This window comes from Carassius gibelio, chromosome A5 (assembly GCF_023724105.1).
Source record: "Carassius gibelio isolate Cgi1373 ecotype wild population from Czech Republic chromosome A5, carGib1.2-hapl.c, whole genome shotgun sequence".
Classification (NCBI taxonomy): domain Eukaryota; kingdom Metazoa; phylum Chordata; class Actinopteri; order Cypriniformes; family Cyprinidae; genus Carassius; species Carassius gibelio.
Genome location: NC_068375.1, coordinates 25462358 through 25602570, shown reverse-complemented (window position 1 = coordinate 25602570; position 140213 = coordinate 25462358). Strand labels below are relative to the sequence as shown.

Sequence of the window (140213 nt, the reverse complement as noted above, 5' to 3'; positions counted from 1 at the left end):
CCTTGTGGGAGAAGGAATGAAAGAAATACATTGAGAGAGAAATGGGAAAAGGTGCATGCATTGCTGTTTGTAACTTTATCTTCATGGCGATACACAAAGAATGAAAAGAATCCTCATTCTGGCTTCTTGCTTAAGTAGATAATTCACCAAAAAGCAAAAAATCTTGTCATTAATTATTCACACATGTGATATTATCACTTCTGAGAACAAAAATGAAGAACTTTGGATTCAAATCTAAATGTTGTTCTTTTACACAAAAAAGAGAAAGTAAGTCATGCAGGTTTTGAATGCCATGAGGGTGAATAAATGATGACAGGCTTATCTTTTGTGGGTGAAGTGTGTGAAGTGATTTTACAAACCGTAAGCAGCAGAGGAATATCAAACCTGCCAAGTTTCCTCTTCTTCAAACGAGTCAACTGCAAGGAAGAAATCAGAAATAATAATGGTGCCAAAGAAAAGAAGTCTTCCAGGGTCTGTGAGAGGAAATGAGCGTTGTAACTGAATGCTGTGTGGTGTTGAGGCCTGAGGGCAAAACTCAAAACCTCATATCCAGGAAAAGAAGCCCCCTCTCTCTTTATTTCTCTCACATCCTTTCCTCTCCATCTCCCTTCCTCATCTCTCTCCCACACAACTAGCATTCAGGTTTGTCCTACTACTATCGCTACCCCCTTCCCCCCAACAGGAAATGAAATCCATTTTAAAATCATTTGGAAATCCACAGGGGCTTCAGACCAGGAAATAATCAGCGTGGGAGAAAGAGAGAGACAAGCCAGAACGAGATAGAGTGCTGTGGATGGATACAGGACAGAGATGCTCCATGATTTCAGATTTGTCTGCTCTCCCCCTCACACTCTGACTCTTTCTCTCCCGTCTGTGTCTTCTGTATTCCCATCCCTCACTGGAAACTGGATATTAGACAGTGGGTGGCCAGTCCTGGACCTGGATCTCCCTTTGCCTTGCCACCCTGACCCCGATCTGACCTTCAGTAAAAAGTGCCACCTAGGTGGCGCTGTCCTCTTATCACCACACTGATAAGATCTGGCTTGACATTTCTTTGGTGCAATATCTTAAAGGCTACCACTGAGCTCAAATGGCCAAAATCCCACCTTTTCATTATTCTGTTTTCACCAGTGAGGCTCTCACTCTCCCTGGACAGTCTGAAGGCAGTATAGACGAGAAATCAGACGCCTCAGACTTCGATGAGACTTGTCCATATAAAAAGGACCTTTGAAACAATGAAACACTGAGGCTATCAGAATAAATGTGTTGAATTCTGATGTGGTAAGAGCAGTATACATACAACATACATATTTATGTCAATGTGAAATACTATTCACACATGATTAGACATGTTACAGAGTAAAAAAAAGTTTGGGTCAGCAAGTTTTTATTTTATTTTAAAGAAATTACTTTTATTCAGCAAGGGTGCATTAAATTGAGCAGAAATTACAGTATTATAAGACAATTATAATTCTAAAAATGATTTTATATTTCATTAAATGTTGTTCTTTCTAATGATCAATGATACAAAATGTGCCATGGTTTCCACAAAAATATTAAGCAGCACAACTGTTTTCAACATTGATGATAATAAGCAGCAAATATTAAGGAAATTATCATTGATGACAATAAGCAGTTTCTTGAGCAGCAAATCAGCATATTAGAATAATTTCAGAAGGATCATGTGAAACTGTGTTAATGGCAGGAATAAATATTTCTTAAAATCAAATTATGTATTTGATTACTATATGTATATATATAAAAGGATTACACACCTAATGTGACTAATTCTGTTTGAATGCACAATCTCTCAAGTAAGAACTTCCAAGCAATACTTGAATGCCCATTAAAAAATTAAATAGGGTAAATTTATTTAAGTTGGCTTTAAATTTAATCTTTAAAACAATGAACTGTGTGATTTCCCAAACGGTTAGCATTCCTACAAGCCTTTGAACTCATTTTTTTTAAAGGCATTGATGTGCTTTGGTGTGCTTTTTGTAATTTAGTATTTTTGGTTTGCAGACATATCCATGTTCCCCTTCTATAAAACGGGCATGCTAAAGAGAAACGACCCATAACAGATCATTTTCCAAGTGTGTTTAGCACTGGCTAATTTACACCAAAAGCTGAGCGTCTCAATCCGCTCCAGTGGTTGCCTGCCGCTGCCTCCTGGTGGTTAAAATCATGCGACCAAGTCCTATCTGCCATTAAGCATTTACTTTTGTTTTTCTAATAAATTTATCAGAATTATAAATTAAACTGAATGATCAAAAATACAAATAGCAATAAGCCTGTAAAGACAAATAATGATTAGGTTGTGGAATTAAAAAATATCCACACCACAGACACACCAACCAATGTCCCAAAGAAGTCCACTACCACTTTACCTAAAAAAGAAAAAAAGTGACCTGAAATTTCGCTGTAATCATGTCCTCGTTACACCATATTGTGAAAGAAAGTGCACTAGATTGTGAAACGTTTCTAGTCAGTTTTGTATTGCAAGTCACAATCAGGAGGAAAAGCCCCCAGAGAACGTTCACTCATCAATCAAAGGATGGCATTAGTGATGTGTACTGTCCTGATTAAAGCCCACCACAGAGAGGCGTGACAGTGTGTGCTCCAGTCTACCTAAATCTCTGTCATCACGGGCCCTATCTCAGCCCTCGCTCACTAACCGTTGAGAGACTGATTGCTTTGAGGAATTCCACAAACATTAATGCATTCACAAATAGGAAGAATAAAGATGCCAGACAATAATTCCTTTCATTTTTTTTTTTTTTTACACAATATAAAATACTAATATGTAGTGCACAATATGGAGTATCACATATACAACCCTGTATGCAATATATTGTAATACTAATAAATACATAGTTTCATAAGTATGTAAAAATCCCTTCCTTTCTGGATATTAATTGCATTAAGGTTACAGGCAAATAATAGGATGGTCCCAGACCAATAAACGTAAAATACATTTTAAATAAATTCAGTTCATTTATTAAAAATGTAGCCTACAGTTTAGTTCAAATATAATATAATAAAATAATAATAATTAAACAATTATATTTTATAGTCATGTCTGTTGGGTGCAATATAGTCGCTTACTTAAACAAGCATTAAAATATAAATGGTTAAGTTAGACTGCTGTGATATTTTGACAGTTTATATTCATTTGACCTCCAATAAAAGCATAAAAATGTAATATTCACAGCCAAATGTGTCAGTTAAGAGGATTGGTTGCCAGAACCTACAATTCTTTTATTCTATAAATTACTATCAATTCTTTTAGTGTTTATTATTTATTTATTTATCAAAGATGTTATATTATAATCTGCATGCCTCCTGTATTAGGACCTTCCTTACAGTATACTGTGCCATGAAGAACAAAGAAATAAAATAAAAATCTATACAGACACTCTTCAGATAGTTTACTGTACTGGACAACCACATAGCTACCCTCATCTGATAAATTGACCATAATATACAAATTGACTGAAATAATCCCGGCATCTCAGGAGAGCACAAACTCAACTCCAGAGGGAAAATCCAAGCACCAAAAGACTTTTCCGCTAATGTCAGTTTGTAAGTCACTTTTTCAACTTTGAATTCATAAATGTGTGAATGACATCTAATGTATGTGCGTGCGTGCAGCGTATACGATGTGTCGCCACGGCGCGTGACGCACCCCAGGATTAGACAGTTCCAGCGTGGAGGGGCTTGATTGATGAGCCCATTCCAAATGTTTTCGCGTCCAAGTCAGTGGGAGTTTGAGTTGCCTTTGCGCATCTTAATACCAAACAAAACATTAGCGTCGGATTCCCAGGGCTGGCTGCCTCTCGCTGGATTTCATTAGTCACCCCTCCACAGCACACAAATGCGCTGCATGGCTCCGGGACATGGAGAAGAGAGAGGGGCAGAGAGGGAGAGGAAGGGCAGGGGGCCATTAAGGGATCATCATCTCATCCGAGCTTCCCCACCGCTAAGGATCAAAGTGTTAGAAGGAAATGTTCTTATTCTCCAGTAGTTTCTGATCAACTCTGCTGCTTACTGCAACACCACGTGAATCTGAGCCAAAAAGTAGATACACGTGAAATAATTACGTTTTTTTCAAAGGCCTCAGTTGCTATTTGCTTATTTAATTGAATGATTTTGCTTTGCAGAGACCCCCAAGACTCAGCTCACCCATCTAAAGCTATATTTAAACTATCCCTGCTACATACCCGACCAGTGATGTGGGTAACGCGTTACAAAGTAACGCGTTAGAGTACTCTAATTACTTTTTTCCTGAAATGTGTAACTTAACGCGTTAGTTTCGTGCGTAAGTAATCAGTAACTTCGTTATTTTTTTAAAAAAGTAATCCGTTATTTTAAGGAAAGGAAAATCCCGACTGCAGCCTGCTTTTTGTCAGACAGTAGTCCTAGGTCTACTGTGCCACCTGCGGATGTACAGTATCAGCGGAGCCGAAGCTCTGTGATCGTAAAGTCAATGGCTGTGATGCGTCTGTGCCCTGCGCCTGACCATGTGTGTGTGTGTTTTTTTTTTTTTTCGAACTCCCGGCAAGATAGCAGAGAGGACAGCGTTTGGTTTATGGAAGTACGCACATTATTTTCAATTTGTCAACGAAAAAGAAAAGAACATAACGGTAAAATGCACACTCTGCTTTGGTGAAAAGCTTCTGTCGACCGCCAAAAATTCTACCTCAAATTTAACGCTACGTTTTAATCACTACTTTGAAGAGTAAATGTAAGAGGACTGCGTTAAAGCGAATTTAGGCTTGTGACTGTGAGTGACACTTTAATAATAATTAGTTCGGCTATTAAGCGATTTGTCATTTGCCTGTGTGGCAGTGAAGGATTTAATTCGGTTTGTTATCATTTTTGTTTGACAGGCAGCTGTTAATTTCTGTTAGATCATTGGCTGGCTGGTTGTTCATAATTTCTAAATGGATTTAAATCTGCAAGCCTGTTTAAGGTTGTGTTTACAAGTAAGCATACTTGTACTTTGATAACTGCATTATTTAAAGTTAAAGAAAAATCAGGAGTTATCTTGTGGTGCTCATAATATACAGTAGCCTAGGCTACTCGGGCTGGGTAACGTTAGGTGCGAATTTTGATTAATAATATGTTCTGTGATAATAAATAAATAAAACGCCATGTGGAATAGCCGATTGCTGACTGTCTTTCCTGTTATTGTTATCCTGCAGTGTTAATTTAGTCGGATGACTGACGTTATTCATTGTCGGGAGTCACGACTTCTAGGTGCATTTAAAGGGGCCGGGGGCTATGTCTGTCGTGTGTGAGCCGCTGCAAACGGCTTTTAATTTTTGGTAACGCATGAGTACTCTAACGCGTTACTTTTATGAATAGGTAACGCTGTATCATAACTGATTACTTTTAATTGATGGTAACGTTGTAACGTAACTAACTACTTTCCAAAGTAACTATACCCAACACTGTACCCGACAGACTCCATCAGGAGAAACACTGATCTGATTCAAACACTAATGAGGGCACTCATCTGTGTGTTTGTCTCCCCTGCCTACTTTTCATCCTGCCAAGCCTTGATGCAATTACACCCCCACATCTGCAGGGGGCTCCCTCCGCCCATCGGTATGGGGCTTTCCAGGGGCCCTGGTGCTCCTGATTCACGGTTAATCAATCATGGTGCCTGGGTAATGACGCCCCACTGCTCCCCTAATGTCTTCTGGCGGGAGCCTCTGCCGCTGGCATTGAGCTCACGCAGGCACACATATGGCCGCTCCGAGTGAGTGACAGGACCCCTTTTGCGTGTGTGGCACCCTGCGCGACGGAAGCCATCAGCTCCGCACATAGACACGCGTACAACCACACACACACACGCCTCAGGCAAGGAGGAGAGTGACTGGAGAGAGGGAGGAAATAGGGAAGAAGTGCCGCTTGGCCAATCTTCTCACGTCAAAGTGAACTGTCAAGAACAAAGCAAGTAGGGCAATGTGATATTTTTCAAAGCAGCTTGGGTAGAGGAGCATTTGGAGCCTTGTGACACAGGGTTGTGTGACATTCAGAGCTGAATTTGGGATGTCTTTTTGAGTTCCACTTCAATTCATGACGATTCACTTGAATTGTATTGAAATGATGTAGAAAACAGGATGCAATTTTAGGCAGAAAAGCAAAGCTTTTTGAGGCAAACTATGAATGTTGGCTTGAAGAAGACTTGCTTTTTAGCTTTAAAAAGTTTTATAAAGCCTTGAAGTTGGAAGGTTTATAGACCTTATGGTCAGTTTTCTGCACTGATAATAATTAGCAGCATTACTTGAGCTGAGCACCAAATCAGCATATTAGAATTATTACATTTTTAATACAAGATAATTTCTAATAGTCAAAACAAAAAATCTGTAACCAAATTAAATTCAAGTGCAGTCTACTCTGGGGAGCTGTTTTTGCTCTCCCGAAACTCCTGATCACGTAGATTCCTATGGAAATCACTGTATTTCACTCACAATGTTTCGCCAAGCACTGATAAACGTGCACGACTGGAACTTAAGAGACTTCTTTCAAAAAAATGATTTCAAAAATCTTACTGACCCCAAACCTTTGAACAGTACAGTATATATAAACAAAATGTAGTTAAACAACACTTCATTACGTAAGCCCTTTTATTTAATGAGGTATATAATTTTTTCATTTTGAAAACAATGAATCTAAATTGCCTTTTGTTTCATGTACTTATGAACTTTTAGCCATTATTTTTCATTATTTCTCATTCCTAGATTTTATTATTCATATTTATTATTTTTGCCAGATCATTTTTACTTGATAAACTTAGCACATATGGCTTTAATAGCTTTTGGATGGGTTTCCAAAAAGGCCCTTGTCAAAGCCGGGGAAAAAAATTACAGGAAGAAATTTTAGAAGGTTAAAAAAAACTATGCAGAAAACATTATTGAATTTGTGATATTAGTGAAGCACATATTCTTTAAATCTGTCCTGCCAGCTGTCTGTGTCTCTATGTACAGTCAGAGTCATTGTGGACTGGTTTATACATTTGGCTCATTCATTATGTTTATATGAAGAGGTGCTTCTCAGGCTCCAAGCATTTGTATGCAGTATATAGAGTGGCAGAGGCCCATCTGTGCAGCCTAAAACCATCCTAATTTATGTTTCACACCTCTTGCTGCCGCCACACTTTGCATCTCATAGCACATACTCACTTTCTCTCTCTCTCTCTTCAGTGACAGTGACAATGAAGTTGCTTTGGCTGTTAAAGAGCAATCCATCATCTGTTTAGAGCGCTTCATCAACATTGTGTACATAGCAGTGCTAAAACAGAGAGGATTTATGCTGCACAGACAGAGGCTTTTTCTAGTGCCATATGGATGAGGAATACAATCACAAAAACCAATTAAAAAGAATAACATGCATGCATTAGGTTGTGAAAGCTGAGACAACAAAAGATCACATTAGTGGCTCTTACATGAGCTTGTGCTCACAGTATCAGACTACAATCTGTTTCAAATCTTTTACAAAACCAGTTCTTCTTTTTTTGCTGTTTACTTTTGGATTGTTTCACTTTATCGTATTTTACTTGTATGTCACTTTTCTAGCAAGATATGGATTACTGTGACTCTAAAATAGAACTGAGCCCTTACAAGAAACAGCTGCGGTACTTTACCATACTTCCATGTGCATAGTACATAAAAATAATGGTAGTGCATCATGTTCAGAATTTCTTTATTTTTTTTAAATTATTTCTTTCTTTTTACTATTTAATAAATATACTGCAGTACATGCCGGATTTCACTGTTCAGAGTGACTTGTCAAATTATTGTCAAACGTTTGCCAAAAAAAAAAAAAAAAAAAAAAAGGATTTTGGGATGCAACAGTATAAAAAATCTGAAGATAATGTTATTTCTGAACTACAAGGTATATATATATATATATATATATATATATATATATATATATATATATATATATATATATATATATATATATATATACACTATTTTGTGTGAATAAATAATTAAATACATAGTCAAATGGTTCAATCAATTTTATACGGATCACCACATTATAATATACAGCATGAAAAACTTTACATTAAGCTCTGTTATTAAACTATTTTTTTTTAAAGACAAACTTAATGTGATAAATTACAGCAAATGTAATCTTAATGTAACACTATTAAAAACATGAAGACTTTCAAAATAAAAGATCCAATATTGGCCTATAAGTGATATGTTAAAATATATTAAATATATATAATTTAAAAATAATCATTAGATATTAATATTTAATATTTTGAAATATAAAACAATTGACAGTTATTATGAACATTAAAGCACAGCCTATAAGTATGCCATATGATGATGTACTGTCAATCTACAGTATGTTAATTAGAGAAAGGCAATGTCTATAGTCACTGGAAACTTCTAAACGCTGCTAACTTAAGACACCATTACTCAATAAATGAAGCCCTCCTCTTCGATCTTCAACACACACACACAGCTAGTTGATTCAGTTAATGTCCCTTCCCCTTCTGCTCTGGTGTCGACTGAAAGCAATTCAACTCGAAGCTTCTTTCCTTCAATGTTCCATGAAATTGGGCCAGATTGTTGTGTCACGTTAATTAATGTAATCATCGTAGACCTGAAAGAGCTTCGGGTTAATAATTAGATCTGCTTTGATGACAATGCTGTATATAATATTTTAGTAAAGCTCAACATCTTTTATCTGAGAAAGATGTGGCAACGATTCAGCAGAGTGCAAAACTGTATGTAGCGTTTCATACCTAATTGTGTTTGTGCATGTGTAACCTACAGCAGCTGTGTATTCTGTGTAACTCTGGGTCACATACCTCTCGAAACGGGTAGCTGGCTAGCTGCAGCATACTTGTACCTCTCCTGTTTGAAGACGGAGCATCTCGAGTCTCGACACAAGCGACCTTTTCAGTAACTTATTATCGCCACCTGCTGGCGAGAACTGAATTTCGACACAATATAAATGCCCTGGTATTTTACGTTTAAGTGTTGTGTTGTTGGATGTATGAGTAATTCAAATTTAAAATACCAGCAGTGATCAAAATAATATCTTTGTATCGATTAACTCTTTCTTATATTTGCAGTCCGAAGCTTTTCATGTTCGTCTTAGTAGCTCCAACAGTAGAGCTCGGCACTAGCAATGCAAAGGTAATGGGTTTGATTTTCAGGAAATGCAAAAATCAATACCTTGAATGCAAATTAAGTCACTTTGGATAAAAGTGTCTTCCAAAGGAATACATGTAATTTAAAGTATTTGAGTTAATCTCAATATTTGAAACACTACATTTTTCAGCTAGTCAGTTCATGATGATTGAGTGATGTCATCATCCAGTTCAGCTCTCTTCCAGTAGTGTCCGTGCAATCAGTCAAGTGTCCCCAACTAAGTCAAAAGCAACAATGGCAAGGAACCAAAAAAAAAAAAAAAAAAAATACCTTGGGAGAAACCGGGCTCAGTCAGGGGGCCACTTCTACTCTGGGCAGAAGAAACTAGCAGTCTTTTTGAACGCTAGATGGCGGTCTTGCATCATTGAATGATCTGCACACTGAAGACATGATTACATCTAGCTTGCACTACTGTTGCACATAAGTTTTGAAATGGGATGCTTTTTGTTTGTTGTTATGGAAAGAAGCCACTAATCTTACTTTGATTTTCTATATTGTTAAACAAAAACAGTTTCATCTATAATCTACTTTAATGCATGTACAAGGAAAAAGGCCAAAGACTAGACACCCAACAGACTGCTATAACATGTAGAGCTTTAATACACATTTGTGTACATTTATACCTTTTAGTTACTCATGAAAGAAAGAACAGAACAAAAGGTCAAACCAATTAGAAACTGAACAGAACAGCAGTGAACAAGAAGTTGAGCATTCAACTCTTTATGCAAGCTCCTCTTCTCCCTCTTCTTCGAATTCTCCCTCCTCTTCCGCAGTGGCATCTTGGTACTGCTGGTACTCTGACACCAAGTCATTCATGTTGCTCTCGGCCTCTGTGAACTCCATCTCATCCATCCCCTCACCGGTGTACCAATGCAAGAAAGCCTTGCGCCTAAACATAGCAGTGAACTGCTCAGAGATGCGCTTGAACAGCTCCTGGATGGCAGTGCTGTTGCCAATGAAAGTGGCTGCCATTTTGAGACCTCGAGGCGGGATGTCACACACAGCGGTCTTGACGTTGTTAGGGATCCACTCCACAAAATAGCTGCTGTTCTTGTTCTGGATATTCAACATCTGCTCATCCACTTCCTTCATGGACATGCGGCCTCGGAAAATAGCGGCCACGGTGAGATAACGGCCGTGGCGGGGGTCACAAGCAGCCATCATGTTCTTGGCATCAAACATCTGCTGGGTGAGCTCGGGCACCGTAAGAGCCCGGTATTGCTGACTCCCCCTGCTGGTGAGAGGGGCGAAGCCAGGCATGAAGAAATGCAGACGGGGGAAAGGCACCATGTTGACGGCCAGTTTGCGGAGATCAGCGTTGAGCTGGCCGGGGAAGCGCAGACAGGTGGTGACCCCACTCATTGTGGCAGACACGAGGTGGTTAAGGTCTCCATAGGTTGGTGTGGTGAGTTTGAGCGTACGGAAGCAAATATCATACAGTGCCTCATTGTCGATGCAAAAGGTTTCATCGGTGTTCTCCACCAGTTGATGGACGGACAGTGTGGCGTTGTAAGGCTCCACAACGGTGTCTGAGACTTTGGGTGAGGGCACCACGCTGAAGGTGGTCATGATGCGATCTGGGTACTCCTCACGAATTTTGCTGATGAGGAGTGTGCCCATGCCTGACCCGGTGCCACCTCCAAGGGAGTGGGTGAGCTGGAAGCCTTGCAGGCAATCACAGCTTTCTGCTTCCTTACGGACTACATCGAGAACTGAATCTACAAGCTCAGCCCCTTCGGTGTAGTGACCCTTGGCCCAGTTGTTTCCTGCACCACTCTGACCTACGATTGAAGAAATCCAGATCATACCCGGCTCATTTTGCTCTAGATTTTAACATTTAATTAAATGACATGAAACCAGACTTACCAAAGACAAAGTTATCTGGACGGAAGATCTGCCCAAATGGTCCAGATCTCACTGAATCCATGGTGCCAGGCTCCAGGTCGACAAGAACAGCACGAGGTACATACTTTCCACCTGTTATAGAAAAGAGCACATTTACAATCTAAAAAAAATAAAATAAAGAGCCTTCCTTGCCAGGTCTTTGTGTATTATTATGCTGCGAATGCAAACTGACCAGAGGCTTCGTTGTAGTACACATTAATCCGCTCCAGCTGCAGATCACTGTCGCCGTGGTAAGACCCCGTCGGGTCGATTCCGTGCTCATCACTAATCACCTCCCAAAACTGATCGTACAGGGGAAAATTTGTCGATATTGACGTAAAATTAACACTTTTCACAAAAGTATCACGTCAATAAAGTCCTCTTTAGCACTGTTGTCATGGCAACTACAAACCACAAACGAAAGTTTACAGAGGATTAATGTTAAAAGTTGTGATAAAGAAATAGCACAAAAAATATAACTAGTCAACTATAATTGGTTATAGAAATAAAATAACTAACGTTACACAACATATAAGTTCCTTTAAACTATGCCCTTCGCTTTTATTTGTTAACCCTCCATCCTAGAACCATAGACATATAAATAGCTAGACGCCTCATTGGCCGCTCGACCGCACGTCAACGTCGCCGCCATATTGGAGCGGGCAACTCTCATAACTCTCACATCAGGAAAGAAGAAAACATACCTGACTCATCGACAGATTTGGACACCTACAAACCGTCACACGATAATAAAAACAGATCTCGGGGTGTTATCTTTCACAGGTAAGACTCAGCTGTTCTTCCTCGATGTTTTTTTGGTCATTTTTAACATTATGTTGACAGCTTAATTAACCACCAGTGTCAGACGATTAATAATATCGCTAGCGTAGTTGTGAAAGCTGAGACTTTATAAGTTTACGAGTTTCAAAGTTTAAATGAATTCTTATTACGTTTTAACTTATATTGCCGTTTATATAATAAACTAAATGGTGTTATGAGCACAATATACAGAGTGAGCCCGTTGACTTGTCTAGATTAATGATGGAGCTAAAGCTTCTCTCTTTAATTTCACTACCGTTACTTATCTACAAAGATTAAGTGGTAACACTTTAGAATACTAGTCCTTTAGTTAATGTTAGTTAATTCATTAACAAACATGAACAAACAATGAACAATACATTTATTACTGTATTTATCCATCTTTGTTCATGTTAGTTAATGAAAATACAGTTATTCATTGTTAGTTCATGCTAATTCAGAGTGCATTAACTAATGTTAACAAGCACAACTTTTGATTTAAATAATGCATTAGTAAATGTTGAAATGAACATCAACTAAGATTAATAAATGCTGTAGAAGGACTGTTCTTGCTTAGATCATGTTAACTTAAGTAGTTAAATAATATTAACTAATGGACCGTTATTCAAAAGTGTTACCGATTAAGTTTATCATCACTTGATTATAAGGATTTCATTGCTTTTCATAAAACTGTGAACTGATTCTATGTATTGTCTTTTTTCTTCCCTTTTAGCCATTTGCAAACAGGACAAGGAAAGCTGAGGAAAGCTGTTCTCTGCATTTCCAAGAGACAACACGATTCCTCCCTAGACTAGTGTTGTGTTTGTACTAAACCCAGAGCAGCCCTGAATGAATCGACAGAATGACCCAGCTCATATTCTGCATTCTGCATTTAAAAAGCTTTGCACAGGCTGTTTAATGCTGATAATGTACTGCGTGTTTCTTTACACAAAAACTACATGATGTTAATGAAAAACACAGGAGCTCAAATTGAGTAATGCAATATCATGATAAACTCATTGTGATGTTGTTATAATTATTATTAATTTTGCGTAATAAGTTTTTGAGGGGAGCATCTCATATTCTGGTCTGTGATAAAAATAACTATACTTTGAGATTTTGTGGCACAAGGTAAACCTTACACACTCACACCCAAACATTCATATGTGTTAACATTAGGGGTGTCACGATTTTGATTTTAAATCGAAATCGATCGAAATTAAGTCAGAGTCTCGAACTTCGAATTAAAAAATGGAATCGTCGGACCGTGGCCGCTATTTTCCGAGGCCGCATGTCCATGAAGGAAATTTGACAGTGTAATGTGGTACATTGCAAACAAAGGTCAGATATTATATTACATAAAAGTCTAGTTTGAAAAATGACAATCTGTGCTTTAAAGAGAATAAATGTAAAAATCGAGAATCGAATCGAACCGTGACCTTAGAATCGAAAATGCAATCGAATCGAGGATTTAGAGAATCGTGACACCCCTAATATATATATATATATATATATATATATATATATATATATATATATATAAATCCAAATGAATGACAGTGAAGTGTTTAACAAGTGTTTATCTTTAATCTTTTGTTTTGTTGTGAACTTGAATGTCATCTTTTGTGACTGCACTTACAAAAGAGAAACTGGATGGCAGTTTATTTTAAGTTTTCAATTGACTAAAGATATAAGTTATTGTTACATTATGTTGTTAATAAAAGTTTTAAATTTGACAGTGTAATGTGGTACATTGCAAACAAAGGTCAGATATTATATTACATAAAAGTCTAGTTTGAAAAATGACAATCTGTGCTTTAAAGAGAATAAATGTAAAAATCGAGAATCGAATCGAACCGTGACCTTAGAATCGAAAATGCAATCGAATCGAGGATTTGGAGAATCGTGACACCCCTAATAATTATTACACAAATAGTATTTTAAAATTACATTTCAATTTTTTTTATTTTACTCTTTAATTTACTATTAATTTATTCTTCATTTTTGTCTATTCTGTTTTATTCCACCCTTGATATTACATATTCTTTTTGCTATTGTTAACCTATTGTTGTTCAGTTATTTATTATGGTATTATTCATATTATACAAATAATTTTATACTATTATAAATCTATTATATTGAATATGTTATTGTAGCGTTGTACTCGCTTTTCATATTATCCATAGCCTCATCAGTTATGTGTTATTATTTGTTGTGGAGTTCATCTGTAGGCTATAGTGTGTCACTTTTTGATTTGTATTTACTTGTTTTATTAAATTTTCTCAACAATATTAAATTATTAGTATTTAAAGATGTATTACTTAGATTTTATCACAGAATTTCAATGGGAATGAGCTGTGTTCTGATCTGAGACACGAAATAGAGAAAAAAGAAAGAAAAATGTTGGGATTGAACACAGAGAAAGCAATAAAACAACTACATTTAATTTAATGTATATTCAAATTAAATTACATGCATATGTCACAGTTATACTAAATTAACATTAGAATTGTAAACCGAAAATAATCAATGAAATCAACAAGTGAGACAAATGTGAGCCTTCACAATTCCTTACGAAAATTAATAATTTTCCAAACCTAACTAAATAACTGGAGGCAAAGTTTTTAACTGCATGTAGATCACAAACCTGAAATCGGTTGATAAATGTGAACGTTATCGTGTTTTTATTCAGAAAAAACGGCAGCTCCCCGTTTCCTTCCATGAATTTTTAAGGCAGTCTTGCCCTCACTAACATGGCGGACGCGTTGACGTATCGCAGCAACGGCTCAGAGCGGCCAATGAGGCGTCTAGTTATTTATGTCTACGCCTAGAACATTCCAGCATCTCACTCAATCCTATTCCATTATCATTGATAGCACAATTGTTTATACACTTATTTATTTATTTATTTTTTGTCTGTGTGTTGTTGTCTCTGTGTACTGGAAGCTTATGTCACTAAAACAAATTCCTTGTATGCGTAAGCATACTTGGCAATAAAGCTCTTTCTAATTCTGATAATCTCGTAATCAATAACGTTAAGTTACTCACTTTGGCACCGATTTGGTTTCCACATTGACCAGCTTGCAGGTGAACAATTTCCCTCATGTTGAATCGTTAAGGATAAAGCACTTGTTTTGTTCAAAACGAGATGTATTGATCTATCTTCCACCGCGCGTCGACACTGCGTGAGCACGGCGAACAGTTTTCAGTTATAAATAACGCCAGCCTTTGGATTTAAACACGGGTGGATAAACGAAACGTCAATCATTCTTTGCCCGCGTTTGATTGGTTGAGGTGCTCGCGCTATCATGACGCTTCTGTGTTTGATTGGATTAGAGATATTTAATCATGGCTGCGTTCAGCCCCGACAAAACGTTGCACAACGTTTTTTAAACAGAAACGGTGATGAGTTGAACACACTGTTCTGATGACGCAAGAGTTGCAACTATGGCAGCTGAGAAGGCCATTAATGTCAAGCTGCAACGAACACATTTGTACATTATTTTCCTTGAAGTGCGAGTTCACTTTAATACCACGTGCTTTATTTACATGTTGCTGCTGATTGGACTGCAGTTCTGACACACCCACCAAACAAGAGAAAACGCATCTCAAACCCCGTTGCACACTGGTGCAAGGCGTTTCCAGGAAACAAGACGTTCAACCCGGAAACCGTAGCAAAACGTTGCGCACCGTTTTGAACTTGAACATGCCCCAGTTGTCAGTGGTTACAACACTGCGAGGTCTCCCAGAAACCGTTTTGTATTGGTAACCAGATACGCATATAGACCAGCTGAGCTTCTATCATTGAATAGACGTATTGTCTCATTGAGCATCATGTTACCAAGCACCACCTTCACCAAACAGTGATATGACACATTTGGACTATACATGCGTTCGTAAACTGAATGCATTAGCCTAACTTTTGGCACACTTGACAATATTATAATTTAATTTTCAGTTTGCTGGTATTTGAAATGTGAGGTATAGCACCAGTTGTAGGCCTATGTCATGTCTGGAGAAGTGAGGAGCTGCTTGTAAAGACATGCTCAAATGTTACTTATTGAACATCTATGGCTGACATTTAGAAACTCTGTGTAAATTCTGAGTCATAAAGCAACACCATTTGAGAACCAGAGATCTGTATCTCTTTATTACCAAGTTTATGTTTGCCTCATGTCTCTTGAGCTCATAAGAAAACGTAACTATTTTATGAAGTGGGGATTTTATTCATTTGTACAATGTGATACGTGTGGAAACATATCAACATTTCTAGACAATTTTTAGAAAATTAATAAACATGAATGTCCACCGCTAAACCACAGAAAACCTATATTAACCACAGATTTGCAAAAAATTTAAAATAGTAACCAAAATACTATGAGATTGCGTTGACTTTTCAAAGTTATGTCAGGGGTTATCTACTTGACATTCACTATTTTGGGTCTTCTTTTGCTGTAGAGCAAGTAACACTGTAACTCAGGCCGTAGTCAGTTCATTGTTTAAGATACTCTATGTGTTAATCTGTTGAGCTTACAATAGTCATACAGTATCAACAACTAAATCATTCTTTTCTGTATGAAGGCTTAGTAGTAAACTATCCTGCGATAGAGATCACAAAAATATGTAGGCTACTTCCTCCACTGAGTCTTTGTATTTTCTTTTTGTATAGGACCTCCATTAGACCCATTCTGATAACGATCTATCGCTGTTGATGTAAATAACAAATGAATGAGAGCATGAGAAAATAGTTATAGTACCCTGTGGCTTTGAAATTAATATCTTTGACCCTGTTTCAGCCCATCTTTATTTAATGTGACACAAACTTGAAAATACACAGGTACAGACAGCAAACATACACACAAATGCTCAAGAACATAAAGAACATACTATATAATATAACATAAATATATTGAAATAGCTAAAAATAGCTGGAAGCAGATTAAACCAGAAGTCAGATTCATGAAATTTGTATACAAATGGCCACGCCCACTTTTATGAGGAAAAATAATAGCATTAAGAAGTATTTGTATAGGCCTGTATTGTGCTCCCATCCCTAAAGTGCTGGGTACAAGTGGGATGTACAATATCGCTTCATTATTTATGAGTATCACAGGTGTCAGGATTCAGTTCATGCATGCTATGACAGAAGCACACGTAGTCTGAGCAAGCACAAAATGAAATATGATTAATGACAAGGCTGGAATGAATTTCTACAGCAGGGACATATGTTGCGTTATGCCAGTTGTTGCTGGTTGTTGACATACAACATGCTATGTATTATAATAATCAGGTCTACTTATCAGTACCTTGTCAGACCACAAATAAGGCCAAAAGAGCGTTTTTAGACCAAGAGATCCAAGATTCAAGATTTTATGACATGTAAGAGGACAGTTTAAACCTAACTCTGATTAAATACTGGTGTAGTTGTCAGAACTATGTGACTATTGTAAGCTCAACAGAGCAATGCTATCAACTATTAAACACAATACTCTCAAACATACTTTTCAAAAGTTTGGGGTCAGTAAAATTAAAAATAATAATAATGATGATACTTTTTCTTCTCCAAGCATGCATTCAATTGATCAAATGTGAGGACAGTTTGATGGCTACAAAGATTCCTGTTCCATTTCAATGAGAAAAGATTTCTATTTGAATAAAAACAATTGACAGTACTGTTTTCAACTTTGATATTAATAAAACAAAATGTTTCTTCAGCACCAAATCAGCATTTCATCAGAATCATTTCTGAATGATCATGTGACACTAAAGACTGGAGCAATATTTGATTGGAAAATCAACAAAAAACAATTCTGACATTTTGACATCACAGGAATAAATCACATTTATTAATATACAAGTATTAAAACGAAAACAGTTGTTTTACATTTTAATCAAATTTCTCAATATGACTGTTTACTATGTTTTTGTTAAAATAAATGCAGCCTTAGTGAGCATAAGAGACATAAAAAATACATGTGAAATACAGTGAAATACATAAAAAATGATCACCAACCCTAAACGTTTGAAGGTACTGTGTTTTTAAGATATTAGTTGTTAATACTTTATATTAATCGAAACTATAGTTTAGGGTGCTGATGTGTGAATGAGGTACTCACTCGGTCCCCGGCAAAGTCTGAACTTGAGAGGCTGTATATACTGTATGTGTGTGTGTGTGTGTGTGTGTGAGGAGTGTAAGGCAAAACATGCACTGCATTATTGATTAACACTCAAAGTGTAACAACACTGGCAGCTGCTGCTTTGAACACACACACACACACACACACACACACACACACACACACACACACACACACAACTCTTTAATTAAACAAGACAAAAAAGAAGAATTTGAATAGGCAAAATGGGACATCATGCACACTCCCTATAGCTTTTGAAACTATGATTTCACCTTCTTCAGTTTAGTCTAAGTTGACTAGAAACATAAATATAAAATGTTTTAAGCTTGTGTTCCACACACTTTGGTTTAAAGGTCTTATTTAATTTATTTATTTTGTGTTTTCTTTTCACTTTGTTGCTGGTGATCCCTATGAGGAAAGCTAACCTAGCTGAAAAACATCTTCCACTGTCCAAAGACACAGAAAAAAACATCTCTATAGAAACATCAGTGCTGCTATAGAAACTCTCCCCACACAGAGGACTCATACAGAGTGATATAGGTCAGCTGTGTGTCATGTCATTCATGGCCAAGGAAATGCAAAACAAAGCAAAATTTTCCCTTTGTTTGCTATCCAACATATACCAAATAAAACAAAAAAACCTTTGTTCATTCTAAGTTCATTTCCTTGTTCATTTGAAGAGACCCAAAAATTAAAGTCAAAATTTTATTAACAAATGCATGGGTCTGAAAACGTCCTTTATATATCCTTCCACTTTACACTCTTTTGCATACTCCTGTTTTACAATGCAATGCTCTCATGTTAGTTTTAAAATCATCATTTTATCTTAAAGGCTATTTATATAACTGATGAGGCTGCTTTTACGGATTAAATTTGTAACGGTTTAACACTTTATTTCCACAAAACCTCAACCCCAGCAAAGGTATATACATTTCAGTTTATCAAACAAGATTTTGACCTTTATTTTATTTAGGGTGAGTATTCATTAAGGAGGGCATGTAAAAATAAGATAAGAGCATCTTATGTTTCGCCAGCAACACAATGTGATGAGATGTTCATGCAACATGACACCTTGCCATTTCAGGTTTGCATTCTCACCCAAGATCTTTGTGGCTGTGCAAGGTTAGTGTTCACATCTAGATGCATATGCATATTTATAAGTGAATTAAAGAAATACGAGAAATTCAGTAGCTTTATTTATCTGATGAAAGTTCACGTATGAGATGAAATATTCAAATGTTTTTTTTTTTATAAAAATAAATATTGTGTCACTAATGTAGAAGTTGTGTTTACCAGTCACACCACAGAATTAAGATAAATAACTACATGTATATATTTGCATGCATATGTTTTATTTACTCAAAAACATTTTGATATTTTATTAGGATTCATCATCATTTTATACAAGTCACCATCTCTTATCACAATGAAGGAATTAATACCACCTCAGAATTAAGAACATAAAAATGAGAACATAAAAGTACCAGAACCAAGCAAAAAAAAGAAGAAGAAGAAAAAAAAACATGCATATTGTCAAAGGTAAAACCTTTGGCCCCTGGACCACAAAACCAGTCTTAAGTCTCTGGGGTATATTTTTAGAAATAGCCAAAAAAAAAAAAGAAAGAAATTCTGGATCAAAGTTATCGATTTTTCTTTTATGCCAAAAATCATTAGGATATTAACTAAAGATCATGTTCCATGAAGATATTTTGTACATTTCCTACCATAAATATATCAAAACTTTATTTTTGATTAGTAATATGCATTGCTAAGAACTTAATTTGGACAACTCTAAAGGTGATTTTCTCAATATTTCGATTTTTTTGCACCATCAGATCCAGATTCCAGATTTTCAAATAGTTGTATCTTGTCAAAACATTATCCAATCCTACAAACCATACATCAACAGAAAGCTTATTTATTCAGCTTTCAGATAAATCTCAATTTCGAAAAAATGTACACTTAAGACTGGTTTTGTGGTCAGGGTCACATATATTCAGATGATTGACTTTCTGTTAACATACAATTAATATCTTTGATCATTAAAAATTTTATATATAGATTGATAAAACGCATAAGACTGTATAACTGACTGAATAATTTTTCTTGTTCAACAGTTCACCTCCCAGCAGGTTTGACATTATCCTGGAAGTAGCCAGGGTTAGTGATGTTGCCAGTAGGTTTGTAAAAGGCCACAGTGATGAATTTGCCCTTTCCATCTGATGCCAGGCCAACCCCGACCTGCTCTGTAGACCCCCAGATCATCTGGGTGAAGTTACCTGTGCACATGTTACATTTTCAGTTAGGGTTTGTGATAAGACTTTGATTGTACTTTGATTGTATTGACTTTGATATGTACATATGTAAAACATTTCTTACATATGCGCTTAATATTTCCCATTTTATTTAATAGATTTAACTGTTTTAACTCTTTAACTGATATGAGTGCAAAATTAGTCTACCAGTTCCCTTCTGAAAGCCAGGTGCTGCAAAGTTGTACTTCTTATTTTCCTTGTACCATGATTCAGCAACCTCTTTTCCTACAGTTAAAAAAGAATCAGTTTTAAGTTATAATATAGTGTTCTACAGTTCCTTAAATAATAATTAATAACCAATTTACCTGTGGGAGGCACCATGGTGGATGTCCATTTGTATGACATAGTCTCTCCATAACCTTTGCTGCTGCTATTTAGGGTGTTAATGCTAATCAGGTGTGCTGCCCAATCCTGAGCCTCTTTACTGAGGATGGGGCACAGTGACAGAGGCCGTGCTCCATGTTGCCGTCTGTAATTATTTTGTGCTTCAAGAAGAGACTGACGAAACTGGGACAAGTTCTCACCTTCATCACAGGAAAAGAAAGAGTTGTAAATCCTGAAGAGGCACGTCGGTGGAATGCTTCACTTTTAACATACTTTCAAATCATTTTGTGCACATACTGCCTATACATCAAATGGTGCTGTTTCCAAAAAGTAGTCTTTTTGGGAGATGAACTTCTCAAACTAATTACTAGTAACTACTACACTAATTAAAGTGCCCCTATTATGCCATTTCATTATGCCATCTTGAGTAAATAACATCATTTGGAGCCAGAGTCTGTGCAGTAGTGTCATGAGGTGGAGCCTGTCTATGGGTGGAGCCGTGGTATCAAACTCTTGCCCAAACTGCCGCAGACCCGATCAACCGTAACGACACACCCCGTTTTTATAGCATCAAATTACTAGCATGATAACAATTACCTTTAATGACCAAAACCATCTTTCGACCATCCATCCAAATTTTATTGGAAGTGTAATTACTTTTTTCATTTTGACCCACGTCCCATTCATGGAGAGGGTGGGGTTTATGACCTGTACTGCAGCCAGCCACCAGGTGGCCATCAAATTCACTTTTCAGCAAGTGTATACACTTTAAAAATGGCATAATAGGGGCACTTTAAAATCACTAAAATTATCTGAATAAGGAATTAAAATGTCTTTAAAAAAAAAAAAAAAAAATTATTCTGCCATTATGTTGATGTTAAATGGGTGCAAATGCATCATAATGCTGATTTATCAAAGCGTGATTTTTTCTAACATGGTCGGAATAAGCTTTCATGGTCTCAGTTTTGAGTGCTTACCTTCTGAACTGCTGCTCTGTGGACACTGACTCTTACGTGGTGCTGGTCCAGAACTGTGAGATGATGAGGGCAATTGGTTTGACATGATGCTGAGTGCAGAAAGTGCTTGTCCAACACTGTCAGCTGAACATCAAATAAAAATGTATAAAACTGTGAATATTGTATATTGTACAGTAAGTGTCTTATTATATATATATATATGTATATATATATATATATATATATATATATATATATATGTGTGTGTGTGTGTGTGTGTGTTTATATATGGTCACACTTTCAGTTTAATCAGTATTATATCCATGCACACGTAGTCATACCAGACTCACCAGATAGGGTGGATTTGAAGTCTGCTTTGGAGCCTGCTGGCAGAACATTTCTTTCAAAATATCCAGCATTGCTGATATTTCCTCCTGGGAGGTACTGACCCACAACAAAAGTTGTTTTCCCATCAGTGGCCAGTCCAACCCCCACCTCTTTAGTGTCTTTCCACACCACCTGTGTGAAGTGACCTGGAGAAACCGACAGGTGTCAGACTAGAGACTAGAGCCAATGTCTAACCACCATTGAGTGTTTACAGATGGATTCACCTGTTTTGGAGGTGAAGCCAGGCCTGCTGAAGTTGTAGTCTCTAATTTCACTGTACCAGCTTTCCACTGCCTCACGTCCTGTGTAAATGACAAACATGCGATGTTAAAAAAAATGCAGACAAGATCATGTGTTGATCCCCAAGATCTGGAATTTATGTAAAGACTTTACATCTAAGATGCCTGGCTAAATGTGAGCAAGTGAAACATAAGCAATTGTTACAGATATAATCGCTACTAAACTCTGACCTGTGAGTTTTTTGCCAGCTGAGCTCCAAGCGTAATACACATTCTCTCCATACTCTCCACTACTATGCACGAGTTTCCTGATTGACAGCAGGTGTTCGGCCCACTCCTGTGAGGAGCGGCACAGGTTTTTGTTTATGGTGAGGGGAGGGGCTCCATGCTGTCTGCGATACGCATTGTGAGTCTGCAGGAATTCAGCCTCAAAGCTGCTATCTGCTACAGACAAACATAAAGAGTTATTTGATGTGCACAAAGCACATCCCATGCTGACTGAAAGAATAAAGACAATTCTCAATTATTTGTTTTTCTTTTAAATGTATCACGGCACACATGCTCCATTTCAGAGGCCATAAAGCATCAGTACAAAGAATGGACAATCATATTTTATTTGCATTAAGCCTAGACAGATACTTGTGATGAATGGTGAGTTTTTAAACACAGTCCAAGTTTGCATTTGAATAAACAAGATGACCCAACCTGAAAAAGTGCTGAAAGAAATACATTTAATGTCCATTTATTTATTATAATAAAGTATTTACATGAAACAAATAACATTAACTCAATTTACCCTTTAAGCTGCTTCCCACATGATGTCCTCCTTGGCCCCGAGGTGCTGATATTTCAGTACCACGAGGCACTGAAGGTGCTTGCTTCGAATGAATGCCTGATGCACCATGCACTTGTTCCACTTTGTCAGCTGAATGTTGCCAGATACAGCATATAAAATTTTTTCCTATACTATAATGCTCAACACCTCTTTTACAATACAATCTTTTACAATATTCACTATTCCATATCTTCAATTAGAACTACTCTCTATCATTTTTCTTAATAATTTAGTAATGATTTGCTTAAAAATAATCATAAGAAAGTTGAATAAAAACATCTGAAAAGGAAAAAAAAAGTATATATATATATATTCCACTAGAAAGTTTACTCACTTGTACCAGTGGACTTTGAGTCTACTTTGGTGCCTGCCGGTAGGACATTTTTTTCAAAATAACCTGCAGTATTGACGTTTCCAGCTGGGAGGTACTGACCCACAACAAAAGTTGTTTTCCCATCAGTGGCCAGTCCAACCCCCACCTCATCAGTGTCTTTCCACACCACCTGTGTGAAGTGACCTGGAGAAACCGACAGGAGTCAGTGATGTAAAAGTGACTAGTGCAACGTTTAGCCCAGAGTGTTTTCCGGTGCATTAACCTGTTTTGGAGGAAAACCCAGGCCTGCTGAAATTGTAATCTTTAATTTCACTGTACCAGCTTTCCACTGCCTCGCGTCCTGTAGAAAGTGGAGACATAAGGTATGTTATTGTTTCTAAAAGAAATGAGTTGACAGTGTGCAATACAAATGACGTTTATAAGAACACAAATGCTTCATATCTCCAGTTTAATGTCTTGAAGTTGCAAAGTTCTGACACTCTGCATAATGCCTGCATGGCTTCTAATTCTAATGTATTCAACTCTGACCAGAGCGGTCTAACTGGATTTGACTGTCCCTGATCAAATAACTGATATAGCGTTTATCCATGATTTGCCTCTTCTGTTGTTTTCGAGCTGAAAGCTAACCTGTGAGTTTTTTGGTAGCTGAACTGTAAGCATAATACAGATTTTCTCCGTAGTCCTTGTTGCTGTGTTCGAGGCTCCTGACTGACAGCAGATGCTCCGCCCATGCCTGTGCAGAGCGGCACAGGTTTTTGTTTATGGTGAGGGGCGGGGCTCCATGCTGTCTGCGGTACGCATTGTGACTCTGTAGGAACTCGGCCTCAAAGCTGCTGCCTGGAACAAGAGAGCAGAGTTTAACAATGTGCTGGAATAAAAGCAAATCAAGTGATATTTTGTATAAAGGTTTATTTCAACTACTCTTACTCGTAAGATGCTAGATAGTATTCATCATTAGCTTTGAATGAGTTTGGATTGATTAAATGTTAAAACTAATACTTCATTTAAAACTGGATAAATGGTACTAAAATATTAATAACAAAATAAACACATACATAACTAAAAAGAAAAGCCAAGTGAGAACTAATGGGAAAAATAGATCTGAGATTGAAAAAAAATAGTCTAGACTCACCCGCCATGCATAAGGCTATGTGACAGACTGCAAAATAAAGACACCAACATGGCAGTTACATAAACCACAGTGATAATTTTCAAACGGTTAAACACGTCAAAACAGAATATCTGGGCCACTCCCAGTGCATCTGTTGGAATGAGAGCAATGGAGAAGATACTGAAATGGTAGTGTGTTGCTCTTCTAAAATACTGAGAAATCCATTTAATTCAAATTATCCATATAAACAAGGAAGGGTTGCCAAACTCTGTAAATTGTTTTACCTTTATTTCTTAAACAGTATGTTAGCATTTCTGAAGGTATACAATTATTAACCTCAGATGACCACAGACTTATTTGGAATGACCATATCAGATTTCCACTTCATTGCAGTACACTAGTCTGTACCTAGAGTTCAAACAAGATGTGATTCCTTTCTTGTATATTCACTCCGGACTTCTATGCTAATGCCTAGATCATGCTCCCATCTGACTTTAGATTCAGTTCTAGTTCAGGTGGGGGTTTATTTGTCATAAGGGCATTAGGGCTGTGCAAAAAATCTAATGCGATTTTCATGTGCATCTTGTCAGTAAAGGCACTCCTGTGATTAGTACCTAGTATATCTCCAGCAAGTTCGTTCAGATCAGGATTGCCAGGTTTTTAAAACAATACCTGCCCAATTACTTCTCAAAACTAGCCCAATCGTGTTTCGTTCCGGGCGATAAAATATATATATTTTTTGGTGGGGTTCCCTTGGTAAAATTAGCATTTTAGGGGCTAAACATCACGTTATTCGTATTGGGGTCGCTTCGACCCACGGACATGAAAAACAACCGCAGACTTGGCAAAACTGGTTGGCCTTTACTACACAGAGCTGTAGTTCACTGACAATCTACACAAAATCGATTTCAAAATCAGAGGCGATTCTTTTCTCGATTTTGAAAGCGATTTTGTGTAGCTTGTCGGTGGACTATGGCTCTGTGTAGTAAATGCCGCTCCACCTGAACCAGTGTTGCCAAGTCCGCGGTTGATGTTTTTTTGTCATGACTGCTTCAACACTATCTGTGGTTACTGAAACCACGCCTTCTTTCGTTGTGTGAACATTTGGGCTGCATTACGCAAATATTTCAACATAGTGACGTAGACATGTGGGGGCGAGTCTGAATGAGCAGTTTTAGAGGGGTGTGGCAGAGTCTTACAGGTATCAACTTTTGTTTTATTAGCAATCACTTTAGTTACTATTTTAATCTGTATTAAGAAGTGAGTACATTGTAACGGGTCTTTACCTTTTCTATAAATAGCTGAAATGATTACATTAGAAAATGTATTTGGGAAGCATTTATCCTCTCTGAATTGGTCCAAAACATCCACGAAAAATGGTGTAAGCAAATCTCTAAATTTCTTATAGAATTCAAGGGGTAAGCCATCCTCCCCTGGTGGTTATCTAAGTTAAATCTATTCTCTTAAGATATAGGTCGACAGAGGAGACAAAAGCTTACATTTGGTTAAGATCTTCATTCACTTTGGATGTGCAAAGTGCTTAATAAAATTCTTTAAAAACATTGTTTAAATCTGTAGGGTTATTGGAAATGTTGTTACTAATATCTATAGAACTGCTGTGGTTGCACAGTCAGTCAATGAAAGAGCAAAAATGTTACTTTTGCAAGACCTTTTATTCTTTTGATATTAAACTTCTTGTAGGACAGGAACACTAAACTGCAGGATACGATATGGGCTGTAATTTGCATATAGTCATACGATATTAAAATGAAGTTAACTAAACCCCTACAAGCCCCGCTTAACTTGCCTTAAAGCAATGAACTTGTTTGTATTTGTCTGTCTTAATTATGTTTTTAAATCTGGTTTGTTTTTTAGAGAGAAACAGGTTTGATGGCATACCATTACAGTGAATTTGCATAGTTTGAAGACGGGCAGAAAAGCATTACTGTAACATACACAGTTTGAGACAAAAATGTTCTCTTCAATTCAAATAACATAAATGTTGTATGAATAAAAGCTAGATGTTCTTTTCATCTACTGTGCTTAAAGCATCAGCGGTGCACTTTTGGATACATAGATTTTTAATTAGTGTCATATGTAAAAAATAAAAAAACATTAGGCAACATTATACAGTTAGTTTTACTAGCAATCATACTTAAAATGCATACATACCTGTCCTGTAGTCTCCTTGAAGCAGGATTTGTTTGTCTATGGACACTGACTGTATTTCTCTTCCTCTCCTTCCCTGTACCTTGCTGACAAACTGAGAAATCTATGTACATATAGCCGGTATCTGTCAAGTGATTGAACGCCCTCCAGGAAAGAGCACTCTGACGACACTACTCACAGGCCCACATTTTTTCAGGTTTACTGAATTACACACACATACAGCACACACATGAACTCTCATCATCATTATCACAGACTAATTTGAATTCTGTTAAAAACAGGAGAACAAAGTTCTGACTTGTTCAATCATGTGACGTTTAGTTTCTTCAGCTCATGTTTACTCCTGCCATTTTCTCTCTTTCAGTGTTGTCCTTACACTTGCATGTTGCGATAGCACTTCCTCTCTTGTGTTTGTTTCCACAGACTTTTTTTTTGTTCCGTTTGTCACCCACATTGAGTATTCATAATGCACACCACAATTTCTCAATCAGATACAGGTAATTTTGTTTCAAATGAGTGGTTTTGAATGGTTTTAGAAAGGTCACAAACATGTAAAAACCATTAAAAATACCACAGACCTTATGTGTCTGAGCTGTGGTGCAGTGGGATATGCTCATTACAATATAATATGAAAGTACTATGTTAATGTCTTTAGCACCTTAGATGTTTGACAAAATAAATTGTTTTTAAGGTTGTTTATTTCCTTTTCAATTTATATCTTGTAGATAGGTTGCTTCATGTATCTCTGAGGAGTCTCCACAGTTCTTTTATGGATTTAGGCATATTAATTGCACAACCCAGGGTTATTGGAAAAACTTGACACTACCAACATTTTGGCAAAACAAAAATTTTTTTTACCTGTTTTTTTTTCACAGTTCACTGCAGTTTTCAGCTGTAAACACCAACAACATAGTAATATTTCACATATACTTCATTGTATGAGGCAGATTATCAATTAATGAACACTGACTTCTGTGTGGTTCCTTGCTCAACACAAATAAGACACTATAGTGTAATAAAATAAATGTTATTAAAAAAAGATAGATAAGAGTAATCGACAACTACAAAATTAATACCATTAATGAAAAATAAAGTGCATACAATGCAAGTGATTCAGTTGGGTGTTGCTATGGCAGAGTTACGTTATCTTATTAAAAGTTAAACAAACTAATCAGGTGAAGAACATTTTATGCCTTAAATAAGTGAAAGATTATTTTTTCCTAACTAATTAGCTATATAGTGATTAGTTTCTATCAGAGTGGGGTAATAAAAAAGTATTTTTGTGGGAAAAAACAACTAGGCTAAGCGCCTGTAACAGTGGAATTTACAGTTGTAGAGGATAGTCCCACATGTGAACCAGTAAATTTGAAGACAAAAAGACAAAATTTGCGCACTTGTAGATTATTCGCTTTCCCACAAACACAACACAACAGTTTCTCCTTCTCGATTCCTTCAATGCAGGTGCATGAATCCTATCCTGTGACTTCAAATTGACTGATACACATGTGGGAATATCCTCTACAACTACAAATTCCACTGTTGCAGGTGCTCAGTTGTTTTGCACCAAAAATACCTTCAAATACCTTCACCAAGTGAATCGGTGGGTTTTTGTTAAATGTGAGCCAAAATCATCACAATTACACGAACAAAGACTTAAACTACTTCAGTCTGTGAGCACTGTATTTATTTAATACACAAGTTTCACAATTTGAGTTGAATTACTGAAATAAATGAACTTCTAACTTATTGAGATGCACCTGTCTGACACCTATCACCTGCGGTCTGTTTAAATTCCCATTCTTCAGTGTCTCTTCCATCGCATTGCTGCTTGCAATTAACTCCCTCCTCCAACCCCAACTCCACCAACTGAACCAGTAACACGATCTAACTTGTTTTTTCTTACAGTCTCTTCATTGGAAGCAGTCGCTCACATTTTGTTTACAACTCACATAATTGTGAATTGTAATTATATGCTTATAATTCTGTTCTCATGGCACTGACAGAGACTTGGATCAAACCTGAAGATACTGCCACCCCTGCAGCCCTCTCCACTAATTTCACTTTTTCCCACACTCCTTGTACCACTGGGAGGGGTGGAGGTACGGGTATCCTTGTATGGAAATTTGATCTTCAGCCATCACCTACAGGTACTGGTTCATTTGAATCACATGCCATTACTGTAACCCACCCTGTTAAAATCCACTTTGTGGTCATTTATCGTCCCCCAGGTCAACTGGGAAACTTCTTGGAGGAGTTGGATGTGCTGCTATCAAACTTTCCTGAAGATGGTACTCCTCTGGTACTGCTTGGTGACTTCAACATCCACCTAGATAAACCCCAGGCTGCTGACCTCAAAACTCTGCTCACCTCATTTGATCTCAAGCTAGTGTCTACTACAGCGACTCACAAATCAGGCAACCAACTGGACCTCATCTACACGCGCTGTTGCTCTGTGGACACCTCTTCAGTTGCTCCACTGCACACCTCTGATCACTTCCTCATTACTGCTAACCTAGCACTTACTCCTGAAGTGGCACACACTCCAACGCAGGTCACCTTTCGACGGAACCTACACTCGCTCTCTCCATCTCGCCTATCTGCTGTGGTTTCATCCTCACTTCCTCCACTCTCTCAGTTTTCTGTTCTGCTCCACTTTAACATCTTGCTTGGACAACTTTTGCCCACTGTTGTCTAGACCAGCACGCACTGCCCCATCTGCCCCCTGGCTGTCCGAGGTTCTCCGTGAACATCGCTCTAAACTCAGGGCTGCAGAGAGGAAATGGCAGAAATAAAAAAACTCTACTGACCTCAGTGTGTATCAATCTCTCCTCTCTTCCTTCTCTGCAAATGTCTTCACTGCTAAAACATCCTACTACCACAACAAAATTAACAGCTGCTGTGATGCTCGGACACTCTTCAAGACTTTCTCTTCTCTTCTTAATCTGCCGCCTCCACTTCCTCCATCGACTCTTACAGTGGATGACTTTGCAGTTTTCTTCACAAATAAGACAAGATCCATCAGTGACCAATTCTCCACACCGCAGACTGAGGACAACTTCACAATGGCCGACGCACACTCTTTATCCTCCTTCTCCCCACTCTCAGAGATGGATGTCTCCAAAATTCTCCTGTCCAATCATCCTACTACTTGTCCACTTGATCCGATCCCCACTCACCTCCTTCAAGCGATCTCTTCTTTAGTCATACCTTCGCTTACTCACATTATCAACTCCTCTCTTCACTGGAACATTTCCCTTAGCATTCAAGCAGGCTCGGGTGATCCCACTGCTCAAGAAACCATCTCTAAATCCAGCGCTTCTTGAAAACTACAGACCGGTATCCCTTCTTCCATTCATTGCAAAGACACTTGAGCGAGCTGTGTTCAACCAACTTTCTATGTTCCTTGGAGAGAACAACCTCCTGGACAGCAACCAATCTGGCTTCAAAAGTGGCCACTCAACTGAGACTGCTCTGCTCTCGGTTACTGAAGCCCTGCGACTAGCAAGAGCAGCTTCAAAATCCTCGGTACTCATCTTACTGGACCTGTCTGTTGCTTTTGACACTGTAAATCACCAGATTCTCCTGTCCACCCTCAGAAAGATGGGCATCTCTGGAACCGCTCTCCTGTGGGTTACGTCCTACCTCTCTGACAGATCCTTCAGTGTGTCTTGGAGGGGTGATGTTTCAAAGTCACACCACCTTGCTGCTCACATTTCGGCCTGTCTGAGTGACATTTCTAGCTGGATGAATGACCATCACCTTCAGCTTAACCTTACGAAGACAGAACTACTGGTGGTTCCAGCTAACCCATTGATTCATCACAACTTCTCTATACAGCTGGGCTCGTCAACCATAACTCCTTCGAGGACAGCCAGAAACCTAGGAGTTGTGATGGATCATCAGTTAAGCTTCACAGACCACATTGCTACAACGACCCGGTCCTGCAGGTTTGCCTTATACACCATTAGGAAGATTAGACCCTTCCTGTCAGGGCAAGCAACCCAACTTCTTGTCCAAGCTCTTGTTCTCTCCAGACTGGACTATCCAGAATGCAGCAGCGAGGGTTGTCTTCAATGATCCAAAAAAAGCTCACGTTACTCCTCTCCTCATCAGGTTACACTGGCTACCAGTAGCCGCTCGCATCAAATTTTTCACCTGCACTTAACCAACTAACACCAGCACTTTTCCTTTTCTTGTCTTTTCATTTAAAAAAAAAAAAACCTGGCTATGCGTTCTATACTAGACTTACTGAGACTTGTCATGGCACTTGTATACTGTTGTTGTTCTCTTGTTGACCTGACTGCTTCTATTGTTCTCATTTGTAAGTCGCTTTGGATAAAAGCGTCTGCTAAATGATTAAATGTAAATGTAAATGTAAATGTTCTGTACCCCAGGGGGGTTTGTCTTGCTGCTCTCCCCGCTCTGTCCAAGCATGGTTGCATGGACAGGCGTATGGAGTGTTGCCCTGAACATAACCATACCTCCAACACTAACTATGCATTATAATTGTCATAAATATAATTGACAGAAGTGGTCCTGATTGAAATATATTCATTCATTCATTAAAAAAATGCGGGAAGTATTTTGTTAGAGCTAATCCAGCTGAACATTATGCAAGTTATCATTGTTGAATTTGTTTATTAAGTCAAGTCAAGTCAAGTCAAAGAACTTTATTAATCCCAGGGGGGAAATTGCTTTCCATGTTACAATTGCTCTCAAAAAGAAAGAAAAAAAAAAACAAGAATATATATATAAATTAATAATAATTATATAAGTTATATATATTGCACACTAATCTAGTATTCATAAATAAGCAATAATAATAATAATAAATTGTATTGCACATGAAAATCCCTTATTGCACATAAATTGAAATTTGCATTGCACAAGAGAAATTGAACATCCATTGCTCATAAATGTCCCAGCACTTATAGAGAGGAGTTATACAGCCTAATGGCCACAGGTATAAAGGATCTTCTGAAGCGTTCAGTGGAACACTTGACAGTGATCAGTCTCTGGCTGAATGTGCTCCTCTGATCGGCCAGCACACTATGTAGTGGGTGAGAAGTATTGTCCATGATTGAATTAAGTTTTGACAGCACCCTTCTCTCAGCCACAACATGAACAGGGTCCAGCTCCATGTCAAGTATAGAGCCAGCCCTCCTAATTAATTTGTTCAGTTTATTTCTGTCCGCCACCTTCATACTAATTCCCCAAAAGACTACAGCATAGAAAAGGACACTAGACACCACAGACTCATAAAACATCCACAGCATAGTGTTGCAGACATTAAAAGACTTGAGCCTCCTCAGAAAATACAGCCTGCTCTGACTTTTCTTGAAGAGTGCTGTTAAAGTACAAAAAAGTTCATAAATTCCGCAGAAAAATGCAGGGTGATTAGAAGCTTTCAAGTTAAATAATTTTGAATAGTTTGGAGTGGTATTGGTTATAATCTTGTTCTCCTCCTCCCTCCTTTTCTGTTTGACAGTAGCGTGCATTGCATTATGGTGTTAATGTGAAATCTAAGCAAAGGAAAATAGTTCTCTTTTTTTATGTGTAAATACTGAAGACTGTCTAAACTGGAACTATGTTTCTTTGTTCTGCTGCATAATGCATAAGAGCAAAGCAAAGAAATTGCATAAGCTCTCCTCATTTTATGTTTTGGTTCAGGTGATCTGATCAATTAAATGCCAAATGTTTTTTTCTGACAAACAAACCAGACAAGAGAGTTAATTAACGTTGGTGGACTTGACTTGAAAAATCATGTGTATAGACGTCATTCAACTGATGTCAAACAAGATACCTTCTGATGTTCATTCATGTTTATTTCGTGCTATGACTAGTAAAGAGGAAGAGATTATCTTTTTATGTGGAGCTTGAACTGAGGTGCTACAGCGATCTGTCACGACAGCCACAAAACAGTATTTGTTGTTTGAATTAATTTATTACCAGAAGTAACCTGCTCTGTCTTGTCTGTCGGTGCAGTGTCAGTGTCTTCTTTGCTCTGCGATGTATTTTTTACTGCGTTTGAACATAATAATGTGTGGCCTGAGAGCGGCACGGCTTGTCGGACATGCATCATGAAAATTGACCCTTTACATGATGCAAAGGGTCAATTGCATCATGAAATACCACTTTCTTAGTTTCAAGTGCTTCATCCTCCTTGGCCAAACCATTTTAGAGTGACTCTTTTTATCTTTAAAGGGGGGGTGAAATGCTATTTCATGCATACTGAGCATGAAACTCATACTGAGCATGAAATACTTTTTTACACTGTTAAAGAGTTGGATTCCCATGCTAAACAACTCCTTCCGGTTTGTCACAAGTTTTGTAAAGTTTTTTTCGAGTATGGCTCTGTGTGACGTTAGATGGAGCGGAATTTCCTTATATGGGTGCTAGGGCACGTCTGCCGGAAGAGCGCGCGCTCCCGTATAGCAGAGCACTGAGAGGCTGAGCACAGCCTGATCAGAGCGAGAGTGTCGCGAAATGTCACAAAAGAAGAGTGTTTTTGGTTGCCAGGGCAAGACAACCCTGCACAAATTACCAAAAAAAAAACAGCATTAAGGGACCAGTGGGTGGAGTTTATTTTTACAGAGCATCAACGGAGTTGTGCAAGTGTTTTTGTTTGTTCCCTGCATTTCGAAGATGCTTGTTTTACAAACAAGGCCCAGTTTGACAACGGATTTGCGTATCGTTTATTTCTTAAGGATGATGCATTCCCAACGAAAAAGGGTCACGATCGTGTGTTGGAACCGCAGGCGGTGAGTAAAACTGCTTCAAATATCTCTGCCTCCTTTTTAGTGCGTCCCCTCCCATACCGGAGACCCGGGTTCGAGCCCCGCTCGGAGCGAGTCGTTGCTGCTGCTGCTCTCGTTCAGTTTCAGCCTCGGGATCTGATTCTGGATCATAAATATACGTTGAATCTGACTGTTAGCCATGGTTTGTTTTGGTTGGTGTTTTCCTCACGGTGTCACAGCTTCCAAACGCTCTCAACGCAAAAGCCTACTGGCGCTCGTGATTCTTTAGCTCCGCCCACACGTCACGCCTCCAGTCGGTTGTGTTTTTCCGGGAAAAATCGGTACAGACTATCTTTCTCTTATGAATATAATAAAACTAAAGACTTTTTGGAGTTATGAAGGATGCAGTACTACTCTATAGGTACTCAAGATTAACAGGATATTGAGTGAAAATGAGCATTTCACCCCCCCTTTAATGTATTTATTGCTACTTTTTTTATTATAAATGATTAAAGATTAAATTATTAAAGATTTAATTATAAATTGTTATACATGATTTTATTACAAATTATAAATAATTGATTTATTCAAATTAGTTTATAATTATGACTATCCATTTTATACATTCATCCCAAAGTTCATAATCATAACAGGAATTGTTGAGGTGAATACATTTGTTGACAGAACCTTTATCTGAGTTTGTTGATGTATATTTGCGTCCTTTAGTGGTTAATATTAGATTGAATTTACAAAACACAAGCTACTTTATAAATCTTTTATTGTCGGTACAAATACCTTAATGACCAAATACCTATTTAGTTTTCTTTGGATGTGGTTAGCTTATGTACAACCATCCCACATGAACAGGTTTGGAGACTTTGAGGTTTTATTTAGATCGTAGTGAAGACAGGAACTCTCCAAATCCAGTATTGTTATATATGGCAAGATTGATTCTTACTAAAAATTATTTTCTGTATGAAAATGATTGCTATTATAAACACAAGGTATTGCAATGGGTTCTTCTTTCACACTGGATTTAGCAATACTTACGATGGGGTTTTTTGAGGAAACCACCTCTCCAGTAAACTTCTGTTTTATCAGAGATATTTCGACATCATTTTTATAGTTTTCAAGGGCTCACAGGAGAAACTACAAACCTTTTATGTATGTATATGAATAGTTTTTGTGGTTTTATTAAATGCAATATGTAGTGTAATGATGGGGAGTTTCCATTTCTTGATGCATCATTTTTGAAAGTTGATCAAATCTTAATGGTATATCATAAACCGACTGATAGAAAGTCTATTAGATGCTTCAGGAAGCCATGTTGGATCAAAGCCTAGATCATTTTTGGGGCACCTGAGACACCTGCACTTTTCTTTGTTTTTCAGACCTATTCTAGCAGTCAGCATCAAGTGCCATATATCATTATAAACAGGAGAACTTAAAGTTTAAGTTTTACTGATTGAAAGTCTAAATTTTCTTTTTGTTTTCTCTAAGAATGAATGAAATTACAGAATTTTAAGAAAAACGCAAGCAACAATTGGGTGTATTTTTTTACTTCCTACTCAAACAGAAACTCCTAAAGTTTGGATATTTTTCTTTAGAAATTTGTATCTGGGTGTTTTACACTTCCAAATAAAATATTCTTATAAAATATATAACATTCCCCAAGCAAGTTATAGCCATTTATTACAATATTGTTATTTGGGCTTTTAAGTGAAAAACAGGCCTATTTCGTTTAATAACAATAGAGTTGTGTCCAAAAACATTTAAGGAGTAAAGAAACTGAAAAGAGTGTCATATAAAAACTAAATTATTTTTTCTTTTATGGTACCATGTGCTAAGTAGGAGAAACTGTGTGTCATGTTTCAAGGCTGTGTGATAAATGAAATGACTATTTGCCTTGTGAACAGAATGGAAGTAAATTGTGGAGGTAAGGGTTGTGACTCTCATGGTTATATTTAGTGTGTTTAGTTTTTACGTGTGTATTTTTATAGTGTGCTTACTGGAGATAAACTGATGGGTGTCTCAAAAGATTGAGTAGATGTATTCAATAATCTGTACATGTTTTTGATATTTTCCCGCTTCTCCACATGGAGCTTTAGTTTTTTGGCGCCATCTTGTGGTTTTGTGGAATAGCTACATACGTGCAGATCATGTGTCCTTAGGAAAACAGCCATTGGTTACGCTTAAAAAAATAAAGGTTTCAAAAATGTATAGGTAGGTAACAGGTAAAGTTTTAAAGCGTTTATGATTTCCGCTACTTCTAAAAACCTTTAAGTATGTATAATATCATAGACAATATTATGTTTCTTTACAAATCCATACGTGGTGCTTTAAACTAGAACCCACTTAAAGCGATAGTTTACCCAAAAAAGAAAATTAGCCCATGATTTACTCACCCTCAAGGCATCCTATGTGTATATGACTTTCTTCTTTCAGACGAATACAATCAGTTATACAAAAAATGTCTTTGCTCCTCTAAGCTTTATAATGGCAGTGAATGGGTGTTATTTCTCAATAGTCGTCCAATTAAGCACACCCATCCATCATAAAAAGTGTCCCACATGGCTCTGGGGGTGAATAAAGGTCTCCTGAAGCGAATCGATGCATTTTTGTAAGAAAAATATCTAGATTTAAAACTTCAAAAGCAGTAATCTCTGCTGTAATCAACTGTAGTATGCAAGTTCACAATGTTTCATTTTTGATGTTAATGTAGTATAGTTTCACAAAACTAAAGTCAGACTATTCTCTTTTTGCTTCAAATTTCGAAATTATTGAACAATTATTGTATTAAGGAGTATAAAGAAATTGCAACAAATGATCATTTATGCTTGAGGATAACAAAATTAAAGTAGCTTTTTATCTTTTTTTCTCCACATGACTTTAGGAATACGTCCTGGTCTCTGCATATTTTTCTGCTTGCACCTTTTGACTTTCCTTATTATCCATGGTCTGTTTTGGTAATTTTGTGGTGTAAAGATGATCCATGATTTATTAAAACAGTTTCATATTAAAGTCTGTTTTTTAACCTAAAAACAAATGTTATGGGCTTTAATTACCCTACATAGAGCACTATCTATGCACACACAAAAAAATGGCAAGACTGTCAGCGTTTCACAATTTGTATCACATTAACTGCACAGTTTCTGGGCTTCAAACTAATAAACATAATAATGCACGAATAAAAAAAAATGTCCTGCATAAATGACCAATATCTGTCCTGAACTATGCTTAAAATGTGTGAGGGCCATCCTCTGTGTTTGTGCCATCCTCATACTGCATGTGCAACGATTACTAAACCAGAACTGAAGACCAGGCTAAACCATTTGAACTGTATTAACTGGCAGCATATGAAAATACGAAGAGTGTTTGCATTGAAAGTTAAAATTGCTGAAGACATTGAAGTTATCGGTCTTATTTCTCGCCACAAATGCTTTCAGTGTACACACTTAATTCTTAAAACTAAAATTTTTCAACGAAAAAAGTGCTATTCATGAATCAGTGTAACAAGACATCAGTTATCCCACTGTAAAATAAAGCATTTAGACAGCCTAAATTACTAAATTAACAGGATCTCGAAGCTTACTTATTTTTACGCTAGAGAACAGAGCATATAAATCCTGCTTTAAAAAGGCAAAATATCCTAATGTAAATCAGAAATATAACACACAACAGCTTTTGATTACCTACAAAGCACATAAGAGGACACTGATTCCTCCAATTTCATAAAAATGTTTATTTTTGCAAGATGATGTCTCAAACCTTCTTGCCCGTTCACATCATATAAACCACATACATTTACATTCCAGAATCTGTCCACAAACACACCACATCCCCCATCCATTATAAGCTGAACACACAAACGTGACCGCATCTTCAATAGGTGCCTCTCTTTGAGGGCAGGATCTGATCTGTCACCAAAGAATACATTGCCATCATGCCTCAAGCTCCTCTATGTATAGATAGTTAAGCTCCTGTGATAATATAAGAAAGATTAAGAGCTACTAGATACAAATTTAACTTTTTTATTTTTTTTAAGATGTTGACAGTTAATGAAGGAAAGGGAAATGTACAAAGAGTCACCAAAACCACTGATTAAAAATTCTCTGAAACAGAGACAAAATAGCTTGCAAATTTAGCACAGCTTAAATGCATTTAAATCCATTTAAATGATCATACAATATAAAATGTTATATTATAATTTTTCCATCCTTGCAGAAAAAAGAGTGAACGTTTTCAGATACTCTGACCTTTTCCACCAGGACATTATCAATTTTGGTTTTATGACTTATTTACACTTTAAAAATACATGAAAACGATGCAAATTTCAGATGTATTAATGCAGAGAAACTGCATTAACAATGTTGTTTTTAGAATACAGAGGTTTACAAAGGTGTTTTAAGCTACCATTATGAGAGATCACATTCAGAGCAAATCCTTGACAGAAACATCAAGGAAATTGGACTGAAATGACCATACCATGTTCTTTAAATGGCATACAATGCTCGTGATATGAAGCTGTCATTTGGCGTCTAACTTAATAGTCCTCTTGTGTAATTCTCACATTCTTTTCCAATATCTTCAACACTGTTTGTGACCTCCTTTGGGCTGGAATTACTAGGACTAGTTTGATTTTTCTCCTTTTTTTCATCCAACTTGGGTTTTGTTGTCTCTGAAATAGACAAAAGAAGAATTTTTTTTTTTTACTTTACATGATACTTTATTTACATTTTTCAAAAAATAAATTACACACTTTATCATTAATAATTTGCCTGGATTTGATTCCTGGATTAAATTTCCCCATATTCCACATGTTTTCATCTCTAACGGGACAAATCAAAGATGCATTTTGACTTACGCTTTAGGTTTAAAAGACGGCCACCATCTGCTTCACTGCTTCCAACGGCATCATTGTCTTCCTCGCTGAGTTCCACTATTCGCTGTCTTGCACTCTCAAAAACAGACTTCAAAACAATGGAGTCCTCAAAAATCTAAGATATAAAAAGAGTTTTTACAATTTACCCTTTATATTCACTGAAACAATTTTTTTTTTTTAAATATTCAGACCTATTTATCACACCCACTAAAGGGACAGTTCACCCCAAAGTGAAAATAGTATGGGAAAAAATACCATGAAAGTCAATGGCTACCGTCAACAGGCTTGAAACAACTTGTACATAAATTATGACAGAGTTTTACATTTTTGAGTGAATTATCCCTTTATGTACTAAAGTAATAGTTTTAACGTTAAATGCAAATATGAGTAGTCTGTTTTTTCATGTTAGACAGGCTCTAAGTTTACATATACCCATTTAAGTTAAGAACCTGCAAATAAAACATTCAAAAACAGGGAATGCAAAAGAAATTTGGGTAGCACTTTATTTTACAGTCCTGTTCCTCATGTACATTCTATGTACTTATTATAGTAATTACAATAACTATGTAATAACTAGGTACTGAACCTGAACTTACCCCTAAACCTAACCCTACACTGAAAGTACACTATAAGTACATGTTAGTACACGTACTGTAAAATAAAGTGCAACCGAAATTTGAATTCTGTTTTAGAATGTATTTTTTACAAGAAGAACATGTTCTTAAGACACACCTGAGATCCTTCCAGATTAAACGTCTGAGCATTGTGGCACATCTGCATAATATCCTTTTCAAGGTCTGGAATGCACCTGTATTTGTGATTACGAACTCTCTCCTACATAAACAAAACAATACAAGAACAGTGAAAAAGTTATATAAAGAGCCATACATGTATTTCCTGTGAAACATTTGAAGTAATGACAGATTTTCATTGAATCTGCAAAAAAAATCTGTTACTCTAGAAAATATATTACTCTAAAACACAGCCAGCAAAAAACACACAACCTGTGCGACTAGAGCAGAATGAATGCATTTTTTGAGCTAAAGTCATGTCAGTGAAGATAACAACGGTCTAGTGGAAAAGTGGGTGACCACAGACTGTATAAAAACAGGGACGTAGGAGGTTACGTCACCCATAGGTTTCCGAAGAGAGTTTTTGAAACCAAAAGTGGGCAGAACGGGCCACTGCAATCTTGGCAGCGCTTCACTCTGGGGTACTCAAAAAATATGCATAAAGGCGGGATCTGGTTGTTGAAGCCACGCCCACCTAGCGCGACACCTGTGACAGCAGCAGCAGCAGCAGTGCACCTGTCACTCAAGTGGCCACGCCCTTAATTATGCAGAACTTTAAGGCTTAAAATAACTAAAAAGGATCAGTTATAAAAAAAAAACTCACCCCCTTACAGTTGTCATGAAGGGCAAAAGTAGCTATATAGACCAAAATACTTTTTTTGCACCAGGCTGTAAACGTTTTTTTCCTGCTGTAAAGTTGATTATTTTAACATTGTGAGTCTATGGGATTGACTCCCTTTTGCAGCCAGCCTCAAGCGGCCAGTCGATGAATTACAGTTTTAGTCACTTCTGTATGGGCTTCACAAGAGATAGAGCGGGAGGTTGCCTTTCAGGGGTGACGAACCAGAGGGTGAGGATTGGTTATTTTAGAAAAAATAAGAGAGGACTATGGGATCTCGAATAAACATGTTAGGATAGGATATCAAATATAATGTAGCTGATAACAACTCAAGTTCACCCTGATCCTCCTGAAGTCGACTGGCTTGCGGATGAGTTCGTAGTACTCTGGCACCTCTTTTCTTGAGGGCAGCTGAACGAAACCTTTACTGATCTGTCGCCCCAACCTGTAGGACAGTGATACATTCAAAAAAATAAGAATAATAATTGAGTACAAAAAAAACTGTTATAGATTTTATTATGCTGTCTGACAGCACACATGACTTAAACTTAACTGACCTGACTTAAAAACAAAGGCAATCAGTATTAACTTCAAACAGTTCAATGTAAATCCTTTTGTTTTAGTGTCACCATTTACATCGTGTCATGAAGTAAAATACAGAGTCAACAACAACCAGTTAAGTCTGCGTGTTTAACTACGAACGTGTCCTTGTAGTTGATGACCATGTCTACGATAGTGTTCATCTGTTTTGTGAGCTTGGGAGGGTTGGGTGGCAGCTTCTCAGCAGGAGGTCGACCCCGTCGCTTTTTGACCTTCTCCACCACCTCTTGACCAGTCTCAGAGCCCTGGTTGCCTTGTTGATCACTTTTTCGTTTCTTCAAGTTGCTTTCCTCCTCCATAACCTCAGACACTCCGTTTTGGATAGCCTGAGACTGAGGAAAAGACATGATGAGCAGTACTGGCTATAACAGAAATAAGGATTTTGTCGTTTTAAGAACATAAAACTGTGATCATGAACTGGAACCGAAAAGTAGCCTATGCTCATTGTGGACAACTTCAGATCAAAAATGTAAAACTATAAATAGTCATTGTTCTACATATTTCTTTCTGTTGATGCATCGTCATTAACTTACTTTAACTAATTAACAAGAAAGAGAAGTGATGTTTTGTTAGTACTTGATTTTAAACTTTAGAGTTAGGACGGAGTAATATTTTACAAGAAGGTTCAATCCCTTAACTTCAGGTAGCCTGTCATGATAATTAATTTAATAAAGGTTAATGTTCATTTATAAATAAACTATTGTTCATTGTAAATTCATGCTCTTTCATAATAAGGATATATACATATATAAGGGTGTACAAGGTGCACATGTGCAGCCAAAAGAAAAAACGTGGGTAAATAAGTTCAGACTCAGTTGCATATCAACATGGATGACCGCTGCTAATGCACATTCACTGTTATAGATCTAGAATAGTACTGTAGTACTGTATAAAATTTCCATTCAAACTGAAAGCATAATTATGCTGCTGGTTTCAAAGCAATACGTAAAACTGACATTTCATTCACTGACGCACTTCACTTACGCACTTACGCACTCAGTAGCGCAAATATCTGAAAAGAGTCTGGCCAGAGATTAATATAGGGAGATACGAGGGTCTGTATTACCTTCCTATTAAAGAAAGTGTTACGGTAAACTTGGATCACGTGTGCCTTAATAACCAATCACAGTACAGCCTTGACGTCACTGAATTTCAGTTAGAGTTGTGCAACACTGAATCACCATTTACGGATACCATAAGAATGAATGAGAAATGCTGTAAGATGAATCCCAGCTGTCACAAAAATGTTGTGTCTTCTCTTATAAAATGCCTTTTTTATTGGTGTAAGCTCTAAAAATAGTCCAATCAAAAAGTATTGCTTAGTGTAAAACATTTATTTTGTTAGAGATTAGCTGATAGACTGTGGATTCATTAAATTATAAGCGGTTTCCTCTAAACATAGACATAGTGAAGCCTCTCCTCTATTGACATCCATTAAAAAAATTGGTCCATGTAACGGCAAACCAGAAGCGTAAGCATTAGCCATTTCGTTTCTTTGGACAAAATATTATATCAAACACCACTGCCTCTTTTCTTCTCATTTAAACATATTGTAGTGTTTTACAATATTTGTGGCTAAAAAAGCTATTAATAGCCACAAAAATTTTGTTAAGACAATGCGGACATACTTTGATTATCTTCACTGTATATATACTTATAACAAAACTGGCAGGTGAAGTTGGCTCCGAAGGCCAAACCAAAGAATGCCTTCACCATTGGCCAGGGGCTCCAGGTTGATGGAGCAGGTCCTGGCAGGTTTCTCACCGCCATTGCTGCGTGGTATATCATGACAACCTGTTGGTGCAACAGAGCGAATTTGAATTTGACAGAGCACTACAGCATCTCCAGGTGGTCTTTGCTGCTATTCGCCAAGCTGGGTTGAATTTTAGGTGTGCGTTAAGGCCCGCCCCCGGTATACTTCACATTCTGCGTTTTGTTCCATCTCACTCACAGCCTCGTCCGCACAGCCTTCAAAAGGCTGACGAGCTTGACAAGCAGTACCACTTCTGTCTCATCATTCATGTCGTGCATGCGCTGTTGACAGCCGTGCACCCCGTCTGCATGTCTGCGAGCTGCCCGCGAGCCCTCTTGATGACAAAAATTACCTAATGCGGACGGTGTGTGGATGTGGATGGTGCATGGATGCAGATGGATGCAGTTATACTTTTATCAGTGGCGCACGAGATGCGACGATTGCATTCTAATGTTTTTGTTAGCCTATCCAATTGAAGCAACTAGATGCAGCACTGCTGCGACGTTCATTCAAAATGTTGCGGAAAAAGAGAACATTCAGTCTGGAGAACATCTTGTTTACATCAAAACGGAGACCATGCCATTCACACAGAATGCATATTTCATCTTCTATCACTGTTGCACTCACGTCTCGTTGCACAACAGAGCCACATGTTTAGAAAGCCACGTAAAATTAAGGTGAGTTCAACTTTTAAAAAACCTATCTCAAGACTTTATTTTGGGTTTTCCTCCATCCCACTACATCTCATTTTTAAATGTGATTGGCTTTCCGCACTTTGCATTAAACTATGCATGCATACATGATGCTTTGTTTATAGTTCTTTAAGCAACTTAATTATAATGGCGCTTGGAGTAGAAGTGAAAGCTTATTAATCCCAATTGGCCACCCTTACCCTCTGTGATGGTCTGCTTCACCCTCAGTGGCAGACATCCGACGGCAAGGCCGCCTTATTGAAATTGCTAGTGCCCCACTTCTTATCGCGTCAGTTCTACGGCTAGTGCATGGCTCAGTGGGGACCAGACATTTTGGAGTAGAAAAGACTCTTCTATTCTATTGGGCGGGATGCCGACTGGAGGTTGAGTTCTATGTACTCTGCTGTGATGCATGCACCGCCAAGAAGGGACCCACCGGGCGACCCCATGTCCCGCTATAACAGTACCTGGTTGGGGCTCCCATGGAGCATGTGGGGGTCGACATCCTGGGCCTTTTTCCATTCTTAGAGGCTGGGAACCATTATGTCCTTATTGCCATGGACTACTTTCAGTAAGTGGCCGGAGGAATACGCAATACCTGACCAGAGTGCAGCCACCACAGCAGAAAAACTCTTAGCGGAGATTTTTTGCAAATCCACAGTAATCAAGGAAACAATTTCGAGGCCGAAGAGTTCCAACAGGTGTCTTGACTTCTTGGGATATGCAAGACAAGCACAACTCCCCTCTAAACACAGAGTGATACGACACATACCACTGGTCCTCTGGGCCTATCAAACGGCAGTTCATGAGTCTACGGGGTGCACACCAGCTGCCCTTATGTTTGGCCGGGAACCATAGATACCAGTGGAATAGTCCCCTAAAAGGAAAAAGGGCTTCTCTCCAAAGCTCCACAGTCACTGGCATGGCCCATGTGAAGCGCTGGCCAAGATTTCTGATGTTGTGTACTGAGTCAAGCTGGGAAGACAACGACAGCAAAAAATGGTGCTCTATCTTGATCAACTTGCCCCGTACCATCCCATGGCCATAGAACGCTCCGAAGAGGACCCAGAGGAGATACCCCAGGCAAGCATGATACCACATGAAGCCTATTCCCCAGCTAGTCCACCTGCTACAGTGGGGGAGGGACGGCCTCAGCAACAGAGGAGACAACCAAGAAACTTACGAGACTACATCTGTGATGCTGCTCGTATATATATAATGATGAAGGACTAGAGTTGTTGCAATCAGAGGTTATTACTGCCGAGTTATTTTATGTTACTGAGTTCACTGGGACAGTTGTCTCTTAAGGGAGGGGGTAGTGAGGCACACAGACTTTGGGGAAATTGATGTTATTGCTGCACCGGCAGTAATAGGGTTAATGAGGGGAGTTCAAGAGGCTGGTGTGTCTGAAAACGGTTGTTCTGGTTCTAATTAAAAATATTAGATTTAATTTCTAATTAAAATTAAATGTCAGTTTTAATGAACAATAATAGCCATTAAACATGTAGAACTGAATAAATATGGTAATTTTTTACCATATATAGTAAGAAATAAAGACAAATGCAAACAAATCAGGCAAACATATGCTACATCAGCACTGCACGACAGTAAAGAGAAATATATAAAGTTATGAAACTTGGTGCTCAGCCAAAACGATATGACCAGGAAAAAATAATAGATTTGTGAGATCAAAGATTGTCTGTTGGATATACCCAAAATTAATAATATCTTATGTTTAACCACTACATAGACATGAGAGTCAACAGCAAATGTCAGAATGACACTAGGCTATATAAAAGTTATTATTTCATGATACCTGATGCATTAATTAATGTTTAAAGGATAATTCACCCCAAAAAAGATCATTTGTGGATTATTGTGATGCTTTTGAAACTCATTCTGGCGGCACCCATTTACTGCAGAGGACCCATGGGTGAGCAAGTGGTGTAATGCCGAACTTCTAATCTGTTTCAATGAAGAAACAAACACATCAACATCATGGATTGGCTGAGGGCGAGTTCATTGTCAGCAAATTTTCATTTTTGGGTAACTATTCCTTTAACAATGTAAACTTTATAGTTCTTCAGTGTTATGTTACAATTTATCAAATTCTTATTCTTATAATCAATATTCTATAATGTATAAGAGCTATTTAAGACATCTTTCAAAAAAATTTATTAGATGCACAGTGCATGAATTTTTTTTGCTCATTTCTGTAATTTTCTTAAGCCATATGTAGGGATTAATAACCATTGCAGAACTTCTTGTGCCATCATCAACATTCTCTATTCAAATAACAGCTAATAGACTTTGTGGTAATTCATTCACTATGAACACGTAAAAGTTTGCAGTGTTTAGGATATTTGCCATGTATTTTAAATAATAATACTAATACAGTATAGTTAGCATTAAATTACTAAGCTCTTTCTGGCCTTTCATTCGAACACTTCCAGGTCCAAATCATCATCTTGGTTAAGCGTCTCACCAGGCAATCTGCCTTCAGTCTTCAGTCCCCTCTAAAACGAGCAGCTGCTTTCACTTTCCTTTTAATATTTGATAAGGAATCACTTAATATGTCACGAGCTTTGTATAGTCCAACACGGGGGCTGCTGGGGAGGCAGGAGACACTGGTATACTGATCTTCTGTCCCATTGTGAATGAATCTCCAGCCAACACGACTTAGCATAACGGTTCAGTCACGTACAGTTCACCATACAGTCCACCAAACATGTTTAAAAACACGGTAACTTATAGACGCAGCGGCTAGCAACGTGTGTGAGAATAAGCACATGTCGAATTCATTGTGTGTGTGTTGCCTAATCTGTGTTTTACACAAAGGCAGTTAAACTGCAGTGATATGCCTGCCGCAGAGAGGGATGAAAATATGAATTCCGAGTACGACGCTATGCAGGCTAAATTTCTGTCTAAATAAAAAGCGCGCGCGCGTACAATACAGTCTCAAACTTACATGCACAAAGAAATCACACAAAACAAGACGAAATGTCATCAGGTGAGAGAGCAGCCCCCACAGAAGCAAACGTTTCATGCAAATATCATCTATAAGGCTGTAAAAGAAATATGAAAGTGCGACAATTCATTTATTCACACGTAACGTTACCCCATGGGACTATGTGGAAAGAAGGAGGCCTAATAATCAAAAGCATAAAAATGGAATGTACACTGACACACGCATACGTTCGCATGCACACACGCACAACTTAACCGCTGCACGCAAAATAGGCAAAAAGCACATCCAGAAGAGTCACTCTGTACATGGTGCAGCAAGCCAAAACCCGCTACTCTAAACACGTAGGTTCCTGTAACCTCTAGAAAAAAGAAAAAAAAGGTGTCAGATTCCACACAACCGATTTATCTGTGCAATATTTTCCTTCACCAGACAGTTTCTCTCTCTCTCTCTCTCTCTCAACACACACACGCGCGCGCGCTCACATCCCCTCTCTCACTTTGTGTCTGTGTGCCCATGTGCTGAAGCCTGGTGTGATTGCGTGCTCTATGCGCAGGAGAGAGAGCAAGTGAGAAGAAGGAAGAGCGAGAGAGAGAGAGGAAGAGGGCGATTTACCTGACTGTGGTCTCCAGGCTGGCTCCAGTCTGGAGGAGAGAGAATTAGTAAACCAGCATTGCAGTGCGCAGCCAGTCTCTTCATCAGCTGATCACTCAAAACGCACAGCCCAGAAGGGGGGCGAAAAGCGCCCAGCTTTTCATACACAAATCAATTGCTGTTAGGATGTTGAGAGAGAGAGAGAGAGAGAGAGAGAGAGAGAGAGGAATAGCTGCGAGATGCCTTCCTGCTAGTTTATCCCTGTGGAAAGGCCTGCAGCTCCCCCCCCCCCCCATTCCAACCCACCGCATATTTTAAAATCTACTGTCGCAATCTTTTTTTCCCCCTTCTCCCTCTCTTTTATACTCTTGTTCTGTATTTTTAACCGCCACTGTTAAAAGAAGCGGGCTACATTTTTGTGCCTATGCAGGGTTTTTTCTCTCTTTTTTTTTTTTTTTTTGCAAGCTTTACTGACATCTTGAGAGGATTCCAGGGTTGTTAATGTTGTGTTGCATACACTCAAACACACATGCACATAAACTGGCATGTTTGTATCTGCGTCTGCATAGAGATTCTGGTGAAATAATTATTACCAGATAGTCCAAAACATAATAGTTTCTGTCTGCTTCCCTTTTAGAACTAAGACTACAGTAGGCTACTAACTTATAAAGTAGCTTCACATGTATCTCACAGATGTGGTGTATTCTTAAGTATCCTTATGCTGTATTATTGTAAGGGCTCAGCGGTGTCCTGATATTATTTACAGTAGAATGTATTCTTGTTCAAATATGAGCAGATGATGGCAAACCTGAGATAAATTTATTTTGAAACGTGTTGCTGAATTGGTGTACAGTAGGTGTGAAAATGTGCTGTATAACTAAAATAAATAAAAAGCGGAATGGACAAAACAGACATTGAGATAAAGCTGAAAAATGTGTGTCAGGGACACATACACCAATAAACATAAAACTGGCCATGTGTTTATCATATTTCTACTTAAAAGTAATCTCAGCAATAAACCATAATACCTCTACACGTGAACAGCAAAATAACATACAAGAGGTTGTGATAAGTAAAATCAGCTCTATAATGTCATGTGTTATTTTAGCATTATGTAACTTGGTTTTAAATTCATTATGAAAATTGTTTGATAAAAAATTTTCTACAAGGCAAAATTGCCTTCTGTCATCAGAAATCCATGTGATGAGTCACATTTCTGCTTTCAATATTTTCCATAATAATTTTCCTGAATGAACTATGCTTCTTAAGTGTGTTTAAAATCAGTTTTAAGGTGCAACATCATTCATGTAAATTATAGCTTCATTACAAACGTCATTGTTTGCTTCATCAAATAATCATATATTTCTGACAAGTATCAATATTGTTTTATTACAGAAGAATTTAAGTCTATGCTTGTGTTGTGGTATGATTACATGCTGTCATAATTTTACATTTCATATGCATGTTTCGCTATCAGGTCGACAAGGGCATTTTGGTAAAACATCTGAGGCGGTTTCCATGGCAACACCACCTATTACTGGCTGCAGACCGCACAGAGCTGTAATGCTAGAGCATTCCATCACAAAACACAGACACACGGAGCTGAACATTATCAAACACAATGAGCTACATAAAGATGAGCTAAAATCCAAAGACATGCTGAAGTACAATCAGTGAAGATTTATTCAATTTAATGTCAATATAAAGTCCATGCATGCTTCTTATATAGATAATGTGTCAGGTATCAGTATTCCAATACAAAAATATGGCTGTAACTTAAAAATAAAAGCTACACAGAAAGCAACTCTTCTAAGCTAATCTAAATGAATGCAGCCTTTAAAATCAATTTCTCACCACAAGATATTGTTTGTGTCTTTTATCTGACAGCCATCTTTTTCAGTACAGCTGCACTGATTCTACATAAGTATTGAATGTCAGCTGTTGTCCTTTACATGTGCTAGGCTTTCCTTATTCTTAAATAAAAATGTCCTTCATTTTGTGAAGAATGTCTTTTGTCGTGCCAATAACTGCAAACATGATTGTGTAACTTCAAGAATGGACTGTCATTATGCAGTAGAATGTAATGATATAACAAGATCTCATTTAAAAGATTAGATCACACCAAAAAATGAATGAAAACAACCGTCATCAGGTACTCGCCCTCAAGTCGTTCCAATGTAAAACCTTTTTGGAACACAAAATATTGAATGTACTGGCTACTCTTTTTCTCAGAGCCTTTACAATAAATGGTGAATGTAGCTTTTAAGCTTAAAACATTTTTGTAACTGAAAAAATAGCGAGATGCAATGGCGAAAGACATCCATCTGAAACATATGTACATAGATGCATATATTTTTGAATTGTCTGATGTATTATGGCTCTCAAGAGATCCTCTCCTAAGATTGGTCACTGAAAAGCAGTATCATGAAAGTAGTCCATTACTACTTGTGCTCTATGCAAGTCTTTGGAGTTTCATCATGTTTTTATATCCAGTTGTAACAAATGAATTCAAAATTGTAACCAATTCAAGACAAGTTCTAAATTCAGATGATGTCTGAACAATCTAACGCCCTTCACACTACATGGCATTTCTTATCAGGGTAATAATTACCCATCTGTCTCTATGGGGCATCTGTCTCTATAGAAGAGTAGATGACAGGCAAATGGCATGTTCACATATCCAGACCAGTTTCTATAAATGCCTCATTGAAAATATTCTAGCATTAATATATGCCTCAAGCAGACATGAAGAAAATTATTCGTAAAGAGGCATTCTAGTAAAATTGATCAAATTTAATTTAAGTACTTAAATGTACAGGTTGTACTGTAGGACCTGCCACCAGAGTGTCTAAATGTCTTTCGAAAAAGATCATGACTAGGACTACATGACTAGGACTAGAATTCATATGGGCATTCATAAAATGAAATAATTAAGTTTAAGTAGCCTAGTGTATGTCATTTTCCACTGACCTACTCAAAACATTTAAATGAAATGTTTATTAGACTAACATGTACAAATAAATTACAAAATGTAGACTTTATTTTGTTGCTTTTGTTGTCTGTTAGACTATTTTAGGCATTTCATATTGCACATATTTCTCAATGTTGTAATAAGTACTTGTCACGGTAGGCATAGTTGTGATAGAAGCTCATGTCTGGTCTCCTTAATAGGCAATTTTAACAGATTCACTCATAATATACCTACAAAGTGCATCAACATCTCCATTTTATTTATTATCACAATTTATTTACTACTTCTGTTAATACTTACTATTAGTATTTATGTTATGTTTTATTATAGTAATGTTTAGAAAAATCAGCAGTTTCAGAATTTTTTTAGTTTGGAATCTAAAATGTCGCCTAGTGCAGCAACAGAGCCTGGGCGGCCCTGCTAATGTTATTTTGCAGATTTTTGTCCTCAAGAGTTGCAACTAGCACGACCTTCTTCATGTCTGCTGATCATCTGCAATCTAGCTTTTCACCATTAGATGGCATTATAACTATATGAATTCGGATCTAGAATACTGTACAAGAGTACAGAGTAATGCAATATTTGCAGTAAACAAGCTGGTGATTTAATCACATTTATTAACGTATATATGAACATGACATTTACATATCATTCATTTTTATTAAGAGTTCTTAAAATCTAGATTTTAGATTTTGGACATGAATAGTGTATACTTGGTAAAATATATATTACAAGAAATTAAATCAAGCTTTTAAATGTAAAAAATCCTAAAATGCATATAATTTATATATCACCTAAAATTAATACATACAATTATTTTGACATGCAGTTTACCATAATAGTATAAAAGTTTTTAGTTAATATACAAGTCTTTATTACTTTCAGTCTGCGTAGCTGGTATTTTTATACCTGGGAAATATAACCATCAGTAAAGAAGAAAACAGATGATGCAGCTCATAATACCAAAAGTGAGTGCACTGCACTTTTAAAATGATTGCTCTCATTAATATTACACCGTATGGAAAACATAACCTTATCTCAGTCATATGATTGAACAGGAAGTTCAGAAGGGATGTCTGAATGGATGGAGAGCATGGAAAAAATGTCATATCAGTCAGAAGAGCTTATTCGTGCAACAGGTGGAGTCTTGCTTCGAGGGGATCCCTGTGGATGAGCATTCACACACACAAACAGAAACTGTTGTGCAGCTAATGTGAGCCATTGGTAAAATATGTAATTGGGAAGTAAGTAAATAAAATGCTATAAGAGAGTACAGATGTAGATAAGGAATAGTCATACCCTAGGATGGGTCTTTGAGTAGTTGACATGGGCATAGAGAAGCATAGCGATGTCTTTGTGTCCAGCCTCCAGAGCAATGGACAGAGCAGTGCTCTCATCCTACCGGCACACAGACATAAAACACACCAAGGAAAAGCACACAGACAAATTGAAACAAGAACAAATCATTATTTCAAATCTTTTCTCTCAGATAGTCATGTGGTTACTCACATTGTCAGTCAGTGAGGCATCACAGCCTGGCTGGGCCAGTAAGAGTTTGACTATGTCAGCATGGCCATGTTCACCAGCACACATTAGAGCAGTTGACCCCTCATCATCCTGGATGTTGACCTCTGCCCCAGCAGCCAGAAGAGCCCTGACCATATCTAACCGCCCATGACTGACTGCTAGCATGAGAGCTGTCTGACCAGCCTATTGAGCAAACAACACAGCAAACACAAAAAGGATACACAGAACTGTTTTCTCTGTTACTCAAAAGAAAAACCACAGCTTAATATTCAGTCAAACACAGACGGACAGATACCTGGCTGGCCTTGGCATTAACATCTCCTCTGCTGAAGAGTTCTTGCACCGCCATCATGTCGTCTTTCGTTTCCACGGCAGCCAGGGAGGCAAGCATTATGGGAGTATAACCGGCCTTATTCTGATGATCAACATTACATACTCCTGCATGAGAAGCAGTCAAGACCAAATTAATTATCTACAATAAACAACATTAAAGGAGCCACAATTGGAGCCCTTTTTAATAGCTTGAGTGTCTCTCAAATCTAAAATGTGACGAGAACTCAGAGATAAACTGTCCCAGAACAAATTCATCTTGATAATGTCAGATAACTATATATATATATATATATATATATATATATATATATATATATATATATACACACATACATACTGTAGACACTATTACATTTAAATTTAGTCATTTAGCAGATGCTTTTATCCAAAGCGACTTACAAATGAGGACATTGGAAGCAATCGAAAACAACAAAAGAGCAATGATATATAAGTGCTATAACAAGTTTCAGTTAGTCTCTATTACAATAAGTTTTCTATTTTAATAGAAAATAATTCATTCAGATATGCTGATTTGGTGTTCAGTTAAAATGTATTCACTTTTTGATAAAAAAAAAGGTCATAAAAAACATTTATTTAATGGATTTACCAGGCATAAAGTATATAAAAAGCATAGTAATACAGCTAAAGAAAGGCATATAGAATTAACAGAAAAGTTTAATCTGGTGTGCTACTTCACAATAGATTAATCTAAGATTATAGGTTAATACTGTAGGTGTAGGGGTACCTGCAGCAAGCAGAATCTTTACTATGCTGAAGTTAGAGTGTGACACGCTGTAGTGGAGGGCTGTGTTGCCATTTTGGTCAGCCATGTTGGCCACATAGCACAGGACGTCTGGCGAGACATGGCGACAAGCGAAGAGGAAGTCCTCCACAATCTGTGGGCATGCCCTCTTCTGACTGGACACACAGAACCACTCCTGCTGCACTGTGCTCACACACGAACGCTTTTACAAAGACAAACAGATCAAATGCAAAAAAATCAAGCCAAAACTTCGAAGAGCGTATCTGTGTAAACCACACAGACACTTTTTAGACACACTACAGCAAGAACACAATGACACCAAATACATGAAGCAGGCTTAAATGACTTCTAAGACAGAAAGAGAATACAGCAACACTATAATTTTAAATCCCAAAGAGTACTGAACAATCTGATCTATATGCCAGTGGGTAATTATGGGATGAGTGAAAGAGTGAGTAAACATAGAACACATCAACAACTGAGCTTTTCAGACTGAAAAAGCTCCACAATACATCATAAATTAGGTTTGTTGTGCCCATCTTTTGTTGTCTTGTTGAGTTATATATTATGCACCTTGAGAATTCATTCCCACAAGTTTCATAAACATGTTTCCTCACTAAAGCTAGATCTGTCTGAGAGGGTTCAACACTGTTGTTGTTGTTGTGGGAGACAAAGTAATTGAACTCATTAGGAGTCCCTAACAATGTTGGTTAAAAGATTACTCAACAAAAGCCAGAGAGAAGAAAAAACAAAACACATTCATTCAACAGGCTTGAAATGTTTTAGACTAAGACTAGTCAGAAAGCATCTACTATACAGTAACTACTAACTGAAGAGGAGAAACATGGAAACAATAAAAGAACTGACATTACAACACCAATCTCTTGTTACTGTTCTGAAACTCACCAGTTCTCTGTTAGAGATGACCTTGCTGCCATTGAGGTGAACCTCCAGAGTCTGGCAGGCAGAAAGCATCCTCCCACTAAATTTATACCTACAGAGTAGAAAACAAATGTACCATGATCACTTTTGGCTAAACAGTTTCATCTTGCACTGATAAAACAAAACTTGTTAGAAGCGTGAACCTTTTTCTCTTGAGAATCATCACTTTATCATTGATAATCCCCTCTTTCTCCCTCTTTTCTCTTTTTTTCTTCTCTTCATCCTCAGAATCACCACCCTCAGACAGGGGGTCCACAATACCTCTGTGACACTGAATTTATTAGTTTTGATTAAATAATGAAAGCTTTTATTCACCCATGCGAGGCAGGCTTAGGGTTCACACTATCCGTGGACCTCAGATTGGTGCTTTTCCTTTTCATGATGGACCTGAGACAGCGATCATCACTGGGTGAACCTGAAAGAAATGACACATCATATTTCCAATTAATTAATAAGATGCGACAATATGTGTGACACACACTTTTTTACATTACATGCTATTTTTTATGTTTTTGGTTGTGCAGTTCAATTTAAATCTACATAAAGTTAAAATATGGGCTAAATACAGTTTATGTTAATCTCCCTTTCCTTGCAACTTAATATTAAAATAATAAATAATAAGAAATTAAGTCCTTTGTGAAGGAATCCTCATATTTTTGGATCCTTACCTTTAAAAAAAAGCCTAAAAACCACTGAAAACATCCCTTCTTATTCCTAAACACACACACTCCTTTATACACCACAAACACCTGCTAAAGGCTCTATTTGTTCTGTAATAACAAGTCCTGAAATGCAAACATTCCTGTCTTTCAGAAACCATGCGCAGAGTAGTCTTCCAGTGTGGATGGTATTCATGCCTGTGTCGACCACATACCAAAAGACATGAGAGCATTCCTCAAGCCAACAGCGGCCCAAATATTCTAAGTGTAGGGTTTATTCAGCCAAAAAACAAACCAGAGAGTGCTATTTTCACCTCCCGTTTAAATTCCACTGCAAAAAGATTACTCTGGAAGAAAAAGTATCCTGCATGCATTTCTTCGTCGGGTGGAGTCATTTAGACCAGGATACTATACTTTTGCTTGCTAACTGACTTGAGCTGCTTTTGACACAAATAAATACATACCATGAAGAGCAGCAGACATCTGCAACTGCATTTGATTCTTTTCTTTAACTCTTGAAGTCTCATTTGATGTTTGGTTTCGTGCAGTGCCTGGGAATTAGTGAGAAAATGAAAGCAAGTTATCAGTTGAAACCACATAAAGCATCTAAAATGCCCCCCCCCCCCCCCCCAAAAAAAGCTTTCAAAAGGTAGATACACAAAGACACACATCATTACCTCCAATTTGTTCATCTAAAACACCACGGGACTGGAGAATGACCTCATGTTTTGACCCAGGGTGACTGTCGGTTAACAGGGTCTGTTGTTCTTTAAGTAATTTTTGCATGCGGTCTATATAATGGTCAAGCCCAGGCTCGTTCTGCACAAACATCTCTCCCTCGGAGTTGCGTATTCTCCCGTCCCCCACTTCTACGCCAATGCTACGTGTCTTGACCGGATCTGGCAGACGGGATGGACCACATGCAATATTGCGTGTATGGAGTCCGATGAGGAGATTCTCAGTGACATTTGCCATTCCAACACCCATGTCACGTGTCATAACTTTAGGAACAGCAGGGGTGCTTGTACCTCTATCCAAGCATGCAGTGGTTTCAACAGAGCGCATCTGAACAGCAGCCACACAGTTGCAAACCTTCTTATCGCCAACTGCCAGAGATCGGGTCATTGCATGTGTTGTGTTGGTATGTCTTTCCCTGGTGAGTGTGTGCTTTGTGTTGGTGCTGGCTTCAGAGATACAGGCCTGCAAAGTGCTGGTGCTGCGCGAGACGGTGCAAAAGGCTGTGCTGGTACGCTGAGATACAGTCTGTGGGATTGCCATTACACCCAGGTCAACCCTTCGAACTGGGTCAGTGACAGTTCCTTGGGATATTAGTGATTTGACCGACCTGACATCCAAATCAACAGTGGAGAAACCGCAGCCCACTGTTTGGCTGTAAATGCTTCTCTTGTTCTCCATTGTCTCTAAGGTGATTGTAGCAGCATCACACATACACACGGTCGTCCCAACACTTTGACTGCGTGTTGTCACACACTTGCTTCCGACACACTGATCTTTTTGCTCTACTCTTTTGCGCATTTCCCACTCTTCCATAGGTGTATCTGGGCCAGACGATGCAACCTTCACCTCAGGTTTGCAGGAAACTCCAACACCAATGGAAATCCGCTCTAGTCCTCCTCCAACAGCAGAATCCACAAGGATGGTGTGGTTTCCAACCCCAAGAGTCCGAGTTTGCGACCCTGTCTGGGTGGCAGTGCTGTTTACCTGTGGGTGCGCGAGGGAACTCTTGTCGGCACGGTTTCTCGTTTCTGCTTCCCGCAGTTCACTCCTCAGCCGAGTCATTTCTGCCTGGAGCATTGCTTCTTTAAGCTCAGCCTCCAGTATCTGAATCCGGTCACTTAAATACTGAATGGTTTGCTGGTGCAGCTCGGTTTCTGCTTCCTTGTTGGATACCACCCCGAGCATAGTCTCAGTGACGCTGACAGCCACTGACGGAGTCTCAAGTTTGGCCTCAACAGCAACATCCTTACAAAAGTTTAATTTGTCTTGATGAATGACAACAACTTCATCGATGCTCCTGTCATCTCCAACTGCAACAGACTTTCGATCCCTCATCTTGAAAGCCGAGGATTCAACACGTGCATCTTGGATCTTCCTTTCAAGCAGCTGCATTTCAACACTGAGCTGTTGAAAATCTGTCAAGCCAGAGATGGCACTGTGCTCCCAACCCTCCATCGCTGGTTTGCTGGGCAATTCTTGAACATTTTTGTCAATGCTGGAGCTTGATTTTTGAGTTTCATCTTGGCTCTTGACCAAGGCGGTCAGTTGTCTCTTTTCTTCCTGCAAAACAGAAATCTTCACCTGTAGGACAGGAATGGCCTTCACTTGCTCCTCCAGGTCTTTTAACCTTCGTAAAGCAGCAGCCATCTGATCCCTGACCATCTGAAGGTGGAGTGGGCTCACACCGCTCACTGGAGATGCCCGGCCGGAGCTTGAGGGGCTGATTTTAAGGGGGTTCCCCATTAACAATGTACCTTGCTTGGGCTGGTCTAGGACTGTCATCTTAGCACCTTGATTTAGGGCACTCCAGCCTGTGTATGGAGAAAGGGTACCACTAGAGCCAATACCACCAAAACTGGCCAGTCTACGCCGGGGCTGTGGTTCTGGAGGTCCTTTCTCATGTTCCAGACGCTTGCATGTCTCCATCAAAGTCTTTTCCACTAAGGGATTTGCTTTGTTTGGGGAAGGATTTTGTGTGGCTGGGGTAGCCATCCCATGTACATCCCTCTGAGAGGTGACTGGGTCTTGAGGGACCTCTGGTCTTTTACTGGAGGATTTAGGTTTGGAATGGGGAAGTGGGGGTCTTCTACTGTTAATAGAAGAAGAGGAAGAGGACGAAGAGGGAGAGGGTTTCTTGGCTTCATCACTGCTCACTGAGGACAGAGACTCTGAGGAAGTCCAGTGTGTGGGGTTTAGGATGCGCTGAGGCTCAGAGGTAGCATTTGCCACCCCCGGCCGCTTGTTAAAATGCAGTCGGCGAATGGTGTCACTTCGCTCAATATCATCCACGTATTTAACAAAGTCTAAGTCAAGCTGGTACCCGTACGGAGTATCAATGCTGAACGGGCTACTCTGAAAATTGTCAGCAGAGATCTCACTCCAGTCTGTTTAAACAAAGAAGACAAAATGCCATGTGGAAATGTGGAACAGAACAGAAAGTTCATATTTTAATATGAATGTGTCTACATAAGTTTTTTTTTTTTTTTTTTTGGTAAAAGCTAAAAATAGATTTCCAAGCCAAGAACATTACAATTTATGACTTTGGAAAACACTAACATGCCTGAAAACACAATATAAAAATCACTGAATAAATTGAGACTTGCAGAAAAAAAAAGAAAAGAAACATTTCATAATAAAACAGTACACACATATTCTTTAAAATCTAAGGACATTTCAAAAGGTGATATTCTCAACTTTCAAAATGTGTCTGATTTCTGTGAAAAAAATGCATTCTTTATTAAAAACCTCAGCAGCAAATGTTGTTCTAAATTGAATGTGGCTAAAAGATTACATTTATTAATTTTCTTACCTGCAGGTTAGAATTTCCACAGAAAAAAAATGTAGGTCTAATAAAGTTCTAGTCAAGTTCAACTGTTCTCTTTTTCCTCTCTGTCTCTGTCTTACTCTGTCTGCTCTCCTCCTCCTGGAGGCCTTCAGTCTCTTATTCTGCATTTCTCTCCTCCCACTGATTTTTTTCATTCCCTTCCTCTTTCATCCACTCATCCACTCTAAAACTTTTCCTTTGAAAAGGAATAAAAACCATACTGACCAAAAAACAAACAAATCTATTCTCTTCAATTACTCAGAAAAAAGAGAGCATGCAAGTCAAAGCCATTTTGAAGATAATTTAAGGAGTTGCTGATTCTTACCTTGTGGATTAAGTTGGAACTGTGTTTCTTGAGTCATGGCAGCTGTTGATAGACAATAGCACTGTTAATCTTTTCTCAGCAGTGGAAACGCTGGGAAATCAAGAACAGACAAGAATATATAATCAGAGAACAACATATCACCTAAGTGCTGTTGTTGTTTAGATGATGAAATGTATTAAATATTACTCAATGACAAAGTATTGCAACCAGAGCTCTGCTTATAATCTTACAGGTAGGTTTTTATCCAAATTGCAAGCTGTATTCCATGTAACAATTTAAAACTCAAGCCACTTCAATCAAACCACTACACAAAAATATAAAACTAGACAGGTGTAGGATTAAAGTTTTGTATCGGTTTATTCATAGTTAAATAAACAGACACAAAATTCATGATCTTTTCATATACTGCCCCCTATTGGAGATATGAAATGTAAGCAGTCTCATGTAATTTTGCAATACACCACCCAAAGAAAGAGAGAGGCTGAAAGAATGAGAAAGACAATGATAGTAAAAAACGTAAAGGGGTTGTTAAACTGTTTTTTTGTGTGTGTTTTTTGGGGGGGGATCTTTTGGATCCTCTGGTTTGAACGATTTGCTCATGACTTGGACTGATTTGGTTCTTGCATCTATTCAACAAATTAAGCTATAATATAATATAAAGCATGTGTTTTATGACCCTATTAAAGTGCTTTTATGGTGCTTTTTTCATAGTGAAAGGTCCAGTCCCCTTGAATGGAAAACATTACATTTCTTTAAATTTATCCTTTTGTGATACTAAAAATAGTCATAGATGAGTAACTTATGTCATATATATAGAGACAGAGCTGGGCGATAAAACATAATGATTATATTAACAGTAACTATTAAAGAAATATATATATATATATTCAATTCTGGGCAAACTGTCCCTTTGATGCATATTTTTAGTTGCTGCAGCTTCAAGCAGGAGTTAATAGCTCATTGACACGCTGAGCTATAACTAACAACAAGCAAAACCATGTGTCCACCATGTAATGTCACTTCTTTTTGATATGACAAAAATGAAGGATGTGAGAGACCCTGCAAAACAGGAGAAGCTTGCACTGTCACTGCAGACACAGCTATCTGAAACATGAGACCTGCTTTGGGTAAAGCACTGTCGGCAGAATTGCTTGGCAGTGAGAGGACGCGGACACATTGACACAACATTAATTTATGCATTTAGCAGATGCTTTTATCCAAAGCGACTTACATTATTACATGTTACAGCATTAAAGGCTTAGGTTATATCTGAGAATAACAACTAAGAAAATTAATGCAAAAAAAAAAAAATGACTGATGAAAAATAAAACAACAAAGTGATGAAGTTCTATATATATATATAAATAGGCTGGAGAAAAACAAATATGAACTGAAATAACTATTTGATAAACCATTAGTGCATCTAATATGCATATCATTTTCACAAAACATATCCTACTTTTCAGACTACAAATGAACTTGATTATTAAATAACAAATGTCCATTCTGTTGACTTTGTCAGCACTTCAGCAAAACAACTAAAATGTAATCCTCAAACACAAACAAAGGTTGAAATCCAATGAAAGAAATGAAAGAGGGAAAAGCAATCTGGTTAGGTTTACTGGATATTGCATACTTTAAGGTAAAAATATGTATTTGTGCAATAATTGAAGTAATCTGCTCCTGGTACAGACCAGTATATCTTAGGCTCACTGGATTATATACTGATTTGAGACTGTGAGTACCACAGAGCCCAGAGCTTTAGCTAATACCACTCATTTTTCATTAAAGTAAACCCAACTAAAATAGAGAGGACAATATTAATACTTTCTATTTTGGAGGCAATAATTACTCTACCTTGCCTTGGGATATTTAAAATAATATTTCTTAATGATATTTACATACATTTAAATCCTCAAAAACGTCATGTCTGCCGCAATATTGTTAGGCTGCCCAAAGAAACGACTTAATAATGCAAAATAACTTCCAAAAAGATATCCCGTCCGCACTAGTGCAGGTGAGTCCGTTGTTTACATACCAGAGCGAAGCGCAGCTTCCGACATCAATACGAACACTGCTCAGCTTTTCTTCTGCATTTACAACTGAACACTTTTGTTCATCTTGAAACAGTGCTCCCGTTTTGAATGCTTAGAGTAAACAGCCAGTCTTGGGGTAACTTTACCATGCTGCTCTGTGCTCTGAATATGCGTATGGAGGAGTTGCAGTTTACGTCATGACGCACTACGGCAGGTGTGCAGCAGAAGTCCATCAGCTTGAGTTCGGAATAATATTTAAATTTAAAATAAGCACATGTATTAGTTTATGGTATATATTTACATGTGGCAGCCTATGTATAAATATGAATTCGATTTTAAAATAGCATTTTTTATTTAACATAATAATAAAAATTATTCTACACAAAATTTAAGAATTTAGAAATCAGAAAAAGTGACATCAAACCATTAGTTAACTCTAATGATAAATGTCTTCAAGATTAAAGAGACACCTGCTAGTTGTTTTCTAAAGTACAAATCTCTGTGTATAAGATTAGAACAGGGTTATTCAAATCTTGCCCTGGAGGGTCAGTGCACTGCAGTGTTTAGCTCCAACCCTGATCAAACCCACCTACCTGTGATTTTCTAATGATCCCAAAGACATTGATTAACAGGCTCATTTTACTCTAGTGAATGAGAGTGGGTTTGTTTAGAAAGACTTTTACTGTACAGACATACCTTAATCTCTACAAAATCTAAAGAAAGGTTATTGATCATTTCCAAGATTATTGTGCAGGATAGTTTGTTTTAAACACACATTAACCTTCTGTGGGAAGACACTGCACATTGTAGCCTATGGGTTGTTTTATATAACAACCCAGGCATGGACTTTTGGTGAATTTTTAGACTTTTCAAATATGTTAGTGAATTTATCTGAGACTACACATGACACAGTTTTAAGTCTGGATGAGATATCAAATGTTTGGAGGTTTGATCATAGATACACCTTATCCTTTAAAAATGACTGATATTGACAGAATGATCAAATTCAGCACTCTGATTACTCTCACACAAATTAGGGAAATGCGATAATATTTTGTAATTATTCAAATCGGACAAATTTTCAAATTGTTTGTCGTAAATAAAATGTTGTGTTTCAAATCGGAATATGAATTCATTACAAAACAAGGCATAACTTTATATATGTCTTTTGTAGAGGACACCAGGACAATGTTAATGCAGGCAAGTTAATCAGGCATTTTGAGGAGACACAAGTTAAGAGGGAAAGAAATTATAGATCAATATTCCTATGAAAAATTAGATATTTTTATGAAAATGTTGGCAAGTTATTACTCCCATTATATTATCAAATCATTGTTGTATCTTCCATAACAGTACAAAGGTTAAAAATAGCCTGAAACATTAAATCTATCTGTTATATCAAACAGTAACCAAACATTTCTTTAGAAATAGTCACACAATATACACCATGTTTTCAAAAGAAGTCACATAACCATTATGTCTTCATGTATCATTTTATTAGGCAGTTGTATTTACAAATAATCTTTTCAACTAAATTATTGGTAATTATCTGTAAATGTTCATTGGCAAGCCTCGAGGTGCATCTATGCCAAATAATCAACATAAATTTAGTTAAGAGAAGAACATAAACATTTTCTAAACTTGTTTTCTATGGCTGAATAAGCAACCTGTGGAGACACTGAAATGATTCCTTAGTGACAAAAGAGTAGTTAACATTTGAATTAGACAACTACTCAGGGAAATAAACTATGAGGGGAAAAAAAGAAAAAAAGGGTAATGGGGACAGAGCAAAACTACATTTCTCTGGATTTGTCTTGAACTGACTTGCAAAGCATAGATTGTCAAGTTTTAGCTCTGAAATTAGGGTGCAGTTTAGAACAAAATCAACATCATCCTTTTTAGGAAACTAAACCTTAACATGTAACAAAGACTAAAGAATTCCAAAAGGTCCAATCAGAATTACTGGCCTTAAATCTCCATTTCTTTTTGAGAATTTGAAACTACTGCATTTATCAGGACTAATAAAGTTATTTCTTTTATGCCGTTAAAATGTGAGTTAAGACATTAAGGATTTAAAATGTAAATAAGCTATGCCATACAAACCATAGAATGCATTTATTAATTTAAAACTGTTTATTTGAACTTTTTAGCATTGAATTTGGGATTTAATTTGAACATAGCTGGAGCTCTGGACAGGCAAATGAACAAGAGCAACCTATTAAAAACCCATATTGTTTTCATTTTCACCTGTGAAGCATAAATTGAAAAAAACTGATCTGAAGAAGAGGATCACTTCTGTCAGTAAGCTCCTACATAAAATAATTTAATTGTGGTTCTTTTCTATGTGGATGTATGTAGGATTTCATTTACTACACAGTCTCATACAAAGGCACATTAAGTCACATGCAAGTAGGAAGCTCCCTCCTATCTTCAGATCTTGTGATTATGACATTGGCTTTGCAAACACAGGAATTAGACATGACTAGATGATTTGCTCAGGAGATCTATCAGTGTGCACAAACTAAATTCAGATTTAATACTGGGCCTGTGTGACTACAGAAACTTAATTTGTAAAAGTGGAGGGAATACAGAAACATTCGATTTCTTGCTTTACCAAGCAACAACTGTTTTGTAAAATAACTAAATGAATAGTAAAAAATAAAAGTTTTTGATAAAGCAGTGTATGGAATAAAACAATTTACAGCAATATAATCCAATATTTAAAAAAAAAAAAAAAAAAAAAAAAAAAAAAAAAACATCAGTCCAATATCACAATTTTAATACAATCTACAACCTCATTTAAAGCACTGATAAATATAAATCCAAATGCATATTTAAATTCTTTATACGCAAATGTACGTAAAATGTGAGCAAATAGAAAATAAAAATGGTAAAGTGTGACAAATAAACAAAAATCTATGAAACAGAGGCAAAGACATCGCACTCCCTCAGGATAAACGGGTTTCATATTGGTCTCTTCCTTAAGAAAGGCTGACGTATCAAGTTGTCCCTTTGTGTTAAAGTGCCCACCATGTTAAATTGGCCCTGCTTTTTAAGATGGCTCCTCCTCTTGCCAGTAGGCCGCTTCAATGGGATAACCAGTTTGGACACTGGTCCACAAAAACTTACAGGTAAAACTGTGCAAAAGCGCTTTCTATCTTACTTGTCGTCCCACATGCCTCATAAGGGCTTTCTTTATACATTTCTTGGTCCGTTAAGAATTGCAACAGCATTGTGTACAGTACAGCTAGCTCAGTGTATAACTCATTTAAATGCACCTCTACGCCTCACTCTGCGCAAGGAAATCCTTTCCATAAAACCCAGAAAAGAATTGTAAAGCCATCTCTAAAAGAGTTTAGACACCATTAAGTGGCTTCGTAATCTTTCTGACATCTTAACTGTGGTACACACACACAAAAACCCCTCCATCCTTTTCCTTCTTGTACCTTTTCTCATTCTTCTTAAATGGCTCATCCTGGTGACTGTAGTGCCACAGACCATTCAGCTTGTTCATGCGAGTGGGATGCATGGAGTCTTGAGTCCGTCCGCATGCTTATTGCTTTAAAGACAAGCTTTAAAATGAAAACAGAGATAGAAGGACTGCTGTGGATGATGACACAGATATCAGAGGACCAAGAGGTAGACAGTATTCTAGAAGAAAGAGAAAAGAAGCGAGTGTGAGAGGGAAGACAGAGGAGAGAGAGAGAGAAGGCATCAGAGGAACCACAAGTTATCGTGCTAGCAGTTTGATGAGGTTGGCGCACATCTCAAAGAACTCTATGGTGTGACTTCCAGGGCGGGGGAGGATCTCTCCCCCTGTGGAATCCACTGAGGAGGTAAGAGAAGAAGCCAGAGAGCCTTCCGCCGCTTTCCCTCTGGATACTGGAGGCGTTGAGGGTGCCGACGCGTCACCCTTTGCTGCATCCTCACATTCGTTTTTCTCGTTCTTTAGGGTAGTCCGGTAGTTACCGACTGAGCCGGAGCGGTGAGGTGTGGCGGTCCCTGATTTTACTTCTATCATGTCATCTGAATGAAACAGAATATAAGACCTCAGAGAGTGAAGTACACAGAAACACGCTCTCAAGAACACTTCACAACAGGAATGAGAATCTTAGGGAACTAAATCATTTCAGGAATGATTACGGTTCCTTTTAAAACATTTGATAGAATATTTGAGATTTTAGCAGAAATTGTATAACAATGGGTAACACTTTATTTTAAGGACCAATTCTAACTAGTAATCAGTTGCTTTGTAGCTTGCATATTACTAGCATGTTGATTGTTTATTAATAATCATTTAGCACATATTCATGCCTTATTCTGCACGACCACATTCTATATCCCTTAATCCAGCGGTTCTCATTTCCAGTCCTCTCAATCCCCTGCTCTGTACATTCTCTTTGTTAACACACATGATTCAGATAATCAGTTCATCAGAAGTGAGCTCCATGCATGAACTGTGTTCCCGACTGATATGGTCCCTACACAGTGTTCCTTGCTCCCTGCTCTCTGTACAGGGGACATCTGTTGAAGTTTACCTCACTTCGGAACATTCATTCACGGATTTGTGCTGCGCAGCATTTTTACACACGGACAACTGTAACATCATATACCTTCGCAAACAAATATTATTTAATTTCACATCTTGCACACTTCAATGCACTTTGAATGAAACATATATGTAAGCTTTCGAACTGGAATCATGGTGAAATATCCTGTGAGCTCCACTTTGCAGAGCACTTACGTTCAAATAGAACAAACTACTGAAGCCAAAAGAAAAACATACAAAAAAAGGTGAAGAGCGGGGGGCGCAAGGACTTTAATTGAGAATCGCTGAGTTAATCCTACCATATCTTAACAACTACCTTACTAAATATTAAAAATCAGCAAAACAGTTTGGACATCCTGAAAACAATATATGCATTCAGTTCAACAGTCAAATTTCTTCAGTAACCACTCTGTGCATATATTTTTTAATTACTTATTGTAAATTAAGACATTAAAATAAAATCAATTTTACCATCTATGCTCCTGAAGTCTAGTAAATAGGTCCTGCTGTCCACCTGGTAGAGCTGGAGGCTCATCTTTGTGTGTATTCCAGTGACTGGGTTCTTCCTCCGCACTCGCAAATAATAAGGATTAACTACCTATCAAACAACAGAGAAAAAAAAACAGTCAGCAGAGTAAACAAGCCTTTTAATAAAAGGACCGTGCTGACTGAGACATTGCACTGTAACACTGTTTGCCTTGTTTTGAGGGGGTCTGGATAGCGTACTCATGAACAGCAGTAAACACTTCTACTTGATAAGAGAGGAAGTTATGAGATAAGATATAGAATGAAAACTTTTATAAACAAAGACATGTGGGCCATTTCAGTCTAAAACTAATGACTCACTCAGTCAAGCATACTCAGACTTCAGCCAGATGAATTAAAACATTACAGAGACAACAGATCTTCATAGGCCTGATTCCAAAAATCCCCCCAAAATGAGGTGTGAAACAGTCCCAGTAGAAAAACGACCAAACCTATATACAAAGTAACAAAACAATCACTGTGCAAAGAAAGAGAGATATACACACAAAACTTCATTACTGGTAAGAACAGCTGCACACTCGCTTGCCAGGCAAACTGAAAACACACACTGGTTTGGGCCTCTATGTTTACAGTCCATGCTCCGCCACTTTTGGATTAAACCAGGATGACTAATTAGTGACATTTACAATAACACATAAATATACATATAAACAACATCTACTCCACATAGGGCTGCATGATAATGACAAAAATCACAATTGTCGATTATTCCCTTGAAATTTGTGATTATTAATTACGAATATCACAATTTACTTTAAATATGGTTGAATAATGTTATACTAAAACTAAAACAATGGAAAAACCCTTAAGATAACATGTACAAAGAAAAAAACATATCTTAAACATGCACGATAACATAAGTGGACTTTGAACAATTAATAGCCACTTTGAATGATTACGTAATTGTGGTATCCATAATTGTAATCGCGATTAGAAATTTGATTAATTGTGCAGCCCTAACTCCACATATACATATCTTTACATTATAAAAAAATTAACATGTATTAAAATAACAGCACAACATTTCATAATTCCCCTTTAAGACACACAATGGACTCGTCAGCTTCCAGTTTCTTCGCACCAGTGCACCACAACACTATATAGCCAGGCCACTGGCTGGTGCTCAGGTTTGCCCGGCCAATGGAGGCTTTATAAAAATTGACACGTTTCAGAAAGGCGAGGCATAGATATAACAAACACATTGCATTACACCAAATAGACAAAATAATATTATTTTTAGCAACGTCATATGACTCCTTTAAGAACCAAATCAGCATATCAGAATGAATTCTGAAAGATCATGAAAACGTAAAGGGCTGCTGAAACATTGATTTTTAATCGTAATATTTTACAGTTTTACTGCTTTTTTGCTTAAATGCGGCTTTGTGAACATAAGAGACTTCTTTCAAAAACACAATATAAAAAATCTTACTGACCCAAAATATTTGATATATATATATATATATATATATATATATATATATATATATATATATATATATATATATATATATATATATATATATATATATATATATATATAATCTACCAATAGGCCCCAAAACATATGAGGCAGAGATTGAATTTACCCTAAGATCATGTACCTCAGGAGGATTAGCAGAAGATACCAACTCATGCATACCAGGAAACATAGTGTGAAGTGTGACATGTGCTTACCTTCCACTCATAGTCCAACTGCTTCATAGCACGACAGACCTCACTCATGATATCATTCGGTCTGCTCTGGCTACGGATTCCTAAGTGCCACTTGGCCCGCCGGACACCGAGATGCTTGGACTTTTGGGGGTTAAGCTCATCCAGCGTGTGTCGAGAACGTGGCTGAGACTCAGTCACCAAGAATGGCACTCTCTCAGGGTGAATCTTTGTAGTGTGGTGCGCAGGCAGGTCATCTAGGAAACTGTCCGGGGGGCTGGAGGCCAAATAGAAATCTTTGGCCTCACTCATAATGCGGCGGTTGTCTATGATCAAGTGATAGGCCACAGCAAGAGGATCCTGGTGATTGCGACTGCAAAGAAAAGGACGACAAAAACAGGACGGATGAGAGTTTATAGTTGTTTGGTAGCATTTATTTTGACTGCATTGACCCTAAAAGAGCTTGTGTGTGACCCAGGACCACAAAACCAGTCTTAAGTTGCTGGGGTATATTTGTGGCAATAACCAAAAATACATTGAACGGGTCAAAATTATAGATTTTTCTTTTACGCCAAAAATCTTTACGATATTAACTCTTGACTCGAGAATGGGTCAATCGTTCATTCATTATCTGGCTCGGCTCGGTGTTCATCTTCAGTTCTCTCTTCACAGCAGTTCAGTCAGTCTACTGTTTGAGTACATGAATTACTACTGAATATCCAGACTGCTTTGTTTTAAACTCTCTCTCACAACAGACACTGAAGAGAAGACAATGCTGAATAAAGTCATCGTTTTTGCTATTTTTGGAGCAAAATGTATTTTCGATGCTTCAAAAATTTCTAACTGACCCTCTGATGTCACATGGACTACTTTGATGATGTCTTTCTTACCTTTCTGGACATGGACAGTATACCGTACACACAGCTCCAATGGAGGGACTGAGAGCTCTCGGAACAAATCTAAAATATCTTAAACTGTGTTCCGAAGATAAAAGGAGGTCTTACATGTTTGAAACAATATGAGGGTGAATCATTAAGGACATAATTTTCAGGTGAACTATCCCTTTAAAAGCGATTTACTAAATATTCAGATTATTTTGCACCTTCAGATTCCAGATTTTCAAATAATTGTATCTTGGCCAAATATTGTCCTATCATAAACCAAAAGATCAATGGAAAGCTTATTTATTTATCACAATTTAAAAAATTTCGTCACATATGCCAGTACGGCCTAGGTAGAAAAAAAAAGAAAAAAAAAAGATTGAATTAAATAAGTCTAATTAGCAGAGAGACTTCTTTTATAGCAAAGTAGAATTAACATTTTAACTGTAATATACCCAAATGCACCAGAACCGCGATACTGACAAAAATTATGTATTTTTGGGATTTTGCCATTAATGACAATGAGATTTACAATGTTTTTTTTTTTCATACCAACTATGAACTTACAATGAAGTACATTTGTATTTTTTATTAAATAACGTTATATATATATATATACACACACACACATACACACACACACACACACACACACACACACAGTACAAAAAGTTTGGACACCTTCTCATTCTAAGAGTTTTCTTTATTTTCATGACTGAAAATTGTAGAGTCACACTGAAGGCATCAAGGGCTATTTGACCAAGAAGGCGAGTGATGGGGTGCTGTGCCAGATGACCTGGCCTCCACAGTCCCCGGACCTGAACCCAATCCAGATGGTTAAGGGGTGAGCTGGACCGCAGACAGAAGGCAAAAGGGCCAACAAGTGCTAAGCATCTCTCGGGGAACTCCTTCAAGACTGTTGGAAGACCATTTCAGGTGACTACCTCTTGAAGCTCATCAAGAGAATGCCAAGAGTGTGCAAAGCAGTAATCAAAGTAAAAGGTGGCTACTTTGAAGAACCTAGAATATGACATATTTTCAGTTGTTTCATACCTTTTTAATATGTATATAATTCCACATGTGTTTATTCATAGTTTTGATGCCTTCAGTGTGAATCTACAATTTTCATAGTCATAAAAATAAAGAAAACTCTTTGAATGAGAAGGTGTGTCCAAACTTTTGGTCAGTACTGTGTGTGTGTATATATATATATATATATATATATATATATATATATATATATATATATATATATAGATAATATAGCAAATGTATTGTTCAGTTTAGTTAGATGCATTATCTGGGACCTTACTGTAAAGTGTTACCAAATTTTGAATAATGAAATAATAGGTTTAAACAGGAAATTAAAACCGCCAGTAGGTTGCAACAAGTTCCTGTCCAAATGAGTTGAATGTCACTGAATGCTTCATTCAGAAACATTAATGATTTCAGTGTTTCAGAGATTGTCTGAATGGGTTAATGACTCGGACATTGAATCACTAAAAACAATTTGTTCAAAAAAAGCTGATTTATTCAGTAACAAATCTCCTATGTCTTCAGAACTGAAATCTATTCGAATCAGGAAATCTTTCACCATACCCGGGATTTTTGCAATCATATAAAAAACCCTTGCATTTTCCATTAACACTGCTGCAATTGCTCATTCCAACCGAAATTCATAATTTCCTCTGATATGAAAACTCCCTCCAGTTTGTAGACACCCCAAAGAAGCCTCTATAGCAAGTAACTAAAAAAGCTAAAGTAACAAAATGTGTGTTTCAAAAACAAACAAAAAAAAGCCCACAAACCTGTACAAGCAGTTGAGCACCTCCTCCTCAGTGCACTCAAACTTCTCACACACCTCCTTCAGCGCTTCGTCGTCAATCAAATTACTGCTATATGCAGCATCTTCTGGGAACAGATACTTGGGGAGATCTTGTTTAAACCACTCATCCTCCCTGAGAATGAAGAGCAATGAACAGAAAAAGAGGTTGATTCGCACTTGGCAATACCAAAATAAATGGACTGTACAAAAATATGTGTGGTTTCTGACCGAATCTCTTTAATGGTGGCTCTCTTCATGGGATCCACCTGGAGCATGTGTGTCAGAAGGCTACTAACAGAGGGGTTCAGGTACGGAGGAGTGAAGAAGATCCCATCACAGATCTTCTTGAACAGTGTTGGCACGTGGTCGTCGTCAAACGGCAGCGTCCCACAGAGCAGAGCATACAAGATTACGCCACTGCTCCAGATGTCCACCTCAGGACCTGCATATAATCTGAGTGAGAACATCGATAAAAATGAACGACAACACCGAGCATGATCTTTGAGGACGAGAGCAGGTTTGAGATCATTTAAACATAAAAAACAAACGGAAAAGAGGTAAATACAGCAGCAGAGGTAACCAGTACCTTCCAGAGATGACTTCCGGAGCAGCATAATTAGGAGAACCGCAACTCGTTCTTAAGAATTCTCCATCAGACATCATGTTTGACAAGCCTACATGAAGAAAAGTCAAAGATTTGAAAAAGTCAATATAGCTTGTAATATAGACATTTAAGAAAGCCCAAAGCCAACAACAACCTAACTCGTTTCATTTTTCTTAAATATAAAGAGTTCACATACCAAAGTCTGCAATTTTGGCATTCATGTGTGCATCCAGCAGGACGTTTTCAGGCTTGAGATCTCTGTGCACCACCATGTGTCTGTGGCAGTAATCCACCCCTGAGATGATCTGCTGGAACAGACGCCTGCTCTCCTTTTCGTCCAGCTGACCAAAGACACAGGAACATGTATTTTACATCTCCAATGTGGACTAAACTGAACATTCAAGTTTAAAGTTCCCCTATTGCAACCTACTGTGCCGTTTTTGTGGCCCCTGATATATGCTACTGATCAAAGCTTAATTTTCTACAGCCATTACTCCAGTCTTCAGTGTCTCATGATCCTATCATTCTTATAAGCTGATTTTGTGCTCAATTAACTATTATTATCAATGTTGAAAACAGTTGTGCCACTTAATATTTTTGTATAAATTGGTGCATTTTTCAAGATCTCAGAAAGGCTCAGTTCAAAGTGTATCCCGTGAAATATTTCTGCATGTGCTGTGAGTTTAGAGCACATCTGGAAACGCAATGGGCACCAGTTAAACTTTGTTTTCACATTCACATAACTTTGAACATTGTAATGGGCAGATGATAACAGTATTTCATTAGATTTGTTTTTCCACAAAAATAAAAGCTCATGGGTTTATCTCTTGCAAGCAGAGCCTAAAATTAACTGACTCGCACAAAGAAAATACTGAACAGGCACAGCAAGCACACTGTTTATTAAAATAAAATTACTGGGATTGGTGTTTATGAATGTATTTCTGAAGGGAACTGACTGTCTTAAGAAAAGTTTCTTATCACTGCTGTTCCATAAGCGCCACCTGCTTGTCAGAGAGTGAACATGCATTCTCATTCAAGCCTGTCTGCAGTTTTTGTTTGTGCAGATATGTTTTAGCATAATTTTGCAAAGCTAAAGTCAGACCATTGTGTTTTAGCTTTAAATGTTGAATGATGCAATGAAATTTAAATCACAAACTGCTCATGATACATGTGTTTGTATCCTGATTAAAATGATAATTTAATGCTAATTTTATTTAATTTTTTTAGTTGATGTAGTAAAAACAACTGCCAATTTTTTACAGTTTCATGGCCAGGAAAAAATAATTGTTGGTGTTAAATATCAGCCATTGGCAGGTGTGGCAAAATGTTAGTTTTAGGCCATGCTTGCAAGTGTAGAAATAAGTACCCTCCACATTCTCTCAAAACACTGAGATTAATTGATTTATTCTGGCAAGATTGGAAAAGATTATTCCTCAAGCAACATAATAGAATTACGTGTTCAGATGAACTGTAATAAACTAATGTAATGGATTAGTCTTGTGTTATGCCAATGCAATTAAAGTTTGTGAATATTACAGATCATTTAAACCTAAATTGTATGGCTATTGGTTAACTATTGTTATCAAAATTATATTTTTTTGTTGAGCTCTGATGGATTGACAATAATACAAATGCTCTATGACGTATTTGTTTATCAATGACAGGGGCATTTATTCTCTCACTTTCTGCTGGTCACTCTGTTCTGCAAAACTGAAATACTACATTCAATTTTTATTTTACAAATGTTCCACTCCCTAATCATAACCCACAAATTAACAATGAAGATGTACCTTTCCATTTTTACAGATGTAGTCAAAGAGTTCTCCTCCTGACACATATTCCATTACCATGAAGATGTCTGTTGGGGTGCTGATGACTTGGTAACTGCCACAAAAACAAAACAAAGAAAACGCACAAATTTGTACAGAATACAGGTCATTGGTTCTGTCAGTGTAGTCATAGTGAAATGCATCTAAGCTATGAAAAAAAACTGAAATATGTACAAAATATTTAAATCATTCTTTCAAATAAATAAACTATTGGACTTTTCCTTTCAAATACTGATTTAGTGATGAGTTAAGGCATATTTCAAGGCTTAGATTTTGTGTCTTCGCTTTTAATATACATTTTTTTTACTCTTCATATGAGAAAAGTCAAATAATCCCTAATGGTTTGAAGAATGGCTGGATAGCTTTGACATTCTTGTCTTTTCTAGCCACAGTACATACAAACAGCTCACATGTACACACACACACAGACACACAACTAACAAGGTGACAGAGTACACTGACCACCAGGGGTGTGCGAGAGAAGGAATTTGATGATCTGGGTTGAATTTTACTTGCAAATTCACAATGATTGTATACAAGAGTTCAAACGAGTAGTTAACATTGAGTGACTTACATTTTAGTGCAGTACTCGATTTGGTTAATGAAAATAGCCCCAAACAAAGATCACAGCAGAACAGTCGTGCATATCTGAGCAACACACAGCGGTTTTGTTACTGAATGATTCAGCGTTTTGGAATGAATCATTTAAGTTAATAATTCAGTAGTCCAGGCATTCATTCTCAAAAAAAAAGAAAAACTCAAAACAAGTACGAATAGGTCAAAAAGAGTTGCACATTCTAGCCTCAAAATAGAACATTGTAAATTCACAATCTGTGTATCAGAATCCAGGTGGAATGAATCAGTACTCACAGTTTGATTATATGTGGGTGACGGAAGAGTTTGAGGTTCTGGATCTCGCGTCGAATCTTCCCCACCACATCCAGACTGCGGATCTTCTGCCGGTTCAGAATCTTCACTGCCACCTGGTGCTTGGTCAACTCATGCTGGCCCACTGCACAGACAGGTAGAAGAAACACCTTTGTGAAGGCTTGCAATAAAAGAACATACAATAAAATGTCCAGTGTCTTTATGAAAAAGACCCACATGTGCCAGTGGGTGACAGGTCTGTTCTGATAGGGCAATGGACAGTAGTGAAAAAATGGCTAAACACAAATAATTAAATCCAAGCAAGCATTTAACCATGCATACTTATGATAGCAAAATAAACAGGCTTTGAAAAGGAGCAGAAAGCATTCTCTCAATCTTTTGTTGTTGGCAATGACTACTTGTACAAACCGTACAAATCCAGGTCACTTGGTAATTTGGCTAAAACTAATACTTTATTTCACCTTGTGTTTGTTCCATATTGATAAAGTAGTTATAATAATGATAACTACTACAATATATTGTTGTTTGATATTGTCAATACTGGTTTTACATTGTGTTTACTTCTGTACCATAAACACTGCTACTGTAAAAGTTACTGTGTGAGGTTCACTGCACATTTTTATTACATTTTCCCATAAACTATTTTTAAATGGGCAAAGGCTTTGCCAACAAGTTTCTTATAAGGCTAGATATTGCGGCATCAGTAAGTGCTGAAGGCCGTGCGTACATTGAACCATTTCTAGAAGATGTGTATGGTCTCAGTTAAGTTGAAAGATTTTAAAAGGTCACCAGCATTAACTAGGCTGCTCTAGTTATGCATTAACAAAAACTCAGTCGTGCTGAGGGAATTGTGTGTGTATGTGTGTGTTTCCACGGACCTCACATATGTCTTAGTGCTAAAACATCACTTTCAACCTTGTTTATAAAAGCTACTCATTAGATTGGTCATTAGTAGTTACATTGTTCTGTCAGTCATGTAACAACTTCTCTTTTCCCAGAAATTCTTATACACAACAACCACACTTCTGTCATGAAATCTTTGGTCTGGATCATTTATTGCTTCATAACACAGGCAGCATTGCTTTCAGGTTAGGAAGCTATGATTTAGTGTTTTCTCACTGATGAGAAGAGGCATTTCATTATTGTATCAGATTTCGTGTGGAAAAAATAATAATAAGAAGAAGAAGGAAACATGACCGAGAAAGACTGGGCTTTTTGAAATGTTGGCTGCTACTTGGCAAACATACAGTTAGAAGTAGGCCTGTGACTGAGACTATTTTGATCAGCAGAATCAATTAATCTGCCTTCAATTAACCTTATCTGCTTAAAAGCTCTTTTTTATTTTTAACGTCCTGCCTAATGTTGTCCTTCAAAGTTCAAACAAGTGTGCAAATTGAAGAATGTATCTATGTAGGCCATGCTATACATTATATGCTATTATATTCTAAAGCGTGACCACAAATAATAAAGAGAAAAAGAAGCACAGACTAAACAAACACCCACATTCACTTATCTGGATAAAGTAATTGTATTACATTTATACTTTATTACAACCATCCCTTAACATTTACAGCTCTAATAAAAATATAACTAGAGTAGACGGAGTACATTTGGGACATGTGTACAGTTGAAACACCTTAAAATAACTTGCGTGCACAGGAACCCCGAGCCCTGATCTTTGCTTCACACTGCGTTCTCTTTGATTACGGGAAATTTGAAAGGTGTGGGTGTGTCTTTCCACTCTGAAGATTTTTTTCTTTTTCTTCCCAATTAGATATTTTCATTTCACTATGACCCTTCCACAATGAATAGCTTATTATCCTTTTATGAAACTAAACGTGTATCATTGCAAACATTACCAAAATATACATTTTATGAAACTGTGCCATGCAAGGTCTTTGCATAAATCTAGAGAAATGTGCAAGTAAATATATCAACTGTACCCGGATTGGTGTCCTTTTGCATCACATGCTTGCCGTTTCGTTGTAGAGTGTTATGATAATAGGTAAAAAGTCACATTTATACACATGCTATGCAAATTATGTTTAAAAAAATTATATGAGAGATTTCAACTGTCTATTATTAAGGGACATATTTTCTAACATGAATGTTAAAAGTAAAAAAAGTGAAAAATACCAAGGTGGTAAAGTGGGTACAGTTGATCCACCCTTTATGGGTCACTATAAATTAATCAGGCTGATTGTGTGTGTGTGTATACTGATATTACCTACGTTATGGGGACCTAATGTTCCCACAAGGAAACAAGCTTCATACAAACAATACATCATACTTCATACAGACTGACTGAAAATGTAAAAATACAGAAAATTACGAGCGATGTGTATGTAGGTTAAGGGGTAGGGTTATAAAATATACTGGTATGTAGGGGAATGAAATATACTGCATGTACAGTATAAAAGCCTTATGGAATGTCCTATAATACCTGTGTGTGTGTGTGTGTGTGTGTGTGTGTGTGTGTGTGTGTGTGTGTGTGTGTGTGTGTGTGTAAGGCAACAGTCAGTGAGTTGACTTTGTATTTTGTGAAAAATCACTCCATTTCAGCATCTAGAATTTATGTAGTGATGAAAAAAGCTGAAAATGTCTCTCTACTGTATTCAGTCTACACTACATGTCAGATGTGTTTCGTCCAGAGAAATGCGTTTCTCACTTCTGTAAAGAGACGTGACTGGAGGGTGTTGTATTTTCAATAAGTGATCAAATTTGCTGACGATAATTCTCAGTAAACTTTATCAATAAGTTTTTACACCCCTAGTACATACGAATGCCATTAATAGGCATAAATATACATATCAAACTTGATTTATTAAGTCATAAAGACAATTAACGTTATGGATCACACAAAACGAGCAAGAAGTTAGTTTTAATTCATCTGACTAATAGCATGCCAAATTTACTTTTTTATTATTATTTAAATAAACTACTTTCTTGTCATTCTGATGAAAACTAATTCATCTGACTAATAGCATGCCAAATTTACTTTTTTTTATTATTTAAATAAACTACTTTCTTGTCATTCTGATGAAGACTTCATGAGTAGCTGTCATTTGGCAAGTGCACGAGCGATTTTATCAATCCTCATCAAACTGCAACTTCAGAATACTAATCACTTCATAAACCATGAAGCTAATCAGGTTAGCTTCGCCCAATCCCTCTACAAACCACACTAACACAACACATGCACGCAGATATTCAGAAAACCAACGTAAGCATCGAATGGCTGACACTATGAAGGCTGATCACTGCAGAAAGCTTTGCTGTTTAATGTTTGTTTCCTAACTAACACTGCACTGTCATTAGCCAACCATTGCTGCAGCTTGTGCTTCTGCTTTAGCCGCATTTAAAGCCTCGATCATCGCCAGTTTCGCTTTACTGTTTTCAATAGAGCTGTAACACGAAACCCCAACCTTTACCTTTGACTTTTCCAAACGTTCCCACTCCTAGTGTGTCTCCGAGAATATAATGTCCGATTTTCACCCTGCCTTCATGTTTCTGTTTTTCCGTCGCCATCTTCGCTCTGAGGCACTACCTGAGAGAGGCAGCAACGGGACGAGGCGGGGCGGGGGCGGGGCCGAGAGCGGCGTCTCGCCTGACAACTACCGGGACAGAAGAGCGCGCCAAAACAACAAAGCACCAAACGATTGGATCAATGTTTAATACGTTATAACAAAATATTGACAAATGGTACCAAAAAAATTAATATAATACATTAAATTAAATAATAAAATAAAATAATAATGAATAATAGTAATGTTATATGACGATAATAATAATGTTAGTATTACTATTATTATTATAGCCGGAATGAGTGATTAACTGGCTAAATTTAAGTGTTGTTTACTGTGGTGCATTATTGGATGTCAAAGTGAAAACAATTAGAATACAACCATTATAAAAAGTTAATTTATGGTAATGAAAAGATAAACTGAAAATAATGATTAGAGAAATTTCTGTTCTCCTGATGTTACACACACACAAAAATTATAATTATTATTTTGGTTAAATTATTATTAATGATTGAAAAACTAAAACTTTTATCCAGCAAATTATGTTAAATTGATAAGTAATAAATACATATATTGTTATATCACAAGTTAAAATGTTTTTTTTTTTTTGGACCAGTGGCTGAATACAGGACAGAACACATGTTAGGCTATTCTCAGAGTAGGTTAAAAACATAGAAAAGGCAAAATTGTGTGAATGTTTGAATGGTGGCTGGCCCTGTCTTTTATCAATTGGCTAGTTCCACCGAATCTTTCTTTTCCAGACCATTGACTTTAACACCTTCTCAACAAGCCTGACATTAAAAGATTCTCACCATAAAAGGGGTTCCAGGTGAATAAAAAAAAAACGTTTTAAACAGGGGCGTTACCAAAAAGGTTTAAGAAACACTGGGCCAAGCTGAACCAGCAAGCTGGGTTGTTTATTTAACCCAGCATAATGCAGACATGCTCCGGGAGTCTCTCGCAAATGGATAATATAACACAATTACATACTCTGCTGTAATAAAGATCAGGATAAAACAAACAGCAGTAGCAATCACAAAACAGTATATCTAAAAGTATGAGAGAACTCCAAACAAAAACATACTATTCTGAAACGACCTGTAAGAGCTGTGCTTTCACAAGTTCTGCTCGATCCCCTTCTCTAATATTCACTGGGTGTGTTTCAGGTTCAAACTGATAAGGCAATACTGACATCACCGTTTAACATATATCAGTGTAGAGATGAAACAATATGAAATTATTATCGATGAAGAAAATCTCAAAGTGGTTCTCTTGCGTTTCTGATTTTTCAGTCTGTGACAGGCCTGTACTGCCTGAATTTAGAATTTTCATTTGTGGTCACTCCACTGCCTCATTATGTCCTCTGCTGCTTGCAGGGTTGAGTTCTCCTATTGATGTTTACAAAATATGAATTAAATAATATAAACAACATTTTAACTAGGCGAACAGATCACAATAGCAATCACTTTTCCTTATTTAGTATCAAAATGTACTATTCACCACAAAGCAATCCATATTACATCAGAAATGCAAAGTTTACATGTTAACTTGTGTGATTAAGCAACGGTTTGCTTATCAGAGTTTAATAAAAGTAATTTAAAGTAAAAAAAAAACTTAATGATGATAACTAAACTTAATAAAGTCTCTGAAGCATAAAATTCACAATGCAGTAATTTCTAATAAAAAAGCTAAGCTACATGAAGCATACATATTGTTATTGATAAAAAAATAGAACAACATTGACATCCCAAATAATTACAAAGAACTTAATTTTTAAAATGTTAAAAATTGTGTTCTGCATAATATTGTGCTTGTGTTAAAAATACCTTTACGAAGCAGAATCGGATGTATTTCTGGAATTGGTCTTTGTGTTCCGGGCTGAAGAAAGCAGACACAGGGATAGTGGCCAGTCCCTATTCAGAAGTGAAGATCTTGAACAACATATTTTGCTCATAGATGTCACTATATGAAAAGAGTTTTATAATCAATCTGTAAATGCTATGTTTAAGTTTACCTTCTCTTTTATGAGCCATTTCACAAATCTGTAGTCATAGGGTTCATCTTTAGTATCAGGGTCAGTAAAGTCAACATCTAGTAGAAAAACAAAACAAATTTTTTTTATTTTGAAATAATAATGTCAAAACAATGCTATCACAGATGTAGGATTATGAGGATTCCCCAACTCACGCAAAACCTGGAAATATCAGGAAATTTTTAACATTTTCTGGAAATTTTCTTATCTTAAATTACAGAAATATTCTATAATAAATATATATTTATAATTTTATAATATATATATATTTATTTTTTATCTTCTAGTCAGTGCTACAATATTTTACCAGCTAGAAATGGCTGTTTAATATGATGTAAACCCTATTAAAATTAAGTGTATTTATCCAATAAACAGGGAAATTGTGGGAACAAGCTCAAGAAGAGAATTTTCAGAACAAAAACACAAAGCACCTCATCTCTGGAATTCTCAAATATAAAAATTGTATTTGTATAATCCATAAAGAAATAGTTCCTGCTTTAATACTTTGTTCTACATTTTTTCACTGTTACGTACTAAGATTTGAGATATCTGCGATCATGAAGTATCCTCCCTGGGGTAGGACAGGTTTTAGTCCAACGCTCTTCAGACAATCTGCCAGCCTCAGCCGCTTTTGATGAAGATCTATGGGGAACTGGTGGAAATAGCTTTCCTCTGTTCCAAAAACATCATATTCCCTCTGAAAACCTACTGCTACAGCCTCCTTAAGAGCAACATTAGACAATGTCAGCCAACAAAAACAATTGAAACACACTTGACCCCTAAAACGAAGGAGCACTGTTTTACCTGGGCAGCTGTGGCACAGTGATACACCGAGTTCTGATGGACGGTTTTTAAGTGCTTCAAGATATGCCCTGGTCCCATTGCCCAACCCACCTTAATTAAAATGACAGAGTTATTTAATGACCTGCAAACTGAACCTTATCACCAGGAAACCTTCAGCCAGTCAAAGACATTAAAACAAACAGAGGAAAATAACAGTGCAAGAAACAAATCCTGTTCAACTTGACCAGCTCACCTTCCATCCTGTGGCACTGAAAGTCTTGCCTGCACTCCCAATGGTTACAGTGCGTTCCCACATACCTGGCAGACTGGCTGTCAAAAAAAAAAAAACAATTCTGTTGCTGTAAAAGTCCACAAAATTGTGATTAATTGCATTACCAACAAAGTATTGCCCTTACCAATTTTCACATGTTTTGTTCCATCATATGTGAGCCACTCGTACACTTCGTCGCTGATGCAAATGATGTCATGTTTAATGCACAAGTCAGCAATCATCTGAAGTTCCTCCTGCAGATAGACCTGCAAGACACCACAGTTCAGGCTTAGGCTGAAAATATCTGTCCCAGCTCAGTGTCAGTTTTTTACAATAAATAAATACTTTTATTCAGCAATGACACATTCAACTAATAATTGAAATTTACAATGTTATTACAGATTTCTATTATAATAAATGCAGTTTCACACTTTCTAATTATTAAATAATAATACAAAAACTCTAACATGGTTTCCATAAAAATATTAAGCAGAACAACGGTTTTCAACATTGATATTATCAAGAAATATTTATTGAGCATAAGACACTGGAGACTGTAGTTATGCTGCTGAAAATTCAGCTTTGTCATCACAGAAATAAATTACTCTATATATATAAATAAAATAGAAAACGGTTACTTTAAATGTAAATAATATTTTGCAATATTACTTTTTTTTACTATATTTTTGATCAAATAAATGCATGACCTTCTTCATTGAACATAAATAAATAAAAAAATATTGACCTCAAACATTTGAACAGTAATGGGTATAAAATTCATCCAAAATAAATCTTATGTAATGTGAAATATAGCATTCTCATTACAGTAACACCTGCCTGTTCAGACATATGTTGTTTCCCTTTTCTCTCACTCTCTCTCTCTCTCTCTCTATATATATATTTATGTGTGTGTGTGTGTGTGTGTGTGTGTGAGTATATATAATGTCGTGATGAAAAATGTAAATTGCATTTAAAAGACCTAATTTCTCTGCAAAATGTCATTTTGATTTGGGGTGAAACATGACCCAGACATTTCTTGACAGTTTCAGTGAAATTAGCTCATAACCGAATATATTGGACAACAGTACAAATAAGGGTAAAATTTTCCTCCATGTGTTGGTGATTGACTCACCTTGCCAAGAGGGTTATTAGGAGTGTTAATGACAATAGCTTTGGTACGAGGACTAAATTTACTCGCCAACTCTTCAGGAGACAGCACCCAGTCAGCACTGGATAGAACAGGACCACAGCCTTCCCTCTGTCAATACACAGCTAATATTATTCCAAATAAACTTTTGAATCTCAGATCAAGTAAACAGGTCTTGTGACGTGATATATGAACATACTGGTTTAAGGGGCACATATACAGCCGTTCCGCCCGCCATCATTACCATTGGCTGATAACAGTCAAAGAATGGCTCCACAATAATCACCTGTGCAAGAAAGGTGAAAAAAATGGCCATTCTGATACTACACATTTTGAACATTAATGTGACAGTGACTGTCTTTTTATCTTCTACTAACAATGTAATTTTCTGAATATGAATATTGTCTTTATAACAATAATGTTACCTCATCGCCCTCATCAATAAGAGCCTGAAAGGTGCAGAAAAGCGCTTGATATGCTCCTACAGAAACCAAGATATCCTCCATTGGGTCTATTTCCTGGCCAACAATCCTACTGAAGAATTTGGCCAGGATCTTCACAAGATTTGGGTGGCCCTGCATGACCACACAGTGTAAGATTCTTTAGCAATACTTTACCAATATAATTATTATATTATGCAGTGGTTGAACATTTACTAAACAGACAGACCGCAAACTGAAAGTGAACAAAGCACTTGTACTTTTAATGTCTTACAAAAGCACGTGTGTACTGGTGCTTGGAGAAACCTCCATTCAGGGCTTCGCAGAAGGCCTCCTGAATGAAATGAGGAGGGGAGAAATCAGGGAACCCTTGACCCAGGTTCACAGCCTTATAGTCAGCAGCCAGCTGACTGAATTCCACCCTACATATGACACACAAAAGGTGCAGGTTTAAACATTAAAATGAGCCAACATTTGAGTTCATTTACTTCACTTGACAGTATGTGGGAGTAAAAGTCTATTCTTAAGGTAGTTTTGGGTAGATTATTACACAGCTCACTGAAATAATAGAATAGCTAATTGGCCCCATCTTGAGACTTAAAACGGTTATTGCGACTACCGCTTTTAAAAATGGAGGACAGTAATAATTTGTATATTTATGGAATGGAAAACATTCGTAGATTACATTGGTTGCATAATATTAATAATAATAACAATTAAACAATGAAAAAAAAAATGTCGATTAGCCCTATATCTAGGAAAACTCAATTAAAGAAAATGGCAAAATATTAATTTTTAATATACTAAGATTTTTTATGCATAATTAAACAAGTATATTTTGCGGTTGATGTTGACAGGATGTTTTCTAAGTTATAATTACTTTTTTTAGCGGAAACGTAGGCCTAGGCATTCCAATAATTCAATAAAATGTAGGCTATTTACTTATTTGGAGCCTAGTGTCGTGTAATAAGCCGGATGTACTGCACTAAATAGCTACAGTCTTGCCTATTTTTTTCTTTCACTTCATTCAAAGAAGTCATGAAACTTATTTACCATATATTCTTGTCAATTCCTTCAATTCTTCTCGCGTGCAGTTTACGAGACATATTGCCCTGCATAATCAAGAAGAAAATCATGTAATAAGATAAAATGATTACATATTATTAAAGCAAAGCTTGATCATGCATATATAAGTGTAGCGATCGAGTGTGAAATATCTCGTACCTTATCACGAAAACCTGCGTTTACTGATCCGACTGACAGAGAAGATCCATTTACCGCTGCTCTTCTCCTAATGCCAGTGTTTCAGAAACACTTTTAGTGCAAGATTGTTATACACACACACACACACACACAATAATAATAATAAGATGAGGATTACGCAAAATCTCTAGCATTTGAACTGTCTAAGGCTTTTTGACATGCAGTCAATGATTCATTGACATGACCGCAGTCTTGTCCTCATGATTTAGATTCAGTTGACAAACGAAGCATAAAATACATTGGTAAATGTCGATTTCATACTGTAATAGGCTGTACAAAACTAAAACACAGAACTCCCCGTTTCGCACCTAACCTTGTTCAGTCACTTTCACCAGCTGTTAACGACGTCCACGTACTTCTCAAGCGTGTTCCTCAATAAAACTGCGAGCAGACCTCCTCCAGCTGCACATTTGTAACATTACTTCTGCTGTGGGCGGGGCCAGTGACTGCCAACCATAACATTGGCAATATAGACCTACATGTTGTCATTTGTAATGATAATTCTTATTGTACAACTTTAAATATATAGAACCAACAAAAGAGGCAGATCGTCTTTTGTCACCTAATCTTTGAATCCTTTCTGCCAATAAGCTGGCCTTCTTGAGATCCTCACATAACCCTTTTTCCTTGCCCTGTTTGTGTTTCTCCATCTTGGCATCCTTGCATTTCATAATATTCCTTCTTCGCTTGTTTTGCCTCTTTTGCATCTTCTCCTCTGTGCCCACTTCTTTTTTTTTTCTGAGCCTGCATTTTCTCCTTTTTCAATGATGCACACAAGAGCTTCTCATTGTCTTTTTATTTTCATGCCTTCAGCTTTGTAGAAAACATTGGTCCACCTCATAGTCTCTTCCTCTTTTTTTGCTTTCCCTTCATCCTTCTCTTTAAACAGGTCATATGATGCTTTTTTTAAATATAATTTTGTGTATTTGGTGTCACAAAATTTGTTGACATGATTTAATGTTCAAAAAACAAATTATTTTTCAAATACTGTACATTATTGAAGGTCCTCTATTCCCCACCTCTCCTAAACGCATAGTTTTCTACAAAGACCCTCCTTCTGACGAGCGTAGTCTGCTCTGATTGGCCAAATGACCAGTGCATTGTGATTGGCTGAACACCACAAGCACTTGTCAGAAATGTAATGCATTTTTCCATAATCGCGAGCTTCCTCTTTCAAAATAAATGTAAAGACAGTAAATAATGTCCTTAGGTTTAGCATCAGTTCAAGCCCGAAAGAGGAACAGAGTCGCATGACAGACACCGTGATAAAGCTTGTATGTGTTTGCAGAACACAAGCCACGGACCGTTAAGACAGCTGACTCCACTGTCATGTGACTCTCTCTCTCTCTCTAACAAGCGCGCACTCACACGTGACGTCTGACTCCTCATCTGAATATTGAATAGCAAATACTTAAACTAATAACATAACATACTTACAGTAGCTGATTCAGAAGCACCAGATTGTCATAGCAAAGTAAGAATTACCTTCGCTCCTAGATTCAGGAAACGGTCGTCCATAAAATGTTCTGTTATAAGTAATCTTAAAGATTCCTAAATGCTCTACTTTTGAAGGCCAAATAAAGTGCTTTTGCTTTCACCTTGAAACACACAGCATCTCCCTGATGGCTGCTTCAACACTAACTATACAAATATTTCCACATAGTGACGTAGAGATGTGGGGGCGTGTTTGAACAAGCCATTTTAGGGGAGCTTGGCAGAGTCTTGACTCTAATAAATAATCTTTCTTTGGATTTGAGACTTTAGAATTTACAACTTCACAGATCTTCTTAATGCACCAAGAGCTTGTAACACTCCAAAGAGAAAAGAAAAAATTAAATTGCATCATATGACCCCTTTAAGCCGCTCCAGGTGAGCTTTTCTTGACTCAATGAGTGTTAAAAGCGGTTTGTAGTTCTTGCCAGTTAGTGGAGTCAGCGTTCCTTTCACTTTCCTTTTTTTTCTGCATCGGTTTTATTCCTTTGTAAACATAGTCTTCTCCAACCTCCATCTTGTTGAAGACTATGAAGCTCTGCTCCTTTTTGGCAGGTGTGGTCGATGTAGAGGTGGCTTGCAGTTGGGGCTTTGTTGGCTCTTTGTCCTTTTCTCCTGCCTGCAAAGCTGCAGCATCTGATAACATTTTCATTTGAAACGCTTTCCTTTTCATCTTCTGATGCTCCCTTACTTGTTTTCGTCTGTCTCTTGTTTCTTCTTTACCTCCTCAGAGGAGGGATCTTTAGGATGGCCCTGGAAAAAAAGCAGACATAATGCTTGACTTAACACCACTTAAATGTATGTTATAATACTTTTTTTTTTAAATAGTACTTATAATTTATTTTTGCAGCAAAACATAACTTAGCTTTTTTAAGCAATTTCTTTGACTCATGGCATTTTAAAAGGGATAGTTCACCCAAAAAAGAAAATTCTGTCATCATTTTCTACTTTCTTTTCTTTATTTATATAGCAATATAGACAATGCAATTATTATAGCTAAAACAGCTATTGAGAATAGATGTTGTTTAAGAAGGGACTTGAAAATATGAAATTGGTCATTTGTTCCATAGACTAGGAACAAAACACTAAATCTTCTAGGCTATTTGTTAGAAAAGATTGAAACCATTTTAACAATGTGCTCTGTAACCCAACACAGCTCTCCAACCTGGAGATCAGGGTACTGTGGTCGACCATGTCAAATGCAGAACTTAATCATAAAAGCACCAAAGCCACAGCATTTTTTTTTCAGTTTCTAATATAAGTGCAGTTTCAATGCTATGTCAAGACTTAAAACTCGATTGGAATTTTTCAAAAATATTATTCAACATCAAATGTTACGATGTTTTCAAGAACCTCAGAAAGAAAGGGCAAATTAGATATAAGCCTAAAGTTATTCAAATTTGTAGAACTGAGATTGGACATCTTCGATAATGGAGTTACCGTATCTGTTTTTAGGCAGTCAGAAACATTCCAAGTATTAAAACTGGTATTTAGGATAATTAAAAGATCATGCTCAACCACTTGATATCTTGAGAAGATGAAGTTGATCTCAGACGTAAGACAAATAAAATGGGCTGGAAATCACTCCACAGTATCAGGCTGCTTGATCTCTCAGGTTGAACAGAATTTCCCAAGAACAGCTTAGATCTTAATTGAACAGTTTTCTCATTAAAAGAAAAACACAGTTGTTCACAATGAAACAGAAGCATCAAAAAAAAAAAAAAAATGCTGACAGAAGGACTGAGCACAGAATTAATAAAAAGCCACGGCTGTGGTTTAGTAACAATACGTTTGGGATTTAACAGAGCAATAAGATTCAGAGTAGAAAAACATTTCTGATTAAAACAATTAAAAAATCTGTTCTTATTTTGCATAGGAAAATACATTTCAGGCAATAATGGGACAGTCATAACATAAAAAGCAGCAAATCGGGAACATGACTGAGGGTAGAAATAATGATTCAAACAAACCACCAAAGATGTAGTAACTGCTGGATCAGGAAAATGAGAGGAAAAGAGTACCGATCTATGGTCTGAATAAAAAGCGTCACTGATTTCCAAGTCCGTTATTTGAAATCCATGTAAAATAACTAAATCCAACGTGTGACCATGAATAGGCTCTGGCACCTACTGCACAAAAACAAGTGAATCAACAAGATTTTTTAAATTCAGTTACCAAGCGTTATGTGGGGCAACATAGATGAATATTAAAATCACCCAACACTAAGATGTAATCAAACCAGTTCATTTTAAATAATTTACTCAGCCTCAAACTGAATTAGTTTCATTATTTTGTTGAGCAGGGAAAAAATTTTTTTTTCAAAGAATGAGGGCAACCAAACAGTTGTTGGTTCCCATTGACTTCCATGATATAAAATTAATTTGGAAGTCAATAAGGACCAGAAACTTTTTGGTTACATTCTTCAAAATATCTTCTTTTGTGTTCATCTGAATAAACAAAATAAATGATAACAGAATTTTCATTTTTGGGTGAACTATCCCTTGAAGTAAAGTTATTCACCATATTAACATTCAGATATTTAAAAATCATTTGACCAAGATAACACTTTTAGCTGATTTCAATTTTTTAGTCCAACTTGAGTATGTTCCTGTCCACTAGTCTCCTCAATCTTCTGGTGAAGCCTCTGACGAAGAATATCTACAACATTAAATGATTCACCTAACAGATATGAGTCAGTAAAAATGCTAATCAACAAGAATAAAGCATACTGGATGAACTACTAATCTCTCTTTACAAACTTTGTACCTTTAACCCTTTTTGTGTCTCTGAAATCCCATTCTTAGACAGTTTTTCTCTGAGCTGGAGGTGCTGCAGGCTGAGAGGTCTTTGGGACTGGTTTAATCCTGTATGCACTCACTTTATCTCCTTTTGTTGGCTTTTGTTTGTTCTTCTTAGAAGGAGCACCATCATTTACCCCACTGCCTCGGAATGGAATTAACAGGGGAATTAATAAAACTTTATTAAGTTATTTTTTTTAACTACTTACTCTGACAATACAAACTTTGAATGAATTAATAAACCAGCAATAAAATTGGCATAAATATTCCTGTTTAGTATTTACTAATTAATTTGTATTCAACTGATAATCCAGAACTTTGCCACAGGGTCTTCTTTTGGCTCCTGGTTGTGAGACACGTTTACTTCATGGGTCAACTTCTCTAAGTAATCATACTTCGCTGCAAGCCTGGCATTTTTTTTTTATTATAAACAAATTATCAAATAAATAAATAAATACAAATAAAATATAAAAAAAATACAATCGAAAAACTGCTGTCATGTTGTAACCGTTTCATCAGCTGAGAATGGAGTAGAGTATTTTTTAGAATTACAAACTAATTCAGATAAAAACACTGGAATCTGCACTAAATAAATCCAAGCCCTTATAAATTCAGAAACATCCCCCGTCACGTGTTTGTATGATCTTGCGCATGCGCAGGATGGTTCGGAATCCCCGGAAATGGTTACATTGAAAACATTCCCCCTAAAGCGCAAGGCAGGTTATGCAGTCGACCTGACAGACAGTTGCTCTTCAGGTTACAACAGTTTCAGCTAACATGAGCAGTTTCAAATTAATGCTGGTGTTCTCTAATAGCACATCTAAGATCATTCGATGCAGTGTAAGTACATTTGAATTTTTCCGCCTCAAAAGCAGTTTACCAATATTTTTTTTTAAATCAAAACGTTTGTTGTCAAACACTCATACTTGACAGCTAAAGCTTGTTTTATTTGAAAAGTTTGTTTGTTCTTTTCCCAGACTCTCATCTCACCAAAGAGGAGCCTATTTGTAACAGGACAGGGTCTGTTCAGACGGCAGGATGCCCCAGGTTTTGCTTGCTCACTTTTGTTTGCTACATTACCGTTTCAAACTTTGAGGTTTTATTAGCTTGAATAAGTCTCTCATGCTTACCAGGGCTGCATTGATATGTATTTAAATCTAATGTAATTTAATCCTGTGACGGGAAAGCTGAATTTTCAGCTGTTCGATTTTTCAGCCGTCACTTTTCATCAATCTACTGCATCCTTGCTGAATACATTTATTATGTCTTTAATAATAATAATAATACTAAAATGCCAACCCCAAACTTTTTAAAGGTAATATAAAATAAAATAGATTAACCGTCAGAATGAGTTTCCAATAGACTAAATATAGCTGAAATATATTCAGGCATTATGCTTGTGCAGTTTGTGGTTCTAAGGTGTTCAGATGTTTTTTCTATAGGTAACCTAACCAGGTTTGTTCAACGGTCAAGTTCCACTGTCGCGGGAACCGAGAAAGGAGAAGACTCCTTCCTGAAGTGGTTTCTCTTGTTGATTCCTGCCACAACCTTTTGTCTTGGAACATGGCAGGTACAGGCACGAGCATGGTGTTTAAATGATACAAATCATAACTAAAACCCCAGTTAGATATTTGTGAAAAGCCTTCCCTTTGATTTTGTAGTTGAAACGCAGAAAGTGGAAGTTGGAGCTGATCCGTGAACTTCAGAGCCTGACGACTAAAGAGCCTATCCCACTGCCCATAGAGTGAGTCTCTTTAGAAATCTATGTGCCATAATCTCCAATGTTTATAGGATGAACTGGTGATTCAATCTGTGTGTGACACAGTCCTATGGAAACTAAGCAGCTGGAATACAGGAGAGTAAAGGTGCGTGGACACTTCGACCACTCTAAAGAGCTGTACGTCCTGCCCCGCTCCCCGGTGGACCCTGAGAGAGAGGCTCGGGAGGCAGGCAGGATTTCCTCCAGCGGGGAGAGTGGAGCTAATGTCATCACACCATTCTACTGTACTGATCTGGGGTACGAACACACACTGTTTGAATTTCACTTCATTACACTTGCGTTGCACTCTGATATGGGTGTGTAAAAACCTTCAATCAAATTTTTAGGATCACTATCTTGGTGAACAGAGGTTACGTACCAAAAAATAAGATCAGACCAGAAACCAGGATGAAGGGACAGGTAATTCTGTCTTTAGCTCATCTGAATCAAATCTAGCCATAAACATTATCAATAGATAAACAGGTCTTTCTTTATTAATTTTATAGTTGAGATTTTTTATTTTTCATATTCATTTTTGTATAATTTAAATGTAAAAGAGGTGTTTGTTTTTTTAAAAGGTGACTGAGGATGTGGATCTTGTTGGTGTGGTGCGTTTAACTGAGCAGCGGAAACCATTCATCCCTCAGAACAATGTGGAGGCGAATAGGTGGCACTATCGTGACCTGGAGGCCATGGCGAAGGTCACTGGTGCTGAGGAAATCCTCATCGATGCTGTACTTGGTTAGAGCTGCTCTTAATATTAATATTTGTTAAATGTATGGTGTTCAAACTTATAAAATGTTTATTGTCTATTTAAATCTCTTTTTTTTCATTCAGACAGCACGATACCTGGTGGGCCAATAGGAGGACAGACAAGAGTGACCTTGAGGAATGAACACATGCAATATGTCATCACATGGTTTGTTTAATTGAACACATTACTAATCTATTGCTATGCCTTAAAACAGAACCTGTTTTTATTTAAATCCTGCATTACTCTTACATTGCATTTACCATTGAATTGGAGAAGAAAGTTTAAAAACTATTTAGGAACTATTTGATTGTAATCTTAAAGATGAGCATGAGGTGAACTATTCTTTGTTCTTTTTTAGGTATGGATTGTGTGCCGCTACCTCCTACATGTGGTACGCAAAATTCATTAAGCGTATAGCTTTATGAAATATATTCAGCACTTTGCCCTTCTGGAATATACGCTTTAGAATAATAAAGCACTTGTGTGGAACTCATTACTGTTAATAAAAACGTGGATGTCAAAATTAGTTTGAGTGTTTGTGCATGTGTATTGTTTTAATGCATTACTTTGCTGGATACGAAAGCTGTCTAGGCAAATATAACCTCTAGAAAACAGTGGTTTTCAAGGAAGGGGCCACATGATTTTTTAAAAATACTAAAAGTTAAATTAAACTGAATTCATATATTGTCCTCTCAATATTTTAATAAATGCACAGAGGCGGCAAAATCAGAATTTCACATCTTAAAAAAAAAAAAAAAAAGTTTAAAACCTCTCAACAAATACTTATAACATGTAGAAATACCATTATCTATACCTAAATGTTCAAAAAAACTTTTCAATTGCATTTTCTTAAGCTTTAACCTCTCAATGGTCACCCATCCACTCTGTGGTACAAGTTTACTTCACTATATTATAATTAAATCCTAATCTAAATCATAAAATATACATAATTGGAACGGTCCAAGACTCCTAAATAGATATTTTACCAAGGTTTAAAAAAAAAAAAGAAAAAAAGGTGATATTAATTTACGACAGAAGTGCACCTTAGAAATCTACATCATAACAGGAGTTCTGACCTTTGTCAAAAAGTCGTCTTCGTTGACTCACACTTTAGAAATAATCAAATTGATATAATTGAGAACTTAATCTCAAAGTTCATCCTTTGAAACCACTTTTCAAATCAGAAATTGCATTACCATGAAAATGGTACATCAATGTTACAAAACTTTTTCATTGATGAATTATAAAAATGTACGTTTGGATCGTGCACTTTCAAGTCTGTTCAAAAATTCAAGTGAACATTAAGAGACTATAAGCAACAAACACACTGAAAGAACCAGTCAAACTTCAACAAGTTTTGTGGGAACAGTTTTATTTAAACAAGACAGGATCTCAGCCCAGTTTAGTAGCCAGCTCCTTGGCCTTTGCCTTCTCGATTTTAGCAATGCGAGCAGTTGACTTGTGACCCAGGACATTGCCTCCCCAGTGACGACGGATCTGAAGAGAGAATGAAAGAATTGTAATGCCTTGCGAGCTACCTCAGCTAGATTCATGGTGAGAACAAGGTTAGTGAAGTTAAATTAGATTTTTAATTTGATCTTGCATAATTCTAAAATAAAATCTGGCGTTCATTAAAAATATTATAGTCAACAGAAAAATGAATTCTGACAATTTAAACTATTGCAATCCATCAAAATATGCTTCAAAAGATAATGGATTTTAGCATAAAGCACAAACGGAAAACTATAGGGTAGTCTGGAATGTCCTATTCAACAGCTAGTGTAGACAATATGATCACATCGATTTTCAAAGTGGGTACAACATTTTATGAGAAACAAATTCAAACAAATTATAAAATTTGAATTACATTTAGAGATCAGTTGGGGGACTGTAAACTAATTGAAACCCCATTAAGGTGTAAGTTGATAAATCAATAGTTTATCATCAGAACCGATAACTGACCTCCTCGTATCTGTCATTGTAGTTGGTCTTGATGGCCTCCACCAGTTTAGCAAGAGCTGCTTTGTCTTCGCTGAAGATGTGAAAAAAATAAAATAAATCTTAACCACAAATGTCGTGTCCATGATGCCTAGATCATTAATCAACTGCAAATCATTTAGCTCAGGGTTAAAAAGCTCATTTGAAACCACATGGTTGTTCAGTTGAAGAAATTCAGACATCATAGCCATAGGAAGTGCAGCACAGGAAAGTGAAACCTGTGTGTGTGTTACTCACGGGTTGGTCTGTGTGAAGGCAACAGAAGTGCAGGTCTTTCTGTGCACCAGTTTGCCTAGTCTGGCTTTGCCCTTCACAATGCAGTATGGGACTCCCATCTTACGGCACAGAGCAGGCAAGAACACCACCAGCTACAAAGAGAATTACACCAAATCACACATCGACATCCATCCTCACATTGAGCAGTCTAACAAATCAAAAGCCAAAACTCTGAAGAGTCATTACAGAAACACTCCTGTGGGTTGTTGCTCAGGGTTAAAAAGCTCGTATTTTTGATCTTCAGTTTGAATTCAGGTGAAGAAATTCAAGACATCACTGCAGACAACCACAACATTATTTGACAAGATGTATACATCCTGTAGAAAAACAACCGAGAGACATTCACCTCAATGGGATCCACATCGTGAGCAATAATGACCAGCTGTGCCTTCTTGCTCTCCACTAGTGTGGTCACGGTGTTCACACCTGAGAATAAATCAAAGTGTTAAACTGATATTAAAGCCAAATGATCCAGCAGTTGTGCTCAAGCAGGGCTCAGTCCCACTAGGAGGCTGCAGCAAACATCCAAGGGCTCCCCATTAAAATTACTTATTAATCCCAATTAAAACACTAATAACCCAGTTTAACAAATACCAGAGGTACTTATCAGCTTAGATAAGAGGGTCATCATATCTTGGAAAAAGAAAAAAAAAAGGTGGGCCTTAAGAGTCGAAAAGTTTGAGAATGATGAAGGCAACTCGTAACTCTGGAAAGGGCTGGACCTTTCGGTGTCTTCAAAGAAAAGACACTTTAAAAGGACCCACCTGCACGGAGGACTGGGGGCCTCTTAGTGGGCACGTCTCCCTTTCCAGCAGCCTTCTGTTCAGCACGAGCCAGCAGTCTCTGTTTCTTCTCCTGCTTTGTCTCGGGCCTGTACTTGTGGGCCAGCTTGAACAGCTGGGTAGCTACAGAAATAATTTACATTTAACATTTAGTTAACATTTTGGTGAAGACTTAAGTCATCAGTAATTTTACAATACAGTTCAAAATAAATTTAAGCAGCAGCAATATAACAGTGCATCAGTGATCTTGGTGGAAACTGTCAGCATTGACTTCAGATAGCAAATATTCTTCACATCATCTGCACATTCCCAAGTGTCCAAAAAGCATTTAGAGGTTGACCAATATATTGTTTTCAATGATTAACTGAGGCTTATGTTTGCTTTGTGTAATTAATGACAAAAAAAAAAAACTTTTATTCCTCTGTGAGAAATACAATAACATCATGATTAGGACATTGTTAATTTACTAAGTACGTACAGCACTCTCTTACATCAAGAATTTTTTGTTAATATTACTGACTTAACTAGTTATTGATTACATCCACTACTATCCATCGACCTCTACATGCATCATTGTATGAACAACAGCAGAAAGACGTAGGAGACTTCAGTCAAGCAAATAACTCACCGGTCTGGCGGTCCAGAGCCTGGGTGAACTGGTTGATCGCAGGGGGGACCTTCAGACGCTTGTAGAGAATGGCCCGCTGGCGCTGCAGCCGGACGTAACGTGGCCATTTCACAAATCGGGTCAGATCCCGCTTCGGCTGGATGTCCTGACCTGGAGATTAAAGTGCATGACTTTCATTAGCATTAGGATCAACAAACTCTCAGGTGCTTTCAAGACATAATACGTGCATCAGCGATCTTGGTGGAAGATTGTCTGCATTATGGTTAAGATAGCAAATATTAGTGACATCATCTGCACTTATTTGACAGCTACACTTTAGATCACCTATGACTCAGTCTCATCTGTGACCTTGTTGTTACTCACCAATGCCAAAGTTCTTGGGCCTCTTCTCAAACAGGGGATTCACGACTTTCTTGGCCTCATGCTTCTTGGCCACTGAAGGGGCTGGAGCCACCTTCTTCCCCTTACCCTTTTTCCCCTTAGGCTGTGGAGAGAAGCACGAGACTTCAGCACATCATCCAAAATGGAGAGAAACTTGAGCAATATAAATTTTTGGCTCATGCTCAGTTTTTATAAAAATGAGTTCTACACAAAAGGTTCAGGTGAAGAAATTCGAGACATCACTGCAAAAGCCAAAACAAAATTACTAGTCAAAACACAGTGACAAACGTTACATTAACTTTACCACTCTAGCATCCAAGAGATACCCGCGTAACCAACTACAGCACGGTCACTTAACATAATCAGATCTATAATTGACCAACAGGTGTATACTAGTGTAAAATACAGCAAGACTTGCGTGTTTAATAAGCACCACTGGGACGATCCGATTGATTTTTGGCCTACAAATCAGTACGCTAACAGGTTAGCATTCGCGTTGGAGCCCACAGTTAAGGTTTCTCATGATATTAAACATGTTAATTGAAAACATATATAGTCAAGTGTGTCTGTATTAATACTACAGATAATAACGTTTAAGGGCTTAGTCTAACGGTGCCACAACTCGAGGCGTCAATGCCGACGGTAACCGGTCACTACACAGCTCACCTAAGGTCTCGCATTCTTCTTTAAAATCCTTAAAATCATCGCAATTTTCATTCAGAGAGCAAGCGTCGGTGTTTTATTTCCCATAACCAATATTTTATCAGTCAGACAACACACTACAAAACTGGATGCTAAAGGATTTTATGAGAGTAGCGGCTTCCCAGTCAAACATATCCAACACTCACCATGTTGGTTCAGACGGAAAGGAGGACGAAAAGGACTGTGGGAAATATAATACCGAGATGACATCATCTGTTCGCGACAGAACAAAAGATTGAGGCTCGTGTTTATTTGGAGAGAAATTAAAAGAATGTTTGCAGCTGTGAGTAGCGATTTTATTTGTGTTTAAGTCACAGCAGCGACAAACGTTTTTTTTAAACCTCATTAATTATTTATGCGTGGTGTATGGTATCAGAAACCTGCACGCGCTGTTTGGTTTCACCGTCTGAGAAAAACAAACAAAACAAAATGTCGAATGTTGACGGCAAATGCATTGATTTGCGTTGTGTTCTAGCTTTCGTGCATTTCTTAAAATATCCATTTTTCCAGATTGACAAGCATTTAAAAAAATCGCAACGACAAAACTGGCTGCAGTTATCTTGTGGACATGTAAACATTGACTGTTTATTATATGTATTTAGTAGAGGTTAGTGTGATAACCAGTTGCAATTCTAACAGTAATGTCGTGTTTCTGATCCTTTAGCACTGAGTCAAGTGTGACTGAAGAGCGCTGAGATGGCCACACAGAGAGTCCTCCCGCAAAGCAAAGAAACTCTTCTGCAGAACTACAACAAGAGACTTAAAGATGACATCAGGTCAATTCTAGACAATTTTACGGAAATAATCAAAACAGCAAAGGTATATTGGAATGCATTTTGCTGTGTGACATAGAAATATCTATATCAATAGGATTATTCATATTAATTATGAGATGCTAATCTGGTCATCAGGTGGAAGAAGAGACTCAGGTTTCCAGAGCGACACAAGCTGAGCAGGACCACTATGAAATGCATGTGCGAGCCGCCAACATTGTAAGATCTACAGTGATAGTATGTTAATAAATAGGCATATCAGACTTCGATAACATTCACATGTGTATTATGTCTTAGGTACGTGCAGGAGAGTCTCTCATGAAGCTGGTCTCAGACCTGAAGCAGTTCCTCATCCTGAATGACTTCCCCTCTGTCAATGAGGCCATCAGTCTCCGCAACCAGCAGCTGCGTACGCTGCAGGAAGAGTGCGACAAGAAGCTCATCTCCCTGCGTGATGAGATTGCCATTGACCTGTATGAGCTCGAGGAAGAGTATTACTCCTCCAGGTACAAATAGACCAGTGTTCCCAAATGTGTGCAGTCACCTCTGCCTTCCCTTGCTTACCAGTGCCATACATTTGATATGTACATCCTAAGAACATAAAACGGGGTGATTCGTGGAGCAAAAGGTATTTTTAACTTGCACAACTGATTATTGGCTCCAACGGTTTTCATTTTTCTTAAAATATCATGTGCTAACCATTGTGTTTTTCTATTTGTTTAATTATGCCATCCCAGTTTTTGTCCTCCATACACATAATCATATCATACCATTGTGCCTTAATAAGAGTGTTCATTCTCGCAGGTAAGACTAAATAATGAAAGAGTACATTCTCTTTTGAACCAGCTCAGTCATGTAGTAAGACTCAATTACTAATTAGATACTGTAGGGTTTTATTCCACTTGTCATATTCATATCAAGCCAGATATCATATCTTTTACTGCTATGCTTCTAATATGGCAAATTTATAGGAAAATTCATATATCCATAGTGTCATATCCATCCATATTGTAGACATGCCAAAGACAATATCAAGCACTTTCAGTATAACTGGTTTTGCACAAGAAAACCCATCTGTTATACAGTCTGAAATGCATGTAAATACCCCCCACCCCCACCCCAGGTGCCTCAAACGATAATGTTTTAGAAGATTTTCGGGTATTTAGTATTATTAGTGGTGCTGTCTGGAGTATATTTTTATAGAGATTAGTATAGGATAAATCTGGATCTTAAGGGCTATTCAAAGATTTTAAATTCAAATTTAAGCTGTCTTTGAAGCACACCAGTGGAAAGGTTAATAGTTATATGAGAAGAGACATTTTGGAATTATGGAAATAAATGTATACATTTTTAATTTTTTTTAAGAAAAATGTACATGTGAATTTAAATATGAAATTGGATTGGGCACATTGATTTTGGATGCCTATAATCAACGATGAGCTGCAAAATTCAAAGCACTTAAGAATTTGTAAAAAGTAATATATGGTGCTGTACATATAGTAAAAATTACTTAAAAAATCTTTAATTAGCTTAATGGAAGAAATTTGTTAAGATGAAACTCTGTTATTGTCGTTGAGATTTTCACTGTATGTTCATAAATGCAGTGATTTATTTTTTTTTCTCTGTTATACTAATTGAAGTTTGTGAAAACTTTCAGAGGCATACATGTCACGTTCAAAATGCAATATTTATCATTTATGGAGTTTCTGATTTCCTCAGTGGTTCGAAATTGCACTACACTTTGTTTCTTTGTGGTGACATATTTAGAAGACACAGTGTTGGTCACATTAGTACCTGTTCAAAATGTGTAAGGATATTTGTCAGCTTTTTCACAAACCAACTGGTCATTTCAAATTTCATAAATAAACCAGAGAGAAATTAGAGCACATGTAGTGTCTGATCTATTATTTGCTCGCCTCTGATTTGGAAGTTATTCTCTGCCTCTGTTGAGTGCATCATCTAAATTCTCTGCTGCTTACAGCCTTTTGCTTTTCATCTGTTGAGCAAATCTATTATTAGAGACTACACACATCTGTTCAATGCAAACAGAAGAATAATGTCATGTGACCACACGGTTCCATTCATGTCAGTAGCAATCCTGAAATAATGCTTTTCACAGCTTCTTTCCCTGCTTGTGCTTTCTTTCTCAGTTCCTTCATACTGTATGTTGTGTTAGTTTGTTTTTGTAATGAGTGAATGAATGTGCATCATCATTCATTCATACTCCTAATGGCTTTTTGGGTGTTTTAGGCAGAAGTGGACAGAAGAAATGTTAGTTTGTGTGTAACGTCTGTGTGTGTGTGTATAACGTTTCTAGTTGTGGACAGTGGGATGGTGTTGAGTTGCCACTTTGTGAGGCCTTTCATCGGCAGGACAGTTGGGGGTCCCCTGAGATGACCTCTGACCCCTCACGTGCCAACCCAGAGGATCCAGACAACTTGGGGAGCCAGGAGTCCATGCAGCGTCACCTCAACAGTCACGACAGCAGCACTAGTGAGCAGTCATGAAAGACTGCTGGCTTCCTTCATGAACCAGTTAGATTACACATCTAAGGAATTTAACATCATAATAAGCCCCATCTTAAGCCACCAGCTGCAGACTGCAAATCTAAACAATTACTTGAATTGATAATGTGTTTTTGTCCTTCAAATATGACACTGAATTAATGCTGAGAACTAGTGTAGTTGGTAACTTGCTATATTGGTCTAATGAAGTGTTTGTCTTTCTATCTGTATATTATTACGTTTAATGTCTCTGAGCGATATTACAAAAAAGCAATTTCTTCTTATTCTAAAAAACAATATAACTTGTTTAGGCAAGTGGTGTTTAGGATGCTGAAAGAAAAGAAGACCTCTGTAAATAATGCTGCACACATTTTGGAGTAAATTTAGCTGTTACACTGTTCAATTTTATTGTATGTTACATAGTACATGTGCACTGTAATGCTGTTCACTTTTTCAAAATGGGACTGCGAAGGAAGTGTTTGCTTTTTGTCTTTTTTTGGGTTCATATGTATATTAACACAACACCAATACATACATACAGACATTCATGTGAAAGCTGTCTGGAAAGTATCCAGTCATATAAAATAGACATTTATCGAAGAAGATATACGAGACATTGTACATAGGACAATAGTGAAGTGACATTCAGCCAAGTGTGGTGACCCATACTCAGAATTTGTGCTCTGCATTTAACCCATCCGAAATAGGCACACACAGAGCAGTGAACACACACACACACTGTGAACACACACCCGGAGCAGTAGGCAGCCATTTATGCTGCGGCGCCCGGGGAGCAGTTGGGGGTTTGATGCCTTGCTCAAGGGCACCTAAGTCGTGGTATTGAAGGTGGAGAGAGAACTGTACATGCACTCCCCCCACCTACAATTCCGTCCGGCCCGAGACTCAAACTCGCAACCCTTCGATTGGGAGTCCAACTCTCTAACCATTAGGCCACGACTTCCCCATATGTCTCCCCAATGATGCCCCAGTCCCCTTCAAAGGTGATTTGTGCTGTGGGGGCTGAGTCACCTGGGTGATCTGATGTTTCGCTCAAAAAAACTACACGAGATATGACGTACAGGTGGGCACATTGTCATGATGAAATTGCTTGTCACCGGTTGCCCATAGCTACAGCTGTTCTCATCATATTGCATCTCTCATCTGGTATTTTTCATATTACATGGCTGGATACTTTCTAAACAACCTATTTTATAGAGGTGCTATCTTAGCACAAACTTTTCATTTTAGATTGGTAAAAGACATCCAAGTGAAAAGGTAAGGTAATGTTGTAACTCTAATAGAGGTTATAATATTCTGTTTCATTAGCAAAATATGTAGAATAAAAATAACATTTTTATGAGTGAATAATATAAAGTCAACTGATCAGCTGTATGATATGGCAGGTAGGAGGAAAGCTTTGGCCATAAGTGGACTTATAACACCCTCTGACCTATGCCTTCAAATAGTTACCATCTGGGCACCATTATAGGACACTGAAGGCAACTAAAACAATATATAAACAAACCTTTGAGCCATAAGCAATACGTTTCTTGAACAAAAACTAGGACGGCATTGTTTTTAGGAGGAATAAATGCATTAACGATTTATTTGATGGGATATGTTGTTAAATTGATGATTAATTGTATTGATATGTGCAGTTCATTGTTCTTGTTAAATGTTAAGCAAGACCAAAGACTAATTTACAGCCAAGACTGAACGGGGGGGGAGGGGGGGGGGGGGCTATTGTAAAATGTTTATGACTGTATGCAAGCTATGAAGACAGTAAAAAATATTTACATTCTTATTTTAAAGAAAGAAATTCGGTTGACTGTAACAATGGTAGAGGACTAGTATCGTCGGTTCATCTTCTTGAATTTCTCATAGTGGTAGTCATCTGTGGCCTTCTCGTTATTAGGCCTCTTGCGGTAATTAGGTGGTGAAGCTGGAGAACAAGAAGAGATGTAAACACAAAACACTCATATAAATCCAACAAATGTGTTATTTAAGCAAAATATGATATTGTTATGATCTTACTCTCAGGCACAGGGTTCTCGGTGTCTCCTACTCGTAGTGGCCTGGCTTTGGGTTCTTCTCTGTGCCGTCTCTGGGGAGCATTTACATCCTCATGATAGACTTGAATGAAAAAATACAGAAAATGACTTAATCTTTGTTCTTTAGGGAACGATAGCAAATACTGAAATAATTTCACTTGTAATGAGTAAGCAACTGAATATGAATAGTCCTTGGTTAGTAATCAATAAACCTAAAGGTGATGCAGGAATAGAGCTGTAACTTATAAAATGTTTGGATTAAATGCAGATGCGACTGATAACCTTGATGAAAAACAAATACTGCTTCTGAATATCAAGTACACAGAGGTTACTGATTTTTTAGAAAGTTAAGAAAATGTGTGAAGACATGACTCTATGTAGAGCACTAAGCACATGACCTTAAAATACAAAAAGCTAGTTGGTCAGATATTTGTGTGCACTTACAGCGATTATGCTGGACGTAATTTACAGCAATGTTAGTGGGAACAAAGGAGGTCCTGCTGTCCTTCTTTTTATTCCTCTGCTCCGCAAGAAGCTTTGATTTGGCTTCTTCTGTGCTGATGATGTTCTTTATCTTTGCACTGATAAGAAAGGTTTTGAAGCTGACATCCATAGCTAGGTGGACTATAAAGAAAAATCTCAGATGTGATCAAAGGAAAATGTCTGAATTAGTTCTGGTCTTTACTTACTCTATCCCCAGATCCACCTCTGGAATTCCACTCAGCATTTGATTGGACAACATCTCTTCAGTCTTTTTGGCAGAGCTGACACGGATGCTCTCTGGAAGCTCGTACAGGAGGTCCTCTGGATTCTTCACCTTCACTTTCTGCTCTTCCGCCTCCACCATGCCTTTCTTTTTCTTTAATTCGGTCTCAATGTACTTCATCCTGAATAAAACAGCGTACAAAGAGAGAGAGAGATAATATAAGCATTTAAATGGAGACAAAAAAAACATCCAAGGCAGGTGTAATCAAGGACAAAGAATACAGATGGTTTGTGCGCACTCATGCATTTACATGTCTGCATCTTCATCTCGTCTGTTAGTCTCAGCAGAAAAGGAGGTACCAAGATTCAGGTCGTTTTCATCTGCTGTCCTGTAGTGGAGAGAAGTTTTTTATTGTTTCACTTATAATATACAGTAGCATCAACATAAAATAAAAAGCAAACATGACCCCATTGTTATGAAGAGACAGAGAGGTTCGGATCCATGTGCAGAACTTTTAATGAGAATGGTCAGACAGGCAATGATCAGCAACGGCGTCAGGTATATAGGGATAACCAGAATCGAAAACAGGAACAAGCAGATGTCTGGGGCAGGCAGCAGAGAATCAGAGTCTTAATAAACAATCCAAAGGTCAGGTACAGAGAGCTCAAACACAAGGGAAACGCTCAGAAATGACAGACACAGCAAATCAAGACTTCGCAGAGAGTGGGAGTCAGTGTGCTGCTTTATATGTTTGTAAATGAGGTGCAGGTGTGGCAAAGAAATGGGCTGATGAACGATGTGTAGGTGTGGCAGGGTGATTGTGATGCAGTGACTCATGGGGAATGTAGTTCGGGTGTGGTGCAACAGATGAGAGGTGCTAGAGTTCGAGTGACATCTGGTGGTTGATGTGGAATGGTCCTGATTGGAGTGCCCTCTACTGAAGTTCATGGGCACTCCATCTAATGATCGTGACACCCATAATATAACTTACATGTCTCGGTTTCTGTCTTTCACTTTCTTCATGTCAACAACACCTCCAGTCTTCAGTTTAAATGGGTCGTCCTAATGTACAAAACGGAGTGGCAATAATTTATTTTACATCATACGTTTACTGTAAGACTGCAAGACCTTCATTGCAATACAAAATGCAGTTTGCTTTAAAAAAAAAAAAAAAAAAAAACCTGCCTCAATCTCAGCCTCCAAAGGAAGCTTCTCTCCTACAAGTAACGTTGCAATGCTGGAGAAAAACAATGGAAAGCAGCATATATTATTTAGATTTTTAATCAAACATAATTGAATGGACAAATTATTTTAAATACATTTAAATAAAACTTGAAAATTAAACAATGCAACAAAAAAAATCTATGATAATAACAAGACTCGTGCAAACGTGTAAAACTGTCATATTGGTATAAAAAATAAAAAGCATTGTAAATAGACATATGACCAACCTTACTCCATGCTGCCTTTTTCGTAAACTTTGAAGCTCCTTAGCTTCATCCAGTTTGGACCTTAGAAAATATGAACAGGCATCTGCATGTAGCCTTTGAATGAATATTTTTCTACACGGTAATGTTCGGTTACTCTATTTGGCTTTAATGTGATAAACATATCTACCTGACCACGGCTTTTGTCTCATCATCTTCCTCGTCGGATGAATCCTCTTTCCTCCTCCTAAAATTTTTTCCTGGGGGCATGATTTAAAAATACGTCAGTACTGTAGACTAGCGTGTCCAGACGCAACGTCGGCGGCCTGTGTGTTTAGGTTTAGTAACGGACCGCTTTCTTCACGTTTCCCGAAATTTCCGCTGACATCACAATCTCGATATTATCAGCTGATTTGAGGGTAGCTCGTCTGTTTTCCATACAAACGTTTAAAGTTGTAAAGCGAATAATTGGGGACGACGAGGCAGGTTCAAGATCAGCTAACTGACAATGAAAAAAAAAAACGAATTAAAAATAATTACAAAACTATTTAAAATACCTACTCCTAAAACAAGTAGCACGTAAACTGTATTGAAAATCGTTTTGATCAGCTGAAAGAGCTGAAAGAGCTGAAAGCAGTCAGTCATTGGCTCTGGTCAGAGCTGTGACGCACACTCATCATGCTGTTGAATTCAGTATGGATGCTGTTTAGTACACTGCTACCCACCACTGTTACAAATACCACCGATTGACCTAAAATGATCATCAGTGAGCCTTATTTTTGTTTCTGTCTGACAGGTAAATGTTTGTTCTTATTTTCCTTCGGCTGAAGCGGAGTGTCACTATTTATTTGCTAAGATAACATTATGTCGACTCAGCGTCTGTGTCTTCTAGCCCGAGTGTAAATATGACTGTTTATTCTGTGAGATCTTGATGTTAATCAGCTTTACGGGGGTAGACGATGACATGTAGAGGAACTGAAGTGCGATGAAAAACAAGAAAAACACCGGAGATCCAGAAAGACTGATTATTTAGTTTTGAGACATATTTTTACATTTAGAAGAGTGAGGCCGACTCATATTAATATGATTGTTTACCCTTTCTTTTTGGATTTCTGTTGGAGATTTTCGTATGGAAAAACAGATTCACAGATAATACATCTTTATGATGCATTATTGTGCATTTTTCCTAATTGTAACAATAGACGAGGTGATACGGGGTGAACGCATCCCTCTCAGTCGTGCTTGGCGCATGAAACAGCATTTTTGGGCTCCTGAGATTTAGGCACAGACTCACTGCTACTCGCATCTAGATATTTCACCCTTAGTTTTCTTATTTTTTCTCCTTTAATTATCATTATTTTTAAACAATGCATTCAGTGATGGCAATTTATCCTCTTTTAGCTGATGCTGAGTCTGTAAGTGCATAATTACTTAAAGGGCGAGTTGTTCAAAAAATTGTGCCATCATTTTTATATTTTCATATTGATGCTGTGTAGCGCTGTACTAGTAGATCTCAAAATGTTCTTTGTTTATTTGAATAGAGTGAGGTGAAAATCAAGATGACTGAAAATGGGGATTTCTGTCCTCACTTGGACACTATTGGTGAAGTTACCAAGGAGGAACTGATTCAGAAATCAAAGGTTAGAATTACCTTTGCTAATATTTAAGCCTTAAACGTGTCTACAGTGCTGTGTATTTCATTTGATCACATTGTATTTACTCAAGGGCACATGTCAGTCATGTGGAGTAGGTGGACCCAACCTCTGGGCATGTCTACAGGTGGGCTTTTCCCCTAGCAAACATGATAGATGAGTAGAATGCATTTTTAGGCCAAGAAGATTTCTTAAAATTCATAATCGTTACTCTCTGTCCTGCTTTGCCCACAGTGTGACTGTCACTATTTGGGCTGCGGAGAATCATTTTCTGATCACAGTACTATACACGCACAGGTGACTTTCTTGTTCATTCAGTTATTCAGTCCATTCTCTGGCATTAGATCTGTTCAGTTATTATGCATATCAGTTTCTCTGATTCTTTTATACATGTGTGCATCTTATTTGAATTTTTTTCCAGGCCAGAAAACACAATCTGACAGTAAACTTGACCACATTCAGGGTGTGGTGTTATTTCTGTGAGAGGGAGGTGTTTCTGGAACCAAAGCCTGTTACTCCTGTATCATTAGCTCACTGCTGCAAACCACATGAACAGGTAAAGTCATCAGACTGTTTAAAACACCTCACAGAAATGTCAACTTTTAGCTTTCTAGGATTGTGTAAACATGATGTGTTTGTTACTGCCTGTTTGAGGTTGGCTCTTTCTCCTCCATTATTATTATCTGTCTGAAGATCTCATTTAGGCATAATAATAAAGTACATAATAATAATAAAGTACATGAATGATACAAGAAAGATAATTATCTTGTTTTTTCATCCCCAAAGGATCCTCTTCCCCAGACAACATGTTATCCGTTAAAAGCAGTGCCTATCGCAGTGGCAGATGAGGAAGGCTCAGAATCTGAGGAGGATGAGCTCAAGCCTAGAGGTATAAATATGTTAAGAGGAAGATAGTACACTTTGCATGGCATTTCAAATCCTCAATATATTTTTATGTGTTCAAAAGAAGTCTCTTCTGCACAGACTGCATTTGTTTGATTGAAAAACAAATGTAAGTAAAAATTAATGAAAAATGAATATTTTGAAATTTTATTACTTTTCAAATAAACATTTTCTAGCTTAATATATCGTCAAATACAGTATATTTCTGTGACGGCAAAACGTTCAAGGAACAAATGTTCAAGGAACATTTGAAACTCAAGAAACAGATTCGGCTCTCAAGAAACATTTATTACTATTGTCAGTGTTGATAATTTTTGTGGGAACCGTGATACTTTCTGAGGATGTTTTTGATGAATATAAAGTTCAAAAGAACAGCATTTATGCATCCTTTCTGAGTAGAAGTATTGATTTCTTAAAGGGGTGGTTGACTGGTTTGTTTCTAGGCTTTTTTTATTCCATTATTTTTTATTTACCTTTATTCCACACCGATCTGTCCCTTCTTTGACAGACGTCTCAATAATTTCCTGTTTTTATGAGGCCCCTTCCTCAGAAATACACGATGGGCTGCAATTGGTCAGCTGGCTCAGTGTGTCATGTTTCGCTAAACCACCTCGAGCGCGTCTGAACATCCGGCCCCCCTCAAGCTCAGAATGTGCTCCTGTTGTATTGTAGACAATGACGTCCTCTATATTGCTTATCAGTTTGAGCCCGATTGAGACGCAGAGAATATTAATGAAGAAGATCGCGCAGAACCTGTGCAAGCACGGCTCTTAATGTTATGTTTGTTTGTTGTTGTCTCATACCTTTAGATACGCTGTTGTCTGTAAATGCTACTGCTTCTGTTAGCTTTTAATATACGGTTTTATTCTGAAAGATTTAATACAACACAGCAACCATATGCGCATCCATGTTTAATGTTTCTCATTGCTTTGTGAAAATAAGTTTATAAATGGAACAGTTTGTTGGAGCTGACCTGATGATCTGAAAGAGAGAGAGAGAGAGAGAGAGAGAGAGAGAGAGAGAGAGAGAGAGATGCAAAAGTAGGGCGACGCGAGGAACCGTATTGAGAACCAATGCTGTAGAACATTGGTTCTGAAACTTGTGGATCCATTAGAATCATTAGAAGACAGCATTGCGATTCATATATGAACAGATTTTTACATGTACCCCTAGTTTTCTCTTCCTCTTCTCTAAAGCAGCACAACATGACCTTGTCCCCTTTGTTGCGTGTTCCTGGGGGCAGGGTTTTTCTGGGCTCGTGAAGTAATGGACCCAGGAAGAAGCTTGTTGTAGTCCCTTACCAGCTGTTTTTGTAGGCATTAAACTGACAGAATTTTAAAAGACAATATCTCTGTTTGCACTGAACTTTCAGCGCTGCAACTTTGCAGATATTGTTTTTATGCTCAAACAGCAACATTACAAACGAACTAATGTTAAAAATGTGAAATCGCAATCAACCACCCCTTTAAATAAAAGTTAACTGACCGAAAAAATTCATAGTAGTTGTTAGTCAGTTTTAATTTTTCAAATGACCTTTTCAGTAACTTGTATATTTACTAACAGATGGCTATCATGTCCTGCTTATACAACATTTCAAAGGAGCAGATTGAGTTATGTCTATATGAAGGAATAACCAGCCGATTACTTGTTCTGTTCTCTTAATATGAGAAGGCATAATGGAAGTATGTCACCCGAATTAAATTGGATCTTATTGTCGTTAATTATGCGGAATGACTAAGATTCTGTTCCATACTCCAAAGTTGTAGGCGAGTTGGTTAGTATTTCTCATTATACTATTTATTCTGCTTAATACTAAACACTTTCTCAGGTCTCACTGGGATGAAGAACATTGGGAACTCTTGTTACATGAATGCTGCACTGCAGGCCTTGTCCAACTGGTGAGATCACAATTTGTAAAGCATAAATAAGTATAATTCAGACAAAACCAATGGAAAGCGTGACTGGTTCCACTGGTTTATTTTTTAGGTCTGTGCATACTGCTTCTGAAATTGATATAGGTTTTCCTGTTTCTTTGTCTTTTTCTCTCCAGTCCTCCTTTGACTCAGTTTTTCCTGGATTGTAGTGGGTTGGTCCATACGGATAAGAAGCCAGCGTTGTGTAAAAGCTATCAGAAGCTTATCTCTGAGCTCTGGCACAAGAAACGGTAACAAGCACTGACCTGCCAAAATGTTAACCTAGACCTGGAACTAGCAAACTTAATCTTAAAGGAGTAGTTCACGTCCAGAATAACAATTTCCTGATGATTTACTCACTCCCATGTCATTCAAAATGTTCATGTCTTTCTGTCTTCAGCTGCAAATAAATTAAGGTTTTTGAGGAAAACATTCCAGGATTTTTCTCCATATAATGGACTTCAGCGGTGGCTTTAATATATTGAGCTTGGTACTAATTATATGAATCTTGTTGTTCTCTGTTGGTCTGTCAAGGCCAAGTTATGTTGTGCCCACTAGTCTGTTTCATGGAATCAAACTGGTGAACCCCATGTTTCGTGGCTACGCTCAACAGGTATATGAAGTTATTTTAGTATTATTTAATTTTACTATTACAGTAATTATTCATATTTTATAATGTTTTTTATTTTTACATAAATGTTTGAGTAATTTTGTTAGGTGTTTTTTTTTAATATATTTCAATTTTAGTTTTAATATATATTATAATCAGTTGCCAAGTTAACATTTATAATTTACTTTTTTTTAAGTGTATTTTTTTTGTCTAACATATTTTAAAAGCATTTAAAATTGTTTTAGGTAACAATAACAACACTGATATGAAGATTACAATGCAGCCTTTCAAGACTGTTAATATTAACATAACATAACATTTTTGTAATGTATACTCTTTTCTTCCTTGCCGTCTTTTAAGGACACTCAGGAGTTTTTGCGATGTCTCATGGACCAACTTCACGAGGAGCTGAAGGAGCCTTTGACCGGCTGCAGCGGTGCTATCTCAGATGTCCTGCCTGACCACAACCTTGACAACCATAATCATGTCGATGGAGACCGAAGCCCCTGTGAGGAGGAGTTCCTGTCATGTGACTCTGGATCAGGAAGCGAGAGAGGAGATGGAGAGAGGGCAGGAGGAGAAGCAGAGCTGCTCATCCAAGACGAATGTGTGGGAGTAAGAGGAATTGGAGCAATCTCGGAGAAAGAGAGGCTGAAGGAGAGAAGAGGAGAAGAGAGGACACGGGAAATGGATGAGGATGCTGATGTGGACACGGCGGCACAAGAGGGACAGGCAGAGAGAGAAACAGAGGCAACAACTGCAACCACAACTGTGCTGGCACCAGGAAATGAAGGTATGAGGTTTTTACAATCATTATCATAATGTTTGTGGTCTCCAAGATTTGTATGTGTGTTTTTAAATAGCTGTTTTCTATTTAAAAAAACAAAACAAATCTGTTCATTCGATGGAGAACCTGTATTTTAAGCAGCCGTTACTCCAGTCTTCATTCTCCTAATTAGAGTTGTTCCGATTCCGATACTAGTATCGGAAATATCTCCGATACCACAACAAATTCTGGCATCGGCATCGGCGAGTACATGAACCCATATACCGATCCGATACCATTTTCTTAAAAAAGACCTAGTTATGACCGCAAGCTTTGCCTAACCGCTGCACGGTTCTTCTTCGCTGCTCAAAATGCATTGAAAACACAGGAAGTTGTGCTGTGTTGCCACAAGCAACCCCTGTTTAGAGCAGCGAAGAAGAAATGAAAACGCGTTAGCAGCCCTTATCTATATATGACTGGATCACTCATCACATTCTAAACTGCCAAAAGACAGTGAAGCCGCTACTATATTATAGATCAGTGGTTAGCAGTATGTCTCTGTAGTACCGGTAGTTACAGACTCTCGAGTATATTCAGTACCGGCAACTGCGTTCAGTCGCTTCCGTGTAAGTCAAAACGCAGGGCTCCAGACAGTAGCCGAATATATACTAGTGTCTGTGAATATTAAACTGCAAAATACTATTTAAATATTACTCCCGCAAAATCTACATCTCTGTGGGTGACTGGCACAGATGCGCGAGAGCTCGCTGTTTTGTAGTCTCTGCTGTGTGTCATGAGGACACGAACGCATAAACCGTCACTTCATGAGAATTTACCGTTTCATTTGAGAATACTGTCATATCATAAACACAGACACTCAAAGATCTTCATGGCAGCCCATTAAAATAAATGTTTGGTTTACATGAGTAAATTGACAATATATAAAGCTACTGTTGTAGCCTACAGTAATAATAATACGTCTCTATAATAATAATAATTATGCCTAGATGGTTGCTTGTTTTTTACTTGTTTTGTTGTAAAGAGATTATCTGATTAATAGATCTTTTTTTATATTCCTAGACTTATTTGTTGCAGTTTTTTTATACAGTTATATTGTAAAACTTAAATACCTTTTTTAGTTTGCGGTGTTAGATTTTTGGCTGCATTTGAAGTTCTTTTTTGCATAAGAAAATAAATAATACTGTCAAATTCATGTTAGATAATAAAAATACTGTAATAAATACAGTAGTTCACCATGTATTTGTTCATGTTTTATTGAGGGATCTGTCTGAAGCACACCATAAAAAAATTCTAGCAATTTACACAGGGCTAGTAGTATATACAGCTGTATATACAGATATACACCCAGGTATCGGATCAGTACTCGGTATCGGCCGATACCCTGAGCCCAGGTATCGGAATCGGTATCGGGAAGAGAAAAAGGGTATCGGAACATCTCTACTCCTAATCACATGATCATTCAGAATTTAAAAACACCTTCAGTTGTGCTTGTATAATATTTTTGTGGAAGCCATTATCCTCTTTTCTTTTCTTAAAAAAAGAAAGAAAATAACAGCTATTATTTCAAAAATAAATCTTATTTAATAATGTAAAAAAAAAAGTGGTGCATGAAAGTGTTAATCTTACTCCAAACATTTAAAAGATAGTTTATGTTTAGTTGTTTTGGAATGTGAATATAATTCTTACTTTCTGATCCCACTTTCTCTTGCAGAACCTGATAATGAAGCTTCCATGCAGTGTCCGTCCTCTCGCCCCTGTAGCCCCACTCGCAGTGTGTTAGAACTCCACTCCAGACTCTCCAGCAGCCCACCTAGATCCAGCCCCCTCAGAGCTGGACCCACTTACACATTCAACAGAGGTTTGCTTCTCTCATATCAGTACAAATAAATACAGCATAGTTGAAAAAAAAAAGTTTTAATTTGTATTTTGCTTTGCACAAAATAACCATCATGATTGTTTGTCCTGTAGCTCAAATGCTCCTGAGCACCAAGAAGAAGAAGCAGTCCCGTTTCCGCAGTGTTATTTCAGATATCTTTGATGGATCCATTCTGAGTCTTGTTCAGTGTTTGACATGTGACCGGGTGAGGAAAGGATGCAAGGAGTTTTTCTGTCTCTAGAGGGCACCAAACACCAAATCACGTTCATCGCACTTAAAAATTTTGGCAACACTTCATTTTAGGACCTCTTAACTAGTTGCTTATTAGCATGCATATTTCTAGAATAATAACTATTTATTAGTACTAATTATGCACATATTAATGCATTATTTACATGCCGTTATTCTACATTCCTAATCCTACCCAATACCTAAACTCAACAACTACCTTACCAACTTTAATAAGCAGCAAATTAGGAACTTATTGAGGTAAATGAACAATGTTCCCTATTCTAAAGTTTTTGTAGCTTAAAAAAAAAAAATGCAGGATAATCTGTCATGGGCCATGTAGTTTCCAAGGAGATCCACTTCCATTTCAAATCAAATCTAGAAGAATACTACAACAAACTGTATTCATATCAAATGAACTTATGGGGGTAAATTTCGTCTAACTGTTGGGGGGAAACAACAATAATAATAATTTCGCAAAAGCAATTTGTTGAAAAGGACACAAATAATACAGCTCAAATTGAACTTGTAAGGATATGTATACACAGAGGAAAGTCTAACTATTAGGGCAGCCTATGACTGTACCAAATTATTTTAGACAACTTCAAGCTGTTGTGGTCGCACTGCAACAGTGCTCGTGTCCGTTGTAGACATTACTATCCATCACAGTGTTGCCAACTCATGTGGTTTTCCCATGGAATTGTGCTGCTTTATCACTGTTGCCACGGGTTGAAGTGACCCAATAACAGTAAAGTATTTAACTAGGTGACCCTCTCTAAGCGAGGTTAGTTTGGGCTAGTTTTGAGGAGTAATTGCACAGGTTTTGTTGTGAAAACCTAGCAACCCTTTCCGTCAAGTCGAAAAATACATTATAATCATCTGTATTAAAGAGAAAATAATAACTTCATCCAATGTTTAAATGAATAAATTAGACTTGACAGCCTTAATTACTGGAGTTCCACAACTACTGACTTTGTTCTTTCTCACCGGACTTGTGTGTGTGTGTAGGAAGGTGACTTAGATTGTAAAAAAAAGATGAACGACGCAGCTCCTATTCCTTTCACTATAGAGACGTGAAGCCAAAGGATCTTAGTATAGCTGATGCCATCTTGAGTAAAAGACATAATTTGGAGCCAGAGTCTGCGCAGTAGTGACATGAGGTGGAGCCGCAGTATCAAACTCCCGCAGACCCAATCAACCATAACGACCCATTTATATAGCATTAAATTACTAGCAAAAATCTAACTTATCACAAAAACGAACAATTTAACATATGTCAGCGTCATAGCAACTACCTTAAATGACCAAAAACATCTTTTTGATAAATTGTATTGGAAGCGTAAATTATTTTTTTATTTTGACTCAAGTCCCATTTGTTTACATGGAGAGGGTGGCGTTTATGACGTGTACTGCAGCCAGCCACCAGGGGGCGATCAAAGAGCCCGCAGCTTCACTTTTCAGGACGTGTGAGGCACACCTGGTAGGTGATGTAAAAGAGGAAAACAGGCATTTGGACCAAAGCATTGTGAGGCAAGGGAGGGGGAGACTTAAAATGTTTCTAAACTTAAAACGCGCTTTTACCCTGTTTGTGTTGTTTTATTACTTACACCATTATTTAAAGGGGGGGTGAAATGCTATTTCATGCATACGGAGTTTTTTACACTGTTAAAGAGTTGGATTCCCATGCTAAACATGGACAAAGTTTCAAAAATTAAGTTGTACGTTTGTAGGAGTATTTTTGTTCCCAAAATACTCCTTCCGGTTTGTCACAAGTTTCGGAAAGTTTTTTTCGAGTATGGCTCTGTGTGACGTTAGATGGAGCGGAATTTCCTTATATGGGTCCCGAGGGCACTTCTGCCGGAAGAGCGCGCGCTCCCGTATAGCGAGGCTGAGCAGCACAGACATTTCACTGATCAGAGCGATTCACTGATCAGAGAGAGAGCGTCGCGAAAAGTCACAAAAGATGTGTGGTTTTGGTTGCCAAGACAAGACAACCCTGCACAGATTACCAAAAAAAAAAAAAAACCAGCATTAAGGGACCAGTGGATGGAGTTTATTTTTACAGAGCATCAACGGAGATGTGCAAGTGTTTGTGTTTGTTCCCTGCATTTCGAAGATGCTTGTTTTACAAACAAGGCCCAGTTTGACGACGGATTTGCATATCGTTTATTTCTTAAGGATGATGCAATCCCAACGAAAAAGGGTCACGATCGTGTGTTGGAACCGCAGGCGGTGAGTAAAACTGCTTCAAATATCTCTGCCTCCTTGTCAGTGCGTCCCCTCCCAGGCCGGAGACCCGGGTTCGAGCCCCGCTCGGAGCGAGTCGTTGCTGCTGCTGCTCTCGTTCAGTTTCAGCCTCGGGATCTGATTCTGGATCATAAATAAACGGCTGAATCTGACTGTAAGCCATGGTTTGTTTTGGATGATGGTTTTTCCCTCATGGTAATGTCACAGTTTCCACATGCTCTCAACACAAAAGCCTACTGGCACTCGTGATTCTTTAGCTCCGCCCACACATCACGCCTCCAGCCGGTCGTGTTTTTCCGGGAAAAATCAGTACAGACTATCTTTCTCTTATGAATATAATAAAACTAAAGACTTTTTGGAGTTATGAAGGATGCAGTACTACTCTATAGGTACTCAAGATTAACAGGATATTGAGTGAAAACGAGCATTTCACCCCCCCTTTAAAGTATAAAACATTGTTATTTACAATACACAGAATGGTTTTAATCATATTTATAAGGGGGGGCAACCTTCAGATGGGGGGGAGGGGTCCCAACACCCTCAGGATTTCCGCCTGTGCATAAACTAAATATTATGTGACTGTAGAAGCATATATTTTACCGGTACGGTGTGTTGTAAACTACAGACCGAACAATGTTTCAAAGAAAATATCTGCCTTTACAGGTTTCAACAACTGTGGAGACCTTTCAGGACCTGTCTTTGCCTATTCCGGGTAAAGAGGATTTGGCCAAACTCCATTCCTCCATCCACCAGAGTGCTCCTGTTAAAGCTGGAGTCTGCACGGATGCCTATGTCACCCAGGGCTGGATCTCCTACATCATGGAGTCTATACGAAAGTATAGTGAGAGAGTGATGGGCAAAAAATGATCAAGATGTGGAAAGAGCAAAATGGGGCTTTGACAATTAATTCCACTACAGTTAAAAAATTGGGGTTTAGAAATACTGAAATAAGTCTCTTGTACTCAGAAAGGCTATGTTTATTTAATCAAATATGCAGTAAAACCTTATGAAATATTATTACAACATACAATCAGTATTATTTTAATACATTTTAAAATGGTATTTACACTTGTGATGGCAAAGCTGCATTTTCAGCAGCCATTACACCAGTTTTCCAGTCAGAATTTATGCTAATATTCTAATTTGGTCAATATTTTTTTACAATGTTTCATTATTTGATGAATTAAATTACTTTTTTTTACTTTAGTCTTTACTGTCACTTTTGAACAGTAGTGTGAAAAAGCTGAATGGAAGACAATGTAATTGCCATGAAAACAATCATTGATCTGTTAATATAACTGTATGTGTTTATGCAGGTTTGTAGTGTCTTGTATTCCGAGTTGGTTTTGGGGCCCAATGGTAACGCTGGAGGACTGCCTGGCAGCCTTCTTCGCTGCTGATGAGCTGAAAGGTTAGGACATTGTGTTTATCATTTCTGAATGTGCAGTTGCAATTATAAATCAGATAGATAAGAGGGGAAAAAGTATATTCCCTTTTCCACACTGTTGCACTGCCTGTCAATCCTTAGTTGACTTGATATTTATTTTCTTTCCACCAAACAGGAGACAACATGTACAGCTGTGAACGATGTAAAAAGTAAGTTTTCTTGGTGGAAAAAAGACTGAAATGTATGTGATCAAGATATGTAATAATGTAGTAGTTACTATGCTTTTTAAACATTTTGTACTCTAATCTAAATAGTACTTATGGTTTACAGCCAAAATCATATCATAGCTGTAAGGTTTAAATGATGAAACGAGCTCATTTACTCTACCTTTTTCCAGATTGAGAAATGGTGTGAAATATTGTAAAGTTCTGCGTCTGCCAGAAGTAAGTAACCCCCTCCAATTCAATCTGCTCATTTACTGGATCACTACATTTACTTTTCAACAGAACTTGTATTCCTAGTGATTTTGTACGTAATGCTGTTTTCAGATATTGTGCATTCACCTGAAGCGTTTCAGACATGAAGTCATGTACTCGTTCAAGATAAACAGCCACGTGTCATTCCCGTTGGAGGGTTTGGATCTCAAGCCCTTCTTGGCTAAGGAGAGCCCGTCTCAGATAACTACTTATGACCTGCTGTCTGTCATCTGTCATCACGGCACTGCTGGGAGTAAGTTTCTTCAGTGTAATATTGCGAAATGATTGCGTGGAAGGAACTTTGAGATTTTTTTAATGTTATTTGGCATTTATTCATCACTGGCACTTTTCCCAGATGACAATTAAGACATTATTTCGTCTATGGGTTTAATTGAATGAGATAATGTGTATCCCCCCCCCCCCCCCCCCCCCCCCCCCCCCGCTGGACAGGTGGTCACTATATAGCGTACTGTCAGAACGTGATCAACGGACAGTGGTACGAGTTTGACGATCAGTATGTAACAGAAGTGCATGAGACAGTAGTGCAGAACGCTGAAGCGTATGTTCTCTTCTACAGGTACACTTAATTTTTTGACTTTGTTATGGTTGCTAAAGGGGTCATGAACTGAGAAATCAAAATATCCTTGATGTTTTGACATCACCTGTGCGGTTACATATGGAGCAGCATTTACTGCACAGAGCCGGTGTTTACTGACAATCTACGCAAAACCACGGTCATATTTTGCGCAGCTTGTCAGTGAACAACGGCTCTGTGCAGTAAATGCTGCTCCATATGAAAACGTGCAAGTGATGGAAATTTACCACTGATTACAAAACCGGCTTAATTTACAGTACATGACGTGCATTAAATATTGCATTTTATTTATCGTGCAACCCGTACTTAGTCAGTTATTACTGATTGTTTAATATGTACTGAGTATTAAATCGTTTTTAACCTAAATCATAGCACTGTCCCTCTATGAAGGATGTAGGCTGTCAAACATACACAACTTTTAGCCAATCATAGCAGTGGGCATTTCTGAATCTACAATCCACCACACCTACTTAAACTGACCGTTCCGATGAGGGGCCTATTGCTTCTAAATTATGATAACATTATAAGTGGCCCTCAGACAACATTACAAACCATCTCTGTTACTTATGTAATCCTTGTTCCCTCAAAAAGGGACCGACTGAAAGGGAACAAAGGCCGTTCATGACCCCTTTAAAAGTGCACTCAGTAATGTTTTTCCTTATTAAAGTAATGGTGAATTGGAATGAAATGGTAATTCATGCTTTTTGGAAATGTGTTTTCATAATTTTTTAATATGTTATAACTAATTTTCTCATCATTCTTCATGGGCATTTAGTCTGATTAAACCCTGCCCCTTTTCTTACAACCCCAAGCTTTCGATCAGATGGATGGAACCAAGTTCCACCCTTAATGAACTCAGATGTAGGCTACATCATAACACAGAAGAAAATATCTGTCACAACTGTTTTACACATAATGAAATTAATAATAATTAAAAAGATATATGAGTAAAACAATATTCACTTACATAAACGAAGATACCAGTTGTATCAATAGCTTAAAAAAAACTTTTTTTATTCTACATGAAGTTGGTTGCCCCTTCATGGAAGCTACCATGTTGACATGACATGACTAGCATCATAACAAACCACCAGCAAAACACAAAAATGTATTGGGATTGATTCCAATTGTATTTACATTATTTTATGACATGGAGTTTATGTTCATTTCTCTTTCAGGAAGAGCAGTGAAGAATCTGTGACAGAGAGACAGAAGGTTGTCGCTTTGGCTAATTTAAAGGAGCCCAGTCTGCTGCACTTCTACATCTCCAGAGAATGGCTCAACAAGTTCAACACATTCACTGAGCCTGGACCCATCACCAACCACACGTTCCTCTGTCAGCATGGAGGTACAATCAGACACAAATACTCACAAATATATATCTAAAACTCCTCCACACTGGTATGAATTAACTTTGCCACTATATTGACACCCGACTGTGATTTACTGTGTAAGTATGAAGAGCTGAATGCGAGCATAAATTGGCTTTAGTGAGTAAGTTAATGGATTTACTGCCTACAGAACGTGGTTGATGACTTTGATGTAAACTGCAGCATAATGGATGGTTTAAATTGCAAGAACTATTAATTATATTAAACCACCAAATTTAGTGTGTAAATGCATCCTATCTGAAGCTGAAATATACCTCTGCTACTTCTGCTGTAATAAAAACAAATTAACTCAAAAATAGGATGTCAGTTTAAAGTTATACATCTTAATTTTCAGTATTTTAATTAAGGTTATGCTAATATAACTAAATGTAAGTATTTTTAAAAACTTCCGTGGGTCCTCCTTTTGAAGTTTGCTGAGACCTCCTAGCAGAGACCTGTGGTTAATAACCAGTGATGTTGCATTAAGTGACACATTAAACTCCACTATTTGGTACAAAATAATGAAATAATCATATTTTATCTTTTATTTTAACTTTTTCACTTACTGTAAGCAGTAAAAACTTGACTCAAGTGTGATTTTATACAGGAATCCCTCCTACAAAGTACCATTATGTGGACGATCTGATTGTGATCCTTCCCCAAAATGTGTGGGAATATCTTTACAATAGGTGAGTCATGCATATCAATGCACATTTCTGATGTTTAGAAAGTCCTCAGGATGTTTACCACCTCAGTAGAATATGGTATGACTTGAGCTTTTGATCTGGTGGAGTCAACAAAACCTCAGTCCAACCCTGAGTTCTGTCGGTTCAAGACATCTGACGTCATGTGTAAGGAACTCCACCAGCAGTGCAGTGTAAACATTGTTGAGTTATGTGTTTGCTCTTTTCACTGGCCATACTTTGAAAGTTTCTTCATGTCTGAAACATTTTTCACAGGTTTGGGGGAGGCCCAGCTGTGAATCACTTATACGTGTGTGCCATCTGCCAAGTAGAGCTGGAGACTTTAGCCAAACGGCGGAAACTGGAGATAGACACCTTCATCAAGGTGGACAAATTACTTCAAGTGGCATCCAAGTCATGAGTGATTAGTGCCTGCTTGAGTGTTGCCCACTTAAAAGTATACAGTGAGATGCTACACACCACCACAAGACTGAGAGGAAGCGTATTTGAATAGTGTTCCTCAAGGTTATGTCCTCAGATCTACAGCATTTTTATGTAACATGGTGTGGAATTTCCTCTTGGAAGGAGCATAATGTTCCTGGAAGTGCTTGGTGCTCGTAGAGAGCCAGAGTACTGATGAAAAACAGACTGCATGCTGGACAGAGAAAGGGTGTGATCTGCACCGCAATCTTACCAGAAGTGCAGCATCTGTGAGATGAATCACTAGCTTGGAATCAGACATGTTTTAAAGCTTTAGAAAAATCTAAAGATCATTTTTGAAACTCAGCAGGTTTGAAAGGAGCACACCAGAATGAAATAAAACATAATTGCTCTATAATACAATTTGGTAAAATGCTGAAATGCTGAAATGCTCAGATTGGTCAGAGAGAGTTTGATAATCCTCATATCTCACTCTCTGTTTCTCTTCCTCTCTCTGTCTACAGTTAAACAAGGAGTTTCAAGCTGAAGAAGCTCCTACGGTCATCCTGTGTATCAGCATGCAGTGGTTTAGAGAATGGGAGAACTTTGTCAAAGGCAAAGACAATGGTACGGTCTCATACAAACAGAGTAATGCACATCTCAACAAATATATGATACTGTTAATTTTTTTAACAGAGAGAATATGCAGCAAAATAAATAATTTACTCTGATGCATTAAGTTCACTGGCCTGAGGGAGGTGTAGAAGTGTCTGCTTATATTGTGCGACCCTTGTGACATGTTCTATTTGTATTTGAACAATTGACAATGTGTAAATCAACATTGATGATTCATATTTTTAAATGGAAAATTGCAGAATTTATTACAAATAATTTATCCTTGCACATTTTTTAAATCTGTGTGCCCTTGTAAACTTTGAATATCCCCTCCCCCTTACAATGACGTCTTGTCTCTGATGATGTGTGAGTGTGAGGTCAGGGTAAATAGTTTCACTCACATGAAATAATATTCAATGCAGTCAATTAAAAATGGACAAAAGTTCATCCCACACTCACTTTTTTTTGTCTTTTTTTAAGATGCCCTTTACTTGCATTTAATGTCATAATAGGCAAGAACAGTCGATCACAATCTCAGACTTGATGGGTTACTTGAAAATGAAAATTCTGTCATCAGTTACTCAGCCTCACCTCATTCTAAACCTGTATGACTGACTGACTTTTTTCTTTACACAAAGATATTTTGAATAAAATACTACATTGAGTTTCACTATTTGGCCCAAAATCACTGCATTATTTTTTCAAAATATCATATTTATACATTTTAAATGGAGAATGGAGAAAAGAAAAATGACTGAAGAATGACACAAGAATGATTAAATGATAGTGTTTTTTATTTTTTGGTGAACTGACCTATTAGGGTTTTGTGTAAAAAAACATTGCAAAAGTCCATGTCACATTTAGGATTTTTTTTTTCATCTATTACTACTCCCCAAAAATTGCCTCTGAATCACATTTAAAACATTGCTCTGTTTGTTTGAGTGTTCTGACCAGCCTAACATGGCAACATCGACTCATCCAGTGGCGAGACTTCTAGCTTTGCCAAGACCACCCTCTGTATTTTCAAGAGAATATTTGCTTATGCACTGTAAAGGTCATTATTCATTTTCATCGCTGCCTCCCTCTCTCCTCTCTCCTCTCTGCTCTCTCTCTCTCTCTCTCTCTCTCTCTCTTCTGGTTTAGATCCACCAGGCCCCATTGACAACAGCAAGATTGCAGTAATGAAAAGCGGACATATCCAGCTTAAACAAGGTATGGACTGTGTGTGCATGCGTCAAACTAAGATGTCTGTGACTCATCTTGTGTTTCAAAACCTTGTCTGACTCGCATATGTGTGTTTGTTTATAGTTCATTATCTATGGCTTGGTTTGCAGGCGCAGACTATGGGCAGATTTCTGAAGAAACATGGCAGTACTTGTTAACTATTTATGGCGGTGGGCCAGAGATTGCAGTACGGCAAACCATCAGCCCCCCAGACAATGACACACACGGTGAAAGGAAGATAGAGGCAGAGACCCGAGCCCTCTGAAATGGTAAGACACACACACACACATATATATATATATACTTGTATTAAATTTGCCAAAAGCGACACTAAGTGCACTTATAATGGTACAAATTATTTATATTTTAAATAATTTATTTTCTTTTTAACTTTCATCAATCAGAATCTTGATATTTGTTTCCACAAAATTATTAGGCAGCACAACTGTGTACAACAATGATGATGACAATAAATGTTTCTTGAGTACTAAATCAGCATATAATTATTTGAATGAATGGTAGTGAATTTCTTCACATTCTATAATAAAATGTCAAACCAAGTATCATTTGTTTGAAACAAATAGCACAACATTATTTTCAAACAAAATAATTTCACAGAACTTTTTTTTATATGAGTAAAAAAAAAAAGATGTTGTTCAAAATTAATACAAGTGTTTAGCCACTTTTTGGTTTTCAAATGTTACAGAGCGTGTGTGTAGTTAAAGCTGTGTATTACAACTACTCTTTACCCGTGTGAACTTGAGGGGAACCCTTTATACATCCTCTAGCCTGAGAAAGTGAAGTTATTTCTGAGGAAAGTCCTGATACCATTAATGCTAGACTTGTTTCATCAGCGTAAGGTATAGACCGGTATGGTGTAGACTGGCTGATTCATCACTAAAGAAATGCATCACCCTTGTGTCGTAAGAGATTTACTGTGATTCTTCAATTATAGGGGCACTTCTGCTACTTGAAATCTTGAACAATTTGAGATCTTCGAACTTTGTTTGATCTGATAAAGGTCTTTATTAACTTTCAGATGGATTTTGGTATAATGCGTAATGTTATTTTTTGATAGGGTGTGTGTGTGTGTGTGTGAGATTAGCAACATGATTATAATTTTATTATACTTATTTTACATTTTGGAAAATGTGTTGAGTAAGCTATGTTAGCTGTTATGTTACTTGACGTTAACTTGAAGTAAAAAATAACAACTTAAGCTACGTTCACACTGTAGGCTGAAACGACCCAATTCTGATTTTTTTGCCCCTATGCGACCTGTATCTGATCTTTTCATGACAGTCTGAACGACACAGATCCGATCTTTTCAAATGTGACCCAGGCCACTTGGGTATGTGGTCCTGAATGGGATACATTTCCGATCTTTTGAAATGCGACCTCCGTCTGAACGGCCAGGCCACATGTATCCGACCCGTACGTCATTGATAGGCTACAAACGTCATAATTCTGTGTTGAAGTAGGAGGGAACGAGAAGAGCCATTCACATCAGTATCCCACCACTCCTGGCTACGACTCCACACCCACACGTTTCTCTGTACCGACGTTGCTAACACTGCTCCACAAAACGCCATGGCCAAAAACCTTGCTCTCCTCTTTCTTTTTAATTTTCTTCTTAAAACGAGAAGATTGTAATTGTGCCGGCTCCGTTGGGAAAATAACATTAATATTGCAAAAAGAGCTCCAGTAAAAAAAAAAAAAAAAAAATACATACAGCACCTTTAAAAAAATAAAAATAAACAGTTTGTTAATGACTCTCTCAGATCATAGTGTAAAAAAAATCTAAAATTAACATTGTGCCTAAAGGGAGGACCACTGTCTTTGACTTAGAAAACTCCGGACACATACCGTATTTTCCAGACTATAAATCACACTTTTTTTCATAGTTTGGCGGGTCATGCGACTTGTAGTCATGTGCGACTTATTTATTAAAATTAATTTGACATGAACCAAGAGAAATGAACTAAGAGACATAAACTAAGAGAAAACATTGCCGTCTACAGCCGCGAGAGGGCACTCTATGCTGCTCAGTGCTCCTGTAGTCTACACTGAGCAGCGTAGAGCGCCCTCTCGCGGTTGGAGACGGTAATGTTTTCTCTTGGTTCTTGGTTCTAAATAAATGCGACTTATAGTCCAGTGCGACTTATATTTTTTTCCTCATCATGGCGTATTTTTTGACTGATGCGACTTACATTCAGGTGCGACTTATAGTCCAAAAAATACAGTACTACTAGTTTGGTGCCTAAACTATACTCTAAAATTATGATGATGTCCCCTAGGATGATTTTGATAGGAAAAATATAAATTTTATCGTGTAAAATCATCCTAGGGGACAGAAAAGTTCCCATAATAACATAATCATATTATTTTAAATATGATAAAACATTCAGTTGTTATTGATTGTTATTTTCTGTTTCTTTGCTCTGCTGTAGGTAATGAAGACCCATGTGTGGATGACCGTTACAAACTGTGCTTACATTTTTGTCTCACAAGCACTTTGTGAGCATTTCTGTGGATCTGCTAATCTGACAGAGCTCTCCTTGTGTAGGGTCTTGTTTATGAAGTGAATAAATCTGTTAGCAGACACACACATAAAACATATTTAACATTCACAAACAAGCTTCATTCATGCGTGCTGGTGATATGCTTGTTTCTGTTGTCAGTGGGACTAAAGGTGGTGATGTAAGCCTTTTATCAGTAGCGCAGAGGTGAATACATAATGCATCACGCAGGAAACTTTCAAAAGAGCTCTTTGCTGACGTCTACCTAGGCAAAATAATGCTTGAACTTAGTTCCTGCATGTTTAAAGAAGCTTTCCATGCCACCCAGATCCACTATATCACAATGAAATCAAGCATGTCGACACTTTTGCAATGAATCAATGCAATGAATCAGTGAATCATAATGGTGGGGAAGGATTAAACGGTTTCACTATTTCACATCAAAGTGAGTTCTGTTTTAAGTTCCGAGTCACTTCTTACCTCTGTGATTAATGAAAACCATTTCCGATTTCTGATTCATCTTAAGTAGCAACAGGCTGTGACGTGATAGGTGGCTTTACCTTTTCATGTTGATGATAAAAGTTTTTTTTAATCTAGGACTGTTTACTCAAATGCTACTGAAATTTGACTATCATCATACATTATAAGATCATATTTAATATTATAAGCTCAGGATGTGGTTTTTTCCTGCCATTAAATATTACATTTTGTTTTAATGCACTTTACAGTCCTCTGTTTTGGCATAGCTTCATGCTCTGGGCCAATTAAAGGAAGTGAATCTTTCCTGGATATCCCCATTTCAGTGCCCCAACTCTGACACAGGGTTGTGCAAGCTACTATATTTGTTCAGTATTAAATGGTCATCAAAATTTTCTCCATTTCCTCAGACTGGCAAAAACATAACTACTTCCTAAAATGCTTGATGTACTGTCTGTTAAAAGCTGCATCATGTATTTGTTACAATGTTAATGATGCAGTACCACAGCCCCAAATGAAACTAACGTAACTAAAATACAATTCACTGCAATGAGGTGTATCAGATGGGTTACAAAATGTTAATAGAATGCTGTTATACTAGTTTTAAGTATGAAAAAATGTAACAGTTTTTATTTATGAAATTTATGAATGTCTTCTTTTCTCATAAGCAGGTCAGAATTGTGCAGAATTGCTGAGCTGTGTAAAGGACAACGTGGTCTGTTACATATTTTGTTGCAGGAACTTAAAATTCCTAGGTAACTTCTGATGTAATGTTTTTTTTTTTTTTTTTACCTAAGCGATTTAAATGTTAAGATTTGACAAATAGAAATAAAGCCTGTTCTTTCTCCACAGTGTCTGTTTCTTTTATTTTATAAGTATTAAATAATTAGTATTAAATATTTTATTATTTGATTAACTCATCGATGAGCAATGGCTGTGATGGGATTAATCTCCATTCATAAACAGCAGATCTGTTTTGCAAAACCTAAACCCATTCCCACACTTAACACTGAAATGGAAATTGTTTCTTAACTAGCATTCTAATTGTTCTTTATTTATCTGATGATTTCAAATAATTTATTTAAAAGTGACATACTATGCCCCTTTTTACATTATGTAATATAAGTCTCTGGTGTCCCCAGAATGTGCCTGTAAACTTTCAGCTCAAAACACTCCACAGATCACTTATTATATCATTTTGAGTGGAAGCAGAAACATGCTGTTTTAGGTGCCTGTCTCTGTAAATGAAAATGAGCTACTGCTCCCCGCCCCTTTTTTCATCGTTACAGTTCGGAACCGCTAAAAACCTCTGTTTTGGTCCTGATTATCAAGTTTATCGCACTTGAACCATGGCTTCTGATCTGGCACAACATGTGAGTACTAAACTAAGTTCTCATTCACACACAAGTTTACATTAAAAACACATGAGTTACAAAAACAGTCGGTTATGTTTGTGAAGGTTTTAGATCTGTGTGGCAGCAGCAATATTCAGTAGCCTAAATAAATCAATAAATCCACTGCTCTCTTGTCCCCTCTTAGGCTGGGACTGTAAACAGTGTTCAGCCAAAGTCAGAACAGTTAGTATGTTTTAATCAAACTTAGGCCATGGCATTAGTGCTGGTGTTACACAGTTGTTGCTTGCAAAATCAAAATGATGGCGCCTAGGGCATATAAACTTGTAAATTAAGAGGAGGTAATTTTATAATGAGATATTTTCTCAGATAGAAAAAGTCTTACCAAAACAAAGTTACTGGGTTAATCCTTTTCACGTTTCCTTGGTTGGTAGATGCACCGGGGACCTGATTATGGCACTTAAAGGGTTAGTTCACCCTAAAATCAAAATGATGTCATTAATAACTTACTCTCATGTCGTTCCAAACCCATGAGACCTCCGTTCATCTTCAGAACACATTTAAAGATATTTTAGATTTAGTCTGAGACCTCTCAGTCCCTCTATTGACGCTGTGTGTACGGTATACTGTCCATGTCCAGAAAGGTAAGAAAAACATCATCAAAGTAGTCCATGTGACATCAGAGGGTCAGTTAGAATTTTTTGAAGCATCAAAAATACATTTTGGTCCAAAAATAGCAAAAACTAAGACTTTATTCATCATTGTCTTCTTTTCCGGGTCTGTTGTGAAATTTCAAAACACTGCGAACGAATCATTCGATGTAACCGGATCTTCTTGAACCAGTTCACCAAATCGAACTGAATCGTTTTAAACGTTTCATGTCTCCAATAAGCATTAATCCACAAATGACTTAAGCTGTTAACTTTTTTAATGTGGCTGACACTCAGTTAAAACAAACCAATATCCCGGAGTAATTCATGTACTCAAACATTACGCTAACTGAACTGCTGTGAAGAGAGAACTGAAAATGAACACCGAGCTGAGCCAGATAACGAACGAAAGATTGACTTGTTCTCGAGTCAAGAACCGTTTCTATCGGACGCGTCTGATTCGAGACCGAGGAGCTGATGATACTGCGCATAAAGTCAAAAGTCAAAGTCACCTTTATTTATATAGCACTTTAAACTAAATACATTGTCTCAATAATGCAAAATGATAGTTAAAGGCAGTTCATCATTTAATTCAGTTATGTCATCTCTGTTCAGTTTAAATAGTGTCTGTGCATTCATTTGCAATCAAGTCAATGATATCGCTGTAGATGAAGTGACCCCAACTAAGCAAGCCAGAGGCGACAGCGGCAAGGAACCGAAACTCCATCGGTGATCGAATGGAGAAAAAAACCTTGGGAGAAACCAGGCTCATTCTTCTAATGATCTGGCAAGTACATAGGGTGTTATGTGAAGTGTTTCTGGTTCTGGTTTACCTAATTAATGCAGCCTAAAAATCCTTTAACGGATTTGGATATTAAAAGCATATTAGTATGTTATGTGTATGCCAGGTTAAAGAGATGGGTCTTTAATCTATATTTAAACTGCAAGAGTGTGTCTGCCTCCTGAACAATGTTAGGTAGATTATTCCAGAATTTAGGCGGCAAATAGGAAAAGGATCTGCTGCTCACATTTGATTTTGATATTCAAGGTATTATCAAATTGCGAGTTTTGAGAACGTAGCGGACGTAGAGGAGTATAATGTAAAAGGAGCTCATTCAAATACTGAGGTGCTAAACCATTCAGGGCTTTATAAGTAATAAGCAATATTTTAAAATCTATACAATGTTTGATAGGGAGCCAGTGCAGCGATGACAGGGCCGGGCTAATATGGTCATACTTCCTGGTTCTAGTAAGAATTCTTGCTGCTGCATTTTGGACTAGCTGTAGTTTGTTTACTAAGCTTGCAGAACAACCACCCAATAAAGCATTACAATAATCTAACCTTGAGGTCATAAATGCATGGATTAAAATTTCTGCATTTGACATTGAGAGCATAGGCCGTAATTTAGATATATTTTTGAGATGGAAAAATGCAGTTTTACAAATGCTAGAAACGTGGCTTTCTAAGGAAAGATTGCGATCAAATAGCACACCTAGGTTCCTAAGTGATCACGAAGAATTGACAGAGCAACCATCAAGTCTTAGACAGTTTTCTAGGTTATTACAAGCTGAGTTTTTAGGTCCTATAATTAACACCTCTGTTTTTTCTGAATTTAGCAGTAAGAAATTACTCGTCATCCAGTTTTTTATATCGACTATGCATTCCATTAGTTTTTCAAATTGGTGTGTTTCACCGGGCCACGAAGAAATATAGAGCTGAGTATCATCAGCATAACAGTGAAAGCTAACACCATGTTTCCTGATGATATTTCCCAAGGGTAACATATAAAGCGTGAAGAGTAGCGGCCCTAGTACTGAGCCTTGAGGTACTCCATACTGCACTTGTGATCGATATGACACATCTTCATTCACTGCTACGAACTGATGGCGGTCATATAAGTATGATTTAAACCATGCTAATGCACTTCCACTGATGCCAACAAAGTGTTCAAGTCTATGCAAAAGAATGCTGTGGTCAATTGTGTCAAAAGCAGCACTAAGATCCAATAAAACGAATAGAGAGATACACCCACGATCAGATGATAAGAGCAGATCATTTGTAACTCTAAGGAGAGCAGTCTCAGTACTATGATACGGTCTAAATCCTGACTGGAAATCCTCACATATACCATTTTTCTCTAAGAAGGAATATAATTGTGAGGATACCACCTTTTCTAGTATCTTGGACAGAAAAGGAATATTCGAGGTCTATAATTAACTAGTTCTTTGGGGACAAGTTGTGGTTTTTTGATGAGAGGCTTAATAACAGCCAGTTTTAAGGTTTTGGGGACATGTCCTAATGACAATGAGGAATTAATAATAGTCAGTAGAGGATCTATGACTTCTGGAAGCACCTCTTTTAGGAGCTTAGATGGTATAGGGTCTAACATACATGTTGTGATTCAGTGTGAAGCAGACTGACACACATTATCTGGCTCGGTTCGGTGTCAGTGTACTGTCTGAGTAAATGAATTACTCCAGGAAATTGGTTTATTTTAACTCTGAGGGAGTGTCAGCCACGTTAAGTTAACAGCTTAAGTCATTTGTGGATTCATGCGTATTGGAGACATGAACCGTTTCAAACGATTCAGTTCGATTTGTTGAACTGGTTCAAGAAGATCCAGTTACATCGAGTTATTCGTTCGCAAACCAGATATAACTTAACTGCAGTGTTTTGAACTCGCTCATAACAGACACGGAAGAGAAGACAATGCTGAATAAAGTCATAGTTTTTTTTTTTTTTTTGGACCAAAATGTATTTTCGATGCTTCAAAAAATTCTAACTTTCCCTCTGATGTCACATGGACTACTTTGATGATGTTTTTCTTACCTTTCTGGACATGGACAGTATACCGTTCACACAGCTTCAGTGGAGGGATAGAGAGCTTTCAGACTAAATCTAAAATATATTAAACTGTGTCCCTTAGATAAACGGAGGTCTTACGGGTTTGAAACGACATGAGGGTGAGTCATTAATGACATAATTTAGATTTTTGGGTGAACTAACCCTTTAAAACCTGGAAAAGACAGATTTTCATGAAATGTCACCTTTAAAATACATTTTAAAAATAAATTGTAGTAAATTGCACTCAGCATTGACAGTATACCCAGTGTTATTCTTGTCTATTAATATACTTTAATTATTTAATTATATTTATAATAAAATCATTTATATTTTTTATTTAGCTTTTTCATTTTAGAACTTATTTTGTGTCATTTAGTTGCTAAGGCAATTTTTTTTATATATTTGTTAATTTATATATTTATCCTAATTTCAATTAACAAAATCAGTTTTGATTAGTTTTAGTCAATAATAACAGCTAAATCGAGAAATAAATAGCTGTAATTTTCAGCTTTTTTAAAATTAATTATTTTGTCTGTTTCTTAATGCCTCTTATTCTCTGCATACTATCTACCTACCTAAAATTATTTATTTGCTATTATGTTTATATATATATATATATATATATATATATATATATATATATATATAAACACATGTGAAAGCGTAGTTCTCGAGCTGAGCTTTTCCATGGGTCCATCACTTATGGATAAAAACTTATTACATTTAATAAGTTATTACATTTTTAGGGATTCATATTTAGCTCCCAGAGCCCAAGGCATTCTTTAAGCTTGCTGAGGAACAACTAATCAATGCTACCTTCATGCTCTGAGCTCTGTTCATCTCATTTATCTTAATCGCCACTCCCCACTTGCCCCCAACCCCCCACCCTTCGTCTTCATCTTCCCTTTGTCCTCAGACAGCCTCTGGAATATTGCTTCAATCAGCTGCCCTGTATAAATCCAATAATCTGACAGTGAAGGTGAATATTTATATGCAGAGCTCGCTATCAATGCTGATGCCATTGTAAGTCCTCGTTCTGTCTGCAGGCTGAAGAAAGGAGAGTGCAGGAGGGGTATGAGAGAAGGAGCCCACCCAACTGAGCGCCTGTCTGTCTGCTGGAAAAAGGATTGTAATTTTCTTCCCAAAGTGAGTCGTCATTCCTCTCTTTTTGCGCAATTGCAGCATCTGGCTTCCATTATCTAAACGGTCATTTCTGGAAATCAACATGTTTTGTGTATGACGTGGACAATAACATCTTGCTGGTCTACTGTATACGAACATTAGCATGTGTGGTACTAGCTGGGCTACAGAAACACCTGGCAGCTCTTTTGGCAACAGATAACCAATTTCTGAGTCTAAATGATCAGGTTGTTGTTAGTCAAGATTATTTTTACATTAATTGTTTATATAAACTGATAGTACCATGTGAATAAATTAACAGCCTTGATTAATAAAACATCAGTTTATTACTTTTTAACTGAATTCATTTTTAAAGAAATTATATTTGTATGGTATGAATAACAGTTACATTACTGTACACAATGCACATAGGTACAAAATCATAATTTTCACTGTCAAGATTGCAAGTTATAAAACAAAAAGAAAGACCTGTTTTATTAACAATTATCCAGACGGTTCAGAAAAGCCTTTTATTTGGTGGAAATCTTCACTAATGACAAAACTACCTGGTTTATGCAGATGAGGTTTGGTAGCTGCACTTTCTGCTCAGACTCATTGCTTGTGAACACTACCTCTTTGTCTTGCTGCTTTGTAAAAGTTTCATGTTTCGAAGTGTGTTGAAATGGCCTTTTTAATATAACATACCCCAATGTTTAATTTAATCAATATTTATATCCCAATATTTAACATCAGATCAGGCTTGAGGTAATTACCTCATGGCGGTGAAATGTATTTTTAATAGACCTTGTTATTAACACGTCACTGCGTGCAGAGCTACATCGCTGTCAGCTCTTCACAGATTTATTGCTCAAACTGTTCAAAGCGAAGACCTGTTAAACGTTTTTCAGATGCACTCTTATCAACAAATACAACACCTGAGGCTGTAATCACACTGTAATATAATGATTTGAAAGAAATTAATATTCTTGAAATGACTGAGCAATTGCATGAGGTATTGAAATTAGAGTTTGCATCAGTCAATATTGAGCATTTAATTGTCCCGTTTTTACATTTACATCACCTTTGTTGTGTAATTTAAAATTATCTTTAAAGTCCCCCTGCAGTTACTAATTTGGTCTCTTAAAGTTCATCTTTGATAACCTAAATGACCTAGTTAAAGAGCCAGTAAGATGAAAATTCTAAGCTTCCTATCACTGTTTATAAGTCCTGTACATTAGGTTTAAATCCATCCAAGGTTAAAAAAACTTGTCATTTTGTCAAAATATCATTTTAAAATTACCTCAATTCTCAGAGATCCCCAAACGGTTCGCGCGAAGCTGTTCAAAAGATTCAGTTTCCTTAAACCCCACCTTTCGGTAGCATACTGTGTTCTGATTGGTCAACTAACATAACCAGTTTGGATTGGTTGTTCCGCACACACCTCCACGGTAAACTATGCGTTAGCATCTGTTTGGGGTGAATTATGTCTTATTCCTCTCATCGCGAAACAAACAGTAAAATAAAAAACTTGAACAGTCTCAATGCTTTTTCTTCTGTGTTGGTGTATTCAAGCCGGGCGCTTCAGTTTGAATCTGAATAGCGCGTTCAGCGCGGGGGCGTGGTCACATTAGATATAACGAAGGGAGACATGAAAAACAGACATCGCGTTGTTTTCATATGGATTACTTTATCACAGAATATCTGTTCGGCAGCACTTGTTTAGTTTTAAAGTAGACGTGTCAAGCTTTCTATAGATATCTCTCTCATGTCTCTTCGTTGAGTATTCACAGAGTTACACTTCATTTTAATGACGTGTTTGTAAATGACGATCAGGCTGCAGACAGCACACATACTGATAAGACGCTCGGGAGAAAACAGACACATAACTTCATATCAACTTTGCGTTGTGATTCGGAGATGCTTGTTGGTCCAAATAAAGTTGGTAATGAACCCTCTTTTATGGCCAAATGCTTTGAAAATCCCGCTGTACTCACCGCAGCAGTCATCAGTGAAATGTTGTGAACACAACAAAAGGGATTTGTTGTACTGCTCTGGTATTGTGGTGAAAATGAATTTTAGCCATTGGTTCTTCTGATCTTCATTCTTTGGCAGTGAAAAAAAAAAAAAAAAAACGATCTCCTCGACATGAAGCTCTCACACCAAACAGAGCGTCTGTGTGGGGGGGTGGGGCAGGTCAGAGTTCCGTTTCTCCCAACACGGTAGGCGGAGATTATTATGCAAAGTGCTCCTAGTGACGTACATAGAGATGAGCAAAAGATTTGAAATCTATAACGACTCGTTTCAGCGATTCAGAGTCGACTCCTTACTTTAGAAGCCAATAACTTTATAAATCGTGTACTTTTTGGTTTAATTATTTGCACATTGTTTACACTGATGGACGGCTACATCATACACTGTAATACAGGTAATTTTTGATTTCCCATCTGTGTGGCTCTTTAAATATTTTTCCAAATGTTTCTTTATGTAGTGCTCTGTTGAAATGCTCACAGCTAATAATGTGTTGTTAATGTTACACAAACCATGTTCCTGTTCACCATCTCAGACTTACCTTCTAAAAACCAACATCAACATCAACTAGAAACACTTTGCTGCAAGTTGACGGGATTAGTTACATGTTTGTGAAGTTTGGGCTTATATCAAACCACAATTTTTGAGACTTTGGTAGGCCTATACTGATCGATGAATTTGCACATGGTTTGTCTTTAAGCATATTAAAAACACCAAATATATAAGGTTTATAAACAGTGTTATAAACCTTATTTTCACCACAGTGGGTCTCCAAAAGCAATAACCTAATGTTAAATGTAATCCTTAGCAAGTCCATGTTTCATACTGTACATTCAAATTTATTTCTAACATGAAAAAACGATTGTTTTTAATATAAAACAATTCTGACTGAATACCTAGGCAGGTATTTTTAATTATCTTTTAATTAGTTCTTGTAAACAGCCATCCATGTTAGGGTTTAGTTAAAAGCTAATTGTTACGAAATGCAAATTATCTCTGATGCCAGTAAGTTGAATATGTTATGTTTCTTTCTCTAGGCTGAATGATGGTCCGAGTGATGTGCATGGACTGAAAACACCACAGAGACTTTAGCAACATCAGTGTCACACCCAGGAATCTCAGGGTGGAAGGATGCAGCTTCACTCATCTTTGACTATGGCATAATATGGACTGCATTAGCTTCCGATATTCTATATGTTCAGAAAGCAATGTGCGTTCAGACAAAAAGAAAGAGGTGCAGTACTGGGTTTCTCAGATAAACACTCTTCTCCGATATCATATCCAGTTTGTCTTGTTTCTAACTGACACAAAGAGATTGAAATATTTCTGACCATGTTCCAATATTTGCACTACACCTACTACACTGACCTTGTAAACTTATGAACTTTCAATAATTCCCTGGCAGACTTCAGTCTAGCCCAGATCCGTTTGTGGTCTGCAGTGCACACTCTACAACAATTTGACTCATAATCTTTCTGTCTTTTCTTGTCTCAATGCATCTTTTTCAGTTTTCATCTTGTACTCCACCTTGTAATTGTCACTACCTCCAGGCGGGGGTTTGAACAAAGCATTCCTAGTAAAGAACTACCGAGACATAGTTGCTTTCTCACGCTCTCTTTTCTTTTCATATAGCTCTTTTCACACAGACTCATTGACTGTTTGCCATCTTATGTTGCATTCAACCATGTGACGAGTCCAAGCTGCTGTTAATCAGCGACTGTGTGACAGCCAGTGCTTGAATGAGTAAATGCTTCTTCACTGCAGATGTGTTTCAGTACCTTTTAAAAGTTGATGTCATATAGTGTTTTGTTTATTGTATTTGTTTTTGCAGTTATCATCTGACCACATTTTGGAAATAACAAACAGCAATGGGTTGTGCCATTTGCACACAGTTGATTGATATGTGGAGTGTGTCTGGCTCACAAAGAGGCCAGATATCAATGGACATGTCTCATTTGCCAGAAGTCACTCAGCAGGACTACCACAGACTCTCGGGCCTCCACTATACTTCCTCTTTCTCTGATGCGGAGGACTGTTGTGATGACATCACAAGCACAAGCTCCTCCCCCTCCCCGAACTATCTCAGAATAGACTGTTGATACTTGTGGTTTCACACTTCTGCAGGTTACTCAAACCTTGTTCCAATAATTTTTGGCTCCAAATTCTGTCACTTACAATATGACAGTGTGACACTGAAAGATGCTTAGTCTGCCCAAATTAAACTAATGAGGTCCTTGTCTTGACTGTGTGGAAGAGAATTGTGCTCTCTGCATCCACAATGTTCCCCAGTTCAGTTCCTGCTCAATTTGAGCAACAAACCCATTATTGTCAGGGAAAAGCAATGGGTCTAGCTGTTATGCATGCTGAAATCGGACATTATTCATTTAGAATCACCTTTTCTTTTATCATTCTGGATAAAAGAACACTGGTTTGGGAACTGGAATGCAGATTCTATGATGTAAAGATCTTCAAAAAGAACATTGTGATAAAATGATGCTGTTGTTTTAAGCCTAAAAAAGTATATATGTGGCTCCTCTGTTTTTCCTATTGATCTATTTATGTTTTTAAGATCTGATTAAACAGTACTGTTAAAGCCAGAGTTTAATCTAATCACAAGGGTTTAATGAAGAATTGCTTGCTGTGTTGCTGCACTTAAACAGATAGTTCACCCAAAAATGAAATTACTGTTATAATTTATTCAAGGTCAGGGTCCAAACCTGTACGTCTTTCTCTTTCTTCTGCAGAACATAACTAACAGAAGATATTCTACAGAATTGTATGAAAAAAAGGATATGCCTTTTCACCTCTTGCTTTTAAAGGCTCGAGAGGGTAGTGGAACAGGGGCGTTTTGCAAGGGCTTGTGATGAAAGTTTAGATAGCTAGTGAACGTTTACAAAACAAACATACAAATCAGCTGAAAGATAGCTTAGTGGAATGCAAACAAGCTGTGAATAGCCCCTTACAGAATTCTGCACACATAGAAAGCGTTTTTGTATTTTACTGTGCTGCTTTACATTGTTTTTTTCTTTTTCAGAGTTTTTTTTTATGTAAACATGGCTAGAACCCCATTTGTTTGACCATTGCCTGTGTGAGTGATGGCCATGTCATATTGAAAAATATAGCCTATAGTGTGTCGAGACCATTTTGTTTTCCATAGCCTGTTTTCTTCCCAGTGTTTTCTTTTAACCTTCAGTTCCTGTATGTGTTGAGGCTTTCAAAGCCATTGCAACAGATTTAAATGACATATTTAACTAGGCTATTAAGTAACACATTGGTTTTGTAGATTTTCTTAGTATATAAGAACTAATTGCAAACAATTTCAACTTGTTAACACGCTGTTCTGTAAAATAAATGTTACATTTGCCTACTTTTGACTGGGGTCTCAAAGACCTCAGACTAAAAAAAATAAATACATTTTATGATTTCTTCGATAATATTTTTCTACAATGTCTTTTTCAGAATTAATAATATATATAAAAAAATACTAATAGCTACAGCTCAAGTCTAGGTTACCATACATTTCCAGCACATATAGGCTAGCTCCGGAATACCCAAACAGAGGTAATTTCATGCTACTTAGAAAGCATTCCAACAGAAACGTAGAGTGTCCAGTTGTCCTATCCTCATATGAGACAGCGTGCCACGGGAAGAGGAACGTTTTCGTTATTGGAAATAGGTTGGGCTTAACGGTCTGCATATAAAAACTTCTCCCAACTCGTCTCCATCATAGCGTACACACACACACAAACACGTACACACCCACGGACTCAGTGTGTCGAAGTCAAGATGCTCGGAAGCGATGTGCTTTTGTGCTTCATCTTCTACAGCACGCTCCTAGTCTTAAAGATGTACATCATTGCCATCATCACGGGCCAAGTGAGACTTAGGAAAAAGGTGAGTTGCGGAACTTTTTATTCATACTTGTAAAAACAGTTTTCATGCTTCTACACCAAACACCGACGCGAGGGAATCACTGCTCGACAGTCGCTTGTTTCTTTGTCGCGTCAAGCGTGTGGAGTGTTTTTGTTTTGAGAAATCCGTATAGTCCGCATACTGGTGCTGTCTGGATTAACTTCTAAAATCACTGAAGGTAGTTGTTCAAATGTGTTTTTGAATAGAATGACTTGACCTCCAGATTTCTGTGTTGTAAAACAGATGTTTGTTTGACAGGCGTTTGCTAATCCAGAGGACGCCGAGAGACACGGAGGTGTGCAGTTCTGCCGCACTGATCCATATGTGGAACGCTGTAGGAGGTAAGAGCACAATACTATACTCTGTGATGCTAATTAGAGTGCAACTCCACAAACATGGATATACACCTTTTCTTTTCTTTTTTTTTTGCCATGTTACACCTATTGCATGTCAGTATTAATGAATTACCATAACATCAGCAATGTAAAGGAAACAGCTTTAAAGAATAATAACAAAATAGCATAAAACAATATGACATTTAATACAAGAAATGTAAATGTAAGATATATGAAAAGTTCAAATGAAAAAGCCTCAAAGTGCCATTTGAAATTGTCATTTCACTTTTGTAAGGCTCCTATGTAAGTTCAGTTATTTCACTTTAGGCAGTGAAAAAAAAACTATTCATTGGCAATAATTTTAGGGGGTTTTATGTTATATTTCATTTTTTTGTCACATTTTTTCATTTCAAAAATGTATATTTTCTGCCAGGAATATTTTAAAATGAGTGTTTCTGGTCTGTAAAAACATTGCGTGTCTATTGGGAAAGTTAAACTTTAGTCTTTTTCCCAGTGGGCCCATTTAGTTGGAAAAACTGCAGGATGTCTGGCAGATTTTCTGTAGTTATTTTCTGTAGTTTCGAAATCTTTGGAAAAAGAATACAGGTATGACAGATATGTGTGAAAGTTCACAGGTCCACAATAGGAAATATTTATAATCCATAATAGATTACATGAAGATTAGATATCTTTATTTTCCCAGTTGTATTATTTTTAGTCAAAAGTTCTAAAGGTACACGCAGTCTCCAGCTCAACTCTTCTCAGTATGTGTATTTATGTATGTGGACACATGAGAGAAAGAGACACAGTGTATTATGAGACTACACACTTTAAAACAATCTTAGACTTGGCTGCCTGTTAGGAAACATTCATTACTTTAAGCTTCAGGCCACTTCATGTGTTTTGTTTGTCAGTTTCTAACTTATCTTATGGAAACTTGCCTGCTCTGCCCAGTCACAGTCCACTCTGAAAATGTAGATTGTTCTGAAATCCTTAAATTTATATATTGGTTCCAGTAAATAAATAAAGAAGGCTATTCACTGATGTGTCCTGAGGAACTGAGAATAGCTTGTAGTTGCCAGATTGGTAAAATACGTAGGCTAGCAGGAGCAAGTCCTGACAAGACCGTTATCTGACCCTAATTGCTATGCATTCACAAAGGTATTTCACTACAACTCAGTGGCTAACAAATATGAACTAGTGAACAGAAACAGGATGAAAGTGTTAAATAAAACTAATGGTTGAAAATTCTTGTTTGGATCAACAACTTGATGTTTGAAACCAAAAATGGTATCAGTGACAAACAGACACATTCTTGATCCTTGGAGAAGTCTACAGAAGGAAAAACAAGAAGTAAACAAGACATTTCAGTAACATTTTAAGATAATTCTCTTATATTAATATTATATTATGATAAATCACCATAATGTTTATTAATATGATCATTTTTATTATATTTTATTAAAAAAATATTAATATTATTTAGTTACAAAGCGATTTGGCAGATCAATATAGAATTAAAAGATGTGTGGTCACAGGTCACTCCTGTTACATACAATCAGATTATTTATCAGGATCTAAATCTCGAACATTTTCTAATAATGGATGTGGAAAGTTATTTCCTTTTTTAAAAAGTGAATCTCAGCAGGAAATGACATATAATGGAAAGTCCTGCGTCAAAGAGATGTTACGTAGCTGTTACGTAGCTGCTGTGCTGAGTTAATAATGGGAAATGTGATTGACCATAATGTATTCATGGAATTATGACTGTCAACATAGTATGATTAATTTCCGTTAAGCAGGTACAGAAAACACAACTTCCTATTGCTGTGACTTGTTCATGGGACAACCACTGCCATGACGCACTGTGAGAGTGATTCAGAGTGAAAGTGAATTTACATCGCAAGACTGTGTGAAGTTGGCCATGTTCACTGTCCAGGCGTGCTGCCATCAGACAGTTTACAGCTGAAGCCCTGATCAAAGCCAGATGTTGAGCGTACATTCCTCAGCTCTTGGGTTCTGAGAAAAGCAGTTTTCCATATGCATTTCTACAGTCTGGAACATTCAAAATACCTCAAAGAGCTATTAAATCAATTACAGCGTTTAGATTAGAATATTAGCAAAAAGTAGCTGAAAGAGAGGCTAAAAAGGCAACGTGGGAATGCTTGAGGGATGTGGTCAAAACTGAAAAAGAACTATGATTAAACAAGCATGGTCATGCTATGCAGAACTATAACATCATTCATAAATGGCAGCAGAACTATTTGTTTGCCAAACACATCCTATTTATGTTTCCGACAGCTTCCAGAAGTTCTCCTTCTCTTTACACTCATATTAAATGTCCTTATTTGTGGTAACTGTTTGTGTTGTGTCATGTGTTTTTTTTTTTTCAGAGCACACTTGAATGACATGGAGAACATTTTCCCCTTTTTATTTCTCGGAGCCATCTACTCCATGACAGGCCCCTCGTATGCAGTTGCACGACTTCATTTTCTGGTCTTTTTCCTGGGTCGAATTCTTCACAGCGTTGCGTACCTGTTGTCACTCAAAGCACCGACGCGTTCATTTGCATACGTCATCGCTCAGGTGCCTTGCGTTTCCATGGCAATACAGATTATCCTGGAAGTAGCCTCATTCGCTTGACCCTCTCAATAATGGACTTCTGTGATTGATCAAGACCTATGGCTACAATTGTGATGTACTGCTTTACAGGCTTACAGCATCTCATCACTTATTGAATTTAAATTTCACTTTAACATCAGACTTAATAGCTTTGGTCTTAAATCCCAACATGCATTGCTGTTTTTTTTTTACGGACACTATGGTTTGTATTGTGGTTTGGTATGTGTATTGACGTATTAGTGTACGAATGAAGGTTATTTAATGTGATTTATTTTCACAATCAGTTTTGCTTATACTCTGCATATGTATATATTTGAAACAACAGGGCTTATTCTCTTTGAATGGACCTCAAGTCTATAGCGCAGCTGTTTCTTGCAAGAATTTTGGTTCAGTGACCACCAGCTTTTCACTTTCATCCTGCAAAGCTTATATAAGCGATTACTGCTGAGGTCAGTTCGGGTCCATGTGACTGTTCCACACTTGTCAAAATTCCTCTGTTATTAGACCATATGCCCTACAGTGCCCAGGCCTTTCAAATTTATTGTAGCGTTAAACATAAGCCGTTGCACAAACACTGTCCTTCCTCTTTGTCCACCAGGCTTTGGGTTTACAGCATTTTGAGAACAGCGGGGTGCTTCACTGAGGTTTTTGTCCTCAAAAATGCTAAGTTTAGTATAATGTCATGGTTGTGGTAATTCACCACAAAGCAGTTTTGTTATATAAATAATTTCTGTTTTCAAGGTATAACTTATTAATTTTTTATTTTTATAATATCATATATTTTGTGTAGTGAATGATGTTAAAGTTTCTAAAGTGAAAATCATAGTTTTTATAATAAAGGAATAATGAGAGGTTCTGTGTGTTCATGGGTAATTGTGATAAATCATTGACTCATAAAGAAATGAGAGACAGTGCACACTGCATATGTTAAAAACAAGAGCTCGGAGAGAAAGCGATAAGAGAGAAAAATCAAAGGAGAATTGCTGCCAAGACAAATATAACATGGCAGACCATTGCTACTTCTCGGTACAAAAAGGGCAGGAAAAAGACTGACAGGAAAAGATAGACAGGTTCAGGAAAGTTATGTTTTTGCTTCACATTAAAATAAACCAGACCGCATTATCATGGATACCAGAAATGTCCAGACTCAATCCTAATGAAAAGTCCTCTGCCTCCAGTGGTGGAAGTAAATCAGGAAAAATATGTGAAAGGACAGCATAAAAGTGATCTTGCTGGAGAGAAGGATGGGAAGTGGGCGTTTGAGTTTGCATTTGAATGAATCGAATGGTACATAGTGATCTGAAACATGCCCTTGCTTGTCAGTTTAATACGTGCCTTTGTGCTCTTAAATTAAAACTACTGAGATGTTCATAAGAAAGCCTTCACAAAAAAAAAAAAAAAAAAAAAAAAAAAAGGGGGGGGGGGGGGGGTATGGTGATAAACCAAGTCATATCCTGTTATTAAAAAAAGTGCAAAAATAAAACCGCTTGTTGTGAGCGGGCCAGTACTCTTAAAGGGACAACTTTGCACATTTGTAATCTCTGTGTAGATGCATTTATGCCACTTCTGAGCAGCATCTAAGAGTCTGTTTGAAGACACCTATGCCACTTCAGAAGCACTTTCATTCCACCTTGCTATTAATTTGGCATGAGTTGTAGTATGTATCCTATTCCTACCCATAAGGCACTACTTTTAACCTTTTAGGTGTAAATAAGGTAAAAAGATGTTCCTTTAAGGGTACTGCCAGTTGTTGAGCTGTTTTGAGAGCAGTTTTTCTAAATTGTTTAAAATATATATATATATTTTTAAAATAATGCCAATAAAAAAGATAAATTAACATTTACTCTATTATATTGGACAAGCCACAATTCAAAAGTATGCAAATTTTTTTTTGACAATATTAATCTAACAGATTTAAAAGTGCTCATACTCAATCTGGCAAAAGCAATATAAACAGAAATTTTAGCACTGGGCGAATTTCCAAAATTAATATTTACATGAATATTCACAGAGAAAGACCTGGTTTGTCGGTGAAACACTGTCATCAGACTTTACTCAGGGTTGCACCACATTTCGTTTTTGACAGGGATGAAAACCAGGGCTCTCAAGTTATAGCAAAAGATTGGCGTGAGATTAGGGGAGGGGCCACTCAAAGGGGAGGAGCCATTCAAATATTTGCAGCACCCAATTCTCTTAAGTTGTTGCTAGGAGTTCAGTTTTACCTATTGTTTATAATCGACCTGAACAAATAGAAATGACAACAACTGGTAAATCTGATGAAAAAAAGAAATTCCATCCAAATAAAATAATTAGTTTATGTATTTCAAAAGTATCAAAAATAAAGAGAGAGAGAGAGAGAGAAAAGCACATTTCAGCTTATAATTTATTTATTTATTTTTTTTTTACACATTTTGATGTCTTGATGACGGGGATAGGGGGCACCCACTTAAAGCACTGTGACTCAAGGCCAGACATTATCACAGTCATTCTTTCCAGAGCCAAACCGTTCCTACTTTTGGTTTGGATGCTCTCTGCATCTGCATCGGAGTGGACCAGTGCTTTAAATGGGAGCCCCCCTCGCTCTCTGGGATTAAGTCATTTAGAATAGTAATACATTTTTCATCACTGATAAGCTACTACAAAATTTTAAAGAAACATTAATTTTCTGTACAGTTGCTTTGCCATGATTTGTATCGTAAAATGTGCTATATAAACTAAATTGAATTGAAAAATAAAAATTGAACTGGAAGGGATAGTTAAGAGCTTTAAAACTTGTTTCCTCCCAGCATTCACTTCAGTTATAGGTTGTGTTTGAATTAATGGTTTGGTATTTAAGACTTTTCTGGCATTTTAAAGTTTAAAAAAAGTTTAAAGACAACAATAATTTTTTTTCTTGAAGGGGTTTTAATTTTTTGATTTGAAGAAAATGGTTTTCTCATGTGAATCCCTCATAGAGGCTGTTGTATATAAACCTCCAATTCTTAAAAAAAGTGAAGATCTACAGTGTAGAATACTTCACAGTGTACTGGCAACAGACTACAAACACCTTTGTTTCTAAATTCAATGAAATGGTTTTAACTGAATGTTGGGGTTTTTTTAGGCTTCTGACACCGCATTTCATGTATTTTGGGAGTGTTCAAGACTGGCTCCACTTTTTGTATTTTTGGAAAAATTTTAATGGGATTTTCTTTTGCAATTTTTTAATTGGACACATTGACTTAGCAATCCTAAAAAATAGAAATGCTAGCCTCTATAACTTCTTCAACAAAAACATATGGACATCACAACCCTTACAAAAACTAATCCTTAGTTTTATTGAAGTAAAATTTTCTTTTGTGTCATTTCTGAATGTTTGAGACTATAAAATCAACCAGACAACTGCATTAATAAACCCATAGCCATAGGCGACTGTCTAGCTACAGTTGTAATTTGTAAATACTAATATTTAATTACAATTTAGTTATTTATCTTTATATTTTATCTGACCCCTATAGAAGTTTTTTATTTTTTTATTTTTACTCCATAATAATTTGGGGAAGCGGTACAACAATACAATTCTGCATAGGGCACATTTGGCCAGCAGCGGCCCTGAGAACTTCCCTCTGTATCTGACCATTAATTATAGCAGGACAAGCTATCACTTATTTCTCAGCCTGAGAAATACAAGGTGTGGCATGAGGGTGTGTGAACGGACTGAAATGAGTGTCTCACGGTGAATGCGTGAGACTTGAGAGCCCTGTGAAAACAATACTGTGAGGGATAGAAGTACAGTGCGATCAATGGATTCTACTGTATAACAATATACCGACTGTTTAGCTCATGATAAAATACATATTTATAAAATAATAAGCAGAAAAAAATAAACAATAAAACAGTTGTAAAATTTGTGAGTTGTGACAGAACCGTTATAGTAGCCTACTTGACATCAAAGCCTTGTTTTCATCTTCGTTAAATTCAGTGTGGCGTATAACCTGATTAAGGTCGTGTTAGGGCTATGGATGAGCTTAAGAGACAGGGACCAATCAGGTTGCAGCTTCTCACCTTTCAGAAATTTGCAGATTAAGCGTCTCCGAGGACAACCACCACGGCACGCTGCCGGGCACAAGTCTCGGCGAGGAATGCGCTCTCACATTGATAACGAACTCTGCGTAAGTTTTTCCAAGTACAGGTGCATCTGAATAAATTAGAATGTTGTGGAGAAGTTAATTTATTTCAGTAATTCTACTCAAATTGTGAAACTTCTGTATTAAATATATTCAGTGCACACAGGCTGAAGTAGTTTAAGTCCTTGGTTCTTTTTAGGGCTGCTCCGATCACGATCGGCCGGTCGTTATGCGCATCTTGTCAGTAAAGCCGGTTCTCTAATCAGCGGTAAATTCCATCAGGTGCATGATTTCACATAGAGTAGCGGTTACTACACAGAGCCATTGTTACCTGAGAAGCTGCGCAAATCCACGTGGTCCAAACTCCTCTTTTCATATGAGAGCAAGTTTTGTATTTCATTTGGAAACCAAGGTCCTTGAGTCTGAAGGAAGGGGGGAGAAGCTTATAGCCCAAGTTGCTTGAAGTCCAGTGTTAAGTTTCCATAGTCATTTGGCGTGCAATATCATCTGCTGGTGTTGGTCCACTGTGTTTTTTGAAAACCAAAGTCACTGCACCGGTTTACCAAGAAATTTAGGAG

General features: G+C 37.3%; 11 protein-coding genes, 2 long non-coding RNA genes and 5 other non-coding genes across 32 annotated transcripts; 6 read left to right on the top strand and 12 right to left on the bottom strand.

Moving 5' to 3' along the window:
- Positions 1-9759: 9759 nt before the first annotated feature.
- Positions 9760-15137, bottom strand: LOC128006545 (tubulin beta-4B chain). Of its 2 annotated transcripts, none has more exons than XM_052592747.1 (4): positions 14913-15137; positions 11260-11368; positions 11049-11159; positions 9760-10963 (listed from the first exon to the last, which is right to left on the bottom strand). In XM_052592747.1, exons 1-4 carry the CDS (start codon positions 14967-14969, stop codon positions 9903-9905), a joined length of 1338 nt encoding a protein of 445 aa, XP_052448707.1. In that variant the 5' UTR covers positions 14970-15137; the 3' UTR covers positions 9760-9902. The 2 variants fall into 2 exon arrangements, with proteins under 2 accessions (XP_052448707.1, XP_052448708.1); XM_052592748.1 differs by having other exon boundaries at positions 11260-11470; positions 14913-15063.
- Positions 15138-19332: 4195 nt separating this feature from the next.
- Positions 19333-27550, bottom strand: LOC128006508 (uncharacterized). 2 transcript variants are annotated; one of them, XM_052592745.1, is made up of 14 exons: positions 27530-27550; positions 26675-26841; positions 24524-24550; positions 24019-24228; positions 23654-23731; positions 23392-23574; positions 23019-23147; positions 22454-22666; positions 22208-22285; positions 21947-22129; positions 21618-21740; positions 20622-20840; positions 20464-20541; positions 19333-20280 (listed from the first exon to the last, which is right to left on the bottom strand). In XM_052592745.1, the coding sequence occupies exons 3-14, from the start codon at positions 24528-24530 to the stop codon at positions 20120-20122; spliced, it is 1662 nt and encodes a 553-aa protein (XP_052448705.1). In that variant the 5' UTR covers positions 24531-24550; positions 26675-26841; positions 27530-27550; the 3' UTR covers positions 19333-20119. The 2 variants fall into 2 exon arrangements, with proteins under 2 accessions (XP_052448705.1, XP_052448706.1); XM_052592746.1 differs by lacking the exon at positions 27530-27550 and having other exon boundaries at positions 22454-22663; positions 26675-27046.
- Positions 23567-24285, top strand: LOC128006534 (uncharacterized). The gene is made up of 2 exons (XR_008179104.1): positions 23567-23753; positions 24072-24285. It is a non-coding gene; the product is annotated as an uncharacterized LOC128006534 (long non-coding RNA).
- A 9580-nt stretch (positions 27551-37130) lies between the features above and the next one.
- On the bottom strand, positions 37131-59616 carry LOC128006482 (KN motif and ankyrin repeat domain-containing protein 1). Of its 2 annotated transcripts, XM_052592743.1 has the most exons (15): positions 59425-59616; positions 57387-57428; positions 54177-56621; positions 53964-54050; positions 53156-53255; positions 52805-52892; positions 51881-52100; positions 51098-51240; positions 50785-50985; positions 50575-50673; positions 40403-40632; positions 40040-40145; positions 39023-39124; positions 38273-38405; positions 37131-38086 (listed from the first exon to the last, which is right to left on the bottom strand). In XM_052592743.1, exons 1-15 carry the CDS (start codon positions 59447-59449, stop codon positions 37947-37949), a joined length of 4161 nt encoding a protein of 1386 aa, XP_052448703.1. In that variant the 5' UTR covers positions 59450-59616; the 3' UTR covers positions 37131-37946. The 2 variants fall into 2 exon arrangements, with proteins under 2 accessions (XP_052448703.1, XP_052448704.1); XM_052592744.1 differs by lacking the exons at positions 37131-38086; positions 38273-38405; positions 39023-39124; positions 40040-40145; positions 40403-40632 and adding an exon at positions 47705-50439.
- Positions 59617-61532: 1916 nt separating this feature from the next.
- On the bottom strand, positions 61533-75796 carry LOC128006296 (5'-AMP-activated protein kinase catalytic subunit alpha-1). Of its 3 annotated transcripts, XM_052592728.1 has the most exons (10): positions 75629-75796; positions 72180-72321; positions 71271-71364; positions 69677-69821; positions 69463-69550; positions 69105-69329; positions 68860-69009; positions 66195-66543; positions 64443-64569; positions 61533-63448 (listed from the first exon to the last, which is right to left on the bottom strand). In XM_052592728.1, the coding sequence occupies exons 1-10, from the start codon at positions 75723-75725 to the stop codon at positions 63153-63155; spliced, it is 1713 nt and encodes a 570-aa protein (XP_052448688.1). In that variant the 5' UTR covers positions 75726-75796; the 3' UTR covers positions 61533-63152. The 3 variants fall into 3 exon arrangements, with proteins under 3 accessions (XP_052448688.1, XP_052448689.1, XP_052448690.1); XM_052592729.1 differs by lacking the exons at positions 71271-71364; positions 72180-72321; positions 75629-75796 and having other exon boundaries at positions 69105-69318; XM_052592730.1 differs by lacking the exons at positions 61533-63448; positions 64443-64569; positions 66195-66543; positions 68860-69009 and having other exon boundaries at positions 69174-69318.
- A 132-nt stretch (positions 75797-75928) lies between these two features.
- On the bottom strand, positions 75929-82060 carry LOC128006332 (kynurenine--oxoglutarate transaminase 1-like). 3 transcript variants are annotated; one of them, XM_052592732.1, is made up of 14 exons: positions 81971-82060; positions 81619-81685; positions 81448-81506; positions 80669-80816; positions 80380-80529; positions 80154-80240; positions 79940-80065; positions 78953-79073; positions 78790-78866; positions 78558-78647; positions 78288-78474; positions 77736-77812; positions 77548-77634; positions 75929-77109 (listed from the first exon to the last, which is right to left on the bottom strand). In XM_052592732.1, exons 3-14 carry the CDS (start codon positions 81498-81500, stop codon positions 77050-77052), a joined length of 1263 nt encoding a protein of 420 aa, XP_052448692.1. In that variant the 5' UTR covers positions 81501-81506; positions 81619-81685; positions 81971-82060; the 3' UTR covers positions 75929-77049. The 3 variants fall into 3 exon arrangements, with proteins under 3 accessions (XP_052448692.1, XP_052448693.1, XP_052448691.1); XM_052592733.1 differs by having other exon boundaries at positions 81619-81693; positions 81972-82054; XM_052592731.1 differs by having other exon boundaries at positions 81619-81708; positions 81971-82048.
- Positions 82061-86618: 4558 nt separating this feature from the next.
- Positions 86619-88985, top strand: LOC128006368 (surfeit locus protein 1). 2 transcript variants are annotated; one of them, XM_052592735.1, is made up of 9 exons: positions 86619-86786; positions 86924-86993; positions 87389-87516; positions 87608-87690; positions 87772-87963; positions 88053-88125; positions 88284-88446; positions 88543-88624; positions 88818-88985. In XM_052592735.1, exons 1-9 carry the CDS (start codon positions 86724-86726, stop codon positions 88882-88884), a joined length of 921 nt encoding a protein of 306 aa, XP_052448695.1. In that variant the 5' UTR covers positions 86619-86723; the 3' UTR covers positions 88885-88985. The 2 variants fall into 2 exon arrangements, with proteins under 2 accessions (XP_052448695.1, XP_052448694.1); XM_052592734.1 differs by having other exon boundaries at positions 87374-87516.
- An 829-nt stretch (positions 88986-89814) lies between these two features.
- LOC128006420 (60S ribosomal protein L7a) lies at positions 89815-93443 on the bottom strand. Its single transcript, XM_052592738.1, has 8 exons — positions 93373-93443; positions 92507-92627; positions 92144-92293; positions 91498-91638; positions 91080-91159; positions 90695-90825; positions 90422-90491; positions 89815-89956 (listed from the first exon to the last, which is right to left on the bottom strand). Exons 1-8 carry the CDS (start codon positions 93373-93375, stop codon positions 89852-89854), a joined length of 801 nt encoding a protein of 266 aa, XP_052448698.1. The 5' UTR covers positions 93376-93443; the 3' UTR covers positions 89815-89851.
- Positions 90576-90647, bottom strand: LOC128015020 (small nucleolar RNA SNORD36). Its single transcript, XR_008183749.1, has one exon. It is a non-coding gene; the product is annotated as a small nucleolar RNA SNORD36 (small nucleolar RNA).
- On the bottom strand, positions 90939-91015 carry LOC128015069 (small nucleolar RNA SNORD36). Its single transcript, XR_008183793.1, has one exon. It is a non-coding gene; the product is annotated as a small nucleolar RNA SNORD36 (small nucleolar RNA).
- On the bottom strand, positions 91750-91819 carry LOC128015023 (small nucleolar RNA SNORD24). The gene has a single exon (XR_008183752.1). It is a non-coding gene; the product is annotated as a small nucleolar RNA SNORD24 (small nucleolar RNA).
- LOC128015022 (small nucleolar RNA SNORD24) lies at positions 92368-92439 on the bottom strand. Its single transcript, XR_008183751.1, has one exon. It is a non-coding gene; the product is annotated as a small nucleolar RNA SNORD24 (small nucleolar RNA).
- On the bottom strand, positions 92702-92772 carry LOC128015021 (small nucleolar RNA SNORD36). Its single transcript, XR_008183750.1, has one exon. It is a non-coding gene; the product is annotated as a small nucleolar RNA SNORD36 (small nucleolar RNA).
- LOC128006436 (mediator of RNA polymerase II transcription subunit 22) lies at positions 93351-96978 on the top strand. 4 transcript variants are annotated; one of them, XM_052592740.1, is made up of 6 exons: positions 93442-93509; positions 93829-93854; positions 93897-94045; positions 94138-94218; positions 94297-94505; positions 96317-96978. In XM_052592740.1, exons 3-6 carry the CDS (start codon positions 93923-93925, stop codon positions 96504-96506), a joined length of 603 nt encoding a protein of 200 aa, XP_052448700.1. In that variant the 5' UTR covers positions 93442-93509; positions 93829-93854; positions 93897-93922; the 3' UTR covers positions 96507-96978. The 4 variants fall into 4 exon arrangements, with proteins under 4 accessions (XP_052448699.1, XP_052448702.1, XP_052448700.1 ...); XM_052592741.1 differs by having other exon boundaries at positions 93446-93509; positions 93832-93854; XM_052592739.1 differs by lacking the exon at positions 93829-93854 and having other exon boundaries at positions 93351-93509; positions 93891-94045.
- On the bottom strand, positions 96874-101320 carry LOC128006394 (telomere length and silencing protein 1 homolog). Of its 2 annotated transcripts, none has more exons than XM_052592737.1 (9): positions 100878-101320; positions 100712-100771; positions 100446-100497; positions 100252-100322; positions 99571-99648; positions 99244-99441; positions 98999-99135; positions 98538-98636; positions 96874-98445 (listed from the first exon to the last, which is right to left on the bottom strand). In XM_052592737.1, exons 1-9 carry the CDS (start codon positions 100955-100957, stop codon positions 98351-98353), a joined length of 870 nt encoding a protein of 289 aa, XP_052448697.1. In that variant the 5' UTR covers positions 100958-101320; the 3' UTR covers positions 96874-98350. The 2 variants fall into 2 exon arrangements, with proteins under 2 accessions (XP_052448697.1, XP_052448696.1); XM_052592736.1 differs by having other exon boundaries at positions 100712-100804; positions 100878-101309.
- A 27-nt stretch (positions 101321-101347) lies between these two features.
- Positions 101348-121516, top strand: LOC128006270 (ubiquitin carboxyl-terminal hydrolase 20). 2 transcript variants are annotated; one of them, XM_052592726.1, is made up of 26 exons: positions 101348-101483; positions 102229-102327; positions 102413-102466; positions 102574-102636; positions 102761-102895; positions 103126-103228; positions 105071-105140; positions 105293-105406; positions 105690-105768; positions 106126-106558; positions 108264-108410; positions 108521-108633; positions 110044-110136; positions 111567-111739; positions 112220-112314; positions 112466-112499; positions 112688-112733; positions 112839-113019; positions 113217-113343; positions 114540-114709; positions 115339-115420; positions 115691-115799; positions 116359-116461; positions 117593-117661; positions 117784-117942; positions 120124-121516. In XM_052592726.1, the coding sequence occupies exons 2-25, from the start codon at positions 102247-102249 to the stop codon at positions 117936-117938; spliced, it is 2829 nt and encodes a 942-aa protein (XP_052448686.1). In that variant the 5' UTR covers positions 101348-101483; positions 102229-102246; the 3' UTR covers positions 117939-117942; positions 120124-121516. The 2 variants fall into 2 exon arrangements, with proteins under 2 accessions (XP_052448686.1, XP_052448687.1); XM_052592727.1 differs by lacking the exon at positions 110044-110136 and having other exon boundaries at positions 101349-101483.
- A 4879-nt stretch (positions 121517-126395) lies between these two features.
- On the top strand, positions 126396-132097 carry LOC128006254 (uncharacterized). Of its 2 annotated transcripts, XR_008178894.1 has the most exons (3): positions 126396-126495; positions 126563-126662; positions 129701-132097. It is a non-coding gene; the product is annotated as an uncharacterized LOC128006254 (long non-coding RNA). The 2 variants fall into 2 exon arrangements; XR_008178888.1 differs by having other exon boundaries at positions 126425-126662.
- Positions 132098-132362: 265 nt separating this feature from the next.
- LOC128006238 (prostaglandin E synthase-like) lies at positions 132363-136387 on the top strand. The gene is made up of 3 exons (XM_052592725.1): positions 132363-132557; positions 132834-132916; positions 135304-136387. Exons 1-3 carry the CDS (start codon positions 132450-132452, stop codon positions 135551-135553), a joined length of 441 nt encoding a protein of 146 aa, XP_052448685.1. The 5' UTR covers positions 132363-132449; the 3' UTR covers positions 135554-136387.
- The last annotated feature ends 3826 nt before the right edge of the window (positions 136388-140213 follow it).

What these genes read in the sequence shown, in the direction of transcription:
- LOC128006545 (XM_052592747.1), bottom strand. Translation starts at nt 14,969, where the DNA reads ATGAGGGAAATTGTTCACCTGCAAGCTGGTCAATGTGGAAACCAAATC. An exon ending in GAAACCAAATCGGTGCCAAA is followed by an intron (nt 11,369 to 14,912) that starts GTGAGTAACTTA and finishes CTGTACGATCAG; the next exon opens with TTTTGGGAGGTGATTAGTGA. An exon ending in GTACTACAACGAAGCCTCTG is followed by an intron (nt 11,160 to 11,259) that starts GTCAGTTTGCAT and finishes TTTCTATAACAG; the next exon opens with GTGGAAAGTATGTACCTCGT.
- LOC128006508 (XM_052592745.1), bottom strand. An exon ending in TGGCTTCACCTCCAAAACAG is followed by an intron (nt 22,130 to 22,207) that starts GTGAATCCATCT and finishes CGGTTTCTCCAG; the next exon opens with GTCACTTCACACAGGTGGTG. An exon ending in CACCATGGTGCCTCCCACAG is followed by an intron (nt 20,542 to 20,621) that starts GTAAATTGGTTA and finishes TTTTAACTGTAG; the next exon opens with GAAAAGAGGTTGCTGAATCA.
- LOC128006482 (XM_052592743.1), bottom strand. Translation starts at nt 59,449, where the DNA reads ATGTCGGAAGCTGCGCTTCGCTCTG. An exon ending in GTTCCAACTTAATCCACAAG is followed by an intron (nt 56,622 to 57,386) that starts GTAAGAATCAGC and finishes TTGTTTAAACAG; the next exon opens with ACTGGAGTGAGATCTCTGCT. An exon ending in CCGTCTTTTAAACCTAAAGC is followed by an intron (nt 38,087 to 38,272) that starts GTAAGTCAAAAT and finishes TGTCTATTTCAG; the next exon opens with AGACAACAAAACCCAAGTTG.
- LOC128006296 (XM_052592728.1), bottom strand. Translation starts at nt 75,725, where the DNA reads ATGGCGACGGAAAAACAGAAACATGAAGGCAGGGTGAAAATCGGACAT. An exon ending in ACATCTGTAAAAATGGAAAG is followed by an intron (nt 69,822 to 71,270) that starts GTACATCTTCAT and finishes GTCTTTGGTCAG; the next exon opens with CTGGACGAAAAGGAGAGCAG. An exon ending in GCCACCATTAAAGAGATTCG is followed by an intron (nt 69,010 to 69,104) that starts GTCAGAAACCAC and finishes CTTCATTCTCAG; the next exon opens with GGAGGATGAGTGGTTTAAAC.
- LOC128006332 (XM_052592732.1), bottom strand. Translation starts at nt 81,500, where the DNA reads ATGTCTCGTAAACTGCACGCGAGAAGAATTGAAGGAATTGACAAGAAT. An exon ending in GGAATTGACAAGAATATATG is followed by an intron (nt 80,817 to 81,447) that starts GTAAATAAGTTT and finishes TGTCATATGTAG; the next exon opens with GGTGGAATTCAGTCAGCTGG. An exon ending in AATGGCTCATAAAAGAGAAG is followed by an intron (nt 77,635 to 77,735) that starts GTAAACTTAAAC and finishes ACTTCTGAATAG; the next exon opens with GGACTGGCCACTATCCCTGT.
- LOC128006368 (XM_052592734.1), top strand. Translation starts at nt 86,724, where the DNA reads ATGAGCAGTTTCAAATTAATGCTGGTGTTCTCTAATAGCACATCTAAG. An exon ending in TTTGTCTTGGAACATGGCAG is followed by an intron (nt 87,517 to 87,607) that starts GTACAGGCACGA and finishes TTGATTTTGTAG; the next exon opens with TTGAAACGCAGAAAGTGGAA. An exon ending in AAACCAGGATGAAGGGACAG is followed by an intron (nt 88,126 to 88,283) that starts GTAATTCTGTCT and finishes TTTTTTTAAAAG; the next exon opens with GTGACTGAGGATGTGGATCT.
- LOC128006420 (XM_052592738.1), bottom strand. An exon ending in GCCTTCACACAGACCAACCC is followed by an intron (nt 90,492 to 90,694) that starts GTGAGTAACACA and finishes TCACATCTTCAG; the next exon opens with CGAAGACAAAGCAGCTCTTG. An exon ending in ACAATGACAGATACGAGGAG is followed by an intron (nt 89,957 to 90,421) that starts GTCAGTTATCGG and finishes TTCTCTCTTCAG; the next exon opens with ATCCGTCGTCACTGGGGAGG.
- LOC128006436 (XM_052592739.1), top strand. Translation starts at nt 93,923, where the DNA reads ATGGCCACACAGAGAGTCCTCCCGCAAAGCAAAGAAACTCTTCTGCAG. An exon ending in AAATAATCAAAACAGCAAAG is followed by an intron (nt 94,046 to 94,137) that starts GTATATTGGAAT and finishes TCTGGTCATCAG; the next exon opens with GTGGAAGAAGAGACTCAGGT. An exon ending in ATGTGCGAGCCGCCAACATT is followed by an intron (nt 94,219 to 94,296) that starts GTAAGATCTACA and finishes ATTATGTCTTAG; the next exon opens with GTACGTGCAGGAGAGTCTCT.
- LOC128006394 (XM_052592736.1), bottom strand. Translation starts at nt 100,957, where the DNA reads ATGCCCCCAGGAAAAAATTTTAGGAGGAGGAAAGAGGATTCATCCGAC. An exon ending in TTACGTCCAGCATAATCGCT is followed by an intron (nt 98,637 to 98,998) that starts GTAAGTGCACAC and finishes TTTTCATTCAAG; the next exon opens with TCTATCATGAGGATGTAAAT. An exon ending in CGAGAACCCTGTGCCTGAGA is followed by an intron (nt 98,446 to 98,537) that starts GTAAGATCATAA and finishes CTTGTTCTCCAG; the next exon opens with CTTCACCACCTAATTACCGC.
- LOC128006270 (XM_052592726.1), top strand. Translation starts at nt 102,247, where the DNA reads ATGACTGAAAATGGGGATTTCTGTCCTCACTTGGACACTATTGGTGAA. An exon ending in CTGCAGGCCTTGTCCAACTG is followed by an intron (nt 105,141 to 105,292) that starts GTGAGATCACAA and finishes TTTTCTCTCCAG; the next exon opens with TCCTCCTTTGACTCAGTTTT. An exon ending in TCATCACGGCACTGCTGGGA is followed by an intron (nt 113,020 to 113,216) that starts GTAAGTTTCTTC and finishes CCCGCTGGACAG; the next exon opens with GTGGTCACTATATAGCGTAC.
- LOC128006238 (XM_052592725.1), top strand. Translation starts at nt 132,450, where the DNA reads ATGCTCGGAAGCGATGTGCTTTTGTGCTTCATCTTCTACAGCACGCTC. An exon ending in AAGTGAGACTTAGGAAAAAG is followed by an intron (nt 132,558 to 132,833) that starts GTGAGTTGCGGA and finishes TTTGTTTGACAG; the next exon opens with GCGTTTGCTAATCCAGAGGA. An exon ending in TATGTGGAACGCTGTAGGAG is followed by an intron (nt 132,917 to 135,303) that starts GTAAGAGCACAA and finishes TTTTTTTTTCAG; the next exon opens with AGCACACTTGAATGACATGG.